General features: G+C 41.9%; 4 protein-coding genes, 1 long non-coding RNA gene and 1 other non-coding gene across 10 annotated transcripts; 4 read left to right on the top strand and 2 right to left on the bottom strand.

The window, feature by feature from the left end:
- The first annotated feature begins 13,309 nt into the window (after positions 1–13,309).
- On the top strand, positions 13,310–13,680 carry LOC118092077 (SEM1 26S proteasome subunit). The gene has a single exon (XM_035129816.2). It carries the CDS (start codon positions 13,367–13,369, stop codon positions 13,574–13,576), a length of 210 nt encoding a protein of 69 aa, XP_034985707.1. The 5' UTR covers positions 13,310–13,366; the 3' UTR covers positions 13,577–13,680.
- A 1,590-nt stretch (positions 13,681–15,270) lies between these two features.
- IL6 (interleukin 6) lies at positions 15,271–19,677 on the top strand. The gene is given in 4 exon segments (XM_035130306.2): positions 15,271–15,499; positions 17,595–17,705; positions 18,307–18,444; positions 19,483–19,677. Coding segments are annotated over 4 exon segments (588 nt in total). The 5' UTR covers positions 15,271–15,355.
- Positions 19,678–23,792: 4,115 nt separating this feature from the next.
- Positions 23,793–29,511, bottom strand: TOMM7 (translocase of outer mitochondrial membrane 7). The gene is made up of 3 exons (XM_035129974.2): positions 29,317–29,511; positions 27,468–27,516; positions 23,793–24,031 (listed from the first exon to the last, which is right to left on the bottom strand). Exons 1-3 carry the CDS (start codon positions 29,417–29,419, stop codon positions 24,016–24,018), a joined length of 168 nt encoding a protein of 55 aa, XP_034985865.1. The 5' UTR covers positions 29,420–29,511; the 3' UTR covers positions 23,793–24,015.
- On the top strand, positions 29,511–92,749 carry LOC118092176 (uncharacterized). The gene is made up of 6 exons (XR_004693479.2): positions 29,511–29,816; positions 33,634–33,689; positions 34,704–34,815; positions 35,945–36,075; positions 42,702–42,846; positions 92,695–92,749. It is a non-coding gene; the product is annotated as an uncharacterized LOC118092176 (long non-coding RNA).
- On the top strand, positions 33,760–33,849 carry LOC118092412 (small nucleolar RNA SNORD93). The gene has a single exon (XR_004693524.1). It is a non-coding gene; the product is annotated as a small nucleolar RNA SNORD93 (small nucleolar RNA).
- Positions 63,156–94,097, bottom strand: HYCC1 (hyccin PI4KA lipid kinase complex subunit 1). Of its 5 annotated transcripts, none has more exons than XM_035129123.2 (12): positions 93,860–94,097; positions 82,289–82,368; positions 80,476–80,577; positions 79,692–79,871; positions 77,276–77,356; positions 75,434–75,549; positions 75,140–75,235; positions 74,289–74,405; positions 73,485–73,572; positions 71,913–72,072; positions 66,154–66,368; positions 65,058–65,205 (listed from the first exon to the last, which is right to left on the bottom strand). In XM_035129123.2, exons 2-12 carry the CDS (start codon positions 82,337–82,339, stop codon positions 65,194–65,196), a joined length of 1,218 nt encoding a protein of 405 aa, XP_034985014.1. In that variant the 5' UTR covers positions 82,340–82,368; positions 93,860–94,097; the 3' UTR covers positions 65,058–65,193. The 5 variants fall into 5 exon arrangements, with proteins under 5 accessions (XP_034985011.1, XP_060136708.1, XP_034985014.1 ...); XM_035129121.2 differs by having other exon boundaries at positions 65,069–65,205; positions 66,072–66,368; positions 93,860–94,095; XM_035129120.2 differs by lacking the exon at positions 66,154–66,368 and having other exon boundaries at positions 63,156–65,205; positions 93,860–94,094.
- Positions 94,098–112,212: the final 18,115 nt, after the last annotated feature.

The following is a 112,212-nucleotide window of genomic DNA, read 5'->3' as shown; positions in this document are numbered from 1 at the left end:
AAGCTGCCAAGGGCTCTTGTTAGGACCAAACCATGAGGGTACAAAGTAGCTTTTGGGGTAAAAGGTAAAGGGACCCCTGACCATTAGGTCCAGTTGTGACCGACTCTGGGGTTGCGCGCTCATCTCGCATTATTGGCCGAGGGAGCCAGCGTAAAGCTTCCAGGTCATGTGGCCAGCATGACAAAGCCGCTTCTGGCAAACCAGAGCAGCACATGGAAACGCCATTTACCTTCCCGCTATAGCGGTTCCTATTTATCTACTTGCACTTTGACATGCTTTCGAACTGCTAGGTTGGCAGGAGCTGGGACCAAGCAATGGGAGCTCACCCCGTCACAGGGATTCGAACCGCTGACCTTCTGATCAGCAAGCCCTAGGCTCAGTAGTTTAGCCCACAGCGCCACCTGGGTCACCCTAGCTTTTGGGGAATGAGTCACAAAACAAAATACTCTTATTGGATCCCTTTGTAAGACTAAGTGCAATGGCTTTTTTATGTAGTCTGGATAACATCTCTGTGCAGAAGTCTTAAAGTGAGGAAGGGGTTCTTATTTCAAATTCTGCATTGATTTGCCCAGTTAAGAAAAGGTGGCTTATTGGAAAGAGAGAAATAATGACCCAACAGTGTAGTTAAAATCTCTTTTTGCAAGATTGGTTTTAGCTAAGTTTAACAGAAAGATGCTTTATGCATGACCTTTTGTTTGCTCAAAGGTTCCTTGCCTGAAGGGCAAAAGACAAAGGACAGGGAGTTGGGAAGGAAATGAGGTGGAATTGTTCAAAAACACCTGCAAAGGAATAAGCCTCGGGCATATTCATTATCTTCCCACCTGGTACAGCATTTCTTGAACACTTTTCAGAGAAAACAACAACTCTTGGCTCCCCCCCCCCCACACCACACACTGCCCTCCCCCCAATGAATGTGGTTGCGGCATGAAATTGATTTTATGCAGCATATCATTATGGCAGTCATGACAAAGCTGCTTAATACTTTCACAGGAAAATTCACCTGCGTGTACTAAAAGGCAATACAGGTAATGTAGATTTTAGTCCTCCTTAGATTCGTTTTTTGTTTTGTTTTCTAATGTTAATGTCGGAACCATCTCTCCTTTTTCTGAAGATTTCCAATATTCTTACTGTCATTATATCCAAAAAGGCTCTGTCTCCGAATTCCAAGAACACAAGATGGATTGGTGAGAGCCTCCTCTCTGACTATAACATGCAGGGCCGTTGTTTTGTAAAGGCTTCTCCATGTTCCAAGCAGGAGCGATCCTAATCAGATCAATGTGTGAAAGGATGCCAAGTAGTCCTGATGACCAGTGGAGGGCAGGTGGGGCAGCTCCCCACGAAGCTCAGTCAGCCCTCTACCAGTCCCCACCTACCTATCTTCTTACTTACCAATCTAGGGCAATCTAGGGCAGAGTTCCCCAACCTGTGGTTTGTGGACTTTATAAGCAAAACCCAAAGAATAACTGATTGTAATCCTTAGCTTAGCTAGTATGATGACTACCTCCTACAGCTCCCCCCCCCCCCATTGGCATGTTATCATGCTGTGTTGACACCAATCACTGAATTTCAGAAATACTTACCTTTTAACACTTTGGAACTGTTCTCTAACAACTCTATCAAAACTGGAATCTTTCTAGGTATTCACGTCAAGCTGCCCAATGGATAGTTGACTAGATTCCCTCCCTCCATTTTTTTTTTAAGATGGGGGTCAACATTTGGCCACCTCTGGTTTTGTGGTCCTTTACCTGCTTTCCAAGAAAATTAAAAACACGAGATTACATCTAATAGTACTTTTAGTACATCAGGATGCAATTCATTTGGCCCTGAAGACTTGGTTTCATTTAGAGTGGCTAGATAATCCCATTCTATCTTTTTACTTATCTTGGGCTACAACTCCTTCTCCATAATTTGATTTGTTCTTGCTAGGTAGAACACAGTTTCCCCTGCGTGATAAACGGATGCAAAGTAGCAACTGAGCAATTCCACTTTCTCTCTGCCACTTGCTAACATTTCTCTATGGACCTACCATCTCCTTGTTTTTCCTTTTGCTTCATACATACCAAACCCCTCCTCCCTTTTGTTATTCTTAACTCTCTCTCTCTCTCTCTCTTGCAAACCTTTTGCAGCTGTAACCCCCAGTAAAGTCATATATCATATAATTCAGCAGGGCAAGTGTCTGTGTCTGTTATGTATTGAAGTTCTCACCCTGGCCACCAGGGGTATTGTGTATATACAGTAGTTTTCACTCAGGTCCACATCAGTTTATTTAGGCGGGGAGCCCTGGGCTGTTGTTGTTACAATGTTGACAGCCGGCTGCCTATGTAAAGCAGGCCGGCTGAGCTGTTCAGTTCAGTTCCAGCTCACTTATAAAGGACTACTTGGTGAAATCGCTGTGTCCTCATACGTCCACTCACTACTTAATAGTGTCATATCTAAAATTCCACCTATGAAAGCTAAACCAGTCCTGACTCTGAAAATGGATGATCAGGATCTTCCCTGGCTTCATTTTGCAAATGAAAATCACTGGCCCAAGGCCAGTGATGTAACTTTGACACCTGAAGCAGAGAATCCCACGAGTGCCTCTTCCTATTCCTGAAAAGAGGAATAAATTAGAAAACAAATTGCTTCCCTTTCATAACACCCAACATCAGCTGCCTGAGGTTGTCGTCATACTGTACTCTCGCAAATGATAGGGCAAACCCTGTGACTTGCCCAAATGCACCAATTCCCCAAGCTGGAAAGCAGCCCTGTGGAGTTGCTAATTAGCAAACCAGAAACCTCTGAAGTTCCTTAACATGTTGACTCTGAGAGTTAATGTCTTATATAGGAAAGGCAGCTAGTACTCTGTGACCTTCCGGATGTTGCAGGACTCCAACTCCCATCAACCCCAGCCAACATGATGGGAGTTGGAGTCCAACAACATCTGGAGGTCCACAGAGTAGCCAGCCCTGCTCTATAGAGTTTCTTCAAGATACTGTAATATATTTGCACCATGGACCCCAAATACTTTTTGTTGCAGAGTGTAAAGGATAATAAATATGACTTGGGACAATCTAATTGGCTGTTGTTGTTTTTAGTGCCAGTTACAACTCCTTTCTCCCGCCTTTTTTTTTAAACATGACATAACAAATAATGGTCATGATATAATTTAAATGTGATGCAGGAGGACAAGGGGAGTTTACCTGTGCAGCATTGCACATGTCCAGCATTTTAAAAATGACTGCTATGTGTGTACTGACAGCACACTATTGCAGTACCTGTCTGGGCCATGTGTCGCAGCTGTGCTAAAATGTACACATACCAGCTGAGGGCCTAGTTTAAATGAGACTCTGGTACATGAAAAGCAGCGTGGTTAATTTCTTCTTGCCCAACCTTGTCATGTTTAAATTGGGCCTACAGTGAAAATCAGCCAGGGGAGGTTGTAATTGAATCTGTAGCTCTCTCGGCCTGTGCAAACACACCCGTTTCTCCCACAACTTCTCTTTCTTTTTGACACGTGAAATAAATCCTCACTTCATGGATAACAGCCTGTGACAAATTATAATGAGAACAGGCAGACCGTGATGCCATCCATTCTTGAATTAATTCTTCCCAGTCCCATGGAACTGGGGGACAATGTCACATGTGACAGAGATAACAGCACCATTCCATTAATACAGTTTGATGTTGTATGTCATCTCTGAAGATCGGAACATATGAAAGTGCAGTCAGTGTTGTGTGGAATATTGTGGATTGAAAAGTGCATGAAGCATAAGGCTGTCAAACTCTGTTTTGCAAGTAGCGTTGCCTGACACAGCAGGTTGCTAAACAACCTCCACTATGGCTCACCTAAATATATGTACTTTCTGAGAAAGCCAAACAATGGCATGCTTAGGATGCATTCTCAGATTCTTCCCTTTTATTTCAGAATCAGTCATCTAGAATCATTTAGGATTGTACTCCCAAAGCCACTATCTCAGGATACATCTATTCTTAACATACCTTTCCCAGAAGTAGTTCTGTCTCTGGATTACACCCACAGTTGATAATTTACTCCAGATGTCTTCTCTTCAACACCCTTAACAAAAACAAAAACTTGTACGCTACTCAGACAAGATACGAAAAGCAGCCTCATATTGAGAATCTGCAGCAGAAACCTGCACCTTAGCAGCAGAAAGATGGAAGATGAGTGTCTGCTGTTTAGATCACTTGGTGATCTGCTCATTCGTTTCTGACTCTTGGTTGTCTAATAAAAGTAACAGGAACCAACTTAACCCACTTAAATACCGGTAGATTGCTGAAGCAAAGAGAGCACTAGGGGTTCATCCACACTTCCGCTTGTCCCGAGCCTATAATGCAGTGGTCCTCAACCTTGGGCCTCCAGATGTTTTTGGCCTGCAACTCCCATGATCCCTAGCTAGCAGGACCAGTGGTCAGGGATGATGGGAATTGTAGTCTCAAAACATCTGGAGGCCCAAGGTTGAGGACCACTGCTATAATGCATAAGTCCGAGCAGTTTTCCCCTTGCTCCACTCCCTTCCCATGTGTGAATCCATCACGCTTCCTTAACCATTATTGGTTTGACCACTCCACGCCTGATGTTTACCATGTTCTGCAAAACAAATCATGAATTGGATAAACAAGAAGCCATGATTTGTTTAATCGTTAACCTGTCCTTTGTAAAACCATGGCTTAGTTCTACATGCAATCATAGAAGGGAAGAATACACAAGGGTGAAAGAAAGGGATTTTTTTTTACATAGTCTTCAGATTAAGACATCCTAAGAGAAAGCTTTTGACAACATTACCAATGTATTAGTCAGCATTCAAGTTGTCAGAAATTTCCTTTATTAAGAAAACAACAACTGAAAGTTTATGTACTTGGCAAGCCTTTGTTAAAAAGTGCATGCAGAGATGGGAAATCAGTTCCAAGGAATAGAAACTGTGAACCGCCCTGAAACTTCCAGGTATAGGGTGGTATATAAATCCAATAAATAATAATAATAGGAAGGCCAGTTATCCCCTACAGAGAATTATAAAGAAAACGGTTACGGGATGATGGGTCTGGATACAGTGGAATGCTAAACAAGGAAACTGACTGTCTACTTGCTAACTCAAGGCTCTGGTTTCAATTACTGCAACTAATATTCTGGTGGGTACATATAGAAGATACATGAGACAAGCATAGGCATGCCATTAATTTATGTGCAAGAGCAACTTTAGGAATGAGATACCGGTACTTGGGACACACTGTCTTTTCCTGTGATTCCCCTTACCTCTGCCCACAACACACATTGTCCTGATTTTGTCAGCAGTCTGAAAACATCATTTCAGAATAATCTTAACCCGTTTGTTTATTTATTTGGGGTTGGAGTGTATATATTCCCATGATTGCATCCTTTTTCCCCTTTTTTCTCTTTTTCTTTTGAAAAATCCCACATTGTGCAATGGCTACAGGCATTCATTGGATACAGGCCCACGTGAGAGGGACCAGAAGGAGGTAAAACTGCTTTAGATCTGCAGAGTCAGGTTAGCAGCTTGATGGTTCCAAGTAGCTGAAGTGGGTACTATCATTTCCAAGACTTTTAAAGAAAGAGACCATGCGGGCAAGAGCAGCATGTCAAAATGGGTAAACAATCTAGTGCCCTCTAGATCTTTTGGACTACAATTCTCACGAGTCTCAGCTAGCATGGCCAATGGTCAGGGATGATGTCAGTACCCTCCAGAACAACCTCGTTCCCTGAAGAACATCTATAACATCTAGAAGGCATCAGGTTGCACATCCCTGTTCTAGAAGGCAGCAGTTCTTACTTGCACTAACTCACTGTCAATTCAAGGTCTTGGTTCTGACTTTGATGTACAAAGCCCTAAATGACTTGGGACCTGGTTTCCCCTGTATCAATCTACCCCTGACTTAAACTGTTCTGGGGAGGCCTTGCTGATAGTTCCAGTTTCAAAGGAAGCTCAGTGGTCTCTGACCTGCTGAATGGTCTTCTCAGGAATGGCACCAGTTGTAGAACACACACCTCTGGCATATACAGTATGTTGTTTAGAAACTTAAAATAGATCTTAATGTTCTCTCCCCCCCCCACCAAAAGATGGGCAATTGGTGGAGCCTGTTATAAAAATGCTGGTGGGCATGGCAGTCACCCAAATGTGCCATGGGGTTGAGATCTGGGGTGAGGGCAGCACAACTTTATTAAAAATGCTGTAAAATGGGTTCATTTGTTTATTCCCTGGGTAATCCAACTCTGCTGGCTGCATAGACATTTGCTCTCTATTGAGTCAAGAGTTAATAAAAGCAATGAGTCAGTATTGGTGCAGACTGAACTGTCTGGTTGAAGACTTCCGAAGAAGTGTTGGTATGGACAACTAAACTGGGACGATAGAAGAGAATGAATCCATATTCAATTTCTGCTGGCCAAGTGTCCATGCTTGGCTTTCAAGCTAGGTTTAATGAGCACATTGAGAAAGTTCACATATCCCTTCATAGAGGTGATCCTTGGAAAGGATTTAGTTCATTATTTATTGCATCATCCTTTGTATGCCTCTCCTATCAATAAATTCTTATCTTATTAAGTGTTGCAATGTAGCAGGTGTCCAGTTCAGGACATAGTGATTCACCTGTTATCTTATTAATAAGAGTACATAACCTGTCAAGTTCTGTGGTGTACAGTGGAGGCTCCTCTGTTAGGAAAAGTGGGGCATAGCCCTCCCAAGATTCTGAGCCCCCCAAAACCTCTAGAGTCTTAGTCCAGTCTTTCTCATGTTGCCTACAGTCATTATTAATACATTTCCACCAACCAAGAGGCTTCCTAAATGATACTATTATAATCACAAATCATCACACCATAAAAGGGATGCCAGGATGAACTTTTACTCCTCCTCTCATGCTTCACATGGGATATAGAAAGGTAAAAAGGTAAAGGTAAAGGACCCCTGGATGGTCAAGTCCAGACAAAGGTGACTATGGGGTGCAGCGCTCATCTTGGTTTCAGGCCAAGGGAGCTGGCGTTTGTCCACAGACAATTTTCCAGGTCATATGGCCAGCATGACTAAACCGCTTATAGCACAATGGAACACTGTGACGGAAACCAGAGTGCTCAGAAATGCCGTTTACCTTCCCACCACAGTGGTACCTATTTATCTACAGTGGACACTCGGGTTGTGAACATGATCCATGCGGGAGGCACATTCGCAACCTGCAGCCTTTGCAACCCGCGTCTTGCGTGTGCAGGTCACAATTCAGCGCTTCTGTGCATGCACAAAGCGTGATTTAGCGCTTCTGCGCATGCCGAAACCCAGAAGTAACCCATTCTGGAACTTTTGGGTTTGGCGCGGAGCGCAACCCGAAAAGACGCAACCTGAAGCAGCTGTAACCCGAGGTATGACTGTACTTGCACAGGCATGCTTTCAAAGTGCTGGGTTGGCAGAAGCTGGGACAGAGCAACGGGAGCTCACTCAGATGCGGGGATTCAAACCACCGACCTTCTGATTAGTAAGCCCAAGAGGCTCAGTGATTTAGACCACAGCACCACTTGCGATGGGACATATACTCCCTACCCTGACCCTTAAAAAAATGCACCAATTTTCATAGGCTTATCCTGTTTTTAAGTACTCTGGAGATGGTGATAAGCTTTCTTGGTAACCTTATGGGGAGGACAGCCAGCCAATGCCACAAACAGGCAGATCTGCTTCAAATATAACAAACTTTCCTTATCACAGAATTCAAGTCTCAAAAGAAACTGGTCTGTTTAAAAATTTCATAGTAGAAGGGCGTTCAGAATATCCCTACTTCTCTAAAAGCCTGGTGTGTATTTTCAGCTTCCCTCTCTGTTTTGAAAGAGGCCAGGACTTGAAACTCTGACTTATGTAATAAATTTGGTAGTGGATTTGAAAAAGGAGTTTTGTTTTGTTTGTTTTTTGGTGGTTGTTTTTTTGGAATTTCATAACTTTAAGCATTGTGAGGAAGTTTAACATTGCGCCAGATGTGGGTGGATGGTTTAGTCGGTGTGAGATTCTCAGTTTCAGCAGGCTATTTTGTAGCAGAGAAAAGTCAAAAGTCCATTAGGCATTTTAGTGGCCTAGGACAGATCCTCAAAGATGAGAGAAGATCACATATTTATAATGGATTTTTATTCTTGGGTGTGGTTTCTGTTTCTTTAATAACTCTGGAGCATAAATAAGAAGCTTGCATCCATGGCACATCAGCTCTATTCAGATCTCTTAAATAAAATATACGAATCTTCAGGACAGCTAACTGTAAAACTTGTGCCTTCAGTGGCTGCCTCACTTGCCCTTACAAAATATTATTCAACCCTTTGCACGGTTAATTGGAAGCAGGCCTCATTGTGTTAAGTGTTCAGTGTTCAGGGGACTTACTTTCTCATGAGTATAAACAGGATTTGATTAATCACCATAGTAGATTATAGTCCTGTTATATTTGATGAGTTTCAGTTGTTATTTCTTATTTATTAAATTTCTATACCGCCTTTCATCCAAGGATCACAGGGCAGTTTAAAATATAAAAACACAAAAAATACATGACATGATAACAAACAAAAACAATAACCCCACCCCCCCCACACACACAGTGGCCATAAGGTTGAAATTTAGTAAGGCTCAAGGATGTGGACAAGGTGCTTGGATCAGTCAAGACAACCACTTGCATTCTGGATCCTCATGCTCTTGGAGGAAACTGATTTTCTAGATACATTTCAGTCAGGGTTTAGGCCTGGTTTTTGCACAGAAAATTGTTTTGGTCATCCAACAGAGGACGTCTGTTGGAAGAGAGACAGGGAGAATGTGTCCTTGTTAATTCTCCTAGACATCTCAGCAGCTTTTGATGCCATCAACTGTGGTATCCTTCTGGAGCAGTTGTCCTAGTTAAGGGTGGGTGGCACCTCTTTGCAGTGATTCCAGTCCTACTTGGATGGTCATTTCCATAGGGTGATGTTTGTGGAGCGCTCCCCCTGCAGCCTTCAATGTGGAGTTTCCTCAGGGTTCGATTTTACTCCCCATGCTGTTTAACATCTATATGAAACAGCTGAGTGGGGTCATCTGGAGTTTTGGAGTACATTGTCAACAATATGCTGATGACACTCAGCTCTGCTTCTCCTTTACATCTGCAGGTGAGGCAGTGATGTGCTGGACTGTTGTCTTGCCTCAGTAATGGACTGGATGACAGCCAACAAACTGTAGCTCAATCCAGATAAGACTGAGGCACTGTTAGTGGGTGGTTCCCTAGACCAGATGGATGGGAGGTTGCTTTCTCTAGGTGGGGTTATCTGAAGTAGAGGGTATATGGCTTGGGGTTACTTCTGGGTCCATTGCTGTGGCTCAAGGCTCAGGTGGCACAGAGTGTCTTCCGTCAGCTTTGCCTGGTGCTCCAGCTGTGCCCCTGCCTGGACAGGGATAGCCTACCGGTAACTGCTGTTGCCTGTGCTATGGAAACCTCTAGGTTAGATTACTGCAACGTGTTATACCTAGGGCTCCCTCTGAAGGTGGCATAGGCACCAGCCATAGCTGCCAAGTCTCCCATTTTTCGCGAGAAACCCCCGGATTTTAATCCATTTCCCACTGTTATCCCGAATAGAAAAAAAATCCCGGAAATCCCCTGGATTTCCTACCTGCCAGGGAGGCTCCATTTCAGGTGCCGCTCTGCCCATGTCTGGGCACCAGAAATCGGACAGAGTAGCACTGGAAGTCGCTTCTACGCATGACATGCGTAGAAGTGACTTCCGGTGCCGCTCTGCCCATATCTGGACACCGGAAATCCGGCGGCGGCGGCACCGGAAGTTGCTTCTACGCATGTCCAGACATGCATAGAAGCAACTTCCGGTGCCGTGCCACTGCTGATCCCGCATTTTTCAACGGGAGACTTGGCAGCTATGGCACCAGCTTCTAGGGGCCCAGGTCCCTTCACCTCCGCCAATAAAATATTTAAGGAAGCCGGGTTCCCACGAAGTTGATGAGCATTGCTGCCTTTCTTTCTTTTCCATGTTTGCCCAACAAGCCCTGTAAATGAAAAGGGTTGCAGGATGGCAAGAGAGCTGGGATTGGGCAAGAACCTCAAAAATCATTTCCTATGGCCCTTTTAATTGGAGAAGGTTCACAGAGCTCTGTGGGACTAAAGAGGAAGTGGCTCCTGGTTTCTCTGCAGATTGCCATTTGTTCCAACTTAGTCCTAATGAGCTGAGCAGGTTTTTCCAGGGGAAAGTGGTGGGACAAAGGCAAGACCACTTGGACTTGTGCTTTCCAGGACAAGCAGAAGTGTGGACCAGCATTAAGTCTGAGAAGGACTCCCTCCACCTCTTAATCTGGATCACTGATACAAAAAACAAAACTGAGTCCAGGGAAACTCAGGCTGTTTTCTTTCACCTTTCATCATCACAGTTTTGTATCTCTTTCATTATTATTTTTTGAATGGGCCAATGACTCCTCCTTCCTTCGGGGGAAATCATTTTCGGAACTACTATCAGGAGAGAGAGAAAATCTGAACTTCCGCAAAGCAAGCATCAATGGCAATTCTTAGGCTATTTTTAGGCTGGGCACTTGAAGCAACAACCAAGAAACTAAACGTTTTTTAATTTACTTTCTACTGAAGACTAGAAAATGTAAGAAGACAGTAAGGTCACTTCCAGGCAGTGTGTTTATTGAGCATTCTTCTTGATTTGTTTGAGCAGAGTGCCAAGCAAATGTCACCCCGTGGTTTCACCTGCATCTCCCCTTCACTTTCCTTATTGCAATAAATCCAATATTTTGGGGGAGCAGACTTTTTGCACAAGACCCTCTAATCAACTATAATTGTGACAGACAGTTGAATTTGCCAGTGTATGAGTGAATCCTGCCTTTAAATAGCAGCAGTCTGGAAGTGCCCTTTGAAGCAGCTGCAGAGGGCACACCATTAGAATTCAACATTAGAGCCCTGATTCAATGTTTTCCTCAATACTGACCCCCCCCCAAAAAAAAACATGATTTGTGTGCAATGGGGTCCCATGGGGAGTGTGGTGGTGGGTGGGAGACAACCTTAAGTTGGAAGGCTACATTTATAATGCTCTGCAGGGTTGGGTGGGTGGGTGAGGACTTGCCCCCCTGCCCTCACCTGCCTGCACCTAAACTCAAATCTGCATTTTATTTTTATTAGTACAGGTGCAGGAAGGAGGGATGTTTTTTCATAGGTATTGAGGAGGTGATGAGACCCAGAGTTGTAGAGGCAGAGGGAGCTATGGAGGGTAGAGAGAGTTCTACTATCACCAAAGAACCAGGATTGAGTCCTGGGTAGCTGTGGTTTTATCATTCAGTGGCCTGCTGTGGACAATCATAGAATTGATCCACAACAGGGTGCTGGTTGGCCCCATGCCACACACACACCCCTGTTTTTAAATAGCTTTGGATTGGGTTGGGCTAGATCAGGGGTTGTCAACCTGGTCCCTACCGCCCCCTAGTGGGCGTTTCAGGATTCTAGGTGGGCAGTAGGAGGTTCTACGGCACAAGCTGAATCCTCCTTCCATCAAGCACTGGTGGGCGGTAAGGAAATTTTACCATCAAGGAAGATGCATTAGTGGGCGGTAGGTATAAAAAGGTTGACTACCTCTGGGCTAGATGATCCTCAGGGTCCCTTCCAACTCTACAATTCTATGATTGTCAACAGCAGGCCAGTGAATGGTAAAACCACAGCTATCCAGGACTTAATCCTGGTTGAGCAAGCTGGCCTGGTTTGTATTACAGAGGCCTGGTTGGATGAAGCTGGTGTGTGTGTGTGTGTGTGTGTGTGTGTGTGTGTGTGTGTGTGTGTGAATCTCTCTCAGCTCTACCCACTGGGATTCTCTGCACACAGGGTTGGACTAGATTGCTTTTGAGGTCTGTTCCTCAAAAGCAATATGTGCTATAATTCCGTGCCAAAAGCACTCTTTAAATGATCTGACTGATTTCCAACTGTCTTTCCTGGCAGACCAAAGCAACTATCAATAATATAACCGCCATGAAAACAATTAATTAGAAACAAAAGCAAAAAGTCATATGAAATGCCATCCTTTTAAATAAGAACTGCCTTCATTGCAGTAATTGGAGCAAGTAATTGGAGCAGTAATATCTACCGCTGCGATTACATTCGATCACACAAATAGTGCCTCTTCACATTTGTGGCTTTGTGGGGCTCCTGGCTGTGCTGTCTCATGGCAACTATGTCATGTGTGTACCCAACATTTGTGACTTAAGAGTAGAAAGAGATCACAATGCCACTAGCATTGCCATCCCATTTTCCTGTGTAGGATTTGATAAGATTGTTCAAGGCAATTTATCATATAAAGATTTTTTTTTAAGGGACACTGTCAGTTTTTAATCCTTGGCAGTGATTTTGTGGCAATTCCAATATGAAATGCAGAAGAAGTTTTATAACTCTGTTGGCTTTTTTTGTTTTGTTTACTGTTCCGCTTTTTCATAAGAACAGAAGGCTTGATTTGAATACTTTCCACATAGAAAAACATGATTATGTCCTACAAACGGCAACATGACATACCATTTTTTCTCCAGGAAGTAAGCATAAAAATATGAAAAGCTGCACTGACTAAGGGTTTTGCAATGCACCCAGAGATTTCCCCAGTACGTCACAGGCAATCTGTGTGGTACAGTACTTTGGGCAAATGTCAAGTTAGTACGATATATACTATCTAGGAGGCCTGAAGATGTCATTTTAAAAAATAGCTTCAGCTGAATGCAAAAAAGGGGGAGTAGAAGGGAGAAGAACAGATTCTTCCATTAACATTTCCCAACTAGTTTGTATTGTGTGGCAACAAAGCAGTGAGGAACCAAAGATTTTGCCATGCAACAGCCAAAAAACTCCTGTTGCGTTACACAGAAATAACCTGGATAGAGGTAGTCATGATGGTTGGTGAACTATCTACTAGCCTAGTGCAACATGTGTGATTCCATGACTTTCTGTATGTGTACATGGAGCAGGTCATGGGCATTAAACCAGAGTGCTTCTTTCTGCAATAAGATGGTGCAAGAAATCACTTTTCTCTATCTGTATCTAACAATATATAAAGTCAGTGATGTGTTACCACTAAGCATTTTACCAAAACTCTAATCATCTGCAAGCAAGCTGACATGGCACTTGCTGTGAAAAATGCTTAACATCAAACAGAAAAATAAAATTAAAAAACCAATATGCTTATTATCTAAAGTTTAGATAATAAGCATATTGGAGAAATTCCTTTGGTTTTTTTTAAAAATTTCTGTTTGATGTTCATTGCTGTTTGTTTTAACCACTCTTATAGCATTTTGCGGTGAACACATCCTTAAAATGTCTTAACAGAGAGATTTCTTGCCCAGCGGGAAGCAATAGAGTGGGAGTCGCTGGTGGGCTCTAGAGCGGCGCAAGGCCGATGATGTCGGAGAAGAAACAGCCCGTCGACTTGGGGCTCTTGGAGGAGGACGACGAGTTCGAGGAGTTCCCAGCCGAAGACTGGGCTGGTTTAGATGAAGATGCACATGTGTGGGAAGACAATTGGGACGATGACAATGTGGAAGATGATTTCTCCAATCAGCTAAGAGCTGAATTAGAAAAACACGGCTACAAGATGGAAACCTCATAGCTTTCAGGGATGCTGTGGTCTGGGATGGGACTGCTATATATTGGACAGAGAAATGTTACAGAATGCTAGCTGGAAGCAGAAATACTAGAATGCCCTTTATTACACCCCAAAATTGTTTTTGTTTTGTATGAATAAAAAATTGAATCTTAAAAAAAAAACACAGAGAGATTTCTTAAGCCACTGAGATTCAGAGACCTCCATCTACAGAAAGAAAACTGAGTGTGCTTCAGCCATTTATCCTTGATTCACAGAAGGGCAGCATATGACCTTCTTTCTACTCCCTTCAGCCTGATTCACACTTTAAGCATGTGAACAAATAGGATCCCAGGATAACCGAGAAGAGCAGCCTGCAGAGGCTCCCTCAACCTTGGCGACTGATCATAAAAGCAAGCCTTATGTACAGCGACAGACCAGAGTGATGTTGACATATTCCAGGAACTCTGTTTACTAAGACTTTTTTTCGGGGTGGATTTATGAGCTTTCTTGGACCCTGGACAAGAGCCTGGTGGCTGAGAAGTGCTGGGTGGAGAGGTGTGTCAGAAGGAGAAGGGACTGCTATCTCTGCATACTTATTAGTAATTTGTATTATCAATGGAGGAGAGCAGAATGACCCGCAGGCCCTAGACAGCTCTATCCCATCCATCCAAATAAATCTCCCCAGGAGCCACTGGTGGCCTGTGACCCAGCTCTCTAGCAGGTGCAGGAGGCTGGAAGCCTACAGGGTCTTGGGAGTCATGCGAACTCTCAAGCATCATGGCACTCACATAAGATGCCCTGGGCCTCATAGGTGGCCAAGGCATTGATCAAATACTGATGGAGCTATCACTGCACCTGGGGCGAGTCCCCAATGGACTGTGCATGTGCCGTGTACCATTACTTTGTTCTCCGTACTGCAGGGCAGCCCTTTCTGTGCTTGCAACAAAGGCTCCCAGTCCCACCTGCTTTTTGCATTGTGCCGTGTGCTTTGCCACGCATCCTTACCATACATGACATGTGTGCACAGTCATAGGAACTGTTGGGTGTGATCACTCCCCGCTGCTGTGGAACAGTTTGGATGCAGTTTGGACTACGATTCCATCATAGTCAGGATTGTTCCATAACAGAGCTTTTCCAAAGAAAAGGCTGAATTGCTTTTTGTTTATTATCTCAAATTACTATTCTCACTCCTTCATGAGATCTTATTTTTGGCTCCAACACACACACAAAGGAGATGAAAGAGGGGTCATCAGTCTCCCTTGCACATGCGTCACTGTAAAGTCTGTAAGGGGTTCACAAGAATATTAATCCAAGTAGGCTAAAAGGCACCTTGAGTTCCCTGTGACCTCACGCCTTACTCCAGTATTTCCCAGCAGATGCCCCCATGGTTCATTATACTACTTTAAAAAAGAAAGAAAGAAAGAAACCACCACAAAAAAACGCGGTAGTTCTTTACTCAAGGTTGGATTTCCCCAAGTGCAGTCAGACCCATCCAATAAATAGGTTCAGAAATGCCCTACAACTCATTCAGCTCTACAGCCCCCAAAGCTACAAAGCTTTTCGAGGCAGCAAAGAGGGTCAAGCCTAAGAAGAGAAGACCATGCAGGCTCCGCTGGGATGTGAGTTGGCAGCCAACTTTGCGGGCTCCTCCCGTTCTGCAAGGGAGCGTCTCTAACTTGGCCGGGCAGCCTGGCGCGCAGCTGCAGCCGGGGAACCTCCTTGCCTAACTTCCTCGTTTTTCTCCCATCAGGCGTTTTTGGGGCTGCCGTCGCTCTCCTACTGCTGCTCCTGAGGGCAGAGGCTATGCCTGTCGGGGATTCCTCCGGGGAATCCGAATTCAGCGACGATTCCTCGGCCAGGACAGTGCCACCCGAGCGCCTCCAGCTGCAGAAGTGCGTGGACCTGGCGCGTTGGCTGCAGGGAAGAGCGGCCGGGTTGACTCGAGAGGTGAGAGCGAGCGCGCAGAGCGCCAGGAGAAATGAGCACGCGTCCTTTCTTGGGGCGGGGACTTGGGCATCTCGTTTCCCTCTCTTAGCTGGGGTGTTGCGCCTTTTCAAGCTTAGTGCGGTAGTTCCTTCTGCTCCTAAGTCTGGAGAAGGGAGTTCATCTTTCCAATGGTTCAAGGGCTAACAGGGCCTCGCAACGCAACAACGCCTTGCGCCAGGATGCCAGCTGGAGACAGATCTCTTTGCAGAAGGACAGTTGAGATAAGAAAAGCATTTTATTGCAAACGAACAGCAGCAGTGAAGTGTATTCTAGCAGGCCAAAAAGCATACAGGAACCCAGGAAAGGCAGTATACAGGACTAAGCGGTGCTTTTAATAATAATTATTATTATTATTATTATCATCATTATTATTATTTGGTAACTCCCAACAACTTAAGTGTCCGATAAGAATTTTGTTTGAAGTGCTCCCAAGAATTTTTAAAGGATTTTAAAATTACGTTTATATCCTACCTTTCTTCCAAGGGGCTGAAGGTGGGCTACAAGGTTCTCAAACCGTTTGAATGGCAATGTCTATCAACTATGGGAAGCAGCCACCTCAAATATTTGGGGGGGGGGTGCAAAGGAACCTCAGTCCTTAGGAGCTGGTTCCTATGCCCCATAATAACCCTGTGAAGTAAGGTAGGCCTAGAAGTGATTAGAGATCTCCTACTGGGCTTCATAGCTGAGTGGGGATTTGTACGCTCATCCAACACTGTGAGGATACCGAAATGTAGAGCAGAAACCTTCAGAGCAAAACCAGGAAAGGCCAGTATGCACAGAGGAAGCATTTAACAACTATATTTAAAACACAGCTTGTGCATATAAAGTATGTCACAATGCAAAGGATGATAAAGCAACAGGTAAACCATGTGGATAGGCAGTTGCCATGTCAGGAAATTGGTCATCCATTACCTGTTCTGGACCAGGGTTGTGCTTCCTTGAAGGAACGAATTTGTAGAGCTACTTTTGTTTGGTTTTCTGAACACCACTGAGACATTTTACTGTGTCATAAATCTGTTTAAAGTATTTTTATTAAAAAAAATGCACATGCACGCACACTAATACTTTCAGAGGCTCCATACAGTAACCCTCTAGTCTAAACCCTACATTCCTTATATATATACAAATTTAAGTTACAGTCCTATGTGCTCCCATAGGTGCCGCCAGCTCCCTGGGGCCCTGGTTGCCCGAGCACCCACAAAATTCCCCATGAAGGGTCCAGGCACCCATAAATTTCGGTGCCAGGGCCATGCACACTGCATGGCACCCACGGCCCTGGGCACCCACAGTTGCAGGGCCAAGCTAGCACTTTTGTGTGCCATTTACCTGGGAGTTGCTTCTGAGGCGACATGGTTAGGTATGGGCTGATAGGCAGAGTTTGAGTGATGGCAAAGTGCTGGGTATTTATAGGAGAATCATTCAGCATCTTCTTCTATTGGTCACTCTTTAGGAATACACATTTGCTTTAGTAGCAGTATGTGCTTTTCTATATACTGTATAAAAATAGAGTAGTGCACAATATGTTCCTGTTCTCTCTTTCCTTATTCACTTATTACTTAATACACTATTAATATTCACCAAAGAAGTTAAGATTTATTGAAAAAATATATGATTTGAGATTCGAAGTCTTGTTTTTTGTTTTCTTTCCGGGGCTGGGAAATTTGGTACCTTGGCTAAACATATTTAGCCAGGATACCAATATTTTGCAGGGAAGTTCAAAATACAGTACAGGGGCACACTTGAGTCAGTTTTTATAGGAAATGTTTAAATAGTGGGAGTTACAGTTGCAAATTTACATTCAAAATCCCTTTTTTTCAGTATACATTACAATTCCAATTTGAAATTGACCTAGCCTTGCTAATACTACTGCATCTTCAGATTAGGGATAGCTGCGGGGGTCAGAAGACCACAGGAAAAGCAATTTCGGACCACCTAATGAATGTCAGTGATGGAGAGAGGGGTTTACATCTTCCATGGGGTATACGGATGGTCTGGAATATAATATTAAAGTGGTCATCAGGGAAAAGTCTGATTAAACCTTGTTGTGTTTTACTAGTTATGTAAGAAGGAGGCTGCCTGTCAAGGCAAGATGGAACTGGCCCTCAATAATCTCAACCTTCCAAAGATCACTCAAGAAGATAAATGCTTTGACACTGGATTTGAAAAGGCAAGTTTATTCATACGTAACCATTAGGACCAACAACAAAATGCTGGTTGAATTCTGCTGTTCAGGATTCCTACCACTCCATCCCACCCACAACAGTCAAGGAGCATTCATTCTATGGTTACTGAACATGCTCAGACCTCATTGTGCTCTTTCTGGAGTTTCCCTTTTTAGAACCAAGCATTTTTAATATGTTTGCAAATGTTGAGGTTTCCCTAAGCCTGCTGATGTTAGCTACCAGTACATAAGCAACAGCGCTTATAGTCTGGAAAGATAAAGATTGTGCATTTGTGTAACATGAAAGCAAGAATTAAGTAGGAATTATTAATGGTTGGTGTATATAGTCAACCATATTATTCATAGCTGCCAAGTTATCCCTTTTTTTAAGGGATTTTCCCTTATGCTGAATAGGCTTCCTCGCGAGAAAAGGGAAAACTTGGCAGCTATGCCATATTATTGCCAAAGCTGTTTGTAATATTTTGTTCAATCTCACTGCTTACCCTGTTATACAGTTTTATTGCACCATAAAATATTTGTTAAGGAATGTAATGAGTGTTAATATTTCTGACTCATAAACAACTTTTTCTTTATTTTCCTGTCTTAGGAAACATGTCTAGGAAGACTTTCAAGTGGTCTTTATGCTTTCGGGACCTTCTTTGAATATTTAGAAGAGGCTTCTGTTGAGACTGCAGAAACTTTTCGGCCAAGCACAGAGCACCTGGCAAATACCTTGAGATCAATGGTAAATTCTATTACATTTAATCCTACATAAATGTTCTGGGAGATAAAGAGATGGAGTGAGAAGATTATGAAGTTCTGGAAGACAACACACAATGCACTCTGGTTAAGGACATATAACACTATAGGCACTAAATGGAAACATTTTTCCCCATTTGGTGTTTTACTTCTTTTTATTTAATTTCTATACCACCCTTCATTTGAGGATCACAGGGTGGTTTACAATGGAAAAACAAACAAATACATAACCTAAAAAACCATTGTTAGTTATGCTTATGACAGCTGTAACAATAAGCCTTATTAATAAGGAGGGAGGACTACGTATTAGGGTTGATAGACAAAGAGAGAGAGAAAAAGACTTTTCAATTTCCTCCTCCATGTAGAATTAGGACCCGTCTATGTGTAAAGTCCTATAGATGTATTTTAAAATACAATTTAAGTAGGTCCTTAGCTTTTGAAACAGTGAGTTGCTACCGTTACCCAAAATAATTCCTATATCAGAAAAAGGGTTAGGGGCTCAAACGAGGCCATATAATGCAGAACCTGCTCCTTACAAAAGTTGGCTGTGTGAATGATTTGGTTTAAGATAGAGAATACTGAGAAACTATCCAATAATATTTTGGGTTCTGGATGAGAAGAGTGTATGCATAACTGTTCCTTTGAGTGATCGGTATTATGTGCTTACAAGCATTATAATTTATTTATTTAATAAAATTCATCTACCACTTGATTATAGAAAACCTCCACAGTCATGGCTTACCCCCAAGACACCTGGGAACTGTAGCTTGTTAAAGGTGCTAAGAGTTGTTAGGAGACTCCTATTCCCCTTGGACAACTACAGTTCCCAGAGTGGATTCACAATCAATCCCTCTTCTTAGAGAACTCCTAGATAACCTAAACATATTGCACTGCATGTTACAAAGGGTTCTGCAATCTGTAAATATTTCTAACTAGCATCTTGCCCGAAGATGAGTAAAATCCATTTATCTGATAAAAAACAGCATCGTAACCAGCAACTTTTATTATTTCCTCCCCTTAACAGATGAACAATCCTGAAACTGTGACCTTGCCGGATCCAGCTGCTCAGAAAATTCTTGCTGCTAAGCTTCGAGAACACAGAGGCTGGGCTGTTACAATTATCAAACACTTCATACTTCAAGATTTTACTTTATTTATGCAGAAAACTACAAGGGCTCTTCGTATCTTATGAGGGGCCAGTAGTTCTAGTGCCTTTTAAAAATTGGGCACATCAGTTCTCAAAACATCTGCAGTTGAAGCAGAGGCTAATGTTGTTCTCCTTTTTGAGAACTCACTATGTTGTTTCTTTAATTGGGAATATGCTATTTGCAGTTATTTATGATATTTAATATATTTATTAAATTTGTGTATGCATTTTTACTCCCAAGACTCACAGCCAATTTTAATAGGGAGTCAGCACCACACCATTTCAGTATTCACTGAATATTTTACTTGAAAATTATGCATCAAGAATATACAGCTAAATTATACAATGAATATTTTTTTAAAAAGAAGTCTATTTAATATATATTTTTTAGAAAACAAAAACAATTTGTATGGGTTTACAGTAAAAGACAATCTGTTTTATTGCTGCTTTAACTGATTTTAATATTTAATATTTTATACTGTACTGTTGTAACCCACCCTGGGGCCTTATGTAGAATAAACCAAATAAATTATTAAAAACTACTTCATTGCACTGCATCTGTATTATGGGTTAATACTATTTTAATATCAGATTTGCTACAAATGTTCATTACTTTTAGTAGATCAAAATGTTTTCAACATTTGTTCATTCCAAAAGTGAGCTAGAAAATGTTAAACATGAGATGTAATTTATATGCATCAGCCAGTCTGAATGTTACCAATGGGAACTGCAACAGAGTGCTTCTGTCAGCGTCAGAACAGTGCAGTACAGAGTGCTTCTTCCAATATACTCTATTCCATTCTTCACAACAGACATTTTACATTCTCGGGCCAGTGAACATACAGAATCTTCAGTGGGTTGATTTTCAAGGGGATGGGCTCCCTATATTTTTTGAACTAATGGTTAAAATGAATGCTGGAGACCAGATGACCAGATCCATTTCAAACTGTAAAGGCTCTAATATTTTTATGTTTGCTTTTATTTGGGGAAGATTAAATTTGAGAGTGTGTGTTGTGTGTGTAACAAACCACATACTGGTATATCACATTGCTCACACTCAATTTTGTGCCTTTGATTTATATTCCACTTTTCGGCATTTTCACATCCTAAGGCAGCTTACCTGTCATAAAATAATAGCAATGGAAAAGTACATCAACAAAAGAAATAGTAAAAAAAAAGTAGCAATTTGTTTAAATTACCTTATGTTGCTTCTCCTCTGCACATTCCAGTTTGCAGACCACCTATCCACCCCTTCATGGTTTTCCAAACCAGCCATGCTGCTGCTACTGAGATTTGAAACAACACTCCCATTCAGGTACTGGTTAGAGTTAGACCATCATTACGCTCCCTTGTACAAATTGCTTCAATTCTGGGGGGGCTGCTTCCCCACATCCCTCAGGTAGTCTGAACAATGACAGATGGAGGGTGGTAACAGGCTCTCAGAAGTTAAATGTAGGAACAATGGAAGGGAGCCTGGCTGATGTTTCCTTTTCTGATAGCCACAATAACAGCATGATGGAAGACTGCTTTTGTTTTCCCAAAGGGGTAAGATGATAGTCTTAAAAGACAGCAGTGGGTTTTGTTTGGGCGGCTGCTGCATGTTGGAAAGAAGTGCCTGTAGTGTATGTACTTTGATAATTGATATTTCTGTTATATAAGTAACAAGCCTACCTAACAGACATTAGCAGTTAAGAGTGAATTAATAATACTTAAGACTGCAAATCTCTACACTTTTGGGATTAAGTACCACTGAACCAAATAAGTCTTTCATCTTTGTCTTGCTTCCTCATTAGGTCTCTTGATGTAGTAAGGTAAAGGTAAAGGGACCCCTGACCATTAGGTCCAGTCGTGACCGACTCTGGGGTTGCGCGCTCATCTCGCATTATTGGCCGAGGGAGCCGGTGTACAGCTTCCAGGTCATGTGGCCAGCATGACAAAGCCGCGTCTGGCAAACCAGAGCAGCACATGGAAACGCCGTTTACCTTCCCGCTGTAGCGGTTCCTATTTATCTACTTGCATTTTTATGTGCTTTCGAACTGCTAGGTTGGCAGGAGCTGGGACCAAGCAACGGGAGCTCACCCCGTCACAGGGATTCAAATCGCCGACCTTCTGATCAGCAAGCCCTAGGCTCAGTGGTTTAACCCACAGCGCCACCTGGGTCCCTCTTGATGTAGTACTTTTTCTAAATACAACTTAAATCCAAATGCATTATCATAGTAATCCTTAGAAAAGCCCCGTAAGGCTATAGGCGGGCAGCTGAAGCAAAGAAACAGCTACTTGTCCAAAGCCACTCAGCAAATCCACAGCTGAGGTGAAGCTTGGACCAGATATTTCATAATTCATTCTCTTAAGTGCACTACAAAGTTGACGCAGCTTCCTCTTGCCATCTTTCTGCTTAATTGGGCACTCTTCAGGCATAAATAAAGGAAATAAATAGTCTGACTCGCTAGAACTGCCATCTGGCTACGTACACCAACTCTTAACTTCTGCATCCTGGACTTTTCTGGGAACTGAAAGAACAAGTATCATGGAGTTAAATGTACTGACATATCAATCTTTATTGGATGTCAAGTAGGAGTCCAGACATAGTAAGGTCCTCAACCTTTTTAGGCCCAGGGTCACTTTTGTAAATTTAGGAAGCTGTCATGTGGGGCATAAAGAAATATCCCAAATGGTTTATGCTTAGATCCTCTCACAAACAACTGGCAAATCACCTACATCACTCCAAAAATAAAACAGGAAACAGAGACAGGAAACACCCCACTTCAAAAAGGCATTCCCACCCACCCCCCATTACAAACTGAAACCAGGAGCAGAGGGCCTTGTTGAGTGCTAAGGGGTGTGTCTGAAGACACCATGCTGGGAACACTAGACTTAAGGGAATCGTGCCTGTTGGCAAGCCAGCAGCCAGAGGTCATCACCAAAGTGGTGGATAGGTATGGCATGTACCTATTCAGACCTTATCAAAATCTTAGCAGATTCTGACAACTGGTTCCTCAGCGAGTTACCCCTTTTATTCTTTGGGGGAAGGCAGGGTGGATTTTTTGAGCCCCATCTCTGTTCAACAAATTGTTAATACACTGACTGGGGAGCAGTGCTCTGCATCCCCCATTAGGGCACTGGGCTTCACTCACGTCAACCCTGTAAACTTCTTTTTCTGCCACTGCCAAGACAACAGGGGTCTGATCAAATCTTCCTTACCTTCCAAGCTTTTGCTTAGCCACTGATGTAGACTGAAGGGCTGACCCAGTGAGCTTTTGAAATGTTGGACGCTGGTAAAACAATTATTGATCTTCTTTCTCTGTGTGTGCAAAGGATGAACACATAGGAGTGCCCCCTATACTACGTCAAACACATTCTAATGGAAAACTAAACAGTGGCTTATTGGTTGGTACATTCCTTACCATAGGAATGGCTTCCTCACAAGTAGGCAGGACTCTTTTGGAAGTATAGTGTTTTCTCCATGCCATAACTAACAAACAGGTATATCACCACCCCCCTCTTGCCAGGAAAGCTAGGTTTGTAAGAATAATAATAATAGCACCTTCTATGTTTCTGTAGCTTCATAGTTGCAGTCTCTGGCTCCCAGACATGCCTAAGGTTTGTCAATGTTCAACTGTCTGTACTATTATTGTAGGTATGTGGAAATGAGGACTTTATTGAAGATAACGCTTATTGATTATGCAAATGCAGCATTTTTCCTCTGCAGTGTCGCCAAAGATGTCCAACCCATGAATGAACAACCCAGTGTCTGAGGTTGAAATAATAAGGCTATGTTTAGCCTGAACATAGCAAAACTGGAGGGCTGTCACACATAAGATGGAGCAAGCTTGTTTCCACTGCTCCAGAGGGTAGGACTCAAACCAATGCATTTAAATTACAAGAAATGAGATTCTGACTAAACATTAGGAAGAGAAGAACTTTCTGACTGTAGGAGATGTTAAGACAGTGGAACAAAGTACCTCAGAAGATAGTAAACTCTCCCTCATGGGATTTTTTAAAACAGAAGTTGGATGGCCATCTGCCTGGGATTTTTTGGCTGTGATTCTTGCACTGCAGGGGGGTTGAACTAGATGGCCCTTAGGGTCCCTTCCAACAATTCTATGAAATCCAGCAGTTGGATGTAAAGGGAAATGAGTCTTAACATGTGTCATGACCTGCAACAATTAGATTTCCTCATTAAAGAATTTCAGACAAAATATTTATTCTAAAGGGAAAAAATGAAAGTGCAACACAAATAAATTAGACCAACGGAAATTCCATTCTGTTGTAAGCATATTCCATGTTGTCAGGGAAGTCTGCTTGCCAGTGGCATAGCTCAGTGCTGTTTTTCTAGCCATTGGAATGTGTGCATCTCCATCTTTTTTTTCCTGCTCAGCAGCGGCTTCCAGAATGGTGTGGTTAACTCCTTCATCCCCAAAGCAGACTAAGAGAGGTGGAGGAGGAAGAAGAAGAAAACTAAGTTGATCACAACTCCTATGATGCTGTTACCAGCAGAACAGCTCTTTCAAGAAATACTAAAGAGCACAAAAAGTTGTCACTTACAGCACAGTTCTATACATGTCTAATGAGAAGCAATTCCTGTTGATTTCAATGATGTAATTATTATATAATTGAGTACAGAGCTGCAGCTTTACACATTCAATAACGTATTCAACAGTGGAAGGTCAGCCAACGCAAATGTAAGTGAGCCATATTAATTAACAGAACAGAGCAAAGGTAGAATCATTAGAAGAGACATGGGATACTTTATTCAGTTCCACTCTGATAATCACCTGCAGCTGAGGGATAGTCAGCCTAGGCTACCCAATAAGGCAGTGACAGAGGTGGGGTTTAGGTTTTGAATTCAATCATCAATACATAACAGATACTGGGGTGGCCATAAGGAACACCATCATATTTAAAGTGCTAAATGCACCCAACCATCTAAGATGGAATTAACACTCATGTGACTGTAGAATACATTTGGGGGTATTTTATCTGCCTTCTAGTTTCTCTCCCTCTCTCTCTTTCTTTCTTTCTTTCTTAGTATACAGTCACATTCTTTCAGTGCTTTTCTGAAGTGGCTTAAAGAAATTGTAATCTTATGACTGATCTTGAAATTAACCCATATTGACACAGACAAGTAATATTAAGGCTTATCCATATTACACTGCTCTCCAAAAATGCTCACAATCCCAACTCTTATTTTCAAGGGAACATGGCATTCCATCATGCGCTCTAGAAATAAAACTCCAGATATTATTGTTTCTATTTCTATTTCCAGGATGAAAACAAAGATGAAACATGTAACGTAATAAGCAACTGAAGTTATGATGGTCAGCTCAGTTGACTGGTAGGAAAGGCAAAATAATAGCTAGAAAGACAGCAAGATTACTTGGGTACTAAATAATATGGTTCAAGCCACCAACAAGAAATTGGTGGCATCTTCTCAATGCTTCATCTCATTTACGCTCATTTTAATCCCGAGCAAATTTATGATATTGTGTATTCAGGCTGCCATCTTACCTAGGAGTAAATCCCATTGAGTCCCAGTTTTTGAGCAAACATAAGAAGAGTTCACTGTCAGTGTCTATCCCAATTACTAAACTATCCCCCAAAGTAGTAAACGCTATGATCACATCATTTCTCTCTCTCTCTGCCCATCTGTGGGTCGCAGCCTTCAAGATTCCAAGGACTGACAAAAATATAAAATAGTTAAAGGGGAGCACATTCTTCCCTTACCTTCCCAACTCATTTGCTTACTACTATAAAGATTTCTTAAATGTGTTGACCATTTCAAATATGTGTGACACATCACAATTAAAAATACATACATACATGATTTAATACTACACGTTAGTTCAGGCCACAGTAATGAAAACCCCACGTTTTAGTGCAGAAATTAATAGCACTTGGGTCCCAGTCACAAAAAATGGCGATCCCAAAGTGTCGGAAGAAGCTCTAAAGCACTTGAGTGGGGAGAGCTGGAAACACACCAGTTATGTGTATCGGTGTCGGCATGTGTGTGTGAGTGCTGAATGCCTCCCTGCCTGGTGAATGTATGTGCTGTATGAGTGGTGGGGATATGCTGTATATGCAGTGAGTGTGGGGAGGGGTGTTTGCATGTGCACATTATGTAAGTGCAGGTGTGGTTAGTGTGCACACTGTATGTTGCTGGATGCTGTATATACGGCAAGTACATGTGTATTGGGGGTGTCTGTATGTATGCTGCACGTGCAACATGTAGAATACATTGCGCAAGCACTCGTCTTGCCCATGGCCAACATGAGCCCCCAAAGTGTTGGCTAACTGTCAATGCAGACCCGGAGCCAAAAGAAAGTTAGCTATGCCTGCTCTAAAACATGAGACAGCAAGCAGTTGCCATGGCCAAGATGAATATCTCACTTAATTAAGAAACAAGGGTCCGATGTATCATTATTATTATTCAATCCAACAAAGCCAATTTGGGCATCATGCACTTCACTTAACAGAACAAGTCTCATTTAATTGTATATCCTAAACACACTGGATAATACAATAAAGCCTTGTATTAAGAAGAGGATGCATTTTATCTTTTAAATCTCATAAATGCAAAAACTCACATGCAGATGACAAGACATAAAATTGAATAAATTGATCATCTGCAGGTTTTTTAAACAGACAATTGGATTTTACATGGCAGTTTAATTACAGGAGTCTAAACAGCAGTCAGACAGTAGAGTGTAGAATATTAAATGATAAAATGTTACATTAATGCCAAGTCTCAGTAGCATCCATACAATAAAGTGTCACCATGCAGAAGCGCCATGAATGCAAGGAGAAAATTAATGAAAAGCTTCAATGGTTTTTTCTATTACTTCTAGAATGTTATAAGAAAGGAAAGTCCTTCTGCCAATCTGGTTTGTTTTGATTTTTAAAAAAAACAACAACACATTTTTAACCACCTCTGAGATCACATAGGTTGAGAACCTATCACTTTTCAGATGTTGTTGGATTTTAACTCATATCAGCCCCAGGAATGATAGGAGTCCACCAATACCTGGAAGAGTAGATTCTGACTGGAGATATATAACTAAATCATACTCAAAACAAACCCACTGAACTCAATGGACTTAAGTCCACTGATTTAAATTGAGTAACTCTCAGTAGGAGTAACATTAGATGTCATTCATATACTTTATGCTTATTCATGCCTCGGCAATAGCAAAAAATAAATAAAAAATTCTCCCACTAATCCACTCTGAAGCCTAACAGTTTGTTTTCCAGTCTAGTTTTATTAGGCTCCTACTCTCCACCTCATTCCAACTATTAACATGTATCTACTCGTTATTTTCCAAGCGGCCTTATTAGTGCCATCAGGCAACAACAAAATGAAACAGAAGGCCTACATTGATCAAACAACAACCAACATAAACTGCCTTTTTAAAAATTCAGTTTCAAGCAGTGTAAGCTGTCGGTGTTTAAATCATTCCATGGTTACCAGTTCTTGGTTTGTAATGTTACTGAAGCAAGCTCATTCCAAGAGAAAGAGGACTTGACACAATTGGGTCATATCTCTTGATGATATATTTAAGTCAGCAACCAAAAGATAGAACATTTCCTTCTTATGGTGTGTCCCTTAAATTAAAAAAATGGTAGCACCAAATCCTGACTGACACCTTACATGAGAATATAGCAACAGTTAAAATATAATTTGTGTAATATTTCTTTAAGTGCAATCCTAGATGTATAAATAGCATAGGCCTTTGTCTTAGGTAAGTGAGTGTAGGATTGTAGCATAAGTTTCAAACTCTCCCCTCCAAGTTAATCACAAAGCACATGTTCTATTTTCTCCTTAGCAGGCATTATTTCTGTAGAGGTATTAACTAGTGAAAACATACCTCAAAACGGTTGGCTCAGGCATTCCAGGATCCGCACCTCTCTTAAAACCTAGTTACAAACAATATATCTGTCAGTTTATATCATAACTATATTATTGCTCTTTTACATATAATAAATATTTCTAGAATTAATGCACACATGACTAGCTACAGTAATGTAATAGATAACACTGCACTTTGATACAGTCCTAACATCCTGCACTCCCCACCCCCACATGCCATCAAGTAGAAGTGCAAAGCATAGCTGCCAAGTTATCCCTTTTTTAAAGGGATTTTCCCTTATGCTGAATAGGCTTCCTCGCGAGAAAAGGGAAGACTTGGCAGCTATGGCAAAGAAAGGGGTGCATTCTATTGCTTGGTCAGCAACACACATTGAAAACCCCACTCCTCTGCACCAGCAGGTGACTTGGGCTGCAAGCCTAACTCCATACTTACCTGAGTGTAAGCCCCATTAAATGTATAAGGATTTACTTCCAAGTAGACATAGTTAGAATTGCACTGATAATCTCCCTGGGAAGAAACAATACTCTTCTAAAGTATCTTTGACATCTAAAACGATCCCTATTTTGTAGCATGACGTATGTTGCCCACCAAATCCACCAGACAGAGAAAGACAGCCTCTGATCTTACAAATAAACAGGACTTTACTGCATTGTTAATGGAATTCGGTAAGAAATGTCCTGCACAACAGGCCCATGGATAATGGAATAATTTATTGACCAGCAAATGAAAAAGAAGTTGTCGATGACACTTCATAGGACAGAATCATTGCTGAACTAATTGAGCACGGCCTGGGGAATTCTGACTAAGAACATTCTAAAAATTGGCCTCTAGCTTTCAGAAATCTGGTGACTTCTAAGCAAACTCCTGATACCACAAATGAAAGAACACACCTGTGGGCAATTTTAACCATGTTTACCTTTGTGTCATTCCTAAACACATTTAGGAGTTCACATAATCATGAAATACAGAATTCTGAAAGCTAAAATTATTATTTATAAACAACTTGTCAGTTTTGCAAACTGGGGTGGGGAGATTGTCAGTGATTATTCACCCATTCCTTCATTCAGCTCACTCAAGCAGAAAGCTAGCACACCAGAGACAAATGTAGCCCAGCTTACTGCTGGATATTATCATTTCTTCTTGCAAGGTGTTATAGTTTTCAGCGCACAAGAGCATCCAACAGTTGTGTTGCCCACAGACAGTCTGAAGCAGTGTCTCCCAAACTCGGGTCTCCAGCTGTTTTGGGGACTACAACTCCCATCATCCCTAGCGGGGAAGACCAGTGAGGTCACAGGGATGATGGGAATTCTATTTCGAAAACAGCTGGAGACCCGAGTTTGGGAAACACTGAAGGTCACGGGAGTTCCTTCTATCACCATATTCACACAAGCTCGCCTTCTAACGAGTACTAGGAAAGAAAGAAAAACAGGAGTGCTTTCACGATACAGCCTGCTTGCCTTTTCTCTATGTTAAACCCGAAACTAGCAGCACTAAGGTGAGCTGTGAAGCGGAGAATTTGGGAACGGAAGCAGGTGGACGAGGGAAATGAGCCGCCTCTGCCCCACAGGGAGCTCTCCCCGCTAATCACGAGGAGCTGAGGGGAATCAGCCACGTGATTCGCCCCACCACGCGCGCTCCTCCCGGTTGCGTCACTATCGCCACCGCGTTCCAAGAAGACGCGTCGCGCGCGCCCAAACCAGCCGTTGACGGGAAGACCGTTAACGGTTCGGAATGCTCCACGCCCCGCCCCCGCCGATTGCCATCTCGCTCGCCCTCAAGTCAGAGTCTTCCGTGACTAAGCCGCCCGCCGCGGCAACCTACTCGCTCTCCCCAGCTCAGGACTGACCTAGATAGAGTACTACCGGGATGAAGCCCCACCGGATGGCAAACTGCCCGCCCTTGAACAAGTGCTGCAGGCGCTGCTTGGACTCTTTGCTCAGCTTCGGCATGGCGGCGGCCCGCGTCGTCGTCTCGGAGGCAGCGAAGGGGGAGAGGCGAGGATGGTAAAGAAAGGCCTGCCTTTTGCTTCCTGGCGCTACAGCGCATGCGCACGGAGGGGAGGCCTACCCGGCGAGGGTTTGCTGTCGGGCAGCGGCGCCGCCTCTGGCCGGCTGGGAAAGGCGGGAACGGCAGCCGCTACTGAGGAAACCTAGAGCCGAACTTGCCGCGTAGGGCGAAGCGAAAAAGAATGTGTGTTGAAATCGGCTCCGCTGCAGCTCTGTACTGTACTGGATGGAAATTCCTACATGTACATGCAGGAGTCGGTTTTTTCCTCCTTTTCCGTCGCAGTGGGTCCATTTCCTTGCTCTTCCCGGCTAATAGTAGTGCCTGCCTATCTCCGCCGGAGTAAGTCGTGGCAAATACCCCCACCCATCCCCGTTTCTGAGCATTGCACACACACACCTTGCTACACGCATGTTCTTCACACATGATCTAAAACGGGGTTCCCCCCCCCTCTCTTTAATATCGTAGAAGTGTTTTTTAAGGGCCGGCTCGCACGTTACGTTTTCTCGTGGAAAAGTTGTTGGCACGTGGACCGACCCTATTGGTAGGCCACCTACACGAGGTTAAGAGGGAGAAGGCAGCGGGGATGAGTTCCGCAGCCTCTCTGACAAACGCCAAGAGTGGAAGTTCAGTTTTGTTTCCAAAGCCTGCATGGAAGTCAACAGCATTTCCTTTTGCATGTAAATTCTGTGTTCTACCACTGACCTAACCCTGTTTTTCCGGATTTAGCACTGATAGGTGCTGTCTTCGAAAGTGGATGTTCTGTCGTGTATTTTTCTGCTGCTGCTTAAAACATTTCCTGGCTATTGGCCTTCACCAAATGGTGTAGTAGCTACGGTAGTTACGTTTGGATGTAGAAATATTTTCATTTACATATCTTGAACCTTCTACCAAGAAAAAAAAACCTTAAAAAAATAACAGCCACTTTCTCTACACTACGGTATGCACAGTTTTTTAAACCTTTGTAATGTCCTGCTTTTGTCATATCTCGCCTCCACCCCCTGGCTGATGTTCAAGTAAACCAGGGGTCCCCAAACTTACCCAGCTTCGGGCCAGTGCCCACCGCGCCAATGGCACGGCGGGCGGGGGAGTGCACGCCCGTGCGCATGCGCAGATGCTATTTCTGGTGCACTTCCAGGTTTGAAAGGCACCAGAAATGGCTTGTGTGCATGTCCATGGGCCTCCTCCGACCCGGAAGTGCACTGGAAATGACGCTTGTACATGCACACAAGCTGTTTCCGGCTCTTTTTCCGACCCAGAAGTGGGCAGCGGGGTCGTTGCAGGCTGGATAAAAGAGGCCTTCAGGTCGTATCTGGCCTGCGGGCCTTAGTCTGGGGACCCCTGAAGTAAACCAACCCTTGTAGATCTGCCCTATGAATTTTGATTAAATTTGCATATGGGAAAATGATTGAATAAGAAAAAAGCATGCTTCCTTTGTTGGATGGATCAGGAAATCCGTATTGTAGAGTTGGAAGGGATCCTGAGGGTCATTTACTCCAATCCCCTGCAATGCAGGAATCACAACTAGATATCATATATGCGATAGACATCCAAACTCTGCTTGAAAACCTCCAATGAAGGGGAATCCATCACCTCTCATGGGAGTCTGTTCCACTGTTCCTGTCAGAAAGTTGTTCCTGATGTTTAGTCGGAATCTCCTTTCTTGTTAACTTGAACCCATTGGTTTGGGTCTTAGGCTCTGGAGCCGTAGCTGCCAAGTCTCCTGTTTTCCCCGGGAAACCCCCGTTTTTAAAGCCGTTTTCCGCTGTCATCCCGAATGGCGAAATATCCCGTAATTGCCCCAGATTTCTTACGGTGCCGCTCTGCCCTTGTCTGGGCACCGGAAATCGGGCAGCGCCGGCACCGGAAGTTGCTTCTACGCATGTCTGGATATGCATAGAAGCAACTTCCAGTGCCGGCGCTGCTGATCCCATATTTTTCTAACCGGAACTTGGTAGCTATGTCTGGAGCAGGAGAAAACAAGCTCACTCCATGCAACAGTGTTTAAGATATTTGAAGATGGCTATTCTATCTCCTCTTGGTCTCTTTTTTCAAGCTAAACATACTCAATTCTTTCAACCATTCCTTATAAGGCATCTATCTACTTCAGCATCTTGTTCCCAGATGCCAAAGGGCATCCCTACAAGCAGAATATGAGTACCGTACTTCAGCAGTTTCCCCACTTGGCATGTTTAACAACTCATATTCAGAGACATATTTCCTCTAACCATGGAGGTAGTATAAAACCACTATGGTTAGTAGCCATGAATTTATCTACATGAATTTGTCCATCCTCCATGAATTTAGTGAATTCAGTGAATTCAGATGCCATTAGTGTATAGATTTGGCCAGTACATGTCATTTTGCTCTTACCTGCTATGAACCTGATTTGCCATTTTATCATCAGTTCACCCAGTTTGTAGAGACTTTTCTGGAGCGTTTCAGATGCAGTAGGGAGATTGCCTGTCTTGGGTTTCTTCTTGGCCTACCCTTCACTGAAATTGTATGAGCTGTTGCCTATCTTTTGGGGCCATACTTAACAAGCTGGAGAAACTCTTGGGCATCACACAAACACTGAAACAAAGCACTAAAACCAGTAATGATAACTCCAGTAGAATTTGGGTTTCTTAGCAAGGGAGGCACCAGGGAAAGCATGTGTGCCCACAGGTGCCACATCAGCCTTTCCTGATATACATCTTGATTAGAACAGTTATATTTTATCAGTTTTGCATTGCCATCATGAATGTAAACCAAATTGAAGTGCAGTTGAATATATATATATATAAATGAAATATATAAATGAACTAACCTGCCAATTTCAGAAATTTTATTACTATTTTAAATTCTGCTCCTCTACATACACTGATACAGAATGTTGGAGGCAGTCCTTGCTCTGCCTTCTCAAAGCTGGGTAAATGAGGTGCTAGGCTAGGCTATGGACAGGAGGTATAAGGGCTCTTGCCAGGGTCCTAGAGTCCCTCCTTCCTCATAAGGCTTATTGACCACTTTTCCAGCTTTGTGAAGGAGGTGGGAGAGCTCCTAAGACCCTGCCAGAGCCCTGTACCTCCTTTCCAAAGCCTGGCACCTTGCTTAGCTTAACTGGCTTGGGGGGGGGGGGTGAGCCATAGTTTCCATGTCAAAATACTATTGCAGCCCACTTGGTATGAAGCTAGAGGCTTGTGTGCCTCACTGCTTAGAACCCAGCTTGGGAGAGTGACTTGTTGACCCACAATCTACCCTATTTTATCAGTTCGACATTTACGTTTGGGAGGCTGAATAAACCCAGAACAATTGTGTCCAGACTAACAAATATATGCAGCATAAAGAACATCCACAAACCAAGCAGAGCCCTTCCACTAGCTAGCAGATTTTTTGTCTTTTCCTTCATACCTTCAGCACGATTGAATTCCAAAGCTGGGGTAATTTGGAAACTTCTCAAACAGCCTCCAACATGACAGTTGAAGAATTAGAAAAATGTGTGATCCTCTAAGAAGCAGCAAATTGCAAAATGCTTAAGAATTGCTAGGAGGATAACATTTAGCTGAGAGAGAAAGCTATTATTTACAGCACTGCAGTCTTGGTGTGCACAGCTTCTTATACTTCTTCAAATTCTAGCACAAGGAGTTTGCAGTATAAATTGCTGAGTTACTAATTTGGAACATCTCAGGAGGGTGCCATTACCATTTAAGAGAACAAGGGAAGTGTTCATGGTGAGTTCTGGCACCTCTATTTCTAGAAAGGTAGCATTGCAAGTTACTAACTACATACGGTAGTAGCAGCTCATGTTGGTGGCAGTTGCTTAGTTCTTAGTGAAACATTTGGTGTTGGCCCAAATTTTTGACGGCTTACAACTTTTATTCGAGACAGTGCTGTACAAGTTCTGCTCCGGAGGTTGCTGTAAAAGTTGTGCTACAGAGGTTGCATAAAATAAGGTCTAAGAAATAAAATTTAAAAATAGTGAGGATTTTCAGGAAGCTAATAATTTATTAAAATGGTAATTGAAGCTAAGACATAAATATGAATTCAAATCTTAAAAAAAGATGAATTTAATCACTGAAGTTTCAAAGAATGAGGATTGTATGTAAACATCTTGCATGAAGGTGGACCAACAAAATACCTTTTCAAATGTTAATCCTAGATTTCCTTTTTCTTTTTGTAGATTCTATAATAAAAGATGCAGACTTACAACATTGCCATGTCTTACTTCCATCTAAGGTATATTGCAATGTTCTTGCCTAGTATGATGTATTTCATTTTCAGTTTATGTCATTGTGAATAGAATATCTGGCCAAAGATGAAAATCATGAACTGATTCTGGATACTTCTGTAAAGTGTTATACACAGATCTGATGGCTTAAAGGATTTTCTGAGGCCAGATAGACAGATAAAGTATGTTTAAATCTACCTTTACAGTTATTTTAATTCTGTTTACTAGATTTATAGACACTTGTCCTTCTAGAAAACCTAGCTAAGTACATCTAGGTTAACTATTAGTAACCTAGGGGCAATATCACAGTTTCATAAAGTGCAAAGCAAAGGTAACTAATGAGGTACCTAATGTGGTGACCTGCTGATGTTGCTGGACTACATCGGCTTTTTCGAAAAGCAAAACCTACAGAATATATTTGAGTTAAAAGGATCTAATTCAGGAAACAAATATCTCCTAATACTAAGTTTTGCCATTGCTTTTATATTCCCGGGTTCCTTTGGAAGGAAGGGTGAGATATAACATAAATAAATTTCTGTCACACAACTCCTTTGGGCTAACTTTATTCCATAGTGGCCTGGCTGGTTCTATGTGCATCTTTGCAGAAACTGCTCCTCAAGATAATACAATTTTATGTTCCCTGTGCCCAAAGACACTAGGCCTTCTGTTAACATGATTAGCAGTCTGGCTAGCTACTTTATTCTACTTTATTACTTAATTCTGCTTCTGGAAATAATTTCCCTCTCCCTGTCTTCAATGGAGTTTGCTCGAGCTACCTCTGGACCTCCTTCTGTACTACCAGCAAATCTCTGCCCTTTCTGAGCTAAGGAAAGGGGCAATAGTTAACATAAAAAGACTATAAAAGCAGTGTAAACAGAGTGTGAGACTAGAGGATGGTCAGTATCTCATAGTAAAAGGAGTAAGTTTCAACAAGTGAAAAATGATCAAGCAGGAAATTTTGTTTTACTAAGTTAAGTTGCTAATAATTTGAGTAAACTTAAAAAAATTATTTTATTCTGGAGTTTTAGAAAGACGGAGGAGATAGTCAGCAGGATATCAAAGAGAAGTTCCTCAGTTTGGTTACCAACAGTGCAATTCTACGCAGTCTAATCGTTTAATGGGGCTTCCTACCAGGTAAGAGGGTATAGGATTGCAGCCTAAAGAAGATTACACATTTATGGAAATGTCGTGAAAAAGGATTGTTGAATGTAGGATAAACTAGAAGTAGTTTATCTACTTCTAAACTTGAAGGTGTGCCAGCAGTTGGAATTTACATAATTTGAAGCATTTTTAAGACCAAAGGAATTTGCTGGGAGAGATTTTCAGGAATAAGATTTAAGACAGCACAATATAGCAAGAGGAGCCAGGGGGAGATGGTATTTTAAAGAAATGTTTGAAGTGTGATTTTTTTAAAGTTCTGATTTTTAAATAAAATTTTGAATAATAAATTTATATCTAATATTTAAATGAATTCAGAAGACAAAAATGCATAAACATTTACTAAACTCTACTGTACTTAACCAGAAGAAATGGTAGAATATTGCTGTTTTAAAAGGGTAGTTTTATCTTTCACCACTAGATGGCAGTGTTTAGCAGAAAAGAATTTAACTTCTGCCAGAGTCTGCCGATTTCTTGAAAAATATCACTTTTACAAATATTTCAAGTTTTCATTGTTTTGTTACATGTCTCATCTGAAACATTCTTGATCATGCAAGAAGAGGGGGAGTTGCATTATATCTTTTTATATTTTCATTTAGAAATGCAGTATTAATAATGTCTTAAAAGGTAAAGGGGCCCCTGACCATCAGGTCCAGTTGTGTCCGACTCTGGGGTTGCGGCGCTCATCTCGCTCTATAGGCCGAGGGAGCCGGCGTTTGTCCACAGACAGCTTCCGGGTCATGTGGCCAGCATGACAAAGCTGCTTCTGGCAAACCAGAGCAGCACATGGAAACGCCGTTTACCTTCCCGCCGTAGCGGTTCCTATTTATCTACTTGCATTTTTTGACGTGCTTTCGAACTGCTAGGTTGGCAGGAGCTGGGACCAAGCAACGGGAGCTCACCCCGTCACAGGGATTCGAACCGCCGACCTTCTGATCAGCAAGCCCTAGGCTCAGTGGTTTAACCACAGCGCCACCTGGGTCTCTAATAATGTCTTATGATAGCTATAACTGATTGATTAATATAGCCTTTATGATTAGAAACCAATGATTTCTATTGTTTACACTGCAAAGGCATAATTAGTAGCTGGACATTTGGTTTGCAGAGCTCTCATCCTTGTAACATCACAGCTGCTCAAATGGCAGGAATGAAGCAGTCGTGAGACTGAGGCTGTGGTGGAAAATGGCTCTATCTGTGGTATCTGCACAGCTCTGAGTTCACCACTACCCCACCCAGGTAAGAAAACATCACAGCTCCACTCTACCACATGCACCACAAACTTTCTCCCTGTCATTCCCCTCTCCTCCCAGCAGGGGTAGTGAGGTGTAAAGGGAGGGGGAGGGATTGATGAGTTGTAAAGGGGTGGGTCATTTGGGGGAAGCTGTAAGAGGAAGGAGAGTTGAGCAAGGTGTAAAGGGAGGGTAGTTGGTCAGGTGTAATTGGGGTGGTAAAGGTAGCAGGTTTGGGAGAGTGGCAGTTTGGTGGGCAGTGGTGATCAAAGTGAGCACAGGTGGCAGCTCCTAGTATAAAATAACATTTGTTATACATTTGAAAAATAGTGAATAGTTGAAGTAACAGAACTTTCAAACCAGCAGAAACTGGTCCAATGGATCTGTTTCCTGCAGAACGAACAACTAACAGTGAATGTTTGGGAATTGGAATCTTTAGTTTCTAGCCGGGGCCAGATTTAGATGAAGAGAGGCTCTAGGCTACACCACTTGTGAGGCCCCTCCCAATCCCCAACCCTCATGACCAGAAGAAAATTGAAGAGTGTTATGAACAAAATTGAGTGAAGCCAAGAATGATGACGGGTATTTAAAATTCTGCAATTCACAATTACTCCTCTAAAGGACATCAGTAAACTTCATCAAAATTTGTTTGTCAAAGTTTGTCACTTTCAGTGTACAGAATGCAGACAACCACTCTCGAGACATTATGGGCCTTAATTCATTTTTAATTCTTTTGAGTCTTGAAAAACTCCTCTCTCCCAAGTTGTTAGTGACCATAAAGCTAAGAAATAGCTGAAAAATCGCTTCCACACTAGGAAAGGCAATCTGATTGGGTTCCCCCCTTGTATCTAATTTTATAAAGGTCTGTATGAGACACAGTGCTCTGCTGTAAGCCTATGGCTTTGTCTCACGTACAGGTGAAAGTGCAAAAGTTCATCAAGAAATTTCAGGTCAATATCTTCTGGGTATGTTTCCATCAACAGTTCAACACCTTGCTGAATTTCTTGCTTAGATGCTATCAGGATAGCAAGAATGGAAAACAATTGTGCAACATCACTGTACAGTACTTCTTTTTAAATTGGCTTCAAGTGCATCTAATATAGGATTAAAGGATTTTATCCTAAACTTATCTCTTAAAGAAAGTGCATCTAAGGCATCATGTGCACTTCTGTCATTTCTTTGCCATCCCCTCACTCTTTGTCTCCTTGTTTTGTGGTTAACATTTGGAAAGGTGGCTTTTGCTTGTTTCTCAAGCTCATCAAAATCCCTAATTTTCCTTAAAAAAATCCAGAAGTGAACTGTAGAAACTTGCACAAGAATTCAATAACAGGCCTGATTTCTGAATGGCTTTGCTGACCTTGTGAAAATGACCTAGCACACAGATTTATATCTCGTAAGATTTTGCAGACTTTGGCTGTGAACTAGAGCCCCACAAAAAAACTTCAAGTTGGGCCCTACAGAGTTTCAAATTGGGCCCCACTGAAGTATTGGATTTACAATTTTGGGAGAGGGGAGACTGCCTGCTGGGGGGTGGGTGGGCTGGGCAGGCCGCCTAGATTTAGAGGCTCTAGGATTCAGCCTACATAGCCTATACATACCGTAAATCTGGCACTTTCTAGCCCACTCATGGTAAACTCAGTCACCTTACTATGCAATCATTACCGTATGGAATATCCAACTGGTCCTCCCTTAGAATTTAGACACAATAATACAACTTTTCCCCAGCTGGCATAAATAATAGTTTGTTTTCCATTTCTGATTGTTATTTCATTGTGAATTTTGCAGCATTTTCTGTAATTTTATCATATACGTAATCTGCCCTGAGCCCATAGGGTGAAGGATGGACTATGAAAAAATAGACATCAAAGCTTTTGAGTGTGCATATTTAGCAAACAAACTTAGCAAAACAATTGCAATCGTATTGCAGTACTCAAAGTCTTAAGCATACAGAAATCTGGCAAAATGACTGTTGTACCTTCTGTGCTTCTGCATATATAAATGCTTTTTCAGCAGGCTTCGAGCCAGTGAAACAACTTCCCATTTATTACAGTGACCTCTTGACTATAGCTTTCTCTATATTTTTATTAAATTTTCAACAAAGGCAACAGAAATGAAAAACAATCAACAGCCACCACATACAAATACACACACACACGCATACACACAGTATCAAATCTATGCTCCCTTGCAGGAATCCCTTGCAGATGACTGCCTTGTGTGGAGATACAGTGAGGTTGTGCATCCATAGCAGCCAGCTTCTGTTTGAGGAACGAGCAAGGGAAGCAGCACCCTGCCAGGAATAGGTGGGGCAGTGACAAGCTGTAGGGAGACTGAGATGTACCTCCCCGTAGTTAGGTTGTGCATGTGGTGGTGTCCAAGGCTTGGCGAAGGATAACTACGGAACTGGAATGTAGGGCAACAGATCATCTGGCCTCGCCCCAAGAGCCATTTTCCCACAGGAAAGGATGATACAGGCATTCCTCTCAACCGTAGTCTCATGCACCTCCGTCTTCCTCGCAATGGCTGTGCAGCCGAAATCCCACAGTGCCATGAATAGCTCAGATAAGTGGCAGGATGAAGCCACCCCGATAGCCTCAGAAATTCCTCTTCACATTCCAGAAGGTTGTCTACCACTGAGTTCATCTGTTTTGAGGCGAGGTTGCACACTGCAATCAGTGCTTCTTCTTTAGTGTGTGAGACTTGTATTCGAGGGAGATGCTGGTGAATTTCCTTGACAACCAAGGGCAGTCCAACAAGCAGCCACATCCGCCATCTTGAAACAACCACTACTCCCACCGTCCCTCCTGACTATATTTTTTTCCTAGTAATTTCATGTATTAGCTTGTGTTGGGCAAGGAGCCAAAAGGTTCTGTGTGAGTTGAAAGCACTTTTTTTCTTGGGCAGGCAGTGAGGGGAGGGGGAAGAATGACTATTAACCAGTATTTCCAATAGCAGCCATTTGTGTAATATTCCAGGAGCAGCTTTTCAGGGATACAAGTGCCTGTAGTATGAGAGGAGACTGGAAAAATTCTCCATCCTGACCATGGAGTGAAGCATATTTATTCCATGATTTCAAAAATGAATGGCACTAAAACAGGTATCAGATACAAATTTAATCAGGCACATCAGTGTTGATGTTGGAATTAGACAGCAACCTCATGCAGAGTTTTCCTGTCTTTTACCCATAATGCAGGGGTAGGACAATGGGAGTTGCAGTGTTAACAACATCTGGAGGGCCATGGTCTCCCCAACTCTGTCATAAAGTTTACCCATGTTGTTTCTCCACCTTTTACCCAATCTACATGGTTCACCACTGGTGGCCGATTGTTGGTAGTTGTTGTGACAGGGGAAAGCAACATATGTAAGTAACTACATATGTAGTTAATATGCCCATGGATGGAATATACTCCTGCACAGTGAATATCAAGACTTTCAATTAAGAGTATTTCCACCCACCCACCTTATCAGGGTGACCTCTACTATGTAACTAGTCCTCCAGTTACTTTATATAGCCCCTGTTATCATTAGTTCAAATAGAACATTTATCATTCTTAAGATATAAGAATATAATAAAATCCCTGCTGCACTGGGCCAAAAAGCCCATCTAATCCAAGGCCCATCTAATCCAGCATCCTCTTCTCACTGGCCAACTAAATGGCTATGGGAAGCCTCTATGCAGGACCTGGGTTCAACACTGCACTTCTCACTTGTGATTCACCAAAGCATACTGTCTCTGGCAGTAGAGACAGAACATCATCCATAAAAGCTTATGCCATAATAAAAGTGCTAGTCTTTTAAAATGCCAGAAGACTATTGAAATAGAAATAAAATACATCACACCATAGTGGGGAGGACAGTGACCAGATATGCTGTACAAGTACAAACTGTTGCCCTCCTTCCTTGTGGTTCTTTAGCTTTAAGTTGAATTTGATCTAGTTGAGATTCCTGTGTTGCAGGGGGTTGGACTAGATGACCCCCAGGATCACTTCCTGTTCTGAACCACAAGGCCAAAGGAGGACCTGTGTGAGTGGATGCAGGGATATCAAAGAAGGAGTGATAAATTCTAGTGCTGTATTAAAAGAAAGGTGTAAACTTACAGCAAATCAGCCAACCAGGTCTCCCAGGCTTTACAGGCACGGGACAGACACTGCAGCAAAGAGATGGCTTGTCCCCAGCCAAGCAAACATTCATACATTCTTTATACACAAAAGTCGCTTTGCCCAGGACTTCACATCACTTCATCTGACCATAGAGGGCATAGGTGGCAAATAAAGATAGTTCCCCTTTCTGGGCTCAGAGCCCAGCACTCCAGGCCCACAGATAAGGATAACATCAAAGCAATCCATTTAGCGTATATCAAAGCAAGTGAATATAAACATATATGAGGTCATTGTTACAACAACTACCAATTAATTGTGGGGTTATCTTGACTACCACAATGGTGTTGCAGAGCTTCTGGAACAGTTCACCTTTGGTTCAACACACTTCCAACTCTACAACTCTATGATTCTATGAAATGGAGGATACCTTTGCAATGTATAATTCAGATATTACTGAAAGAAGAACACATATTATGTGGCTCCAGAAAGAAAACAGTAACTTAGGACATTTTAGGGATGGATCTTGGAAAGGAACCAGTGAAGGAAAACAATGTAAGAAGAAAGTGCCTTTGTGCAATAACGAACTGCTTTTCTTTCACCATTCAGTAAACAGAACTGTTCCCAATTCTGGGATGAGCATTAAGAATTTCCAGGGCAGAGGATGAAGGGCGCCTCTGCCAATTCTAGAACAGTTCCTAAACTGTATTGTGAACAAACTGAAGCTTTACTTAAGCCTTGCTGCTGGAGGACCAGCTGAATGCATCACAGAATTCTAAAGCAATAGCTTGTCTGCAGTCCAACTAAACAGTTTGGTGACAGTTACCTTTCAGAACAATGTGCTTCATAATGTTTACTCTACTTGCCCTATGGGCTAAGGGGAGGGCATGTCAGGAACATTTCAATGCTTGTTGCACACGCCCCGCCCCCCCAATCCTATATATAACAGCACCTGCAGCACAAGCTATTAACATTTTTCTTTGAAAAGACATTGTGTTGGACCATACTTCAGTTCCAATCAGTGGGGATGGTTAGTCATGACAAGTCCTATTGTTTTTAATTTAAACTCCATGTAGCTAATAGTCTGGAGCACGGGTGTCAAACACAAGGCCCGGGGGCCAAATCCGGCCCGCCAGACCTTGTCATATGGCCCGCCGAGCGCCCCAGCCAGTGGGACCCAGCAGCGGGAACTTGCTGCTGAAGCGCCACACCGACAAAGCACCGACAAACAGCTGGGGCCGGGGGGGATAGAAAGGCGGCCGGAGCAGTGCTGCGTGGAGCGCCCCGAGCCACAGCAGGAGAAGGAGGAGGCAGCTTGCCGGGTCAGCGCCCGGCAACGCTGCACGGAGAGTCCCGAGCCTCTGCGACGCAGCAGTGCTCTGTAGCACTTTGAATCCTCCTCCTCCTGCCATGGCTCGGCGCCTGGAAACGGCTGCTGCTGCTGCTGCTGAAGCACAGACAAAGCACCCAGCAGCGCCGCGTGGAGGAGGAGGAGGATTCAAAGTGCTACAGAGCACTGCTGCGTCCCAGAGGCTCGGGACTCTCCGCACGGCACTGCCGGGCACCGACCCGGGTAGCCACCGCCTCCTCCTCCTCTTGCCTCACCTCCTCCTCCTCCTGCCGCGGCTCAGCCTCATGAACGTGAGCTCAGCAATGGCTCAGCCTCATGAACGTGCAACTCTGAGGCTTTACGCACTTCTCCTAAAACGGACACCCGCTGCCTCACGCTGCACGGGAAATGCTTTTTGCCCCTGGGTCCCTTCGCGCTCTTTTCTGGCGCTGAATCAAGGCGGCGACCCCCCCTTCCCTTTCTTTCTTCCACTCTCTCGTTCTTATTCTTTCTTTCCCTCTCCTTCCTTCCTTCTTTATCTCTGTCTTCTCTCCCTCTTTCTTTTTCTTTCCTTCTTTATTCCTTCTTTCCTACTCTTCTTTCTCTCACCTCTTTCCTTCCTCTCTCCCTCCTGCTCCCTCCTTTCTTTCTTTCTTTCTTTCTTTCTTTCTTTCTTTCTTTCTTCCTTACTTCCTTCCTTTCTTCCTTCTGTCCTCCCCATCTTTCTTCCTCTCCCTCATTCTTATTCTTTCTTTCCCTCTACTTCCTTCCTTCTTTCTCCCTTTCTGTCTTCTCTCCCTCTTTCTTTTTCTTTCCTTCTTTATTCCCTTCCTTATTTCCTACTCTTCTTTCTCTCCCCTCTTTCCTTCCTTCCTCTCTCCCTCCCACTCCCTCTTTTCTTCCTTCCTTATTTCCTTCCTCCCTCCCCTCCCCTCCCTCTCCCTCTCCTCAGAAACATAGGATGCATCTACTTGCCATTATTCTGACTATGTTTCTGCTTTCAGAGCTAGTTATTACTTACATTATTACAAAAAACAGTAATAATTGAATGCAGTGACAATAATTTATGATAATAAAGAATGGACACATAGTCCTACAGATACAACCGGCCCTTTGAGGGTGACCAAACTGCTGATGCGGCCCCCGATGAATTTGAGTTTGACACCCCTGGTCTGGAGCAACCTCTTGCTTTATCTTGACATTTAGGAAAGGCACTTCAAAACATCCCCATCTGTCCACCTTTGAAATCAAGAAAGGACTCAAACTGGGGGTGAAAACAAGGTTGGCATTTTGACCCTCATCATTGGATGTACAAACTACCAACATCCTGTACAAGAACTGAATGTGTAAGGTACAGATGACTTTTAAAACAATTATTACGAATTGTTTCTCAGGGTAGCATTGTTGGATATTGGTCCTGCTGGTTTTACAGATGGTTTTAATGTACTTCTGCTGTTTTAACTTTCAACAGCACCACAATGAATGGTGCATAGTTTGTAATTTTTTAAAAAAAAATGGCAAAGCTCTTCTCTGAGGGAGGGCTCTGTAAGAAGTTGGGGGAAAGATGTTGCAAGATTCTTGTAAGAATTATGGAATTGGTTAATAGAATGCAGGGCAGTTGCACCCCAGTGCAGTGTTCCTTGGCTGCTTTTGATATTGTCTATTTACTATTTATTTCATGTAAGTAGAGGGAGGGGGAGCTGTAGGTGAATTCTTCTCTATGTGAAGAGTTGCTCCTCTCTTGAAATGAATTAGCAAGCTGGACCTGCACCAACTTCATATGTGCAACAGTGACTGGGAAAATCTTCTTGTAGTAGCCTAAACTCTTTCAGAAATAAATTGGAGGAAAGACTAAACAAGCCGTTGTCTCAAGTAAACCTCTTGGCTACAACAAAGAGTTAAGTGGAGATACTTGAAGCCTGCTGAAACAAAGTGTACCTTTGAAGTGTGGACAACAAGGAACTTTCCTGATCTCCACCCCCTCTTAAAAAAAACCCTGCCTTGGTTAAAATGATATTAAAATATGCATGTGCTCTATAAACATATAAAAAGCCATCCTGACTGAAAAATTGCCAAATCTAAATTGGGTCAGATTGACTACACCTATAGTTCTTTTGTTCCAGCAACTTATACTGACGCTGCCGAGCCTATATGATATTGGCCTCTTGTGTTCATGAGCATGACATTTGATTTCAGTTAGTCATCTTTGTCCCTATCCTTCCCTACTCTAGTGTTTAATCTGTTAGGTATTTAATATTAATTTTGCTCTCTGTCCTAGAGCAGTTAAGGATGCCTGGGACTCAATTGCAAGTTAGTTAATTCACATCACTTAACATACTGCCTTTTGAGGTGACATACAAAAGATAATTAACTGCATATATATATGTAAGGATAATTTAGCTTTATAAACCTAGCAGTAGCTTTCAGCATGAAGGAAGAATGCCAAACTACTGCTTCTTGTTCCTCTGATCTCTCAGCAATGGCAGTCAATAGCTAGATGGAAAAGAGCTCTCAACTAGAGCTGTATTATATTTGCTCTGACCTGTCAATATAATAAGCTTGTCATAATGTGATTTGGCATAATAATCTGCCTTGCTGTCAAAATCATGGTGAACAAGATCTAATCTAATGTCCACTTGGAAGGCTTCTATGAGAATCTGTTACATTCTTACTACTGTATAAGGATAGCCAATTAATGTTGGACCTTCCAGATGCTGTTGGACCATCAGCCCCACATAGCATGTCCAAAGATCAAGGATGGTGGGAGATAGAGTCCAACATCTGGAGGGTGCCAAGTTGGCAACCCATCCTTTAGTAGCATAAACTCAATGGCAAAAATGCAGTGAAAACACCGTATGTTCTACTAGCAATGGTGCTGGTGGGGAAAATGTGAAGTTTATGTGGTTTGAAGTAGAAGGAAAATTAAAGGAGTTTGAGGACAGAATATATTCTATTTCTACAACAAATTTTCCTCTGAAGTCAGTCTTGCTGCTTTACAGCATAAGATTAATTTAACAGGGTTGAGCAGGACAACATACAAAACGTTACTCTGGATAATTCAGCATTGAACAAACTAGTTCCATAGACCACTATATAGATCATTAAATAATGAGCAACAATGATATTCCTAATGAGAACCCCTAATTTATAGAGAAACATTCTTCTGTAGTGTTTTATTTGAAGTATAAATGAGTCATCTACCCCGATTCCTAATATGTTTTTAAAAAGACACAAAGTTGGCATTATATTGGAAATCTAAAAAGCAAGCATGTGTTCAAGAATGTAATTCAGGAGCAAAATGCAAAAATCTTCTTGACTAATTAGAAACGCACCGTCTGGCAGAAAGACAGATTACTCCTACTATAAGTCTGACACTAGGAATGATAGTCCTGATTACAGGCAAGCATGTCAGGACTGCTTTCGCACCACCCCTCTACCCACACTGAGATGATAACTTCCCAGCCCATGTTAGCACGGTACAATACTGTATATTCCTGCGTATAAGACTACTTTTTAACCCAGGAAAATCTTCTCAAAAGTTGGGGGTCGTCTTATACGCCGGGTCGTGGTTCTTATACGGCGAGTATATCCCAAACTCTATATTTTAACTGGAAAAGTTGGGGGTTGTCTTATACGCCCAGTCGTCTTATACACCGGAATATATGGTAAGCTTCAGAAGTCATGGAGTGACTACTGCAATTTTCCCTATGGATTCATTGTAGTCTTAAACTACTGTGAGAGAGCCAGGATGTGAGGGACAGGGGATACCGGGAGGTCCCTCCCATCTTGAGCTCCAGCCCATCCCCGAGCGCTGGGGAAAGCAGGGAGAGTTCCACCTCAAGTGGAGAAGCAGGAAGTGGTGTCCGAGGCTCAGGCAAGGTAGCGGAGCCACTGCCCAAGGGGGAACAGGAAGGGGGGAGCAAGGGGGGAAGGCTGATCCCGCCGACCCCAGAATTGCGCAAGAAACGTCGTGGGAAGAGGCTGGGTCTCCCCAAGCTTTTATGCTGGAGGAAAACGCGCCAACCTCCATTCGGAGGTACTGAAGAAGACTGACAAGATGTGCCACTCTCTGTAAATAGCACTGCCTTTAGCACTGTAAATACACAGCACCAATAAAAGGATAAAATGCAGAGCTGTGTGGAGTCGTTACTCTGAAGTAGCCCACCCAGGCCACTGTGACAGCTACCTCCGAATCTCTTTTTGGGCTACTTTGGAGTTGCCAGGATGAGCGCGCAAGAGGCGGAGAAATGGCGGCAGATCACGGAGAAAGCCCAGCAGGACCTGCAACAACTGGCGTTGCAGCCACAGGGAGAATTAAAAGCGGCCAAAGAGGAAACGCGAAAAAGCCAGGAGGAGAGGCAGAATCTCATTGACCAGGTGAGAACACTACAGGATAAAGAGCAGCAGCTAAGAACGCTAGCGGTGGAGCTCCAAAACAAGTTGGATGCGGAGAAAAACAAGGGCGGGGGGGCCAACTCCAAGTACTGCCGGGAAGGAGAGCGGGGACCCTAGTAAGCAAGTTCAACGGGGACCCAAGGGAATACCAGGGCTTTGAGACTGAGATATTATACGCCCTTGAGCTGCACAATGATGAGTTCCCTGATGATGCGCACAGAGTAGCGTTTATAGTGGAGCATCTTAGCGGAGCAGCAAGGGAGTGGCTCAGACCGTTAATCGCGGCAAAAAACCCTTGCATGAAGAATGTCAAATTATTTCTAGAAGCTTTAAAAGTAATGTATGCGAGTGACAGTCATATGGACCATACCAAAGAGGAACTTCATAATTTACGCCAGGGGGAAATGACAGTGCGCGAATATTGGGCGAAATTCACCATGCTGGTGCACAAGCTGGGGTGGGAGCTTCACTCTCCTCCGATGGAAGCTGCGTTCTATTTGGGACTGCATGAGGATGTGAAGGATGAGCTCTCGAGAGGTCCGAAGCCCAGTAATATGGATGAGTTGAGTAAAGCGGCTCTGGCGGTGGGGGTGAGGCAGGAATCTCGGTGGAACGACAAGCAGACAACGCGCGTAACACGGCCTTGGTTCCCACGGTCGCAGCAGAAGCCACTCCCCCAACAGCCGTCCCAGGCCACGCCTGGGGCCGGGGCAGACCAGGAACCCATGCAAATTGATAGCGCGCGGGGGGGGGGCTTTTCAAACCCCAGCGGCGCCAAGACGCAAGGAGGGAAGGGGCGGGAACTGCTTCCTCTGCAACTCCCCTCAGCATCTCATCAGAAACTGCCCCCACCGCAGGGAATGGCAAGGGAAGGCGGGAACGGTTGTGCCCTCCCCCACTGACGCAGCACCACAGCAGGGAAACAAGACAGCCTGGCTGCAGGAGACAAGGGGCAGCAGCCAGGCGCGATCGGCAGACAAAAGCCCCAGCCCACCCACCCGCACAGCGAGGAGCAGCGCCAGCCCACCCACCCCCCCAGAGCAGGGGTGGTTCTAGAAGTAACGCTAATGCTCCCTAATGGATATCCCCTGACGGTCTTAGCCTTAATCGACTCGGGCGCCTCGGCGAACTTTTTTCCCAGAAACTTTGCAGAAGCGCACCAGATCCAACTTCTGCAGCTGGACTTTCCCCTGCACGTCTCCACCATTGATGGCAGGGAGTTGCTGGGAGGGGCCATCACCCATCAGACCCCCCCCATGAGAATGACGGTGGGACGGCACTCAGAGACACTGGCATTCAATGTCACCACCATCTCAGACCCCCCCCCATCGTCTTGGGCATGAGCTGGCTGGCGCGCCATGACCATCAGTTGGCACCAGAGATGCATCACGTTTGGATCGGACTTTTGTCTAGAACATTGCATGCAGCGCCAACCAGGGGAGGGGCCGCCGATAGCCACGGTGGCCACCATGCACGTCAAGGGGAGAGAGGCGATACCCAAACCGTATTGGGACCTGCAGGAGGTCTTTAGCGAAGCGGAGTCCGACCACCTACCCCCGCACAGGTCCTTTGACTGTCAGATCAACCTGGTGCCAAGGGCCACGCTACCCCCAGCCAAGCTGTACTCCATGTCAGACCAGGAACTGGAGGATCTGCGTGCGTTCATCGACAAGAACCTCAAGAGGGGGTTCATCAGAGAAAGCAAGGCAGCAGGGGGGAGCCCGGTCTTCTGGGTGGACAAGAAAGACACGCAACAGCGCCGTCTGGTGGTGGACTTTAGGCGCCTGAACAGCATGATGGAACCGGTGGCTTTCCCAATGCCCAGAGTGGACGATCTGCTGACAGCGGCACGCAGGGGCAAGATCTTCACCAAGCTCGACCTGAGGGGGGGCGTACAACTTGATCAGGATCAGGGAAGGCGATGAGTGGAAGACCACGATGTTCACGCCTCTGGGCTCTTTTGAATATCTGGTGATGCCCTTCAGTTTGCAAGGGGGCTCAGCATGCTTCCAGGCCTTCATGCACCACGTACTGGGGTCCCTCCTCTTCAAGAACTGCTTGGTCTTTTTAGATGACATCCTTATTTACTCCAATGACCCAGTGCAGCATGTAAAGGATGTCAGGGAGGTGTTGCAGCGCCTGAAAGAGCACCACCTGTATGTGAAGCTGGAGAAGTGCAAGTTTCACACCAAGGAGGTGGACTTCCTGGGCTACAAGCTGTCAGACAAGGGGCTAGCGATGGACAAGGACAAGGTGCAGGCCATCCTGGACTGGCACAGCCCCAGGACGCGCAAAGATGCCCAACGCCTCCTAGGCTTCGCCAACTTCTACAGGAAGTTCATCAAGAACTTCTCTCGCGTGACGGCTCCCATCACTGACTGCCTGAGAGGCAAGCAGAAGTTCAGGTGGACACCGGAGGCGCAAGCAGCGTTCGAAGGCCTCAAGAGGGTGTTCGCCTCAGACCAGAACCTGTTCCACGTGGTGCAGGACGCACCCCTACGTGTCGAGACCGACGCGTCGGACCGAGCGGTGGGCGCGGTCTTACTGCAACTGGATGCCAACAGAGAGTGGAGACCCTGCGCCTTTTTCTCCAGAAAGCTGACCCAGCCAGAGTGCAACTACACGGTGTTTGATAAGGAACTTTTGGCGATCCATTCTGCGTTTCGACACTGGAGACACTTCCTGGTGGGCGCCAAGCACCCCATTCAGGTGTGCACGGACCACAAGAACCTGGAGTTCTGGAGAACGCCCAGGGTGCTCAACCAGCGGCAGATACGGTGGGCAGAGTTCTTCTCGCACTTCAACTTCTCCATCCACTACATACCGGGGGAGCAGAATGTCAGGGCGGATGCCCTCTCCCGCAAGCCGGAGTACATGGAGGAAGAGTTGCCACCAGCACCCCGACACGTGTTTCCCCCGTCGGCATGGTCCTGCGGAGCAGCAGTGGTGAGCGAGGCAGAACTCACAGCACTGACGGCAGCAGATGAGTTTGCCAACCGCATCTTCAGAGATCTGCGAGGGGGGAGGGAGCAAGCAAAAGACTGCAGAACGAAGGGGGTTGCTTTTTTACAGGGGAGCCCTGTACCTGTCCACCACCCAGCTCAGAGGTAAGGTCCTCAAGCAGATGCACGACAACCCAACGGCGGGTCATTTTGGAAGGGACAAGACCACTCAGTCATGAGACACTTCTGGTGGCCAGGGGTGCGGGAGGATGTTCGGGACTATGTAAGGGGCTGTGACACCTGCCAGCGAGCAAAGGTAGTCAGAGCAGCACCAGCAGGGTTGCTGGAGCCATTAGCCACACCGCACAGGCCGTGGGAAGTAGTGTCCATGGACTTCATCACCGACCTGCCTTCTTCCAGGGGCAAAACAGCAGTGTTGGTGGTGGTGGACCTCATGTCCAAAATGTGCCATTTTATACTGTGTGCCAGGGCGGTCTCCGCAGAAGAGACGGCCAAACTGTTCGTTGACCACGTATTCAGACTGCATGGATTACCCTTAAGGGTTATTTCAGACCGAGGCCGCCAATTTGTTTCCAGGTTCTGGCAGCGGCTCATGAACCTCCTGCAGGTGGAGGTCAGCTTGTCGACGGCTAGGCACCCGCAGACCAATGGACAGGCGGAGAGGGTCAACGCCATTTTGCAGCAGTACCTGAGATGCTACGTCAGCCAGAGGCAAACGGACTGGTTGGATCGCCTGCCACTGGCAGAATTTGCCTACAACAATGCAGTGCACGTCTCCACAGGGCTGTCGCCCTTTAAGGCCAACTACGGGCACGACCTCAGATCTTTCCCAGAGAGGGAGAAGGAGGAGGAGGAGGAGGGCCCACAGGCAGAGGATTGGGCGGAGGAACTGGAGACGGTGCACCAGCAGCTCAGAGAGCACTTGGAGAGGGCCAAGGAAGCGTACAAGAAAGGGGCAGATCGCCACAGGCGACCGGGGGAGGTCATCAGGGTGGGGGACAAGGTTTGGTTGTCCTCGGAGGGCCTTCCCACCAGAGGGCGGTGCAAAAAGTTGGCGCCCAGAAGGTTGGGCCCCTTCACGGTCACGCAACAGGTCAATCCGGTAGCCTTCAGGCTGGAACTGCCGGAACACATGAGGGTGCACCCAGTATTTCATAGATCGCTGCTGTCGCCGTACAGGGAAAGCAGCCGGTTCCAAGGAAGCGAACAGCCCCCCGAGGGAGGGGGGAGAGGGGAGGCAGGGAGCAACTCAATGAAGCCACGTCCATCCTTGATTCACGAAGAGGGGTGGGGGGCCTGGAGTACCTCATGGCGTGGGAGGACGCCCCGCCGTCCCAGAATGCATGGGTACCAGCCACGGAAATACAGGAGGAATTCTTGGTGGAAGAATTCCACGCCCTCTTCCCCCACAGGCCCAAGCCCTGGCACATGGAAAGGGATGGAGAGGGGAAAGGGCCGGAGGAAGAGGTCGCAGAGAGCAGTTCTCCATGGCGGTGGGAAGCGGAGTTTGAGGATCCTGAGGAAGAGGTGTGGGTTTCTCCGAGGTCCACCACGTCAGAGGCAGGGGAGGACTGGCAGCATATTTTTACTCCCACCAGCTCTGACGCAACGGACTTTTTGGGCTTTCCGTCTTCTCAGGGGGAAGGAGGAAGCTTGCTGGATTGGGGGGAGGTTTTCACACCCACGGGCTCTGACAACACGGATTTTTTTACGTTTTCAGTCGTCCCCGGCACCCTCGGGGCCCCTAGGGAGGGGAGAAGGAGAGCCTGGGAGGGGGGTGGATGTGAGGGACAGGGGATACCGGGAGGTCCCTCCCATCTTGAGCTCCAGCCCATCTCCGAGCGCTGGGGAAAGCAGGGAGAGTTCCGCCTCAAGTGGAGAAGCAGGAAGTGGTGTCCGAGGCTCAGGCAAGGTAGCGGAGCCACTGCCCAAGGGGGAACAGGAAGGGGGGAGCAAGGGGGGAAGGCCGATCCCGCCGACCCCGGAATTGCGCAAGAAACGTCGTGGGAAGAGGCTGGGTCTCCCCAAGCTTTTATGCTGGAGGAAAACGCGCCAACCTCCATTCGGAGGTACTGAAGAAGACTGACAAGATGTGCCACTCTCTGTAAATAGCACTGCCTTTAGCACTGTAAATACACAGCACCAATAAAAGGATAAAATGCAGAGCTGTGTGGAGTCGTTACTCTGAAGTAGCCCACCCAGGCCACTGTGACACACTATATATAATTAGTAAAAGAAAGGAGAGCAGGGGCCTCATAGGCAGACCTGATCAGTCTTCTCTAATATGGTGAGATGTATTATGTATTTCTACTTAAACAATAGTAATCATTTCTAAATTTCCATGTATGCAAATTTGTCCCCTCTCTTTTTGGGGAGGATGCATTTCCTCTTGGCAGTGTGTAAGCGGACATCCTCTGTAGAAGTTTCAAGTGTCAAATAAGACATCTATATCTATAACATTTGTACTTTCTCAAGCCTTCAGACTATTTCAGAATTCACAGCAGGACACAGCCAATCCTTCTGCACACAGCATTTTCATGGTTGAAATATTCTCCCAGTCACTTTTAGCTCTTTTAGCACTATGAAGGAAGACGTATGCGTACCTGTATATTTTGCCTTGAAGGGCAAATAGCAGTGGGGGGAGTGATGTAAACCAGAAGGGTGAGACAGATAGGGAGTGGGGAAATTGCAAACTCCCCCAGCTACAGCATTCCTCTGCCCTGTAAATGAGAGCACACCTGGGCTTTAGATAAAGTGGTTAAAATACCTTTGGTCCCCCCCCCCCTCCAAGAAAACATTTTAAATCCCTAACATGTAGGATTTCAGCCATAAATATTACTGTACCTCTTTGTAGCGGGAAGTGACACAGACTCTGATTTCATGGGCTCACCAGTTCACTAAGCCAAGCTAACTCTCTCTGTCTCTGTCTCTGTCTCTGATTGGCCAGAAAGAGCCAAAGGACACACACCCTCCATTGACAGCAGAGAGAGCATTTAAAAGCCAGTGTTCCCTTGCAGCTTTGTTCCATCTCATTACAAGGGATCTAGGCCACGTCTCCCAAACCACCAGGAAGTTGATTCTCCTCATGCCCTATTCAGACTAGATATAGTATACAAAAGTGGACAGGTCAGAATTCAGGGGCAGCTCATCCCATTTTGCTGCCTGAGGAGAAATGGGAAGGTGCTGCCTTCCCTGTCGCTCCCCAACCAAAGTTTTGCTTACCAGAAGGGGCACCACCCAGCAGGATTCCTCCACCAAAAACAGCTGCTTCCACCCATTCCGTGGGCTGGCCCTACCAAGAATAGTTTAGTTGTGGAGCCACAGTGCTCAACTTATTTTGTATTCTGTTTGACCTGTTGCCTGCTTTCCCCCACCTGTTATTTCTAGTAAAGTTCCACAATTGAGCTACTAGAATCAGTGTGTGATTGCCCCTCAGGCTTTGGGAATCCTCACATCCTCACCCTTTGGTTCCACACTATTGTAAGTCAAAGGCCAGAGTGGTAAAACCAGAAATTTGCCTTATTCTCTCAGGAAGAAACAGAGGGCTGGAGAGCTGGCTTTATGTTTGTGCAAATTGCAAAGGATTGGTTGGAGCCGTGGTGTGTGCTGGTCTAGGATTCTTGTCTTTAACAATTACTGGTACTTGGATGATGATGATGATAATTACTTATACCCCGCCCATTTGGAAGCCACTCTGGACGGCTTCCAACAGGATATTAAAAACACAATAAAACATCAAACATTGAAAACTTCCCTAAACAGGGCTGCCTTCAGATGTCTTCTAAAAGTCATTGTTTCTCTCTTGTTTCTAGGGCTGAAGGTGACTAAAAAAAAAGAGTGGTGGCAGCAACTACTGTACTAGATAGTAAGATCTGACTGCCAGCAGGGCTGTTAGGCAAGGAAGGGGATGTGAGAGGAAGGGGATATTTTCCCACAGGGAAAATATAGATAAGGAAGTTCCAGATAGCTGAGGCTATATTATAAGAACTGCAGCTACCATCAGCATATGAATATGCAGAAAATTCCCTTTATACCCTTATCTAAGACCAAAATTACAGAGTGCTCAAAAAGTAATTGCAAACCATAATTAGCTATTGTAACAAGTTTTCACACCACACAAAAAGCAATGGTTTCTGTTTATACAAATGGATTAGTTTTCAGCCCAGTGCTGTCTGTTCCATATATTTTGTAATTTAAGAAATTAAAGATTCTCTAGCTGTTAATATATCATTATTATGATAACCAGATTCCAATAATTATAGTGGAGCAAAGATCCTTGCTTGTTAAAAGGGATATTAGTGTTAAAAAATACACAAGTTTCATTTATTTACCAGCTCATGTGCCGTAGAAATTAGTCATAACCAGTGTTCTTAATACACATATACTAGGCATACAAGGTGGGGGTGGGGGATTTATTGCACACAGCATTGTTTGACTCAAGTCCACCTTGTGCTGCAAAAGAAAAATGGTTTTGGACAAAATGAATAGTGTCTGAAACATGCATATAGAAATGACAAAACACATACAGTCATACCTCGGGTTACAGACACTTCAGGTTGTGTGTTTTTGGGTTGCGCACCGCGCCGAACCCGGAAGTACCGGAACTGGTTACTTCCGGGTTTCGGCACTCGCGCATGCACAGAAGTGCTAAATCGTGACCCGCGCGTGCGAGCATGCCACCCGCACGGATCACGTTTGCAACCCGAGCGTCTACTGTACTGAGTTTTGTGACAATATTGGCTATGAGAGTTTCACTCACTCAAAGTATTTTCTCTTTCATGTGACCACCTATAGTACAATGAGTTGGTACTGTGAGGTGATTTGATGCTACATAGATTAATCCACTGGGAAACTTCTCAAGCCAACATGAAAAGTTTCCATCTATTCAGCTTAAGAGCTGGCTGCTGCTGTGCATTTTGATGTTTCCATATGGCATCAAAACATTGTGCTGCAGCATTCTGTATGGTTTTAAACAATATGGCAAGGCTATCCTTGTATGACGGTTACAACAAAATCTATTTTAATGGGGAAAGCACCTGTTTTGAATCTTCTAATCCCGTGATTTCAAATCTGATGATTTCAAATGTTAATTTTACAGTTTTTCAAAATATATGATGGGTTGCTGTATTCTCTTTGAATACATATTTAAAAAGCTAATCTAATTGACACTGTCCTTAGAAGTGGACATAAGTGCAGGGGGTCTTGGAAGTCTTACCCCTCATCGGAATGCATCACTTAGAAAGCATTGTAGGAAAAAACAATTTTTCTACCTTGGCCTAAGGAAGTCTCTTTCTGTTATGATGTGGATCCAGGAGAAGGGAGATAGGACAAAGCAGGTGGATGGAAAGCTTATAAACAGTGCAGAAAAACTCATATTCTTTGAGTAGCTCCTCGCTTTCATCATAATAACCCGACACTTTCTGCTCCAGCTGTAAGGAACTCTGTGGGCTGGGCTGACTAATCAAGGCCCTCCAGATGAAGTATAATTCCTGTCATCTGTGACCATTGGCCTTGTTGACGGGGGCTGATGGGAGCTGGAGGCCAACAATATTTGGACAGCCATAGGGTAGTTAGGCCTGCTATAGGCCCTATTGTCAGCAGTGAAACTGGGCAGTGCATTTTGGCTCATGTATTTGTGCCTATACAGTACATACAGGAATAAATTGGCAGCGTATAGGCTCTAATTAGCAATTAAGCACAAAAGAACAAACCGCAACATGGAAGGGGCAGTAATAGCAGCAACCACTATTTTAACTTCTTGAAGTTATTTATGAGGCTTGAGCTGGGGGAACAGGAAAATTCCCATCTCGGGTTTTGGAGTGGCTAAGCAGTAGGAATGTTGTGAAATTTGACTAGAATGTGGGAGGATTACATCAGGGGTGAGGACCCTTATGAGCTTGAGGCCTACATTCCCTTATGGCAACTTTCCGATAGCCACATGCCAGCTATAGGCAGAGTGTGAGGCCAAAGTGAGCAGTGCAATGAATATTCATTTCCCCTTTGTAAAGTAGGCTAGCTTGTACACACTCAGGTTTCATGAATACTGAACTACTTATGCACTAATGGAAAGGAGTCCATTCTGCACAACATCTAAGAATTAGTTTAATTAGACACTAATGGCAACTTTATCTAAATTGTTAGAGTAATTTTTAAAAATCCCCTCTAGTGCAATTTGGTGTAGAGATTTACAGTGTTCTACAATCCTTAGCAATCACTAATTCCCTGGGCAGCTCCCCAATCGCTAAGAATCTAAAACCAAGTTAAAATCCCCAGATGGCTTATGTTTTGCACATTAGAAGATCTTGTTCTAATTTTAATTTCCCTTTGCTTTGCTTTCTTCCTCACCTGTTTGTTCATTCTAATCCTGGCTTTGACGCAAAAGCAGGATTACCAGAAAGCAAAGCACATGTGCTCAAGAAGTGCATAGTTCAGGCCAGGAATTTGAGCTGTGGAGTACCAATACTCTATCAGATATAGTGCCTTGTGATGTTACAGGAACACATTTTGGAATAAATATAGGATGAGTTCTAATTACATCTGATTACTCAGCATTCCACTGTTGTTTTGAGATGCTTTCTGAAAGGTTTTTTTTTGGGGGGGGGTGCTTTCCACAAAATGAAACAGAACATCAGACACATTACTCATCTATAAAGAAAGAGAATTTAGACTTTTCAACATCCATCTCATTTTTAAGAAATCAGTGCTGTTACCTGAGATACAGTAAAATGGACTCCTATTTGGTGTTTAAAGAAAAAGTATCCATGTGAATGGGATTCCATGTGCACCTGCCCTTTCTTAGAGATGGAATTACACAAGTTTTGTTCCTATTTATGAAACCATTTGGTACATGATCATGAAGCTGGATGGCTTTCCTCCCATTGCATGCCTGCTCTTGGTTTCTTTCTTCCACATGATTTTCCTGGAGAGACCAACTGGAACATGTTCAGCCAATACATTTTTCAATAGCTTCCAGACCAACTTAGTTCCTCTGATTTGGGTTCAGACTTAAAGTAACTGAACTTGTGTCCCACAGATTTTAGTGGAACCTGAGTGATGGTTAACTTGTCCCTTTGATTTCATTTTTTTAAAGGATTTTATTGGTTTTCTTGTTAAAAACATTAACAAACAACATAGTGACAAAAAGTAAACAATCTTCACCCACATGCTTCTTTTACAAAAAAAAAGAGCATTGTGGGAACAAATGTATAAGAAGAAAGATCAGAAAACATGGAAGCAAGACACACAAATGCAAGTAAAAGATAAAGAGAGAAAAAACTCTCTCTAAAAAAAGTCATTAAATAAACATCATTTATGTATCTTCTATTTTGACTTCGTTTACCTCTCTGCAATTTATAAATATTAGCCTTCTTGTATCGCACAATTCTTAACCTATTTACATCATTGTTTATTCCTTTATTTACATTAGGTTTACTTGTATTCTGTCAGTTGGATTTTAGATATCTTGTTATTCGTTATATAATCATCAAAAATCCTCCATTCCTTTTTTATCTTTTGTTTTGTCTGCCCTCTTACTTTTCCAGTGAATTTTGCTAGCTGTGCATATTCTTTCATTAAACATTGCCATTCAAGTATGCTGGGTGTGTTGCTAGTTTTCCAGTTTCTTACGACTAATATTCTTGCCGCTACTATTCCATACATTAATAGTATTCTGTTGGCTCCTTTAATGTTTTCTGGAATTATGTTTAGGAGGAACACTTCTGGTTTCTTTTTAAATGTGGTTTTTGTCATTTTCTTTAGTTCTTCATAGATCTCACTCCAATATTTACACATCTTTGGACATTTCCAGCACATATGTATTTGTGTTCCTATTTCGGTATTACACCTCCAGCATCTATCTGATTGATTTTTGTACATTTTAGATAATTTATCTGGTGTTTGGTACCACCTGTACATCATTTTTAAGATGTTTTCCTTCACATTATAACAGGCGGTAAATTTTAAATCCACTCTCCACAGCCTTTCCCACTGCTCCATGAGGACGTTATAGACAAAATCCTGGGCCCACTTCACCATTACTGATTTAGTTTGCTCTTCCATGAGCTCCCACTCCAGCAACAGATCATATATACGTGAAATGTGTTTTCCTTCTTTATTCATCAATGCTTTTTCAAATTTGGATTTTTCTTTAGCAATTCCCAATTTTTTATCTTCATTAAAATTTTGCTTAATTTGGAAAAATTGAAGCCAATCCGAGAGGTAATTTTTTATATCATCATACTCTTTTAATTTAAGTTCATTTTGTTCGAATTTCAATAAGTCATGGTACGTGGCTAATTTCTCCTCCATGGTTAATTTTTTCACTGTTATTACATTTATCGGTGATTTCCATAGGGGAATCTTTGTTTCTAGAATTCCTTTATACTTTGCCCAAATTATATATAATGATTTTTTTATTAGATGGTTTAAGAATCTCCTGTGGACTTTAACCTTCTCATGTAGCAGATAAGAATGCCATCCAAAATGATTTCCTACTCCTTCCAGGTCTAGCAGTTCTGGATTCTCCAAGGTTATCCATTCTTTTACCCAAACCAGTCCAGCTGCTGCATGGTATAACTCCAGATTAGGGAGTGAAAAACCCACTTTCTTTTTTGTCTGTAAGAAGCTGGTATTTAATGCGTGGTCTTTTACCATTCCATATAAATTTGGTTATATCTTTTTTCCACTCGGCAAAGCATTTCACTCCCCCCCAATATTGGTATAACTTGAAACAAATACATTAATTTTGGAAATATGTTCATTTTTACCACTGATATTCTACCCCATAGTGATAGATGTAGTTTGCTCCACTGTTCCATCTCTCTTTTTATTTCGTTCCAAGCTTTTTTATAGTTGTCTTCATATAGGTTTAGGCTCTTTGCTGTTATCCAGACCCCTAAATACTTTACCTTCTTTCTTATTTCTAGACCTGTGTGTTCTTGCAATTCCTCCTTTTCTTTCTTATCCATATTTTTAGTTAACAGCATGGTTTTCCCATAATTTATTTTAAGACCTACCACCTTCCCATATTCATTAATAATGTTTAGTGCTTTTGGAATGCTTTCCTTTGGATCTTGCGTCGTTATTTGATTTCATTGGGAACTTAAGTGCAACAAGTCTGAATCCAACCCTCTGTACTGAATAAAACCAGACTGTATATCAGCAAATCCTGTCAGACTGGACATTTGCACAAATGTTCGCTTCCTGCATACACACAACTATCTACATAGAACCTTTGCAGCTGTAAAAACACTGCAATCCTGACACAATAGTCACCCACCTTCACATAGATTAGCATTTTCAATTATGTCCTTAAGAAACTAGGAACACTCTTGAGTTGTTGTTTTTCCCTATTTACCCAAAACTGCCTATTGAAATGAAAGAACATAAAGAAAATTTGCCATAACAACTCTGGGCTTTCCCCCATAAAAAAGCTCAACAACTCTGGTTAGACCTCCCCAAAAAAAGCTCAGCAACTGTGGGCCCTCCACTCTAAAAAAAAAAAATGACAATGGGTAGATCACTGCCAGTCTCATACTGAGAGTAGATCACAGTCTCTATAGAGTTGGACGTGCCTGCTTTAAGGCAACTCTCACACTTAAAATTAAGGGGCCTTACATAGTTTGTGATCGGTTGGAATATATAAATGTAATGCTGTACCACCATTATAGGCCACCTTTTAATAAGCAACTCTTCCTAATCTAGTTTACATAAAACATTGGTCATCCATTTAGGTAAAGGTAAAGGGGCCCCTGACCATCAGGTCCAGTCAGTGTCCGACTCTGGGATTGCGGCGCTCATCTCGCTCTATAGGCCGAGGGAGCCGGCATTTGTCCGCAGACAGCTTCCGGGTCATGTGGCCAGCATGACAAAGCTGCTTCTGGCGAACCAGAGCAGCGCACGGCGTGCCATCTGTTTCACAGGCTGAACATGACAGGCATCCCCAAACTTCGGCCCTCCAGATGTTTTGGACTACAATTCCCATCATCCCTGACCACTGGTCCTGTTAGCTAGGGATCATGGGAGTTGTAGGCCAAAACGTCTGGAGGGCCGCAGTTTGGGCATGCCTGATCTATGACTTATATCATCCAATACCCAAAGGGTCAAGAGCAGGGGTCCCCAAACTACGGCCCCCGGGCCGGATGCGGCCCAATTGGCCTCCCAATCCGGCCCACGACGCCACCCGCTGCCGCCACCCGCTCTTATGGCGCGGCGCCGATCTTAAAAATTGACAAAAAATCGCCGAAAATCCTTTGTGCGCATGCGTATGGGCCTCTCCCGACCCAGAAGAGGTCATTTCCGATGCACTTCCGGGTCGGGGGAGGCCCATACGCATGCGCACAAGCGATTTTTGGCGATTTTTCCCCGCCCGTGTGCGCATGCGCACGAGCGCGCACTCCCCCGCCCTCCGGCCCGCGCACTCCCCTACCCTCCGGCCCGCTGCGCAGTAAGTCTGGGGACCCCTGGTCAAGAGCTTCTGACTTTACTAGGAGCAACTCAACTCAAGAAGCTGCAAAAAGCTGGGAGGTGATTTTAGTTGGGATCCTGCCTTGGGGGGGGGGGGAGTTTAAACTCTCTCCACAGTCCCTGCAGTAGCTGTTTACATAACAAAAAGTTTATGTAATCATCACATTTTATTTGTCCATTAGCATGTGCACTAATCATACAATCTTTTTAGCCTAGCAATACTGCAAAGGAAAGTACTGGGATAAGGAACCATTTTTACCACATTAGGAAGTGTTTTTGAGAAGAAATCCTACATTCATCTTAGTCTCTTTTGTGCTTCAAACCATGAAGATTGGAATTTATTTTACCCATTGGTTTTATTTTATGCATGAACTTGAGAAAAATGGATGCAGCTGCACAGGAGGGAAAAGCTAAATTACAGTTCTTACTAGGAAGATAAAAACTTTGGGGGAAGGGAGCAGAAAGATCAAGGCTCAAAAGTTTACTCACAATTTAGCCATCTTGGAACCACCTAATTGGGTTGACCACAAAGGATAAAATTCTAATACAGTACAAGAGCAGTGATAACTGATGAGGTAAAATTCTGTTGAAAGATGTAACCCCCAATTCTTAGTGGATCTGCCAACTGCATTGAGTAGAACACATCAACCAGCAAATGGGCTCAATGACCAGATCCCTGCGCTGTGCCGCACCAAACTTACTATTCTGTAAATAAAGTAGTCTTATTTCAATAGAAACTCGTCTCGTATCTCTTATTTTCAGTCTGATTCCCTCCTGCACCACTGCTAGTGGGTTCACAAATTATTATAAAATTCTGATCCAGTAGTAACATACTGGAGGTTGTATTTGCTTTATATATGTGAGGTTTTGACAACAAATACAAAGGATGTTATGGAATATATATATATATACTGGTGTGTGTGTGGGTGTATCTGAAGTATTAATAGGCACGGTTTAAATAAGGTATGGTGTTTGTGGTGATACTTTAATTGCATTAAAAGTGGTAAATACTGAATCTTGGCTACAATTTCAAAAATCACACCACAACCAAGAAGCATAATTTCAATACAGTGGTGCTCGCTTAACGAATGCCCTGCTTAACAAAATTTCCGCTTAACGAAATGATTTTTCGAGTGGAGGTTGCCTCGCTAGACGAATTCGTTTTATGAAAAATTTGTCTAGCGAATCGCGATTTCCCATAGGAATGCATTGAAATTCAATTAATGCGTTCCTATGGGCAAAAAAATATATCCAAAAAATTTCAATGCATTCCTATGGGATTCGCTAGACGAATTTTTCGTTATAAGAAAAGACCCGTGGAACGAATTAAATTTGTCTAGCGAGGCACCACTGTACACGTAAGTATTCACAGTGTACATAATCTCAGAAACCAAGACCCCTGTTGGATATTAAAACAACAACAAACCAGACTCTTTATTTTAGGAATGTGAATTCTAGGTAAGCAATTTATTTATTAAACTATACAAAACAAGCATTTTGTTACCAAAACAGAAAATATTCACAAACTACAGTACAAAAGAGAAAGTGGCACACTTAATTTAATCTTTGTCATATTGTTAAGGAACAATGTATCAACTGGTGTTAAGTCTTCCCTGTAATAAGCAAGTTATTAAAAATATACATAGAGCCCATTGTTTTCAAAAGTGGAACTATGCAAAAGGATGCAGTAAAGATTCAGAGAAAGAAATTAGCCTATTTAAAAACCAAAACATGAAAAATATGTACCCATCACTGAAAGATACATTCATAAATTTTATGTATCTGATCAAAGGCTGGCTCCCTCAATAAGATTGCTAAAATCTTTCAGTACGTGTTCTTCCCAAGTTGTGGTCTTCAATTTTTTCATTAATTTCTTTTAAAGAAAACAACTATTAGCCACCACAATAAAGTCTTAACAAAGGCAACCCAACTATGTTTTAATTGTCTCACTATGTGACAAGTGTTAGTTCAACTGACTTTCAGTAGAATTCAAACTCAGCAATGAGTTAATAAATGAACCAAGTACAGTTTGTTTTTATTTATTTTTTGTGTAATTTAAATAGTAGATAACATTCATCCAGTCACAGAAGCAACCTCCCTAAAACATTTATTATTTAGCAAAGGTTTTTGAAGCCTAGTTTTCAATTGCCCGAACCACAAGAATGTTTCAGTACTGATAAAATGTAATTATCTAACAAAGCAAAAGTAGCTTTTATATTCCAGAGCTGGTTTGAAATGTGAAAGTGAGCAACACAATGTTATTTCAGAATGGAAACTGCCACTCGCCAAATAAAATTATGTTATACAAGTCTAAAGGTCCCAGGCATTATAAACCTCATTGTTATGTGATAATTTTCCAGGTCCAAGATCATAGTAGGCATTTTGAGCAAACTGGGACAAAGTTCAAGAGAATACTTTACAGATTGTGCAATTTAAATACTTGTATCATAAGGCCAGAGTGGGAAAAAGAGAATGAGAATTATTTATGAGAATTATTTAAAATATTCCAAATCACTATTCCATACAGGTAGGATTATACAAATCACCCTTTCATGGCTTATAGAAGTGCAGGTTGCCTTTGAAGGCTAACAATATTTATGAAGAATTGTTTTTGATCAAAATGCCTGTCTGCCTTTGATTTTGTTCATACTTAAGTATGTCTGAAACATACGTAGCTGTCCACTCCAGCTGTACTTTGGATCATACATAAATATAACTGCACATCTACAGAAAATCTCTTCTTGTATCAGGATGTATCATGGAGGAAATATGAAAACTCATATATCCTATTTCAAAGTTACTTTGAGCAACAAGCCTGATTGCTAACTGAAGTATATAGATATGTGTTATTTTAACCTTTCTGGCAGTTTATGGTGTAACTCTAGAATAAGATTACTTAAATGTGCAAAATAATAATAATAACATTTTCATTAAAACAAAAGTATCAACTACTGTTCCAAAACTACATCACTGTAAACATTTTTAAAAAACATAATATTGTATCTTATGGCATTTTAAATAGTCATAGGAAGAAGTTTAGCTCACTTTAATTTACAATGGCTATATATTCCTGTATAAAAGTTATTCTCTTCTACCTATACTAGATAAAATATTAAAAGCCAGTAAAATATGGTGAAAACTGTAGATGCTTTCGCTTGTAAAAGGTCAAGTATAATACTGTTATGATAAGTCAATCAGTGATTAAAAAAATAGAGGCCCACGAGTTTAAATTTCATTCTGTTGAGGGGGCAAATATTTTTTTGAAACTATCTAGTTCAGTTAGATAAAAGCTGCTAATTTTGGTTAGAGAACATAGATTTCTAGAAATTAAGAGAAGACAATCCCTTTGAATTGATGGTACAATTTCTGATGATACCCATTGAAATTAATGGGACTTAAGTTTGATCTAACTAATATTCTTACTTTATATCCAGCCCTTATATTCACAAGGTTTTCACCTGCTTGTGACTTAAAGCATAAAGCTAATGGAGCACAAGAGAACCAAATTATATACTATTATGCAGTTCTGAGTTGAAATGTACTTTAGCTGAAATTTAATACTAACTAGAGAGGATGGGAGGACATAGGTACAGCTTTTGTTACACTTGGAGATTACACCTTAGAGCCAGATTCCATAAACACAAGGCACACCTGCTTACACTGGGGTGTGCCATTGATTCCTCCCTTCTCCCCCCCCCCTCACATCCAACCAACAATCTCCAAAAAGTCCATCTGAATCTAGTTTGGGGGGGGAGTGCAGAAGTGGGAGGATTCACAACATACCCCCATGAACAGAAACACCTTTCACAGAAGCCCATGGAAATGACCTTGAAGTCTGTAACAAGGTCATTTAAAAAAACCATTGTACCAATGTCAGATTTGTTTTATACCAGGCATCCCCAAACTTCGGCCCTCCAGATGTTTTGGCCTACAACTCCCATGATCCCTAGCTAACAGGACCAGTGGTCGGGGAAGATGGGAATTGTAGTCCAAAACATCTGGAAGGCCGAAGTTTGAGATGCCTGTTTTATACTTTCAGGGAAACAAAAACAAATATTAATTTGCCCTTCCAAATTATTTAATGGGTACATCTGTTCCAACACAGCCCACTACCCATATAAATAAGGCTCACAATTTCACTCTTAAAACTGGCTCAGTGCAAGAAATGAGTGATTATATAAACAGTTGATCTACTTCCATACTTTAGTTTAATTGAAATATTAAAGCTTCTGAAACCTTCAAGATGCATGATTTTGTTAAAACCTAACAACTCAGTGGAAACTAGAAACCAATGTTTCTTGTGTTGATTTACAGGCTCTGAATAGGGAAGGAAAGTTTGTCACTTTATGAATTCACCTGTCGTGTAAAATTAAAACTGGAAAAAGCAGCCCTGTGCTGATGTTTGAAATGCACATGAAATGGGAAGAATTTGGGTCACACCATCCTGCTTCATGCTTGCTTGTGCACACTATATTTCAAGTTTACGTAGAGATGTACATGCACAGTATACTGATCTGTGAACCACCACAATCAAGCTGTACAGATAGGGCAATACAAGAATTGAGCTCCATGTATTTAAGTCCGCATACACATGTGGCATTCAACAGAATAGCAGCTGGGTCAAACATACCAGGGGGCAGCTCAGCACAAATTTTGATCTTTGTATTTGTTCTAAATACGAGAATAGGGCTAGTGTGCCTAAAAAGATAGCAAAGCTTCATTTCCGCCTCTATGGATCGGATATACACACTATATTTTGGAAAATGTTTGTTGCAGGTGTCTTCAGAAACCAGAAAACATAGATTTCAATGTTTCGAACTTAACACAATGACCTCTATCCAGAATTCTGATTTACTTCCAAATATGTTTTTTTCATTACAAGCTACTGCATTGAGTGAACTCCTAAAATTGCTTTGATGAATATAAAATAAGCATCCTCTTGTGGGGGGCACCAGACAAAAAGATTTTACTATGAGTAGTAAAATGGCACATATATTCTGGTTTGCAACCCATTGTTCACCAAAAACATGTAACTGAAGCTTGCACGAGCAGCACAACCCATATTTTAAAAATTTCCCTGGTACAGGTTCATCATGTACTAGATTTTCAGTACAAACCCTATTGTAGTACTATTACAAATGTCAATCCTCAAATTAAGAATCTCAAAGACTGTGACATCATTATTATAAAATACTTAGAATTGTCTACCCTATTCTTTTTAAACACTGCAATCCTTAAAACTTGCAATTTAGACATCTCAAAAAAAAAAATTAAGGGTATCAGGGCTATAGTACTAGCAACAGAATCTCTTATACTGACAAATTAGTCAGATGCTCCTTAGTCTGCTGACAAAGTTATGCTGATGGTAGGTGGTCGTTGCTGATTTGGCTGTTTGCTTGAAATAGGAAGTTCTATTCTGTCGGCTCCAAAAATCAGATTCTCCTCTTGCAGACTACAGACTGAAAATCTGTTTGCTTCTGTGCCACTGTGGTGATTATTTGGGACTACACCACCACTGACCTGCTCAAAGGATTTGCTAAAAAGAGTAGTGCTAGTTCTAGCCAAACTATGACTGCCTGGCTTAGGCAGAGATTGGCTGCTAGTCAGGGTCAGTCTCTTTAAAGACAGAAGCTCTAAATTCTCACTCATTGCTCGCTGGTTTTGTTTACGAGACAGGTGATCTTTGTGGGCTTCACCAACAGTTTCTTTTTCTTTTCCTCCAACCTTGCTTCCTCCAGACCTCCGCTGACTCTTGCTTAGCTGAGTCTTGTTACTGGTGTTGCTGCTGAAAGCAGAATGATTTGTGGTAGAAGGAGCCCTAGAGTAAAAGCCCTCATCAACTTCAGACACTTCTATCAGTTCTTCTTCTGGAATGCCTAGTTCATTACCTGCATAGAAAAAGATGACAATGAACATATGAATTTACTCAACCATGTTTTGCAAGTGATTGCATCCAGTACTGTTAAGATTTTGGCATTTCTTAGCACAAAGCAGAAGATTAAGGAGAAGATATAAAACTTACCAATTATCTCAAATTGACAAAAAGTGTACAGTAGAATTTATATCAGAATTGCAAAGAAAATTTATTAGAAGCATGCTTATAATCTTATTTTGTAGCAATTTTAAAAAGCACTCATTATTCATGCAAAAGATTAGAAAAATGTTAGATATATTACAGAAAGGTAGAAATATATTTATTCCAAATATGTGCAAAGGCATCTACATACTATCTGCATAGCGAGTTAATCATGGCGCTAGATCATCAGGGCACCATAAAAGCCAATACGGCATCACCTGCAGGTTCTCAAATTTTAGCAAACCCAACAGTGCTTATATTTCAAGGACTGAAAGGTCACATTCTGCAGTACAAAGTTGTGTAATGAGAAGTCTAGAAACCTTACACACTGGAGTATTAGCTCTCATGGCTCCCAAGATTTAAAATGATAAAAATAAAAAATAGGATGAACTGACATGGTTTATGTACATTTGGAAGAAAAATTTCCTTAAGTGACTTTGTATAGCTAAAAAATTAGTACTGATCTAAAAATATCTCAATTGCCCGCCAATTTGAACTCTCTCAGTGTGGTTTCCCATGCTAAAACTTAAGAACTACCAGCATGCTAACAATGTATTCAGCACAAAGATCCTTTCTATGTGCAAAGCATGCAGTTGTGTTTTATTCAAGGTAACATGCAAATATATTTATTGTACTGTAATCTTCCAAACATGCAGTAGTGATCCTTTCAATCGATACCTTCTGAGTGTAGCTACAAAGTGCTCTGCTAAAACTGCACTCTGCCAGGTGAGCTTATTCCATCCTCCATAATTTTTCTTACAGATTTTTGCCTCCTGATCTCTGGCATGCCTTTGCTGTCAACTCTAGGATCTGTAGGTGCTTCCTGCACACCCTGTATATGCTGAGCATCATTCTCTGTTGGTGCTCTGCTTTTTTCCCCATTCCCGGTTCTCTCTCCAGTCACATTTGTAACACTAATCTCGGGTATGACAAAGTTGCCCGATTCAGTAGTGTCATTAGCATTATCTGGTTGTTCTAGAATTAAAAAATGGATAAGACAAAACAAAAAAATGGCTGAAACAAAAACATGGAGACAAAAGAAACAAAAAAAAGACGAAAAAGACAAATCTGACAAAACTAGAAGGCTGAATGTTATGGTCAGATGTTTTGCTTACTGTCCTATTATTTAGCAATATTAGTAGGAAGGACATACATTATTTCTGGGAGTAAAGTGATTCTGCTGCCACTAGAACATTTAAAAACGAAACTCTAGACATTTCAATTATAGCCCATGTCTTACCTGTCAGCTGCTGCTACTGTAGTCAATACGTAAATAAATACATTCACTCTAAAGTTATCATGTAAAAGTAAACTATAATAAATCCAGAAACAGCATAATAAAGTAATTGCTTTGTAGGTTGCACCGTAATATATTGGAAATTATCTAACAGAGTTGTATTGTAATCAACATTATTTCTGTATTAGTTTGACATTACATAAAATCGACATTTATCCTACATATGGAGATTTACTATGCTAAATGTTTTTACAGAAAATATTTTGAACCTTTCTGAAGCCAGGCCACCCTTTTTCTCCCTCTGGGCTTCAACATATGGCCCATCCCCTTGTAGACTGATCCCTATTTGAGCCCTGTTTCTTTAGGTAGGTACATGAGCATTCAGACTGTATACAAGATCATAGCAAGGCTGTGAATCTTCCCCAATGTCATTACCCTTAGTTCAATGAAAATTAGTAAAATAATTTCTAACATTTGTATCACACCTTTATTATGAAACACTCATGGCAGTTTAACAAAATAATAAATAATGTTACAAAGAAAACTATAAAACATCAGTAAAAAATGAATCCTAAAAATTGCCAATAAGTGATCTTTCAGCCAAATACTACAAGTTCTTTGTGTCGCGGATCTTCACGCTGCCAACCTTGCTTTGTTATAGGAAGAATATGGTATTAAACTGAGGAAGAAACAGTTAGATGCACTGCTGTCATGATTGCCTTAATCTATGGCTTCCTTATGCATATTTAACATTTGATCTGCACAATTTCTATCACACATTTTGGAAGTTTTCTGTTGCAATTTACATCATTTCTAAGGGGAAAGCAGTAACAAATGCCAGGACCATAGTACACTTGTAGCACAATTGAAATGTTGAACTTTAATATATTAGCAAAACTTACTGGCCCCTTTGTGTTGCTGAGCAACTTAAAATAACTAAGAGGTTCTGCTGGTTGTTGGATAGACAAAAACTAAATAGTTTTTTTTAAGTGTTGAATGATTATTAGGGGCCAACATGAGTAGTAGAACCAGCTTGAGGGCAATAGGTTCAACCAAATTTGGAACAAAACAGGGCCTGAATATCTAAAGGTCATAAGGAGGTCATGAGCTTCGTAACAAATGGAATTCTCAGTCTAAACTGAAAATGAACAGACTACAAAAATACATAGACACTGTCCAATCAGATTTTGAAAGTTCAATCAGAGGAAGGGAGGTGGGCATCACTGGAAAGAGCTGCATCATCAACTGCATTTTTACAAGTTAAGCACCCTGAAAATCATATAGAAAAACAGAGGCTTAACACATCTTTTCAACATTAGTCACAGTATTCAGTAATTCATAGGGGTTTTTTTACTTTAATATATAACACATTTAAAAAGCTGAACTGGCACCACTAAAGAAAAAAACCACAGAATTACATTTTGTCCTTCTACAGCATTTTGACTCTGATTAACTGGAATCTTAACCTTGAAGATTCAGATAGCTGGCTATCACCCTATGGAACTAAGACATACTCAGAGTAGACCCAGTGAAGTCCATTATTTCAATGAGTCTACTCTCCAAATCACCCATAATGTATTTACAGTCTCATATTTTTTCCTTTTCTAAAATCAAGCAGTTAGAACAATAAATATAAAAGAAAGACACTGTATTTTTATGTTAGTTGTACGGATGATTTCTGGTTTAGAGAATACTATTACAAGTCACTAAGTGTTTTTAGGAAGACAGAGGATTAGAAAATATTGAAGAGCTGGGAGCCAAGTAGCTTTGAGGTCAATTAATAAAAAATAAAAATTATAATCGTTCCATTTTATAGCAAATTCAGGTAATCAAATGCCTATCAGTTTCAAAGTGAAACAGGACAATCAAAAATAAATGTATGGTTTCTATATACTAGGAGAATCCTACAGGCCAATAAAGCTATTAAAATGAATGAAAAATTGTAAAATTCAAAGCGTAACCCAAATGCACACCACTGGAGATTCAGAACTCCCCCAAATGTTGAGGACAATTGAGCTTACATGGGGAGAAAGGTGGGTATAAAAGGAACCAGATGTCTGGCAGATTGTGTGGAACAGGGAAGGTAGGGAACGAGAGGACACCATCCTGCTCAAACCCCTAACAGCTCACAATGATATCCTTAAGAAGTGGGATTAGTTTATGGAAACATAAAGATTAAAAAAAACAAAAAAACCTGCCTCCATGGCACTACATAGGGATATTTTAGGAAAAACAATAAATTTTGCTGCTCATCAAAAATCGTTGCCATATATCTATAGAATGCTCAGGTTGGAAGCCCCTTCTCAACATAGCAGGGAAAGGTGTGGGGAGGAGGAAAGAGAAGCAAAGAACCACAAAAAGAAGTCCTTTTCCTTTGCCCCACTCCTGCAACGACTGAACAGGACTACTAGGCTCCTCTTCCAGGTTGCTTGCTGTTCTTTTACGGCTGGGGAATATACCATACCCCCAATATTTTCTTCCAAGTCCCAGTTCTTCATTCTCATACAGAACTTGAGATCTCCAAAGCATGCCAATTCAGCAATAAAATGCTTGCCTAAAAATAAACCACCTTTTTGGCATCCACATATACACTTTGTGTCATTATACCATCGTTTATGGCAACAAGCTACTAAGTATGAAGCATAGCTTCCCAAGCTCAACGCTCAAGAAATTAAGAACTCACTAGAGCTTTACTTTTCTTATGCAAATTAACTTAATAGGAAATGAGAATAATAATGCTATTGTTGTAAAATACACAGAGAGAGAAGAATCGAAGACCAAACCTTTCAGATTCTAAAATTGCAACCTGATGAATGACCGACTAAGTTTACCATCTTTGAGTTAAAAACTATGTGAAGTGTTCCCTACAGAAACACCTGGAACTAAATTCCATGCCTCTACTAACACTGAAAATCTCTCCCACTTGGTGGCATGCTTTCATAGCTGCCAAATCTCCCGTATTCCCCGGGAAACCCGTTTTTCCAGCTGTCCCCAGCCGGAAAAATGGATTTTTTTTTGTTTTTCCCCGGTTTATTCTGGCGCGGCGGCCATTTTGGAACTGGGCACAGCAGCATCAAAAGTCACTTCTGAGCATGCTCCGCCCAGTTCCAAAATGGCGGCAGCGCTACTTCCGGTATGCTACTTCCGGTCCGGTCCCTTATTTTTCAGAGAGGAACTTGGCAGGTATGCATGCTTTCCATATAGAGAGTTTATGGCATTGATCTGGACCTCTGATAATCTGGGAGTTCCTGTTTTAATGCCCACAGTACATGTTTTGCTAAAGCATTTTGCCCCACACCTGTGTGAAGTGGTCAGGTTGCAGCAGTAGGGTTTTTGTTCTTCTAGGCAGTTGCAATAGGTTGGTGTAGCAGGCTTAGTGAGACCAAGTAGATGCCACCTGCATGCACACTGGTTGACACAAAATAGCAAAGGAGGTACTGTAGTTACTGTAATTGGAGATGACTGCAATGGAACAGGGAAATGCCTCTTTTCTACTCTGAATCAAAGCTTTAAGCAAAACACTGTTTTCCTTTGTGGTAAGAAGGTCAATGCCTAGAAACACCCAATCTTTTCTTCTAGATTATTTTTAAACACAGTTAAGTTATAAAAGTTCTCTTGCAGGAGACAAAGACCCCCCCCCCCCCATTTTACACCACCACCTTCCTGAATTGAAAGTTCGCCATTTACTAACTCTTAGGAGTCTGCAGCAACACTTGCATACCTGGCAAATAATTGTTCTTCTTAACAAAGTAACTGTTCATCTTTATTGGAGTCAGTTGCTTTACTAATTCTATCAAGCCTCTTTCCTTACTGTTATCTGCTGCAGCAAACACTTGTCCTAACCATTGACTCGTGAACTTCAGCACCTGTATCATCAAGTATGACTCCTGCAGGAAGGCAATATTAAAGAATGGTTTGGTTTCTAAAAAGTGCAAGTTATTTAACTTTTCTGGGCTATCAGTATATTTAGTTTCATAAAAAGATACAAAATTGTATTAGTTAGAAGGAAGCAGTGCTATGTGTCCTTGGACCATTATTCTGCAAGTTACTGAATTTAGAAATGCTAAAACAGTACTGTATAGAAATGCCTTAAACAAATAAATAAGTGAAATTTGGGCAACACTCCAAATCTTTCTTAACAGTTTCTTAATGAGGAGACAAGACAGAAGGAGCAGCTAGCCAAATCAGTAATCAAATGTATTTCATAGTAGTAGGTTTTTTTTAAAGCATTCTGCTGCAGTTCATTTAGAAGACAGCAACATCTTTGTATGATCAGATTCATCTCAACAGATACCACTAACCTGTACAAATTGAGCTTTAAACTATAGGACTGAAATGAAATACTCTACCGATCTCCAATATAGCCAGAAAACATTACTGGGACTATTAAGAGGTTCTCCAGTGACTTTATATCCGTAGATAAAAATGGAAAAAGGTTCCCAGTCCAAAGGTTGTTGAAGTGGTAGGGCTAAGCTTATCAATCTAATTTTTTATCCATAGTGGATATAAATCCATTATGTGAGTGATAAATCCCAGTAAATCTTGATACTGCCCCTCAATATGTTGTAAATTATAGATGTTGTCTTGTTTTATACAAAGTATGCCTAATTTTTCTCTCTCAATGGAATGTGTTGTTTTCTGCAGGATGAAATAAGCCTTAGATCATCCAACTGGGGAGAAGGGTACATTCAAGATCTATTCTAATGATCAAAAGTTGTGATTAAATAATTTCATAGTGACTATCCCATAAACAAATGAAAATAAAACGCCTTGTACTCTATGCGGATGCTACTTCTTTGCAACATATTCTTAACACAAAACCTACATGGACACTTTAAGAGCTAAATAACTATAATAAAAATCACTGATTTTGATAATCTTCACTGTTTAAAATAATGAAGTTCTAGCTATCTTAATTTACACAGTTTAATTTACTCTTGGGAATTCAATCTATTATTTTGCTTCTTAATGAAATTATATACAGAAGCTTTCAACTTGAGATGAAACTTCCAGTTATCAAATTCTGGATACGGGCAGCTGAAGTGCACACCCACACTAATTTTGCAGTGTACATATTAAAATTTAGGAATAATGTATGGTAAACTGAATAAGCATAGAGTTATTTATGCATCAGAGTACTGATAGAGGAAGTCATAGTATCTCTTTGTATAAAAGAAATTAAATAACACAATTAATTCACCAGTCAACTTAATGACATTCTGGAAGCCTTGACTTCTCGTATTCAGTTAACAAATTGTAGTTTCATTAACTCCATTTCTTACCATGCCTTTTCCATCTATGGCCCCGAATAGACAGGCTGGTCACTGCATTTCTTGATATTCTAGATGCAGTAGGTGTAATTTCAACCTGAATACATTTTGTACCTTCTTTATTAGATTTTATGGCACCCTGAGGCAACGAAGCTTTTATTGCATTGGCAACCTAAGAAATCAACAAAAAAGTGTGATAAATTTTCAACATCAATACCAGATTTTGAATTAAAACAACATTTCATATATATCAAGGAAAGCATCAATATAGATATGATGAAAGTCAAAACAAAAAACAGTTTGACTTCCATCTGTTCAGTTATGGCTTTAGAGGATTAGTAAACAATTCAGACTGAGAACACTTGCCTTAAAAGCTGTTGCAGAAGTCCATTTATAATCATGTTTCCCCCCTCCACTGTCATTCCAAGTGTACAGAAGTCCTTGTTTCTGACAATTTATTTACTGTGTGCTCTTAAAAATTGAGAGACTATTATGCCTTAGGCTTTGGGTCCCCAATATTGTGTCCATGGACACTACAGCACCTCATTGGCATCCACCAAGGCCCCTTGTCCCTCTCTCAATTTGCAAATGTTATTAACATAGTTTTTGGGCCTTTTTTGGTTGATGTAGGAGGTGGTGATTGCTTTTTGGTCTCTGTATTGTATTTTTTGGAGGGGTGTTCAGGTGCTTTTATAGGGAAGGGTTCTGAGCAGCACCAGACTGTCTTGTGAAATGAGAATTTTATGGTGCCAACGAGTGTTTTAGATTGCCAAATGTACCCCCAGACCCAAAGAAATGGAGTTGGGCCGCCCTGTTTTAAAGGCAGCTTTGCCCTTGGAAGGCTAGGCAGCCATGGCCGGGAGTGTGTTTGTATAGCTTAGGCCAGGCATGTCAAACACGTGGCCCTCCAGATGTTTTGGCCTACAACTCCCATGATCCCTAGCTAGCAGGACCAGTGGTTGGGGAAGATGGGAATTGTAGTCCAAAACATCTGGAGGGCCGCATGTTTGACATGCCTGGCTTAGGCCAACTGGAGAATGCATGTCTGCCCTTGATTATGCATGCCCTAGTTTACATCTAGAGCTTCCAATCAATTTCCAGTACTAATTTTTAAAAGCTACCCATAAGTTTTTGAACCCTATATATCCAAGAACCAGGCTATTTAAAGGACAACCTCCTCCTACATAAAGCTACCCATTCACTTGGACACTGGAGAAGATCTCCTGTTGCTATTAGAGGTCTGGAGGGTGGTAATGAGGGAGATTGCCTTTACCACAGTAGTTCCCAGGTTATGGAGCTCCCTCCTCTCTGAGGATATCCAACTGGCTCCTACTCTGCCTGTGTTTTGAGCAGATCCATGGCCAGACTAGTGTTCAATTTGTTTTCTTCTCCAATGTTTTCTCTTTTTCTGGAAGGTTTTATTAGCTCATTGCCTATGATTTGCCTTTTAATTGTTATGGAAAATTGTTTTTTAATTTTAGCTTACATTACTTTGGCAAGTTCATATGAGCTGGGAAATCAGGATATAAATGTTTTAAATAAAATGTACAAATGCTATAGAATAATTTAACACAAGATATTTACCAACAGTGGTTCTGGATATAACTCCAGTTGTGCTCTGTATAAAATATCATCCATTGCTTTACGAGCTAGATCCCATTCTCCATTATAACTAGAAAGTTAGCAGAGACACAAAATCAGAACTGATTATAATGATTATTCATTTCAACATCACAGCCATACATGTTATTCATTATAGATCCATCTGGATGAATCATTTATCATAACAGAAATAAAATGCACAACATGTATTCAATAAAATAGAAGCTATTTGGAAACACTGATATTTACGATATTTACGATATTTTCTAGTCATTTGACTCTGTCTGGTGATTCCCCAGCCAGCATGGCCAATGGTCAGAGATAATGGGAGGACCTGGAATTGGATAAACCTGGTGTAAAGGAGAACATCTAAAGTGCTGCTTGGTCTGCCACTACTTCTGGATGCCCAGATGGTAACTTTACTCAAACTTGGGTGGTGCGCCATAATAACATCAGAATAGTCCTGCTGGATCAGATCAGTGGTCCATCTAGTCTGGCATCCTGTTCTCAGTGGCCAATCAGATGCTCCACAAGCAGAACCTGAGCAGAACATTCCTGGGAAAGACAATTCTAGGCACACTGACATGCCTTAAGATTCCTCTAGAGTCAGTCATTATGTTTTCAGAAAGGTAAGATATAACTTTCAGAAACCAAAATCTTTTGTGACAGCACCCATAGGATCACTGCACTCTGTCATGTAAATGAGCATTACGCATTATGTGCACTGTCCAACCAGTAATGTACTATTCTTTTTAAAATATAGGACATAACATTTCCTGAACTTACAAAGCATAATAAATCCCAGTTAACATCTGCACCATGAATTCAGAGGAAATTGGAATCCTGCTGTTTATGCCTTTGTATTTCCTTACTTGTTGACGAGGATATCCGCAAACACAGATCCTAAAAGAATATAATTAGTATTAGTATTGTTATTTTAGATTGCTTGATTGTGTGTTAAAAAAAGGAAATATATTGTGCAGTTGTTATGTTGAAAAGGATAAAAGAATCTTGAAATGCATGTTGTTTTTTTAGGTCAAATCAGAGTGCATGTAACTAGCCAATTCCATCATTTCAGAGTTGTCTCCTACAAACCAAAACATTGCTCTTATCTGGTCAAATTTCTATTAAATCAAGTTCAATTAGCAATCCAGATCATAAAAGATTCCAGCAGGATTCCTGAAGAGCTTTGCCTTGGATACAATAGTTTGACAAACCAATAAATTAAACTTAGGAATTTGAGTGTACATCTGACTGACTCAGGGTGGGGAATTGTTTGGACTCCATGGGCCAGATCCTTATTAGGATCAGCCTCATGGGCCAAATGTGACGAGCAGGGTCGCCTAGCTCTCAATAATATGACTTCCCTACAGGGAGCTCTCTTGCATACCCATTCTTCTTTCACACTGGCCAAATGTGGAGAGACAGCAAAACTGCTTAGGGCTGGGTTCCAAAAGTACTGTTTGAAGCATCTGCCCTCCCCTCTTTTAGATTACTGTTTTAGATTATGCATTTCCAGAAATGAAAAATCACCCACTGGAGTTTTAACTTGTACCAAGCTCTACAGATTGGAACAGACACCATAGGATTACAATTTTAAAATACTATTCTCAGTTCAACCAAGAAAGAAAACTTACCTTGAGCAGATTTGACATAAAGATTGAAGAGAAACTGCAGGCATATAGCTTAAGGCAGCATTGTAACGCAACAAAAGGAATGTCAATACTTCAAACCTATGAACAAATAAAGAATTTTGATTCATTGAAAAATACACATGGCTTGATACACACACATTATGAACTGTTATCAAGAACATTCCACTAACATCTAAACTATAGATGTGGTATATGAAGATAACATGGAAGGATAGTTGATAATTGGCCAAGTTTGGTATTTTGTATAAGACTGAAAGCAGCAGCATGCATTTTTACCTGTTTTGTGCCGTTAACATCTCTCTCTGCAAATGAGGTCCGCTATACACAACCCTGGATAAGCCATGCTGAGATAGAGCACCCTCAGTAAGAGCCATTGAACCAATACTCGAAGGCTAAGAAAAACAGATACTTGAATACATCACTAAGAACAGCAGTACTGAATATTTTTTTTAAAGAAAAAAGCACAAAGAAACTAAAATAGACAGCTGATTGTTGACAAACATAAAAGTATAAAATTTAACTGAAGGTTACATGGTAAGCAGTACATTCATAAGGAAAACGGTAAAAGGCCACTAAAATATAGTACAGAAGATTCATTGTGCCACTTCAATAGTAACTTAAGAGTGGTAACAAGATCAGTTTACTGGCACAGGTGGGTTAGAAAGGGGAGCTGAACTCTTCCCTGTGCAATTCCAAGTGAAACTATTTTTAAAAAGAGCTAATGACCTCTTAGGGACCCAGGTGGCGCTGTGGTTAAACCACTGAGCCTAGGGCTTGCTGATCAGAAGGTCGGCGGTTCGAATCCCTGTGACGGGGTGAGCTCCCGTTGCTTGGTCCCAGCTCCTGCCAACCTAGCAGTTCGAAAGCACGTCAAAATGCAAGTAGATAAATAGGAACCGCTACAGCAGGAAGGTAAACGGCGTTTCCATGTGCTGCTCTGGTTTGCCAGAAGCGGCTTTGTCATGCTGGCCACATGACCTGGAAGCTATATGCCGGCTCCCTCGGCCAATAATGCGAGATGAGCGTGCAACCCCAGAGTCGGTCACGACTGGACCTAATGGTCAGGGGTCCCTTTACCTTTACCTTTTTTAATGACCTCTTAACAGGAGTTTCCTCTGATATTGGAGCTTCATCAGGAGAAAACCAGCTAAAATGTAGGGGCGGGGTAGGCTCAGGCTCAGCTCCTCCCTTCAGCCCACCTTGTGCTATGTTCCCAATTTCCCTTGCAGCAGGGGATTTGGCAACAGACCTAACTTTGCAAGAGGGTCTGTTGCTATCACATGTCCTTATATTTCAGTGATAAACTTTTAGTTGAACCACATCAAAGTTTTGGTTATCACAGTTTTCATGCAACAACAGACATTTTATTAACCAACAACAGACATTTTATTCTCATTTTATCTTCAGCTTTATTATTCCACTGACCAAACTACCAGTAATGTAAAATATTTCATAATTTTAAATAAGTTAGGTTCTACATCAGGCATAGGTAAACTCAGCTCTCCAGCTGTTTTGAGACTACAATTCCCATCATCCCTAGCTAACAGGATCAGTGGTCAGGGATGATGGGAATTGTAGTCTCAAAACATCTGGAGGGCCAAGTTTGCCTATGCCTGTTCTACATAGTTATACCTGAAACTCATTAGAACTTTAGCCATGACAATACTTCTCAGATATGGTAATTTAAACTCAACATTATATATTCCAGAACACTGAAGCCCATCATATTTTACTTCAAATATTTCACATTAAGGATACTTTTAGAACAATCTTTCCCAAACTGATCCCCCCCCATCCCCGATGCTTTGTACTAGAGTTCTCAATATCCCTGACCACTGGCCATTTCCCCCTGGGGCTGATAGGAGACAATTTAAACACCTGGAGGGCATAGGACAATAAGCTAATCAGCTTGCAAAACCCAGGTACTCTGTGTTCATCCTTGCCCTAATCACTTGTGCCTTTGTAAGATACAGCAACTAGTTGCACTACCAGCAGACTTTTAAAGCAAAAAATATTTATCCTTAAGATGACAAAATTAAGGCCAGGTGACATTCATGCAAGGGAGGCTACAACAAAACTACACACACATATGGAAGCAGAAGTGTCTATTAAACTTACTTCATGATATATGGAAGGTTTGGATAAGGATGGAATTGTAAAACTTAATACCCTACTGTGCCCCTGTTTGTCAACTATTTCCTGTAAGGTATAAAAGAAAGTTATGTCATATAATGAAAAATATATGGAATTTTGTTTACATTAGAAATCACTTGAGCAACTGCAACAGAGTAGGGCATGAACTTCCCATCCCTCATTAGCTCTTTAATTATGCCCAAAGCTACTAAATGGATGCACACGTGAACATTTGAATTTACAAGAGGATGAATGTGGAAATCCAGCATCTTATTATTACGTATTAACATCTAGGATGTCCTAATCAAAAAGCATCTGACAGCTGACATATTAGAAGTTTTACTCAAGTGGAAATAATTACTAATCAAGTCTAATCTTGCTCAATACATTTGCTTCTTTAGAGTCCTAAATAAATCTTATGGGTCATATCTAATGGCATACACCAGTTAATGGAAAGTTCTCTTGATCCAGCACATTCACAAACACCCCATACACCACTGCCCTCACCACCAAATGTGCTCCAGGGGGTTTAGGTCCAATGAGTTGCTGGAGGGGGACCAACTGGTGAAAAGAGTCTCCCCAATCTGTTCTACTGACAGGAGTCTGCAGGTTCAAAGAGCCTTCTGTTAAGCAGAGTAGCAGAAGGTTGTCCCTGAACGTAACACAATGACTTTAATGTGCATTTTAACTTATTTTCTCACAAAAAAGGAATACTATAGCATAACACACTGAATTACAAACTTTATAAAATTCCTTTGCACTCAGCTGCATACAACATTTACATGTTTAGTCTGTTGCAGCAAAAAAATACAATTCATAGAATCATAGAATCGGAAGAGACCACAAGGGCCACTCAGTCCAACCCCCTGCCAAGCAGGAAACACAATCAAAGCATTCCTGGCAGATGGCTGTTAAGCCTCTGCTTAAAGACCTCCAAAGAAGGAGACTCCACTACACTCCTTGGCAGCAAATTCCACTGCCGAGCAGCTCTTACTGTCAGGAAGTTCTTCCTAATGTTTAGGTGGAATCTTCTTTCTTGTAGTATGTCCCTCTTCAGGCATCTTATTTACCATGTTTATCTTGCTAGGTCTATTTATCATTAATGGCTGATAGTCATACTCATTTTTATAGGTTCTGAAAGTCACTTGTGCTTTACATAGCACCGTGACTCAGCCGTCTTTTAAATTGCTTGACTTTGGGGGCTCCCTTGACAGACCCTTGATTATTCTGATCTCTCTGTCCTCAAGGTGTATAAACTTACCCACAAGATGAACACAATGCATTTTGCATAATAGACTGGACCAAGAAAGCCTACGCCACATATATTTGTTAGTTTATTATTATATGAGACTACTGATTTAAGTACAGATAGAAAACTGAGAAATGAGAATTTCCTTTAAGCCTCCATCAAAATCAAGACATTCCACATTTAAACACCACTGATGCGGTTAAACACCAATTCTGAGCTTAATACAGAAAAAGTAATTACCATGGTTATAAACTCAGGTAGGTAGCCATTAACTGCATCAGCTAATGACATTCTTTTCATTAGTATGCTTACTTGTTTGCTTATGCATATTAACCAGAGTACAGAAATGGAAATGCCTTCCCAGAATACAGGCCATGTTTGTCTCTCCCACCCACTCCAAAGACACAGAGTAGAGCCAAGGAAAGTATAGGAAAGGCACATTGTTCATCTATTGCTCCATTATCTTGTAACAGAAAGCAAGATAATGCTTTGTAGTCTCTCTCACCCACCCACTTTGCCCTTCCTCCCAACGTCTTTCACTTTCAAGCAGAAGAAAAGGGTGTTGGGAATTCTACAACAAAGATTGCTTCCTGCTGCAGCACACACACACACTCATTTTCCCACCAATATCTCACATACCACATCAGGAGATACTGAGGGGTGGGTGGAGAGAGACTATAGAAGGAAGCAGCGAACCTACTTCCAACCCTCTTTTCCTTTTAGAATATTACAAAGCCCATTTTACCATGCAACTCTCCCAAATATTTAGTCAGAGGCACGCTCCAGGGAGGAGTTTTTCTACTACTATCACAGTGAGCTTAGTAGGTAAACATGTGATATGAAGAATGCCTACTGATGAATGCCCCGTAGTTCAACTGTTTTAAAACAGCTTCCTTCATCCCACTATGCTAAAGCTTCAAAATACAATTGCTAAATCCAACTAATGTCAATACAGAGAATACCAAACCAAAGCAAGTTAATATTCCAGATTTCTGGCTTGTTTTCTGAAAAAACCACATGATCATTTCTGCTAATAGCAGTATGTCACAGAGATTTAGATCTAACTGGTTAAGAGGACCCTTGGGACATCACACAGTAATTTGCACTTTATCCCAAGAGAGAATAATTAATTTATCAAGTGTGAATACAAACCAAGTTATAAACTCCTAAGAGAAGTGCTTCTATGCAGCCACTGCTTTGTAGGTCCTTACTGGCAGAAACGGCAAGATAGCACCATATCAGTTCTGGAAGAAACTGCAGCGTGAACTGAAGCAGAAGTTCCTCACCACTACGATAAAATTCAAACAGCTGATGGCAGACTGGTTCTAGCAGCTGAAACAAAATCAAACATTAAATATTTTGTTAGTGGATTAACACATCAGTACGCATTTCTACACTTTTTAAAGAAGCAAAATTTATCAATTCTTAAAAGAAACAGTATTGTATTGTAAATGTTAAATTAGTATGCTCCATTCTCCCCTTATGCCATATTCAATCATAGCTGCTATTTCATCAGCACAGAAGAGAGAAATAGGCAAATTGTGAATTTCTGTCTTTGGTCAGAAATACATTAGGGAAAGAAAACAGTTAAAACTCTCTCCCACAATTCCAATAATTATCTAATTATTGATACATTTAATTTCACATCTAGTTTGGCTCTCAGCTGAAAAGGGTAGCCTTTAAAATCAGATTTCCAGTCTTAGCAGCACGATAGAAAAGTTGAAATATACATAGGTAGTATCTACAAAAAGTCAAAACCAGAGGGCTAAAGCAGGGTCTCATAAAGAAGAGAACAAGGTTTAGTGCTCTGTGTTGTTCTTACTTCTGCTAATCCTGCCCACTTCTTAAGAACTTAGTGCTGCAGTGAAACAGTGTGCACAATTTATTCTCAACAGTTCTCCCAAACCCAATTATAATTCTGTACACATTTACCTACCTCACTTTGTGGATCCTGAATAACTTTATAAAGAGATGAAACCAGAGAACTCTTGTCTTTCAGATTTTTAGCATAGCTTGGTATAGATGCTTCTGGCACCGTCTAACACAAAACATTTTAACACACAGTAAGCCAATATATAAGTTTCTTTGCAACCAAGATACTTACTCCCCCTTCTTCATATGAGGTATTCATCCTATTTTTCCAGGCTGTATTTTTCTTGGGGGGGGAATGTACCTCATAACAAAATGATTTACTAAATTTGCATACCACCCTTCAGCCAAAGATCATTGGCAGGTCACAACATAAAAATACAAAATGAAGACACAAAATATATAATAAATCAAACAGACCAATAACCTCCCTCCTACAAACTCATTTAAAAGGAAACAGAATTTTAATCAGTCCAAGCCAAATACCTGGTTAAGTTCTAGCCATTCATCTACATAGAAAAGGGGGGAAAGTAGAAAATGGGGAATAGAGGGAGAGTTTGAAGGACAATGTTCTTGAGAGAAAGGGTGCATGTATGCCTTTTGGTGATGATATGGGACAAAAACAAAGTATGAATGCTAATGCTGCAAAGAAGAGTAAATTAGATAGGAGAGATTTTATTTATCTATTTCATAAACTTTATATGCCACTTGATTGAGATACAAAGTGGTGTACAAGGAGAATAAAACAACAAAAGTATTGGTAGAAGGAAGTTAAAACTATTATATAAACATTTGAAAAAATTGGGAAAAATTCAGCAATAAACTAAAAGCAATCAAACCACACGTATGCCACATTATAAAATGCCACATTATCTGGGTAGGCTTGTCTAAACAAAAAATATTTTTAGCAGGAGCTAAACAGAGTACAGTGAGGGTGCCTGCCTGGTATCAATAGGTTGCGAGATCCAAAGTGTAGGTGCTGCCACACTAAAAGATTTATTTCTTATGAATGCAGAACAGGTATTATGTGGCACCTATAACAGTGCCAGTTCCGCAGATCATAGTCGTCGAGTGGACATATATAGGGTAAGATGATATTATAAGTAACTAGACTGAAGTTGTTTCCGAGCACAGTTCAAAGTGTTGGTGCTGACCTTTAAAGCCCTAAATGGCCTCTGTCCAGTATACCTGAAGGAGCGTCTCCACCCCCATCGTTCTGCCCGGACACTGAGGTCCAGTACCAAGGGCCTTCTGGTGGTTCCCTCGTTGTGAGAAGTCAAGTTGCAGGGAACCAGGCAGAGGGCCTTCTCGGTAGTGGCGCTCACCCTGTGGAATGCCCTCCCATCAGATGTCAAAGAGAAAAACAGCTACCAGATTTTTAGAAGACATCTGAAGGCAGCCCTGTTTAGGGGAGCTTTTAATGTTTAATTATTTTATTTCATTTTTCTGTTGGAAGCCGCCCAGGGTGGCTGGGGAAACCCAGCCAGATGGGCGGGGTATAAATAATAAATTATTTATTTATTATTATTATTATTAATTATTATTATTATTATTATTATTATTATTATTATTATGGCTTTATATACTGTACTATGAGTAACATCTTGAACATGGCCAGATTGTCAACCCAGATTGACAACCTCTAAAGATCTCTGAGCATAGGTATTAAGTGCTGACAAGGTCTTGGGTTTCTGATAGTAATGACCCCCATGATGCCATCCTGTGAAGGATTCTATAAGACTTTCAAAATAGCTAATGTGTCCACAATATCAATAAAGGTTCAGGACCTCTGCTCTACACTATACTGGCTCTACTACTATGGATAATTGCTAGCATTAAATCTTGAAAATGAATACTTATTTTTGGGAAATATATATTACCTTGTATTCCGATAACCATTCTTCTACGATCCCTTTGTCCACCGCCAACATCTTCCAACATCTGTTCTGAAATCTTCAGCCTTAAAATTTGGAGCAAAAAGTTTAACTATTATGCATTACACTTGTTTTCTGCAAAAGTGGAACTACTAAGCAGTAGATATATAGCCTTATGATGCAACAACTTACTCTCGTTTCCATAGCTATGGAACTCCTTTTTCATCTTAAATGCTAGAGTGTTAAGAAGAACAAAGTGGGGGAAACCTATATTTGACTGAAGACCAGCAGATGTTCATCTTCTCTGAAACCTTTGGATGTATATGAAAGCATGTCTCAACTTCTATATTCTAAGATATGGAAGTGAATATATTCCTCTCAAACGTACAGTCTGCTGAAGTAGAATTAGTGTTGTAATATTTTCATTTCAATATTTTTCCAGAATCTTTTTTTGGGAGGAGAGTCATGAGACATCATCAACTCTGCCCCTCAAACTAGCAAGAGTAGCTAAGTATCAGCACACCAGATTTCACACAATACATTTTCAATTATGTTGACAGAAAGGGAAGACTGTCACCATTTTTTTATTTCTATCCACAAAAAGACATGCTAGGATTCTCAGTATCACCAGTTACATGGGAAAAACACAGATTTATAGCCATATAATGCCCACATGTATGAAATTACTCAACAGAAATTAGTTGAGGGAAGCCCATAAGATTCGAAAAAGATGTGTAGTGTAAAGTACAATTACCAAACAACAGGCTATTACTAGCCTCTATTAAAGCTTTTGGAACCCAGTTCAACCGATCATTTTAGTGCTGAGTTTAAGGTACAAAACACTGCATACATTTAAAGCACCGTCCCCCACAGGAAACTTGGAAACTATAGCTTGTTATGGGTGCTGGGAATTGGAGCTCCCTGTGAGGTAAACTACAGTTCTTATGACTTTTTGGTGAGGGAATATGCTTAAAATGTGTGGAGTATAAGCAGCCCCAGGGCACTCAAAATGCAAAATCATTCATCTAAGTACTACTTCTTGGCTAACTTTATTTTCATGAAGACATGTAATGTAATCTGGAAGGTGGAATATAAATTGTTTCCCTTGGAACTGAAGACAGCCACAGCAATAGAAATTGTCTGAAGAAACAGCCTAACACTTTCTTCTTTGCTGTCTTTGGTTGCATAGGAAACCTTGACATCAGGTTGTTAGGTTCAATGGAGACACACGTAGAGAGTAACGAAGGCCACTTGATCAAGGCCTTTTTACTTTGTACAAACATTGATAATATCTTAAGACAGTAAATGAAAGTGGAAGCTTTAGGAATACTGAAGAAAGAAATAAAACCAGACTCAGGATCAACTTTGTAGTAGATCTGGACATGGACATCAGCTGACACCCAAAGTCATGCCTGATGACTTTACAGGCTGCTTTCTTAACTTTTTCCATAAGTCCCAACCCCCATTCATGAAAAATATAAAATTCCTAGCACCAAATAGCAACAAACAGCAAAAGTACCTAACTAATAGGGGTCCATTTGTTCAAATTATTCTAGTTGCAGAGTCCCGCAGGAGGGGGGGGGGCAGGAGAAAGGACAGCATGTATTTCCAGAAGCCTAAGATGCATTAGCTCCAAGTTGTTCAGGAAAGCACAAGAAACCAAGAACTCTTGTCTGGAGTACTGTATATTTATAACTGCAGAGGAATGTGACTCATTCAGGAACACTACTCTTTAGAATGCTTTTTCTATTGTGGAAAATTGTGTTTAATAAATATGAGAACTGAAACTATGTCAACCTTATCTAGTAGCTTCTTGGAATGTTCTAAATCTATACATTCCCTACTCTTCTTCTGGTATATAGTTACAAAGGCTCAAAGCAACTTAAAAAGCCATAATGCACATCCCTTTGTCAAAAGATGAAGGAAAGAGAAAATGTGTCTCTCCAAGTAGCTCATTATAATGTGGTTTATAAAGAGTATGAGTCATCCAACCAAGACCTTTTCAAGAAAATAACAGAGTATTATTTTAAGCAGAATGCTTTTGTTGTACAATTGTGATGTCAACATACTACTTTGGGGTCAATTTCACAAGTTCAGGTCTATAGCAATTAGGAGAGGAAAATAGAACTAATCAATTTTCATGTACATGTTATTAGGTAGTCATGCAGACTGTACCTCCATAGGAAGTCCTGAATGTGAACAGGAAATTGCTTATCCCTGCTGATATGCTCAGCAGTACTCAAGTTTTAGTGTATTTATGGTACTATTTTTTCTGGATTATTCCATAGCTTTTCCTATTATTTATTTAAACTAGACCAATGCAACACCATCATATATATATATATATATATCTCATGCATGGAATCATGCTGAAAAAAATCAGTTGCATGTTCATTTATATTACATGATTTGTCATCTATCAATTTACGATTATAACAGCTGTGTGTCAGCCAAAATACTTTTCTTTCTCACATTTATCCTTCCTTATAAAGTCAAGCCCAAGCAAATCCACTCCACTGCACTGTTTTGCAAATATATAACGTAGACATACACAAAAAATAGTCCCACAGCACTCTATAGGCTCTGCTGTGAAACTGAACACAAGCCAACCAAATTTGAAGGCAGGCATTCTTGGTTCCTCAGAAATGCTAACAATAGCAAACTGATTATTCTATATCAAAGAAGTTTGGTTTGCTTAATAGTAGAAACTGTAACAAATGTTAACAGATTAACAAATATTGATGAAAGATCAAGCTGAGACTCTCCAATATAACTCCACTGAAATTTATCTGAGATAAATATATATTTTTAAAACTTACTTACTTTGAAATAATATTGCATGAATTTGGTACTGATGCAAGACATATAACAAGATAAAATGAAAGGCCTTGTCTTTCATCATGTTAAATTGCACTATTAATTTTATCAGATGAATTATTTATGAACAATCCACAATTAAAATGAACTTCATACAATGCAGAAGCAAACATCCATTCCGTGCCAACAGCAGGAAGCTACAAAACAGCATGGTTTTAGTTGCTTCAAGTCAAGACTACTACACGCAGATTCAAACCATGTGATATTTTTTAATGAAAAGGTCAACTTTTTACATTTAAAAACCATAGTGATACATGATACCTTATTTTATCTCCCTAAGCCTATATCAAACAACTTTATGCTGTATTTGCTGGCAGGCAGTTAATCTGTTTACTTGTCACAGTTTCAGTTAATGTTTGGGTGTTTTCTCACACTAAGCTGACTATACCATATTAATATTTGGAACACAGAATAAATCTTATAGTAATAATTACCACCAATTTATTATTAAAAAACAACAAGACGACAGGAGCCTTAGCCTACTGAGACTACTGCTTTTATGCTCCTAGAGTTTATTCCAGACATCTTTATACACTTAGGAAATAATTTCCAAATAGTCCATCTAGTCCAGCAGTCTGTTTTCACACTTGCTAACCAGATGCCTATGGGGAACTTTCAAGCAGGGTCTGAGCACAAGAGTATGCTACGCGCCCTGGAATCTCCAGTAACTGGTATTTGGAAACGTTACTGCCTCAAGCTGTGGAGGCATAGCATAGCCATCATGGCTAGAAGCCATGAACTTTTCCAACACTCTTTTAAAGCCATCTAAGTTTTTGGCCATAACTGCCTCCTGTGGCAGCAAGTTCCATAGTTTAAGCGCTGCGTGAATGTTTCAGTCCTTTGAATCTTTATAGTAAAGTTTATTTTGAAAGAGTAGTTTCAGACCACTTGCAGTCTTCCATGATTCTTGGGAGGAGTAAATCACCAACAGTCTCACAGAAGACTACATAAGTGATAATGAGGTGCAACAGTGGAAAAAACAGTGGAAAAGAAAGAGACATATAGCCTCTGCTTAGTTCCCAAAACAGTTCTGTTGTTTCAAACTGGCCAGCAAATAGGCAATAATTCTCCTAACTAGGTTAGAAGTTTGCTCAATGTAATAAGGAAAGTGAATACTGCAGGGGAGAAAAACATTTCACCTTCATCTTGAAGCACTGTTTTACATATTAAATATTACTATGAAATGACTAGTATAAAAAGGAAAAACTGATAATTTTCAAAGAGTGCAACACAAAACTGAAGAGACATTTTTCGGAGATTTGACTCTTACCACATACATTCTTGAACTATGAGCAAACGTAACAGTTTCAGAAAACCTATTCCAACTCCACCCTGATTTAATACTCTACAGTACTCTCACAAACACTGCACATCACAGAGCACAAGAATTATCATTTTATTGTCATTAAAATAGTGACTGACAGTCAAAGAAAACATATGAAAGCCAACTGCTTCATATGCTTGCAAAATAGCCTTATAATCTAAATGTTACCACATTTCCGAGGCATACAAAGGGCTTGTTTATAAAACAGCTCCTAAGAATGCTGATTCAAGAACAAAAAAAGCAGAAGTTGGGTGTGGTAAGCACCCTTTCATTTTGTACAATTTACAGCATACATTTTCAAGAATTATCAAGTGTATTTCCCCTCGTACATCTAGTTTGAAAGGTTTTTCTATTGATTCAATTTTCACTTATGATTATAACTATCTGTATTCCTAATGGACTCTGAAGCTCCATTAGACAATTAGGCAAAGATCAGAACCATATTTTGTGAGGAACATGGCTTAGGAATGGCGAATTATCCATGAGAGAAATTAGCAATAAATGAACCATCCAGATTCACAACTTATTCACCCACAAAAAGTCTTAGTAACCTACTTGGCCAAATGTAGCTGTGCTCCAATGCAATCCTATACATGTCAACTCAAAAGACCTACTGAGTTAAACGGGGTTTACATCCAAATACATGTGTGCTGGATTGTAGCTTTCATCATTTGTGAACCTCAAAGTAAAATGAAAATATTCTCTACTTGGTCATTTGCAAGACAATAACATTCATCATAAGTTTGTCAGTCATTTACAAACTTGTCATGAAGAAATAACAGAACAGAACTGAGCTCAGGATTTATAAGGCCAAATAACTCATTTTCCCATGCACTCAAGATTGGTCCCAGTGCCAGATTTACGTATAAGCTACACAAGCTATAGCTTAGGGCCCCACTCTCTTGGGGGCCCCAAAAAAAATTAAAGGAAAAAACAACCTGGATGTATATTTCCAATTGTATTTCAGTTCAACAATTACTTTGATAAAATACATATTTTGTTATGTGCACATGGCTTTAGTTACCCATTAGGTCCATAAATTACCATATAGCATATATTCAACATAAAAAACAGCGACAATTTGTTGTTGACAAAGGACAGCTGGACATATACAGTAAAGGGCCCCATTACCTTCAGTAGCTTAGGGCCTCATCAAACCTAAATCCGACCCTGATTGCTCCCAGTGCTATCAGGGCTGGGAACAGGAGGGAAATCCTTATAAAGAACACAGGAAGGAATGCCGTGGAAAGAAATGACAAGGCAGTCAGCTTATGCCATACTCAAGGTTTCTGCAACACAGCCCTATGCCAGCTAGAAAATTCAACAAGTTTGCTTCTGGCTTTTAAAGGTAATCAGGCAGAGCTGTTTCTCTCAGGTCAACCACACAGGATGCACTCCAACTTAAGCTGCAACAGCTACAGGAGGGGAAAATAGGATTGGTCTAGTCCTCCACAAATAGAAATGCATCAACATAGGAACTTCTAAAGAAACTATTAATTTTAAATAGGGTATGAAACATTAGCCTCCTACAGAAAAACAATGAAAATATGCATCACGTGCTTTTGAAAGCTATAATGCATTACAAGAACTTAAGGACATCATTTTTACATCTGCTCTTCGTCCACAATTTTAAAATGAGTGTTATGGATAGTACACCAACACTAGTGAACATTACATTAATATATACACATGGCTCACAGTGCAGTTTGGCATCATTGAGGAAAGCCTCACGCATAGGTATGTTAGTACAAGACCTTACTAGTACATACTTAAGAGTAGTACAGAAACAACTATGCAAATGTAATTGGCAAAGCAAACCCTAGCATTTAACTGAGCCACCAGGAATACAATATCATGTGAAAGCAAAAGCTCACAAATATATGGTACCAGAATCATGTATGTCAAATCTGTTTTTGTCCACATTAAATATTTAAAAGATCAATAAAATGTGCTGCAATGCACTACTGTACAGAGATTAAATGTTCTTACACAGCTTTATAATGTTTATATAGTTTTTTTTATATTTCTGCTTTGAACAGAATGTAGATTACTTCTAGCAGAGCAAATGTTTGACAACTGACTTTAGTGTTAATTTAATTATAATATTTAAAGTTTGTTCCTTTAATTCTGTTCTTCCCAATAGTAATTATGAGATCTATGCATAATAAAATTCTTGAATACAAACTCCAAAAATGGCATCATTTTGAGTCTTACATAGAAAAAAAAATGTCACTGATAACTAAAGAGCAAAAAACTTGCATGTAATATTCTGGTTGTGCATTTAAGACTATACTGAATTAGCAAAACCTGTATGTTCTTTTCATGAAGAAAAAAATTCAGTGCAGGATCAAAGCATCACTAAAGACTGCAATATAGAGCCAAGCAAACTAATTACAGAAACATTATGGTCTATGTTTTCCAAAAGCAGCCCTGCGAAGTTCTCCTGTGAGGTATTTAAACCTCCCTGGTGAGTCTTCCTGAAAGCAATTTTATTTTGTTTTAATCCACAAAAACACAGAGAAGGAAAATAAACCATATATTATATATACCATTGTCAAATGTTTATTTTAAAGAGTCAACTGTCAGTACCAATAAAAGAAATTGAACTGTGTTCAAAACAAACAAAATAATCTGTGTAAATACAACCAAAGTCACTGCTTTAACGTACAGTATATTGTTAGTTTTACAAGTACGGTAGTAAAATGATAGCAGGCCCCATCCTCCGTGAGCTGGTGTCAGTAGGAAGGTAACTCTGGAGAGCAGAGAACAGAAACAGTAGGACAATAGCTTTTTCAAGATCAGCTATAGTAAGAGTTGCAAGAGTTGTACAAATATTGTTTAACTTGAGTCTGTTGTGTGGCATCATAAAGTTTGCAGCAATAAACATTACAAACTATTTCAACACACTCCAGTGAACACATAGGACGCTAATGGGTTTTGGGGCTGCATTAAGAACTGTATTCATATACTACAGTGAATAAAGAGATTACAGGACTGCATTATGCCTATTGGGCCAAGATAGGATCACTCTCAAATCCTACACCAACTAGAAGAATCAAAATAACCACTACGGTAGCAACATACTTCCTCTAGAAGAGGCTGCTGGGGACAGACGAGATAGAGGGAAAAGAGAAGGCAGAACAGGGACACACGGGTAGGGGAACATAAATTTTAAGAGGGATGCTAAAATCCCTAGGGATTATTCTCTAGCACCAGCCCTTGATGGTGGTTCACAGGTGTGGACTTTTTTTTCTGTTTTCCTTAGGAAAATCTGTTGATGGGGATAGTGGTAGATGGATCTAGAGACAGAATTTCTAGTCCTATGCAGGTCTACTCACGACTAAACCCTACTGGGTTTCATGGGATTACTTTCAAACAAATACTGTATACAGAAAATTATTTCTTTTAGTACAACAAACCCGTAGGGCTACAGTTCTGGAAAGCAAGTGAAAGTGTGCCACACACAATACAAAAGCCTATGAATTTGTTCTCACACTTTTCCCTGCCAAGCCATACAGTCAGAAAAAAAGTTTTAAAAAAACAATTTAACCAATAAAATACTACTCTTTCCAACTGAATACACTCCAAATGATTTTTCATATGCAATGGTCTCAACATTGTTTGTGATCAGTGGTCCCACAGCAGAATTCTGAAAGGGAACTATAGCTTTCATATCTCCACCTACCCACTGACCTACATAGCTATTTATCTCTTGCAGTTAGCAGCTCCTTCCTTCTCTCTGGCTGTGGCTTTTTCCATGGTGAAGGTGTTGTTTATAGCTGCTGCAACCCTTTCCTGTTGCTGGCTCCATTTGACAATTTCAACCCCTGTTTGAGCGAATGACTCAAAAAGCTTGGTGACTACAAATGTCAGTTGCTGTTATTATTATTTATTAAATTTCTGGGACTTTGTAACTACAAAGGTCAGTTGCTGCCCACCTGCCCATTAAATCATTGTGGCTTCTGACAAGGAAGGCAATTTGGACACTTCCAGACAGTATGTTTGTGCACTGTGCATGGGACCAAGTGGACTTGGCAAGGCACAATTACAATAGCATTTGTACAAGTACCCTATGCTGATGGGTGCTACTAATGTTGGGCATTACGTGTGTGCAATTATGTGATGATGGGTGGTGGTGTTGGAGTTATTTATTCCCTTGGGTGTCTCATATGACCTACCTTACATTGTGCCATGATCTTTAAAAACACACTTGGTTACTATGAGGACTGTAAAGGCATTCCATTCCCAAAGATTCTGAGGGGATTCTCTCAAGTATTGTTTGTTTATTATTATTTTAAAATTGCATGGTACAATAATGTGGGTGCCTTGGTAAGGACAGGGAGACCCAGCTTTAAACGATGGCTCATCTACAAAGCTTCAAGAAATAATTCTCTCCCACTGAACTTGGTGAAAAAATGGGAGAGGGAGAACTATGTATATGGGGGGGGCACTGATAGATGGGCATATTGGTGCCTGTGGGCACCATGCTGGCAATCCCTGATGCACATCACTCCAAGCTCTTTGGAAAAAAGGTGGAATGAAAATGTAATCAGTAATTCCTCCACTGCAAAGTGGGGAAAATGTACCAGAGGCAACAGATAAGCAGGGCTACCCATGTAACTGTAAAATATTATAGTCAAGCTTATTCTATATAAGCTTATTCTCTGTAAGCAATACTGCACTGGCTTTGAAAAAAAAATCATTTCAAAGGGTCCATTTATAGTAACCCCTTGTATATAAGAGGCCTACCATGATCAGTTGCTGTTAGGCAAATAGTCAACATCATAGTGGAATCTACTTCAATGAAATGCTGTTTCGTTTTCTGTGTGTGTCTGGACTGCATGTCAAGTGAATATACAGTGTGGGTGTCAAAACAAGCAGCCATTAAAATAACTATATTCTGTCTGTCCACTCTACCCTTTTAATGAGTGTCAAAATATGATATTTCATCTGCATAGTCAATATAAATTTTAACGCAGAAATCCCCATGCCTACATTAACAATCTGCATTTTTGATGTGTAAATTCCCTACAATGCATTCACAGGGCAAGCACTCATATTTTCAAGATTGCACAAGGAGACAAAAAAGAACACTAATTTCTGCATTAGAGGTTTAAAGGTTTGTGTTAAGAGTTTTAAAGATTGCAACACTAAATATGTGCCTGAACCTGTTAAGCAGATTGAAAAAAAAATCTACTGAGACTAATGATCACAACTCCCCAGCTACCTTCAATCACAATCAACTTAAGCAGATTTAAATGTAATAAAAGGATTACAGGAAGGTAGCCTATCTAATCAGAAGACAACAACATCAGATTTTAAGTTATGATCTTCAAAAAGCATGTAAAGTTTTAAGTACTTAAATAAAAATAAGAGTTCTTGAGCACAATTTCCAATAGTATTTGAGAAGTCAAGTTCTGACAGGAAAGAAACACTTTCCTTTTTATAGCAAGATTTTGAGATGCACGGTGACCCCTAAAAGCAAAATAAGATGAAAGCAAATATATTAGTGAAAACAGTAGGGACAGTCAGAGCAAGAATGTATGTTAATGGTGATGAAACAGATGGTATGGCACCAGTGCAACTTGTGTCTTATTGATACTGAATGCTGTCCCATTACAAGGTAGATAGAACCTACAGTATTTCTACAGCATGCATTTACAGTTATACACTTTATTAATAATTGGGCTTTGAAAAATACCCTGGTGGTTATTTCCACAGTTTTTGTTAGGCCTCCTTGGCAAAACAGCAAGTTGCACACAATTTAACTTTCTAATGAAGATGTCCTCAGTGCCAGCTAGCTTTCACTGCCTATATACTAAAGCTCTTTCATTTGTTTCTTAATAACCAAAGATGCCATCAACCAAATCTACACCCACCTCATTACAGTGGTACCTCAGGTTAAGAACTTAATTTGTTCTGGAGGTCCGTTCAAAACCTGAAACTGTTCTTAACCTGACGTACCACTTTAGCTAATGGGGCCTCCCGCTGCCACCACGCCGCCAGAGCACGATTTCTGTTCTCATCCTGAAGCAAAGTTCTTAACCCAAGGTACTATTTCTGGGTTAGCGGAGTCTGTAACCTGAAGCGCCTGTAATCCGAGGTACCACTGTACCTACTTTGGGGCTGCATGGATTCTGTGAAGGCAGAGCACTGTAAAACTACCTGGATGATCACACCCTTCTTCTTCTTCTTCTGCAACCACATTTAGATATGCCAGCTAAGGAGAACCCTTCAAGCAGTAGCGGAAGTGGGCTCTCGTCCACAAAAGCTTATTCTACAATAAATGTGCCCCTCTTCAAAGTGCCACAAGACTGCCGGGGTTTGGGGTTATTGTTGTTTTTTGCCACAACAGACTAATTCAGCCACCCGCTCTGGAAGTTTTCAGGACACTTTTTTTCCCTAGTTGCCTCGGCGTGGAAACGGCCAAAAAAAAAGGACAGCAGCAGCAACAAAAGAGTATTGTGGCAGGCACCTTAAAGGGTGTGTTTCGGTGCAAAGTGCTCGTGGTCTAAAGCCCCACTTTATCCGGCAGCCTTCAAAGGCGCCACGAGAATCCTTTTTGTTCTCGCTCGATCACAGCTAACACCCTCTGGAATGTGCAGGGCAAAAGGAGGCGGCGGCGGAGCTGCACGTTGACCCTGCCATGCCCCGCCATCCTAGGCTTGTTGACGCGGAGATCAGCCCCGTTGATATTAATAGGGCTCCCTCTCGAGTCATTAAAGGAGCGGATTGCAGGCAGAGCTCCGAGGACAGCCCTGGACGCGCGAAGAGCCAACTATCCCCAGCCGACCCCCCCCCCCCGACCGCAGCCAGCGGGCGTCGCGCCCCACCACGGGACGGACACCCGTCGCTTCCCCCGCGCCCCACAGTCCCGAGCAAGATCGAGGGGCACCAGATGCCAAGCGGCCGCCCCCTTGTTTCTCACGGCGACCCGCCGCCGCCCCCATCGGCCCCTCCGTCCGTTGCCGGCGCTTCCCCCGTTGTCCCCTCCGGTAAGACCAGAGGGCGGCGGCCGGCTCCCTCGCGCTCTTCTCTCTCGCTCCTGCCTGCCTTCCCCCCAAAAAAGAAAGGGGGAAGGAGAGGAGACGAAGAGGGCGGGCGGGGTCTGTCTCGAGAAGGAGGGGGGAGTGGTTCAAACCTGCGACCTCGCGAGGAGAAAAGAAGCCCCCCGCACTCCATGCCGTTAACTGAACTGGCCGCTCCTTCCAACCGTTCCAACGCTCCTTTTCCAACGGAAAAAGAACCGGTAGACATTCAAATTCTTTCCTTCCCTCTTTCCGTCGCGGGGGCGGGGGACGAGGAAAGAAAGGAAGGGAAGGGAAGAGGGGAAACCAAAAGTTCCCTCAGCGCGAGCGCCCGCTGCCCAGGCTCACCCGTCTCTTCCACCCTCAAGCGCCTCTCCGACGCCGCTGTTCACCCCTCACGGGAGCGATGCCCCGCTTCGCCGCTCAAAACGCTACACGCTTTGGAGGACCATCAAAAGTGCAGGAAGGAGAAAGAAAGACTGACTGGCTGGCTTGACGCGGAGGGGGGCACACAGAGCACGGCAGATGCCCGCACCGCCCAGCGAATCCGATTTCTGAGTGGCTCAACAAGCACAACCAATCGCGAAGCCGCAATCCTCTACGACGCGAATAGACGCTCTTCGGGAGGGCGGGGAATGCAATAGGTCCCGCCTTTTTATTACTTTCCCAAAGGGCTGGCGCAACCCCGCGCTGAAGAGAGCCGAGGTGTGAGATGACAGTCGCGCGGTGGGAGATAAAGCACGAGGGGCGGGGTTTCGTTTGTGCCGTCATCGGCTGATTGACAATAAAGACTACAATCGAGTTCCACGGAGGTCAGAGGAGGTGAAGGTCTCCGTCCTTTCGATCGCCTGCTGCTTTGTGCCCACCAGTCGGGACGCCTATGCAAGTGACGAATTTCATCCGTCCCTTGTCCGCAGCCCCACGTTTCACAGAATAACGAGGCTCAGTTCGGATTACTATAATACAGCGAATAATTCCAGGGACCCAGCAACAGAAACAATGTTCCCACTTTATACAAATTCGGCACCGCCTACTCCACGACATGTAGTTTGCCTCTCAGGGAGAGCAATTTGCCAGCCCAGCCACCATTCGATGGGCAAAGAAATGAGCTTTCAACTCCAGTGATCACTACAGCACACTTTCCCAAACAAGTAGCAAAAGGGGTAAATACAAATTTCAACATACAGCTATTTGGTAAAGAAGCAGTGTCACCCCAAAGATCCAGGCATGCCTGTAGACTCTTAATCTCAGGGTTGGGTTTGAGCCCCACATTGGTCAAATGATTCCTGCAATGCAGGGGAGCAGAGTAGATGACCCTCATGGTCACTCCATCTCTACAATTCTATGATTCTGTGAAGACATGTCTGAAATGTGTGGGAAAGACAGTCCCCTAGCCTTTCCCAATGTAAATTATATTTCTCAAAGGCTTGTTCTTCCATTTCTGAAATGCAAGAGCTCAGCACTATTACATCTAGTTATGGACTGCACACATCATCCTCATACAATTGTTTTACAACTGCATGCAGATTTAGGGTTGTTGGCACTTTGATAACGAAAGCTATATTGTCCACTCATTCCATTTCAGCTTGATGGCATGAGGGTATATCTAGCACATATGACTTCCTCAACTTCTGAAACTGATATGGTTCAAGAAGACTCGGAATACACTGTGTGTCATTTTAACCATGCCAGCAACTCTCTAGGAAAAATCTGAAGACAAATCATTGAAGGAAAGAGACTGATCAACGATTTCTTAAGCTGACCCTTACTAGTCAATTACAAGCAATCCATTTGTTTCTAACACACCCTTCCCAAATACCTCGGGGTGGGGCACAATGAAACACACTCACGTGTGTGTGTGTGTGTGTGTGTGTGTTGCCACAATACAAACGCACACGGGGCAGAAATTATAGAAACCAGGATAGCAAATAACAAATCCACAGAAAACCAAATACAGAATGCTTGGGTTAACAGTTATGTTTCAGGCTGCTGGGCATGGGCATACCCAGGATCTGGGGGGGAGGCACACCAGCCGGGCACACCAGCCATGCCCCCCCAGCCACCCGATTGGCTATCTGGCAATGACATGGCCAGGATCCCCCCAGGAGGCATGGTCAACATCCACGCCCCCCCAAAGGAAAGGGGGTCATTTGCAAGGCAGCACACGGAGCCACCTGCACTTGCACTCCTGCCTCGCCCACTCCTTTAATGGCAGCAGTGACTAAAACGAGGCAGCAGCAGCAGCAAAACTGCCTCCGTTGAAGTAAACCTGGACCTGGGCTAACTTCAGCCCACACTCTTTCAAGTCACAGCGAGCACAGCACAGAAAGTGCTGCCCCACAATGCTCCACGGCACTTCATTTGCATGTATGCAAATGAGGTGCCGCAGAGTGTGGGCTGAAGTTAGCCCAGGTCCAGGTTTTTTTCAACGGAGGCAGCTTCGCTGCTGCTGCTGCTGCTGTTTCGCTTCAGCCAAGCAGGCTGAGGCGGAGCACAGCAGGCAGCGCCCCTGCCTGTCTTCTCCAGCTGCCCTGCTTTTAGGGGGGCAGCTGCCCCCCTGCCCCATGCTGGGTACGCCCATGCTGGTGGGGGAAGCCCAACAGTGTAGATGTCAAACCAGTTGGAATAGGGTGGTATTCTACAATTGGGGTACCATGGCAGAGAAGACCCTTTCACTGGTTACTGCACAACAGATGCCATTCCCATATGGAACCACTAACAAGCCTTCCTCATTTTCTTAACTCAAGAGGCTGGTTGGTATGGAAGAAGGGCTCTAAGTATCTATAGATGCAAGCTATTTCTAGCATTATAAGCCATCACAAACGCCTAGTGGAACCCTGGCAGCCAATGCAGCACTTTCAGGACTGTTACCATCTTGATAATCGAATCCACTCAGTAACCGAGTAGCTGCATTCTGCACAAGTTGTGGCTCCTGGACCATATTTGACATAATATTCATAGTAATCAAACTGTCTCATTAATCAATTCAGATTACCAACACGTCAATCACTGCAGGGAAATTATCCCTGCCCAGGAACAGCTGTAGCTGATGAACCGGTAGCTGGTAGATGATGTTCCTAGCCACCAAAGCCACCTGGACCTCCAGTGGCAATGATGGATCAAGGCAAACCTCCAAGAAGACACACGTCGTGAAGTAGTTACAATGTCGCACCAGGGCTGCAGAAACCCAGGTTCAATGTCACACTCAGCCATCAAGCTTGCTGGTGACCTTGAGCCTGTCACCATCCCTCAGCCTTACCCTAACCCAAAGGGTTTGTGTGAGGACAAAGTGCGGAGGGGATTACCATATGCATAAGAACCCAATAAGAACCCTATTGGGTCAGCCTATCTAGTCCTCCTGTTATCATGGAGGCAAACCAGATTCCTACTGAAAGCCCACAAGGACATGAACACAGGACGTTCCACTGTTCTTCGGCAATACTTGTTCTTCTATATGCTTGGCGATTTTTATTTTTAATCACAGTTCCGACTAATTTTCCCAGAACACTTGTTAATGTAAGTAGCCTGTGATTTCTTGAATTCCCACCCCGTCCCAGATCTCTATTGAGGAATTTGTGTTACATTGACCACTTTCTAAGTACAGGATGTCAATCTCAAGAACAAATTATATATGTTTTGGTTAGAAGATCAAAAATTTCACATCTGAGTTATTTAAGAACTGTTAGGTAAATACCATCTAGACCTGGTGAATTGTTAGTTTTGAGTTATCAATAAGGTATCTCTCATCACCACTATTTGCCTAAGTCTTTCAGATTTCCTTCCAGATGTACATCAGTTCAGGCACAGGCTTCTGTCCTGTTTTCCACAATGAAAGCAAATACAAAAAATTCTATTTCTCTGCAATCTCCTTTTCTTCCTTCAGCACACTTTTAATTCTACTGGCATCCAACTTCCTCTGCTGCTGGGCTCCTACTAATAATATATTTAAAAGATTGTTATTGTTGGTCGTAATGTTTTTATCCATATGTTCTCTGAGCCCTTTTTTGAATTCCTTATTGTCTGCTTGCCTTCCCTTGCCAAAGTTGTGTTCCTTTTCGTTCTCATTTGGGATCACTTTAAAAGGAGTTCTGCCAACTTCTTGATTTTAAGAGCCAACACTCAGTTTCCACTCTATGCTTCCTTGAGTTCCTTGGAAGAAAGGTAAGATATGAATGCAATAAAATAAACAGCAACCAACATGCACATGTCAGGAAGCCGGTAATTGGACAGGCATTTGGCTCCCATAATATATGCAAAATGCCTTAAGAGAAAGCAAGATGAGGAAGTTCAGTTGGCAGGAGTCGCAGGACTAATTCTTATTCCAGGTTTGTGACCAGACCAATGGTAAATGGACAGAAAAGGACCACTTGACCTCACAAGGTATTAAGAAAACAAGTTGCAGAGGAACTAGAAAGGGATTTCAAGCCCATGTAAGATTTCAGCTACAAGCACAAACATAATATGCAAATAATGATGTGCTAAGTAATGGCTTGCTTCCAGTACCCTTTGTCCTTCTTAACAACTTCCATCCCAGGTGAGGCCCTGGCCTGGTATCTTCCCTTCGATACTGCAAATATTATCTAAATTATACCATACATTAATTCTAGCACTTATGAGTGCCTTTGCACCCCCAAATTCTGTAACCCCAGAGCTGTAACAATATGTAGAACATGGCTGTAAGAGTACTTAAAAGTTGAATTGAAACATATAATTGTTCAGTAGCAATGGTGTTTATTGCTGAATACTCTTAGGATCATCTTGTTCTTAGCAATGGAAACCGTGCCAGACTTTTGAATGTTTACTAAAAAAATTAATTAACAGGAAAGTCATGTGATTAATCATCCTTCCTTTGATCTTTTTGTATGCTTGATTTTGGCCACTCAGGGGCCCTCCCCCTACCAGCTGACAGTTGTATGTATGAAATCTCTTCTTAGGATCTTTCAAAATGGGGGAGGGGGGGAATAGATGATTATAGGCTTACTAAATCAATCATCAAGAAGAACCATCTGCCATCTCCCATCATGGATTTCTTTAACACATAATGATAGTGATTTTGGTTTTTCATACAAAAAACTCCCCTGAAAGGTGGGTGGCCTTTAAAAAAAATTAAAGTCAAATTTTAAGTTAAATCTTTTGGTATAATATTAACTTTTTAAAACTTGTCATATATTATAACCAAGGGTATACATAACCCAAAAGAATTTTTATATAACTGATCTTACACAAAAATGCCCTAAAGATTTAAAAGATTATTCATTAATTTTCTACATGCACCTATCTTGCAGTAGGGAGGATTAGCAAGGATTGGATGAGTCATTACTGGTTCAATTTAATATATGACACAGGAGCAGAAAAGTTGCAACTTGCCTATAACTTTTCTCCTGACCTGGGTGTCTCCTTGTTGGAACTCATTCCTCTCTCTCTCTCTCTCTCTCTCTCTCTCTCTCTCTCTCTCTCTCTCTCTCTCTCTCTCTCTGTGTGTGTGTGTGTGTGTGTGTGATGTGCATTTTTTGCACACACAAAAAACCATACACATTTCTATTGCCAGTTTTCTGTAATTTATTTTTTAAACATTCATTACTCACCTCTCCTTATCTATACTGTACAGCAGTTTATCATCTTACAACAGCCTCCATAGAATTTCAGTATCTAAAGTTGCAAACTTTCATAAACTTCTGCTTAACTAACACTTTTATTTGGCAATAAAAGTTTTAATGCAACAGTTTAGTGTTAGTGTATGGATAATTATGTAATCTAGTCTTGCTCTTGCTTATTTAATTTTCCAGCCATAACAGGATACAAAAAAGTCAGTGCTTTTCCGTGGCATAAAAAAAAACAACCAGACCTTCATAGTGAATAATTTCAGAAGCCAGCCAGGGTCAAGAAGTAGAGAGTTATATTTAATGAAAGTACACTGGGAAAGAGATAATCTTGGAACACATCCAGCAGATTTCTCTGCTCCCTCTTTTCTTTGTTGTGCAAAGAGAATGCCATCAATTTCCAAGTACTGCTGATGAACTACCTTCTAAGCAACAGAAAAATCTGGCTCAGACTATACTGCTATACGCAAAACAAAACAAAGAATAAAAATCACATTTATCCTTTCCCCTTGCACTGTTTCCCTAATTTAAGATCCCTCCTCCAAGATGCTGTTAACGCACTCAGGCAGTTGGCAGTGCTTCAACCAGGTCCACGATGGACCCCTTTCAAGCACTCTTTACTCAGTGTTGAGGTAAAGGTAAAGATAAAGGGACCCCTGACCATTAGGTCGTTGTGACCGACTCTGGGGTTGCGCGCTCATCTCGCATTATTGGCCGAGGGAGCCGGCGTACAGCTTCCAGGTCATGTGGGCAGCATGACAAAGCCACTTCTGGCGAACCAGAGCAGCACATGGAAACGCCATTTACCTTCCTGCTGTAGCGGTCCCTATTTAACTACTTGAATTTTGACATGCTTTTGAACTGCTAGGTTGGCAGGAGCTGGGACTAAGCAACGGGAGCTCACCCCATCACAGGGATTCAAACCGCCGACCTTCTGATCAGCAAGCCCTAGGCTCAGTGGTTTAACCCACAGCGCCACCTGGGTCCCAGTGTCAGTGTCACATAAATTTCCAATAATGTTCTCTGGTTCCCCACAACCCCTCCCCCCAGGATGGGAGTCTGGGGTGATTAAGAAATGAAATGCCACCCAGAGACCGCCAACAAGGCACCCATAGGCACCAGTACACCCACTGGTACGTACCTCCTATAATGCTAAGCAGATATCTCCTCAAAAACCTGCAATGGACAGGAGACGGCTTTTCTTCTTCAATTCCTGGCTTTTCCTGTGTTGAACATGATCACTTAAACACCACCACATTTTATTAAACACCCACCCTACCTTTCAAACATAGGTGAATAGGCATGCCCATGCCATTTTGTGGTTGTGTCTCTGTGCTTTCTGTGCTTTTAAACATGGCAGCCATTTTCTGTTAAGATATGTTTTAAGGCATTCTGCAGCCTGCTCTGCTAGGAGCAGGTTTGAGGAATCAAGATGGAGCTCTTTGTGTAGTTTTTGCAACATTTATTACAAACTGTTTTGATTAATTCAGGGACAACATTTGTCAATGTATATATTTCCCTGGTAGTTGATTTTCTGTCAATTAAAACTTCCATAGTATAGTAATTACCTTTTAAAAAATTATACGTAAAGCAGTAAGGCCCAATGTGATAAACAATTTGCTGATTATTTCAGTAAAGCAGTTGGTAGCTTTGTTGTTGTTTAGTCATTTAGTCGTGTCCGATTCTTCGTGACCCCATGGACCAGAGCACGCCATGCACTTCCACTGCCTCCCGCAATTTGGTCAGACTCAGGTTCGTAGCTTCGAAAACACTGTCCAACCATCTCGTCCTCTGTCGTCCCCTTTTCCTTGTGCCCTCAATCTTTCCCAACATCAGGGTCTTTTCCAGGGAGTCTTCTCTTCTCATGATGTGGCCAAAGTATTGGAGCCTCAGCTTCAGGACCTGTCCTTCCAGTGAGTTACACCCCTGCTATATTATATTATATATATATATATATATATATATATATATATATATATATATATATATGGTGTCTGAAGAAGTGTGCATGCACATGAAAGCTCATACCAATGACAAGCCTAGTTGGTCTCTAAGGTACTACTGGAAGGAATTTTTTTTTATTTTGTTTAGACAATGTCAGACCAACACGGCTACCTACCTGTAACTTAAATTTTATTTTAATCTTCAAAGCGTTCCTCTTCCTGTGTTAAAAAGGTAAAGGTAAAGGGACCCCTGACCATTAGGTCCAGTCGTGGACAACTCTCTGGTTGCGGTGCTCATCTCGCTTTACTGGTCGAGGGAGCCGGCGTACACCTTCCGGTTCATGTGGCCAGCATGACAAAGCCGCTTCTGGCGAACCAGAGCAGTGCACGGAAATGCCATTTACCTTCCCGCCAGAGCAGTACCTATTTATCTACTTGCACTTTGAAGTGCTTTCGAACTGCTAGGTTGGCAGGAGCTGGGACTGAACAATAGGAGCTCACCCCGTCACGGGGATTCGAACCGTCAACCTTCTGATCGGCAAGCCCTAGGCTCCTGTGTTACTGAGCTGCAAATCTGGATCCAGCAAAACTAGACTCAGTGGGAAGACCTTCCAGTCCCTTCTCACAACACAAGAAACCTACCACCATTATTTGCCATCCACAAGTTGAGAGTTTACACAGGAAATTAAAGTTAAGTTATCCCCTGGATATTACTGACGAATTAAAAATTAACAGATCACTAATTCCAGGTGATATCCACCTGAGAGTTATCAAGCAACTTCAATGACCTTTGAACAAAAATATGTAAAAAAAAAGAACATAATTCAAATAAACAATCTGAAAATCAACAAAAAGAAAGCACAAGGATCCAAGAACCAGCAGGGCAAAACCAAAAATTCAACATGTCAAAGCGTAATGGCAATCCCTCAGTGAATAGGTGAGCTCAAAAACTTAGAGAGAGCTAGAGAAAGTCTGCAAGCAGGGCATGAACCCAAACAGCAAGCGCTTCAGAGTTAGTCAGAGACACAGGCTGCATACACTCCATACAGTTAAAATACATGGGGAGGTTTTCAATTATTATTTTTTAACTCAAAGTAGACCCACTGAAATGAATTAACGCCACTAAATTAGGCCCACTAATTTCAAAGGATTTACTCCAAGTAAAGGCAACTGAATGCCATTCATGGCTTCCCCTAAAGAATCCTGGAAACTATAGTTTGTTAGTATAGTTTGTTAAGGATGCTGGGAATTGTAGCTCTGTGAGGGAAAAACTACAGTTCCTGGAATCCTTGAAGAGAAATAATGTGCTTTAAATGCACGGTGTACATATCTGGTACATAGCCTTGGCCGGCCAAAGCAAATCACAGGTGCTTACTGTAGTATATGATGCTTCCATCGATGCTTATGAGGATTGATTCAGATTTCCAGAAGAGGGGCAATGTTTACTTTGCTGTATTCCACCAGCCAACAATGCTTATTAAAATATCAATGGGTTTTGTATTCCAGAAAAGGAAAGCAGTTCAACCAGTTCCTTCCGAAGCATTTACAGTTCAAGTATTTTAAGGTTAATTGGACAATAGATGGAAAGGGTTGGAAGATCTAGTTTCTTCTTGTAGTTTCAGTCCACTGTTAAGCTGTTTTTCTGGCTGTGAAAATGGAATTTTGCCCTTTTAGAAACAGCTGGCAATTAGAGCTGGTGTAGCATAGAGACTAAGGCTGCAATCCTAAACATGTGTACCTAGAAGTAAGTCTCATGAACAGAGAGAAATGTACTTCTGAGTAAACATGCATAGTACTGTGTTGTAAGTTCTATGCATGCTTCCATAATATGCATGTGTTTTTTTTGGGGGGGGGAGCAATTTTTTTTAGTTTTGCCCAAAGTTGTTGAGCTTTTGTGCAAAATAACCCTCCATAGGTTGCCATATCTCCCCATATTCCGGCATACGGCCATATACAGCAGTTTATTGTGGACTCATCTTGCTGCTCACACATGCAATTTTGTGTAATAGTGTCCACACGACACTCTCCTCATTCCGTGGTTTTATACAACGCTTCCTAGTTTGTCAAGCCATCATTTTACCTGATGTCCAGATCAGCCAACCATGATTTGAATGGTACATCCAAAGCAGGATTGCACAACACATTTTATTTTACTGCAAATACCGGTATTTATAGATAGACCACCCATCACTATCTAAATTCCAACGCAGTTCACAATTGAATCACATACCCACCCACCCAGCAAAACACAGTACTGTACAATAAAAGCAGCAAGACACTACAGTATAAAAAAGAAAAATCAATACAAGCAGCACATGTCATGGCTAGTTTACAGAAAACATATCATCAAAGCTTATGGGAAAATTATCATAACAAATTCTGAGATCTTTAACAACAACATCATGCCAGTGGTGTAGTATATATGATTAGTGTGTTGGACTAGGACCTGGGCTATCAGGGTTTAAATCCCCAGTCATTTACGAAACTGACTGAAGACCTTGAACCAGGCATGTCAAACCTGCGGCCCTCCAGATGTTTTGGCCTACAACTCCCATGATCCCTAGCTAGCAGGACCAGTGGTTGGGGAAGATGGGAATTGTAGTCCAAAACATCTGGAGGGCCGCAGGTTTGACATGCCTGCAAATCACTACCGTATATTTCAGCCTAACCTACTTCTTTACATGGTTGTTGTGAGGATAAAATTGGGAAGGGGAGACTCACTTGTGCCACCTTGAGCTCCTTGGGGGACAGGTAGGATATAAATGTAATAATAAATAAATTAACTAACTGTTAGCTTGCATATATTTCTAATTGGTTTACATTGGCAGGTCTCATGGGGTGTCACAATGCCACTTACGTTGCCAGCTATTTAAAACATGCTTATATGTTTAAACGGTATTCGTTCAATGAACCTAACAAGACAGACAAACAAAAATCCTGAAATAACTATCAGCCTTAAAGGTAAAGGGACCCCTGACCATTAGGTCCAGTCGTGACCGACTCTGGGGTTGCGCGCTCATCTCGCATTATTGGCCGAGGGAGCCGGCGTATAGCTTCCAGGTCATGTGGCCAGCATGACAAAGCCGCTTCTGGCAAACCAGAGCAGCACATGGAAACGCCGTTTACCTTCCCGCTGTAGCGGTTCCTATTTATCTACTTGCATTTTGACGTGCTTTCGAACTGCTAGGTTGGCAGGAGCTGGGACCAAGCAACGGGAGCTCACCCCGTCACAGGGATTCGAACCGCCGACCTTCTGATCAGCAAGCCCTAGGCTCAGTGGTTTATCCACAGCGCCACCTGGGTCCCTTAATTATTAACTATCAGCCTTAATGTCTGCCAAATTCTGCTTTGCAAAACTTCAAATTTATGATCAAGTCAAATCTGGCAGGGTAATTTAAACGACACTTAAAAAAAAACACCCAAAAAACCAAACCCATGCCAGAATCTTATATAATTAAAGGATAATGTTTGCAACCCTAGAGAACAGAAACAATAGCTGTTCTCAGATTAAAGGAACATTGTAGGAAATCTGCTGCAAGGCATCTGATACTAGCAAAGTCTATTTATTCCAGTGCTATAAATGTTACTGCTCTAATATTACAGTATATGGCAAGTGAAAAAATACACAATGAAACTGAATATAACAGTGTCAAAGCATTGCTCAAAAGCAAATACTTTTACAAAGCTGCGTCAACAACAGGAAGAAATCGTATAAAGGAAGACACAGGTACAGGGCATCTAGATTCAAAAGCAAAGATGATACCAGACGTTTTTTTAATGGAATATGGTGGAACTTTATTGCATACACAAACACTATGGGCAGGCAACAAGTGCTTGCACCACCATCTCTATGGAATTCACAATACAGAGTACATAGTACTGTAGTTGGTAAATGTCCCTTAACTTGAACCTGAGAACTACCGACGTTTCTTGCAATAGATGAGCAGGGTGTGGCATAGAAACTGGTACTTTGCCAGGATGTATACAGGCAACTCCCAATTTATCCGTGGGTTACGTTCCAAGACACCACACGTTTAAGTGAAATTGCGTATATTTGAAACACCATCGAAAAAGCCTGCAAACACCTGTCTTTAGTTGTTGTTTCCAGTTGTGTTTCTTTTTTGTTGACTGTAACCAGTGGTTTTCTTCTAGGAAAAAAAGGTGCCATTACTGCGTACCCTTGAGTACTCCCGGGGGGAAAGAACTGACACTATACCATTTTTTTTAATTTAAGAAAAAAAGCTATGGTGATATCTGCAGATTGGTTGGGGTCCCTGTGAGCTAGAGGAGAAATAGAGACTGACTCATATGTGCTCCTTTTGGGTAACCCAGTACTGCAGTGCAGAGTTGGCCAAAAGCATCGCAGGAATGCCATGTTTCACTTGGTGGCATCCTTGCTTCCCACTTCCTGTTTAGGAGGTTTTGCAAGAAGCAGCACTTTGCATATCCTACCTGGTGCAAAGAATGGGCAGAGAAAGTTAGAGAAAATGGAAGCGGGAAACAAGCAATCTACAGGCCACTTTCAATTTAGGTAGATTAGATTTCACTTATGATGTTGCATATACATGATAGCACTGAAGGCATGTTAGTATTGTTGCATGAGATGTTTGGCAATTCTGTTTCTTTCAGATGAGGGAGGGAAAGTTTGTGGCTGGACTTTATAATGCAATGGACCAAGTCAGGTTTGTTCACACTCGTCTTAGTGTCCCAGATTTTTTATACAGGGCTTATCTAGATAAGCTAGATATTGAGCATTCATCCTGATTTGCTTGCACAAAACTTACACAGAGGTTAGATTATATCTGGTCTTTATTGAGCATTTGTTGAGATTTATTTGTGGCCAGGTTATGCAACAATGAGTGTTCATCCTGATTCACTAGCAGGCAGCTTATATGACTTACTGTTGTTAAGCATTTGTTCATTCCACACTTTTCAGTGTGTTTCCATGCCACTTTAAAGTGGATTTGCTGTACCAGGGCAACAGTGATTTAATCCACTTTAACTGTGCAAACCTACAGTTCCCAGATCCCTCCCATAAAATACTGACAGTCTGAAGCCCTTGCTTTGCTGTGTGTTTGTTTAGACTCCTGGTTTTCTTACTGCTCCCTCCTAATTTACCTGAACATGGCATTTTATATTTCTCCATTCACCACCAGACATATCCAGTAAGCTACCCTAAATATTACAGAGGAGAAAATTATATGCACACTTGCCATTGCTGGTGACAGCAGCGCATTTAATGCAACACATAGTTCTAACCTAAGATGTACAACTTTAAAGGCACAAGTGTAAAATAGTGGGTAGACGACACAGCGATTCTTCAAAAGCTGCTCTTTATTTGGAAGCTGGAACAGAACTGAACTGAACTGCTGAGCCGGCCTGCTTTTATAGAGGGCTGGCTCAAACAATGTATTAAACATAATTCAAAGTTCCCTCCTAAAACAACTGTCAAGGACCCCGGGGGAAAACTATATACACCAACACATAACAACAGGATTATTCAATTCTGTCATTTTCATGCCTATGAATAAATTAATACATCTCTTACCTGCATGAGTAGGCCTATTACACAAAATTCATTCCTGTTCGAGTCTGACCCTTGAATTGCTGATTTTCCAAATCCTCCTGTGTTTTTGAAACATAATGAGAGAAACAACTGCAGCTGAAAGGAAATAAAGAATTCATTTGTTGATTAAAAAAACACACAATGTTTACCAAAACCAGGCATGGGGAACTCCCATAGGCCTAATCTGGCCGATTCCTAGGCCTCTGGCCTGTCCCTCAGTCCTTGCCAAAGCCACACACACCCAGCCACACCCTTGGTCCTCCGATGATGTGCACAGAGCAGCTGAGGAGGCGGGAGGGCCTGATCTTCACCCCTTGCAGTGTGCTGGGTGAGAAAGTTTAACCCTCTACGCCCAGTGCACCACAAGAGGGAAGAAAGCCACAAAACCCCTTCATCCTCAGTTGATCCCCACAGATCACTAGGAAGCAGGAGCAGAATGCTTACATCCTGCCTTTCTGTTTTCCCTTATGCTGAAAATGGTTAACAAAGATATAAATAATTGTCAGCTCTGCTTCTGGTCCCACTTCAGGTTCCAGGAATGCTCAGAACCCCAGGTGGTCTCTTGTACTCAGAGCACCCTCAAAGAGCTCCATTGCCACCTTTTGTCACAGCACTCCACTTTGCTTTGGTTTTTATGCACTGTATTCTTTCCTGCCTTCTCTTACTCAGTTCGTATCCTGGCACTTTTGGTACAGTGTCCTCTCCTGCCTGCCTTTCCACCTCTCTCTCTGGCTCACCACTAGGGATGACATCACTAGATAGACTCACTCTTCCTCTTTCTCCTCTTCTTGCCCCTGCTGAGGCAGCCCAGATTCCTTTTGCAGCTCACCTCTTTTCCCTTTACTCCCTCCTCCCTGTATAAATCTCTCCCCTTGGTCTCTGAAACACTCTGGCTTCCTTTGTCTATTAGGGTTGCCAGACTCAATAGTGGACAGGACTTCTGTGCCTTTAATTGCCCTACTCTCTTTTGAGTCTGGAAACCTTAAAGAGAAACCAGCAGACCCTTTGCTTGGAAATTAAACAAAGGGTCTGCTGGTTTCTTTTTAAGGTTTTCAGACTCAAAAGAGAGCAGGGCAATTAAAGGCACAGAAATCCTGTCCAATATTGAGTCTGGCAACCCTATTGTCTATATTTATCCTTGGTAGCTCCATTATCCCTCCTCCTCCTCCTCCTTCCTGCTGGGAGCCAGTAAGAATGCTCTCAGATGCTAACCTTTCATCTCCCGAAGCTTCCTTATCTGTCAACATGTTGCATCAAGTGGGGAGTGCCAGCATTTATCAGAAAGAATCCCTTCCCAGCAACCTGTACATAACACCAAGTAATAAAACAGGTGTAATGATTAAATCAAGCAGCAGAATGTCAGCAACAAAATCAACTAAAAGAGCAAAGAGAAAACAAGACAGCATTGGGAGCCCCTGCAAAAATGCCTTCCAGAACATGAGAATTTCTTCAAACTGTTGGAAGGCAAGGAGCAAGAGAACAGACATGCTTCTGAAACCTAGAGGTGATATAAAAACCCAGACATATAAAAACCCTGTCTGGGCAAACTCATCTTAAACTCAAATGTTCAGGAAACAGAAATTCAGCTGAAGACCAGAGGAAGAGCAGAGTTCCTATGAAAGGAACTATGAAAGTCCTTAAACTATCCCAGACCATTTAGTGCAGGCTTCCTCAACCTCGGCCGTCCAGATGTTTTGAGACTACAATTCCCATCATCCCTGACCACTGGTCCTGCTAGCTAGGGATCATGGGAGTTGTAGGCCAAAAACATCTGGAGGGCTGAGGTTGAGGAAGCCTGATTTAGGGCTTTAAAGGTCCTAACCCACACGAGGACTGCCCCCACAAAGAAACATTTCAACAAGCAGTGCTCTCTCCCCACCCCCATAGTTCAGGAGCAGATTTACTATATGATCTGTTGTGTGTATATAGATCAGCTCTAAGCTAATCATAAATGAATGTCCTGTATCAATTGTCCTACACCTGGGCGTAAGCTTTACTGAACACAACTTATTTCGCGACTTGGAAGACTGCAGGGGCATACAAGCAAGCGATGCCTCAAATGTGCTCTTCAGTGCTTTGCATCATTAGCATGGAGATCTGAAGGGTTTTAAAAAGCATGTCGAATGTGCATAAAAACCCTCTTCAGTCCTTCACGCTATTTGTACCCAGGGACACTGGGAGTGAGGGTTACATGCACTCCACTGCCTCAGTCCTGGGTTTCCCACATCTTAAATTCAGGGAAATCCCTGAACACAGCCACCATATGATAGTGACAAACTAATGATCCAATTTAGCCACTATATGCTAATGATTAACTAATGTAGTGATAAAGGTCTCATTCACACCATACATATGAAGTAGTTTTATATCACTTGGAGGTCCTGAGAAGTATAGTTTGTTTACTAGTGGTTGTAGCTCTGTGAGGTCAGTACCCTTATCAAACTGCGGTTCCCAGATTTCTTTGGGGGAAGCCATTCATGACAGTTGAAGTGGTGTATGAGTGCTTTAAATGTACGGTATAATCACAGAGCTATCTCCATTATTTCCTTTTTACAGAATCTGGCCACTTTTGTCTGAATACTATTTTCCCCACCACCATCGGCCCTGTGCTGCTTATTGAAGGGCAATCTTCCCCCAACCTTTCTCCCTCACTATTTTTAGCTTGAAGAATACTTGTCTCTAAGACCTTGCACATGTGTGAAGGCCTGTGCTTGAGACTGAACAGAGCCAAGAGGAGAGAGCTGCCAACTAATTTCCATCCAAAGTCATGACCCTGATCATTGGTATATGCGTGCTTGTGATTTGTTATTGACAGTGCTTTTTTCTTTAAAAAATGTTTAGGGGTACTCCCACTTTTGACTCAATAAAATCAGCGTTTTATAGTTCGAATCAGGGAAAATAAATACAGTAAATGGACAAAAGTGCAAAGATTTAGGGGTATGTGAACCCCTGCGTGCCCCCAGAAAAAAAGCACCGGTCATTGATAAAACAAACAGTTGAATGAGGGTCTGTTTCTAGAGTAAAATGTCTTAAACTTTAAATGCTCTGTTTTTTTGAAGGAGCAGTTGCACCCTAAACGTTTGACTATAGGCTATGATTACATGCACTTAAGAGCAAGTCCTATTGAACACAGTGGGATTTACGTCCGAGTTAATATGGACAAGACTACACTGTTAAAAGTGTAATCCTACTACAGTATTGACAAACATTAGATGCAGCTTTTGAAGATGGAGAGGGTGAGCAGAAATCATACCTGAATCTATATCTATATATCTATATGAATCATACCTGAATCTATATTCTATTCAGTTGCAGAGAAGATCAGGTTATCATCCATTCTGTCTTACAACAGCTAGATATCCGTGGCTGATTTTGAAATACTTCTGTGCTACAAAATAAATCCCTGTGGGCACCCAAATGTCAATGCTTGTGTTGCCTGTATATATACCAGCTAACCCGCTGCTTTACTGATGTTCTCTACAGATTTTCTCTTCACTTAACGCATTAAAGTGATTACTGAACAGCTTTACAGTGCCAAAGCTGCAGGTAACACTTAATAATCATAGTAAAAATGCCCCCTCGATTCTGATTAATGTGACTCATCAATTCAGATGAAAGGAGGGTATGGGAGCTTGTTTATGAAGAGACAATGGTAGAAGGATTTCCTCAGCGTTTTCAAGTTGAGATTTACATGATAGAAGATAGGAGGGCACCTTGGGGAAACAATACACATGCTAATACAAAGGAGATTTACAACAGAGTGTGTGGGTGTGTGCAGTTACATACTATGAAATTTACTCAGAAATACATCCTCACTGTCATTAATGGGATTTATTCCCACCTCAAACTACTTAAGATTGCAATCAAATAGTCTTGATTGCACACATCAGTTGTTCTGTGCCACTGTTGCACTGTGGATCTCCTGCCAACCTAGCAGTTCGAAAGCACGCCAGTGCAAGTAGATAAATAGGTACCGCTGCAGTGGGAAGGTAAATGGTGTTTCCGTGCGCTCTGGTTTCCACCATCTTGTTCTGTTGTGCCAGAAGCAGTTTAGTCATGCTGGCCACACAACCTGGGAAGCTGTCTGTGGACAAACACTGGCTCCCTCGGCCTGAAAGCGAGAGGAGCGCCACAGCCCCATAGTCGCCTTTGACTGGACATAACCATCCAGGAGTCCTTTATTATGATGGATTCTCGAGTGGGCGGGGTAATGGATAGATCAGATGTAAGGGCTTATGGAGTGGAGACAAACAAGCTTATTACATAATTGTCATAGTGCTGTTGCATTGTAGTCGCTGCCTAACTGCAGGTGTGGTGAAACCTTGGCTCTCCAGGTGTTACTTACTGAACTACAACTCCTCACAGGACCCAGCAAGCATGGCCAACGGTCAGGGGTGATGGGAGTTGTAGTTCAGCAACATCTAGATGATCAAAGATTCCTCACACCTGCCTTACTGGCTTCTTCCAAAGACCTTGTGTTGCTCTTTGTGTGTTGGTGTTGGTGGAATTCCAGGAGATAAGTCAGTTTACCAGCACCTCCTCCAGTCCCTTACCTGTCACACACTAGTGCAGGGACTGTTGTCTTGCATAGAATTATAGAACTGCAGAGTTGGAAGGGACCCCGAGGGTCATCCAGCCCAATCCCCTGCAATGCAGGAATCCAGCTGTCCCTCGATGGGCTTGAACCAGCAACCTTCTGGTTAACAGCCAGGCACACTGACCCATTGTGCCACTGAACAGTCTGCATGTGCAACACTCATACAAATATAAAGAATCAAGGCTGCAACATTTGGTCAATTAATTTGTTAGCTTATTTGAGTACAAATGTTTTGCTCAATTAAAAAAAGAGTGATCTCAATTAATCCAGCAACAGGTTTGTAACAAAAACTTATTTGGTTTTTTAATTTATTTGTTCCAAGTTCATTATTTCACCGGGCTATCGTATCAGAGTTATACTGTATCTCTATTACCACTGCTGTAATGACATCTACTGGTGAAAGCAGGTTTTGACTTCAGATGGAAAAAAACATCCTGCCTTTTACTGCTAGCAATGTACACACAGTAGTTTATGCAACCCCACTTGGCTCCCTTTGCCTGGACCCTTTCTCTTGTGGTCTTTATGCAGTCCTAGAATACTTTTTTAAAACTACAAATTCACCCAGCATTTTATTGATCTTCTTGCAGGCTCCTGATCCTCTGCTGTCTGAATTTTGTTCAATTGTTTTGTTCTTAACTTTTTTTTTTAATCACCGTGTGAGGGGCCACCCTAGAAGAGGGGTAGAAATATATTAAATAAATACCTTGCAGTGTCTGAGGAGTAACTGAGCATTCAACTTTCTTAAAGATGCCACTAGAGAGAACCTCAAGGAGATACATTTTGTTTAATGATACCATCAACTCCATCCAATTCTAAGCTTAGCTTTTATGATGCAAGCAGAGATTTGTATCACACAACAGGTAAAGCAACATCCCAAAATCCATTCAAGCCGATTACTACTACAGCTCTGTGCAAGTCTGCTAGGGAGATGAGGTCAGCTCTCCAAGGTGGTGCCACACCTATCAAGTACTTTACACAAACTTTTTGTATGGGGC

The sequence above is a fragment of the Zootoca vivipara genome, chromosome 12 (assembly GCF_963506605.1).
Source record: "Zootoca vivipara chromosome 12, rZooViv1.1, whole genome shotgun sequence".
Lineage (NCBI taxonomy): Eukaryota > Metazoa > Chordata > Lepidosauria > Squamata > Lacertidae > Zootoca > Zootoca vivipara.
The sequence above is the reverse complement of the archived record's forward strand: the minus strand, read 5'-3'. Positions and strand labels throughout refer to the sequence as shown.

Coding starts and splice junctions, on each gene's coding strand:
- HYCC1 (XM_035129120.2), bottom strand. CDS start 82,339: ATGTTGGCGGTGGACAAAGGGATCGTAGAAGAATGGTTATCGGAATAC. Junction 80,578..82,288: donor AATGGTTATCGGAATACAAG/GTAATATATATT, acceptor GTTTTGTGTTAG/ACGGTGCCAGAAGCATCTAT. Junction 74,406..75,139: donor TTATGTCAAATCTGCTCAAG/GTAAGTTTTCTT, acceptor ATATTCTTTTAG/GATCTGTGTTTGCGGATATC.
- TOMM7 (XM_035129974.2), bottom strand. CDS start 29,419: ATGCCGAAGCTGAGCAAAGAGTCCAAGCAGCGCCTGCAGCACTTGTTC. Junction 27,517..29,316: donor CCCGGTAGTACTCTATCTAG/GTCAGTCCTGAG, acceptor GTTTGTAACTAG/GTTTTAAGAGAGGTGCGGAT.
- LOC118092077 (XM_035129816.2), top strand. CDS start 13,367: ATGATGTCGGAGAAGAAACAGCCCGTCGACTTGGGGCTCTTGGAGGAG.